The sequence below is a fragment of the Grampus griseus genome (genome assembly GCF_964374135.1).
Source record: "Grampus griseus genome assembly, chromosome: 15".
Lineage (NCBI taxonomy): Eukaryota > Metazoa > Chordata > Mammalia > Artiodactyla > Delphinidae > Grampus > Grampus griseus.
Window position 1 is genome coordinate 13,867,932 of NC_139009.1, and position 144,179 is coordinate 14,012,110.

Sequence of the window (144,179 nt, forward strand, 5' to 3'; positions counted from 1 at the left end):
TTAAGCATCAGATAAACAGTCTTTTCCCTTGAGTTGATTCTCTCAATCTACTTACAAGTAATTATAAAGGCATTAAACTCACAAGCATGAATGGATTACAAACCATTCTACCACTAAGTAAATTTAAGCAGTCTTCTCGATCTCTATCAGGAAGGCCTTCCCCCCTTAACAAGTTCCACATTGCAGACAAACCTTTCTGCCATCTGCTCGAAGGGAAACACGTGCCAGGATCTTGCACTTGAACATTTTGCCCTTGGTAAGGAAAAAGACCTTAGGGACTTTTTCTGGAAAACCACCCTCTTGGCACACAATTTGTAGCCAAGCTTTGCCCTTTGTCCCTTGTGCGAAATGATCTATTTTGATATGAATGTCACTTTGAATAAATGTGTGTGAGGTCATATTTACACATGCTAACCACGCGTGTGGTTTCTGGTGGTGATGGTGATGGTGGATCCCCATACTGCCAGACTGAGGATTTGAACTGGGTGATGATATCAATGTCTCCTAAGCCACAGAAGGAAACGAGCCATCTTTTAAAAGCTCCGTAGCCGTTCTCTCCACTGTAGTTGCTGCATGTTGCACTGCTTTCCTCCTCTTTCTTCTTCATCGAGCTCATGCTTACTGACTCTTCTTAGATGCTTTCTTTGGCCATGCCACGTGGGTTAAGTAACTCTTCTCTTTGTTCCTTTTACCCTGTTCTTATCCCTCTCCTAGTATAATATGAAGGATATTCGGATATGATGTGGCTAGAGCTTTCTTGCTGACTGGAGGAAGTGTAATGATGTTTCAAAGCTGTATCATCATGTGTATTTTTTCCCTACCATGGGCATCAATTTTCATAGGAAACTTCAAGCAAGAATTGGAACATCCCACGATAGGTAATTTGAAGCATTCTCCTCCCCAAGACAGCACACATGAGATCAATTCTCCAGAAGCCACCAAAGAGAATTCAAATAGTTTCAAGAACTCTGAGATTAGAGAGGAGAAAAGATAGAGAGGATCATAGTCATCGAACTAAGAAAGAAGGCAACTGCATTTCGCAGAGCATACTTGATGTAATCAAAGCCATTTGTATGGATGCCTGCTACGTACTCAGACCCTACAATTTGATCAAGTGTACTGGCAAAACCTAAGGATTCAGTGTGACTAGTAACAAGGGTCCCAAGATGAGGCAAGAAGTAGACATCCAAACACACATTTAACTGGAACGAGAGCAAACATGGCAAATACCAAAGATGGTCCAGTTTGGATCATAATCAGTTGCAGCTTTGTATTAAAACATTGCAGTTTTATAATTCACACTAGAATCTTAGTGGGAGGTAAGGGTGAGGATTTTCAAACTCACACACAAAAAATTGACACATAAAATTTGTTTTATAATCAGCTGTATATGACTCATTCTTAACAAATTCTTCTATGGTCTTCAAATATTATTATAGATAAATGAGACTAGATGTTCCTGCCTGTTTCAATCAAGTTTTAAGGGTAGATGTGAACAAAACTATGTAAGTTTTCCACTTTACAGAATCCTGTTTTAAGGAAGTGTTTTTCTGCCCAAGTGCACTAAATGTTGTAGTAGCACTTACCATGTTCTACGTATCTGTCCATGGGCTTATTTCTCGTGAGAACAGTGTCTCACACATTTTTTTACGGCTCACGTGTGTAACATAACAATTAATGAATTAAGACATTAGTTAATATAACTGGCATGGCAGAAAACTATCATCCTCATCACTGGGTAGACAAGGATTTCTTGAAATGACAAAGGAACTAGGAATACAAAAACTGAAAACTTGTTCATACTAAAATCAAAATATCTGTTACGACAAAACACTCTTAAAAAATCAAATCGCTAAGGTAGAGGCTGTGTGATATGTTGTCACATATGTAACTGACATCAGCAAAAGCATAAAAAATATAATACTTCTACAAATCAAAAAGAAGACAAATAGACAAAAGACATAAATAGGTATTTTATAAAAGAGGAATTATAGGGACTTCCCTGGTGGCCCAGTGGGTAAGACTCCACTCCCCCAATGCAGGGGGCCCGGGTTCCATCCCTGGTTGGGGAACTAGATCCCGCATGCATGCCGCAACTAAGAGTTCGCATGCTGCAACTAAAGATCCCGCATGCCGCAATGAAGATCCTGTGTGCTGCAATGAAGACCCAGCACAGCCAAAATAAATAAATAAATAAATATTATAAATAAATAAATAAAAGAAAAAAAGAGGAATTACATATGACCAATTAATATATGAAAAACCATTTGATTTCATTAGAGATGAGAGAAATGCAAATCAAGATCACAGTGAGATAACATTTTAGAACCATTCGATGGTAAAAACCAATGGTAAGTTAGAAGGACCATGTTCTGCCTCTCAAAACTGGAATAATTTCACCATGTGCAGTACAAACAGGAAGACTTACTTACACATGAAACTCATTATTAACTCTGTACTCTGTGACACTTGCTAGTTACCACAGTTCTCGATGACAAATGACATAGTGTTCTTATTTGCCAGAAGGTTCCTCACATAATATGTAGAACTGCTTTTAGAGTGTCATAAAATTTGATTTGTGCTATTCCTTGTCGAACATTAAATTGTAGTATTTAAACAAAAAAACAAGGACTGACATCTCCTCCAATCTGAGTTTTGTTTTACATTACATTGAATGTTTCTGAAAGAATCACCTGTTCCTAAGAGATAGAGACTAATTTCCTAACCTCTTTGTGTAAGTTCAAAAAAATATGAAGGTTTAATAAATTTCTAGAAAAGGTATAGTAAACACAGTATTAAGGATGACTGCCACCTCAACTGGGGAGAGAAAAGGAGATATAATGGGAAAATCACATAGCATGCTTTTGTCAATATTCTAGTTTCCACATTGGATGATGGGTGCATTGGTAGAAAAAAATTCTAGTTTAATTCCTAAAAGGCTTCTCTAAAACCAAACTAAAATCCTTAAACTATGAAGTTGGGAAATAATGAGATTTGTAAATGCTTCTCCAATTTGAAGAAACTGCTTTTTGATCATATAAAAACAGCTATGAAAAATACATTTTAAAATTTTCTGGTATCACTCATCTTTTCAAAAAGAAGAACAAAAATACCCAAGGAGAAAAAAAATGTTCATTATAAAGGATTGAATCAGAAAAATCAAAAATACGATGAGTAGTTTCTTAGGGATAAACATCAACACTTTGGGTCATGTTTTCATTTTATCACTGTAGCATCAGATAATGGGGATTATTCAGCCAATTTAGAAATATATCTTTTCAATCATGAACCTCATTTTTAGCGCAACCTATAGGAACTGGGTCAAGGATTTTAGTGTGCTTCTTTTCCCTGCCTGAAACCCACACATATCCAACCACCATGAACCTGAACTTCGCAAACTGCCTTTACCATTTAAGGCACCTAAAGTACATCAGTCAATGTCCTGCCCCTTAATTATGAGCACTATTTACGTAAGGTTACCGAAGGTCTAATTAATAAAATATATAAGAGCATAAAGTAAATATTAAGTGTGTACTCAAGGTCATCACTCACGGTTAAGGGCATAACATGGTATATTTCTTTCCTGGTTCTTCATCTCAAGTCCTTTCATGTGTGCCACATCCAACCTCCAAGTGCCACCCTCTTCTGCTGTTCAGCAACTCAGCTCGAACAGGAACACCTATCATGCAAACATCCAGCGCATGTGAATGCCTGACCCGTCCCCTGCCAGGTGGAAGGTACTTACCCTCAAACCCTGATGAGGAAGAAATTTGACCTGAGCTAATAGCTACTGTATTCACAGCATGGAAACTGAGATATATTTCTCCTCCTGAGTTCTATTAGGTTGGAAGCAAGAATCATCACAGAGAAACACCGTGGCTATATCAAGGATGTCCACGGATGTCAACTGGACTCATTATATTCCTGAAATGTCATCCTAAAATCTGTCTTAATAACAGAGCTGGTTAACGAGACTGATTTTTCAACCAGGGACTGCTTATATAAGTTAACTTCTAAGTCAAGTTATCAAGAGAAGACCTTTTCCCCAGATTATTACTACCTCTATCCCTCAACATAAGAAGATGAGTTCAGGGAAAAAGCAAATTCGACAAGTGTTTCTTACATGTTTACTCTGCTAAGCATTACCATAGAAGCTACAGAATAAAAGCCACAAACTATTGAATCCCAGCTACGTGCCAGATATTTTGCATCCATTTTCACTAAAGTTCACAACTCTCCACATTAGTTGTGAAATTCTACATTTTACAGATGAGGAAACTAAGTTGCCCAAGGTCACAAAACTACTAAAACCTGAGGCTGGCATTTGAATCTAGACCTGTCTCAGTCTGAAGGCTGCAGGCTTTTATTATAAGATGGATGATTTTAAAGAAATTTACCAGCGTACTGGATAGTTCAAAAAGCCACAAGTTCTCTACAACTAAAGGTACACTGCCTTTCATGAACATTTGGAAACTATAAAAGGTCAAATCAAGCCCCTCTTCACCCCCTTCTGTTTATTATAACAATGTTACATTACAAACTGAAACCCTTAACCAAGACCCCCTAATGGCTTGATAGGTTTGTTCATTTCTCCCATATTCCCCTCTTCCCAGTGTACAGACCAGCTCACCTCAGCCTACTGTATGTTACACTTTGCTCTGCAGGGGTCTGCAGGGGGGAGTGAGTGGAGGAGACTCCTAATCTTTTTGGTTACAAACTAACTCACCAACAGACCCATAGGTGTTTTGTGACCAGCCTAATATCACAAATATTAGCATTGATGGTGTTTGGGAAGGTGCTTTCTTAACATCAAAGATCAAAACTATAAATTCATCTAACACATTCAACTTCAAGAAGACATGCAAACGATTCTTTAACAACTTATAGCTTCAGGAAATCAGAAACTGTCTTTAAGAAAATAAAAACAAGCCACGTGTATCCTATGTGGAATTAAGTGGACAGAGAAATTAAACTGACCTGAAGCTATTTCCTTTTTCCTCTCTCTTTGAATACACACGGCCTTGAAAGGCTCATCTCCAGGTAGTAAAGCAGCATCTGTCAGCAGCGGGCCTGGAAAAACCATCTCTCAGATGGAAAAAAAAAAAGAAAGTTTGATGACCAGATGTAGGAACGTAATTTGAGACAGAATAGGCTGAATTTAGGAGACTAGAATGTCCCTTATAAAGAAGCAGACCAGTGAAGGGTGTTATAGGGCAGTGCTTCCAAATTGTAAAAGTGCATATAAATCACTGGGGAATCTTGTTAAATTCAAATTCTGACTTGTGAGTTCTGGATGAAGCCTGAGATTCCCAGGTGACGCCAGGCCGCTGGTCCTCAGACCACACTTGGAAAACCAAGGTTATAGGGCAGTGGGTTGTTTAATGGTGTCAACTGATATTCTGTGATGGTAAAAGACAATGATTCGGGGAGAACAGTCATGCCAGAGGAGACTAGCGCAGGATGGACAGGCTGGTAGGGTCTAAATGTGTATGGCCCACCTGCCGGGAGGCCACGGGAAGAACCCGAGTCCTGGGTCTCACCCTCGTGTGCTCCTGCCTTGCAGTATACAGTGGATAGATATCCTCCAGGACTAACATTATGAATTCAGCCATCCATTCCATTCTCGTACAGCCAAAGGGACAAACGCATTTTGGAGTGCCATAATTTCTACCATCATTTATAAATTGATTCAAGAATAGTGTTGTGTTGCCATACATCCGTTCTGCTACGATCTGAATGTTTACGTTTCCCCAAAATGCATATGTTGAAGTCCTAATCCCCAAGGTGACAGTATTAGGAGGTGGGGCCTTTGAGATGTGATTAGATCATGAAGGGAAAGCCCTCACACATGGAATCGGTACCCTTATAAAAGAGACCTGAGAAAGCTTCTTTGCCCTTTTCGACACGTCAGGACACAGCAAAAAGACTACCATCTTAGAAGTGGGCCCTCCCCAGGTGCCATGGTCTTGGACTTCCTGGCCTCCAGAACTGTGAGAAATAAATTGATGTTGTTTATTAGACACCAGTTTGTGGTATTTTGTCATAGCAGCTCACACAGACTAAGACACTCTACGTCCCTCCTCCATCTCCCAAATCACTTTTCCCACCGCTTCTGGAAATATCTGAATATGGGATAGGAACACCGGAATCAAAAGTCTGCGAAAAGCTTTAAATGACAGTAAGCACAAACATCAGGCTCCTGATTGGACGCCGCTTGTAAAAGTCATCCTCATTCACACCCGTCATTACGTTATTTATCTCAGGAGGGCATGTGTTGCTCACGCTTCTCTGTCCTGCTTTCTACCATCTCTCAGTTCTCCATTGTGTGCACTAAATTCAAAGGGACGGGAAATTCCATTTCTACTCTATGGTTATATCATCTCTCTAATCACTTTATTATGAAGCCTGGGGGTAACTGTGCCATTTGACATACTTTCCATCAAAGGCATGGAAATCCTGGAGGCAGGACAGGCATGGAATGTTCACTGTTGATCAAATGAGAGGAGCACTTGTCTCTTCTTGTAGGCAATTACCATCTAGCTGTCCCTTTGCCACCCCATGATCCCTTCTCAGAAAGACCTCCAAAGACTCCTCTTCTTCCCAGCTCTCAATGGCCCTCAACAGCTGGCCCCATATCCAAGTCTAATCGCATGTTGTACCAAAGCATAGAGCTACTTTAAAGCACATCCCCATATAAAATATCCAATACAGAACAGCTCACTCTAATAATGTGTGTGTAAAGAAAGTAAGTTGAGCTCGTTGGTAATTCTATCAAATACCCCAACTTTCCATCATCATCCCCACGCATCCATCCAACCTTCCACAGACACCAAATGAGCATGAGTCACGGGCACGAAGGAAACACAAGGGCAAGGATAGCTCGTACGGTCTCTTAAGGTAAAACACACCAATTTTCTTTCATTTAAACATTCATTGATTTACTGAATCCTCAGTGAGCCCTAATCATACGCCAGGCACTATGGTAAATTCTGGGAATAAGCCATAAACAAGATGGACACGAGTCGTACTTTCTCAAACCTCATGGTCTAGCAGAGGAGACAGAAGAGAGTGACAGAGCACATAATAAGCAGCTAAGGACAAAGCAGGAGATAAAGGCAGATGCTGCAGCTGCAACTCAGTGAAATGAGACCCAGTGTCCTGCCTGCATGGGCAGAGATGGTGCAAGGAAGCAGTGAAATTTGAATACAGCTGCAGTAAGTACAAGGACTTCAGCTACATAGGATCTTCTGAAAGATTAAGTAGTTCCTAGGGGCCAGAGAAAGTCGAGAAAAATTTCCTAACTTAAGTAGAAGGTTTCTGTTGTATATTTTTTCTTAAACTGAGGAATATTTACCCTTGGGAGTACGTGGTGGAGGTGCCATGAGTATAAGAATCCATGGTAAAATAATAAAACATCTTCCTGGGGTAACAATTTTACTAAATGGTGATTTAAGACATACGCGCGTGTGTGTGTGTGTGTGTGTGTGTGTGTGTGTGTGTGTGGAATAGAAAGTAAAATTTATATGAATATTTTCTAACAGAAAACTTCAAAGCCATGCCTTGTTTGTGTCGGATCACTTAGGCCTCTACAGCCACACCTTCTCCATGACTGCCAACACATCACATTCTCATTTCTGTATGTTGAAGAATGTGCTTACAGGAAGGAAGGAACCCTGCTCTGCCGAGAAAAAGAGATACGCATCAGGAAAGCTGGTGTGAGTCATTACATGAAAGATTAAATGCCGGACTGAGGATATTAGGTTTCATTGATGATACTGGAGGAGGAGGTATGGGACTGCGTAGCTGTGAGCTGAGCAGGGACTCATGGGACCAGGCAGACGGCTGCATTTCTGAGTCTCACTTGTGGATGATAGTATGTGGATCTTTACCTGAAGGCCAGGGGTGACTATGACAACAAAACAAAGGCCACCTTGGAACAGGTATGGGCCAGATATATGCACAGGGTGCTGTCCCTGTAGTCAGTCAGAGCTACCAGGTGTATTGTCTTGGAGACTGCACAGTGGAGGTGCTTGGAGAAAAAGGTCAAAAAATGTCAGAGTCCGAGGAGAGGTAGGAACAAGTTGGGGCTCAGGCTCAACTCCCCCTGAGGGGGGAGGGTTTCCTCTCTACACTGGTGTCAGTCTTGCATCAAAAAGACATGGTGATCACCTGTCACGGTTTTCTTGCTGCCACGTCACAGGGCAGGATGAGGTTGGGAGATGCTGTCCCCTGGGTCAGGTCCAGATTTAAATCGCTAATCATTGCTCGAAGGCAGAGGAAGAGAGAACCTGTTAGGGATCACTCTGGTCTTGGGGAAGGAGCGATCCCTAATACCTGGTCTTCTCACATAGATATTATGATGCATTTCAAGCAGGGTTTTTGCTTGGATGTATCTCCCCAGGTTACACCCACAAGGGCTTGGTGTAAATGACTCCTAGAAAGACACAGGTTGTGTGGACATGACCCCAGGAATCTTGCCTGACTCCTATGCCTTGCTCTACCCCACTTGCGTCCTGGAGCAGGGCATGGATCTGTGTGGGCAGGGACTATTTTTTCGGTCAGGTTTAGATGGTTCTGAACACAAAGCATTCGGTGAAGCTCAAGACCAGCGCTGCCCAATAGATATACAACGTGAGCCACATATGAAATCTTAAATTTTCTAGTTGCCACATTAAAAAAATGTAAAATGAAACAGGTGAAATTCAAATACATAATCAGTATAAAAACTATTAATACTATTTTACACTTTTTATTTCCTAAGTCTTTTGTAGTCAATTTTACACAAACCGCACATCTCGGTTTGGGCTAATCACACTTCTAGTGGGTAACAGGCACGACTGCTGAATGGCTAACATATCGGACAGCACACTTCTGGACTGATCTCAAGCCTGTGCATCACAGTAATGCCTCCTGGGCATTCCTGCAGTAATCAAGGTCCAGAAATACCAAGCCACTTGCCAGAGGTCACAGGAAGTGCTGGAGTCAGAGCCAAGACGAAATCAGAGTCTCTCAGAGCTAATCAAGTCTTCTTTCCAGCACAATTGACGCTGATTTCTCTCTTCACCGTCACAGCTACATCATCAGCGGGCTCTCTTCCTTCAGCGCACTCTCACACTCTTTCTCTCTGCTCCGGCTGCCACCACCCGACTCTGGCCTTGATTACAGTAACCTCCTAATTAATGTGCTGGCTTTTGGTCTCCCCTTCCAGCCTCTGGCAAAACCTGAACTTAGCACAGCTCTGATTAAAACAAGTCCACTGCTGAAAACAATGAGTCCCTATCTTTTTAAACAGATTTTAATTTTTAGAGCAGTTTTAGGTTACAGAAAAAAATAAGTAGAAAGTACAAAGAGTTCCCATATACCCTCTCCACCCACCTCCTGGTTACCCCCATTAACATCTTGCATTGGTGGGGCACAGCTGTTACAATCATGAGCCACGATTGATAGTACAATATTATATAGTTTACATAAGGGCTCACTCTTTGTGTTGTACAGTTCCACAGGTTTTGGCAAATGCATAATGCAATGTGTCTACCATTACGGTATCATAGAGAATAGTTTCACTACCCTAAAATCACTTGTTCTCCACCTATTTATTCCAACCTCTCTTTTCCTGAAACGCTTGGCAACCAGTCATCTTTTTACTGTCTCCATAGTTGTGCTTTTTCCAGAATGTCAAATGGTTGGATTCATACAGTATGCAGTGTTTTCACACTTGCTTCATTCACTTAATAATATGCATTTAAGGTTCTTCCACGTATTATTGACTTGATCTAATTTCTTTTTATCATTAAATGGTATTTTGTTGTCTGCATGTACTTCAATTTGTTTATCCATATCCTTCAGATGTACTGAAGGATATCTTGGTTGCTTCCAAGGTTTGATAATTATGAATAAAGCTGCTACAAACATTTGTGTGCAAGTTTTTGTGTTGATTTCCTATTTTTAAATGATTCAAATACTTTCCATGGTCTGGTATTAACAAATATCTCTATATTTTTCTATAAAAAATGGTTTCTCCCTCAAACTTTGTTCTTCTTTTTCAAAACCCGTTTTGGCTATTTGAAGTCCTTTGCACTGTCACATAAATTTTAGAATCTACTTGTCAATTTCTATAGAAACACCTGATGTTTTGATTGAGATTGCATTAAATCAGTAGATCAATTCACAGATAATTTGTATCTTAACAATACTGAGTTTTCTGACCAATCAACAGATATTTCTATTTATTGAGGTCTTCTCTAATTTTTCTCGCAGTATTTTAGTTTTCAGTGTACAGATCTTGCACTTTTGTCAGATTTATCCCTATGCATTTCATATTTTTATGCTCTTATAGATTTTTAATTAAATTTATGATTGCTGCTAGGATATAGAAATACAACTGACTTTTGTATATTGATCTTATCTCCTGCAAACTTAGTAAACTCAATTAGTTCTACTAGGTTTTTTGTACATTACATCAAATTTTCTACATAGATGATCATGTCATCTGAGAATAATAACAGAATTGCTTCTTCCTTTCTAATCTGTATGACATACATACATACATACATTTATCTCTCTATATATATTTATTTATTTATGCCTTATTGCATTGACTAGAATCTCTAGTACAGAGTTTAAATGAAGTGATTAGAGCAGTCACCCTTACTTTCTTCCTGATGTTAAAGAGAAAGCATTCAGTCTTTCACAAGTACGATGTTAGCTGTAGGTTATTTCATTAATGCCCTTTATCAAAATGAAAAAGTTCCTTCCTGTTCCTAGTTTACTAAGAGAGTTTTTAATCAGGAATGGAGTTTGAGTTTCATTTTTAAATGCTTTTTCGGTTTTTATTGAGATTATCATGTTTTTATCTTTTCTAGTTTGTTAATGAGATAAATTACACTGATTGATTTTTTTTTATTGTTAAGCCAACCCTACATTTCTTGGGTAAATTTATTTAGTCATGATGTATTCAATCAATTATATTTTTGTTTAGAATTCTTACACGTGTTTATGATTGGTCTACAGTTTTATTTTCTTGTAATGTCTCTGTCTAGCTGTGATATCAAGGTAATGTTGGCTCATAGAATGAGTTGGGTAATAGTCTCACCTTTTCAATTTTCTAGAAGAGCATATGCCGAATTGGTAATACTTTTTTCTCTAAATGTTTGGTAGAATTCACAAGTGAAACCAACTTGTCCTGGAGTTTTCTCTGAGGGAATATTTTTAACTATGAATTCAATTTTAAAAAATAGATATAGGGCTATTTAGGTATCAAATCTTCCTCGAGTGAGCTATGGTAGTTTGTGTCTTTATAAGAATTTGTTCATTTCATTGAAGTGGTTGAATTTATTGACATAAACCTGTTCATATTACTCCTTAATTATCTTTTTAATAACTGTAGAATCTATAGTGATACTTTTTTCATTCCTTATATTTGTAATTTGTGTCATTTTTCCTCCCTTATCAGTCTGACTAGAGGTTTATTTACTTAATTAACCTTCACAAAAAGAATCAATTTCTGGTCTTACTGATTTTCTCTATTTTTTTTTCTGATATTAATATCATTGACTTCTGCTCTTTATTATTTCCTTTGTTCTACTTACTTGGACTTATAATTTTTTCTTCTTTTTCTAGTTTCTTAGAAACTGAGGTCATTCAAGACCCTTCTTCTCTTTGATATAGGCACTTACTGCTATAAATTTTCCCCTAATTACTGCTTACACAGCCTCTCACAAATTTTAATGTTTTATACACATTTTGATTCAGTTCAAAATACTTCCTTTTCCCTTTCGATTGCTTCTTTGATTCACAAGTTATTTATAAATCTGTTACATAATTTCCAAATATTTTGGGATTTTCCTGAGATCTTTTCATTATTGATTTCTAATTTAGTTCCACTGTGGAATCATTTACTCTTGCTTTTTATTACCGACCCTGGCATTTATTTTTAAAAACTGTGATTTCTTACTTGCAACTTTATACCTCTTCCCACTTCTCTAGCCAGCAAACTCCTATGCATTCTTCAAGGTCCAACTCAGATATGATGTCCTCTGTAAAACCTTCCCAAATTCTCCAGCTTTTTCTCTCTTGCGCCTGCAAAGTCCTTTCTGTGAACTCATCTAAAAATCCTTGTCATACTGGGTTGCAATTATGAGTTAACAAATTTGTCTCTCTCCACCAGACTTCGAGGTCTTCAAGTACAGTGGTCAAGTTCTCTGCAGGTTTGTCTCCACAGATCCTGGCACACAGCAGTTTCTTGAATGAATGAATGAATGAATGAATGAAAGAAATCAGTGACAGAGCCACTAAGTTTTGAGCCCTCCTCAGCTCATGCCTTCAGTTTCCAGAATGACTCAGCTACTGAAAAGAAAGAGAAGATGTGAATATCAAGAAAGAGAGAGGGAAGCATAAATAAGTATCTGTGTGAAAGAACCAGGGACACGAAACAGGCCCCCTCAGGTATGGCAGGATGCCTGCTTTATGTCCAGGTTTACTCTATGCCTGCAGGAGCTGGGCTGGTGGCTCACGCTAGGCCGGCGCCTTACCTATGCAGATGGTAACCAGGCCTGCCTGTGAGTGAGTGCAACAGACACAAAGCAGAGCCACGCAGGTGCTCCCCACTCCAGCTGTGGGAAACCTCTGGGCTGGACACGGGGAAATAATGTCTGCACCAGGCTTGGGCCCAAGTGTGCACAGCAGTGTGTGTGCACATGTGTGTGTGGAGGGGGGCGGGAGAAGGGGGAATGGAAGGAGGCGAATGACTACTAAATCTGTACTCACCAGGAAAGGAGAACAAGCAGAATCCTTATTTCCATCCCTGGCTGAACTCAAACCGTATACTTTCTCAGTGATCTCATCTAAAAATGTCTCACCTTCCCTAAGACCAATCTGTGCCTGTCAGTGACTAATACTGATCTAGAAATTGGTACTTTTATAGCATTCCATAGCAGCAAAGGAGGCTTCCCCTGTAATAGTACATGCCCATCTAGGAAATTTTCTTTATAAAAAGAGATCAGAATACCAGTTTTCACTGGGAGATTTCAGACATCAGCCAGCATATAGGGCAGATATACAATAGCCTTTCCACAGAAATGAATAACTTGGCTGGAGAATAACTTTTGTATGCCTCTCTCTGCAGCCCTGTGCCCCATTGTTTCTACATAAGCCCCCTACGTTCCTAAAATACTGGACCTCTTAGCAATCGGGAAAAACAGACAAACAAAAAAACAAGCTCTCTATATTCCCAAGTCTCTGATCAATACGTAAGGCATTCAGGCAGCATTCTGCAAAAAGAGCTGCTTATGTGGCTTGGTCTCCTCAGTAAACTGATGGACTCCATTCAGTCCATATCTGGAAAAGCCTTTAGCTCTTTAATTCAAGGATCAGTTGAGAATAATTGGGCCTATGCTCTTGCATGAGAACTTGATAATTTACCCTGGGTCCTTATGGGTGACAGAGGGTGAAAGTCACACTGTACCTACAGCCTCAGTCCCTAGTAGCCCCTCTCTATGGAGCTGGTGAGGACTTTTAACCAGGGTGGCTAGAGGTCCAGGTGTGTGCAGTCCTCTTGTGTGTGGTCTGTGCTGGAGTTTCACAACGTCAGCCTGGAGTTGTTTGCTCCTTTCTCCAAGCTCAGTATTTGAAAACTCAGACCACATTTGTTGATTCCATAGGGGTATAGCTTTCCTCCAACGTGCTCTGCAAAGTTATGGCTGTAGTTCTAAGACAGCACGCCAAGAGCAGATCTGTTGCCTGGTCCTCTCCCAGAAAAACATGAGACCTAGATTTGGAAACAGCCCTAACCCAGCCAGTGGGCAGCAGTCATTTACCCTCAGAGGTGGCTGTTAGTTTGCATTGAAAGAGCTCACTCTAGGCTCTGAAACATGAGAGAAGCCAGCCTTTTTGAGTCTGACCCTAGTGGACTGACTACCTGTTCTTTAAGATCCTAACCTTGAACTTGCACCCTCCTTCTGCATCACTATTCCCGAAGAGAACCTTCTGTTTTCTTCTGCTGATACTTTTATTTCTTGACTGTTTTACAAGAAAACGGATTTGACATCTACATCTAACGACAAATTCAAATCCTATTATGCGACACGTTTTTCCACACAGGGGCAGAAATTACCAGGAAAGCAACAATAAAGGGTCTTTGGCAAAGCAGCTCCTTATTAAATGTTTGTTTCATTTACTTATTCATTTGTTCATCGTACATTTCCTGTGTCCTTACTTTGTACCAGGACCATGCTAGGCACTGGGGATACAGAGATGAACAGACTCCTGCCTTCTTGGAGTTCACAGCCCAGTGGGGTGACAGACAGCTAAGCAAGGATTATGTATTGCCAGATGAGCTATGCTAATCGTCTGTGTAGGGTGCCCTGGGATCCTGGGAGAGTGGCCGGGTTAGAGCTGAGCATGGGAGGGGGGAAGAAGGACTGAAGAGAACGCATTGTCATCAGATACAACTAAGCTTGAATCATAGCCCTGCCTCTGCCCTTTATTAGCTGTGAGATGTTAAGAAAATTACTTAACCTGTCTGAGCTTTAGCTTTATTATCTGTGAAATCAAAATAATTTTAATGGACTGTTTCAGAAGATGAAATAAGATCATATTTATAAAGCACTTAGCGCAGTTGCTGGCATCTGGTAAGCGTTCAATAAATGTGACCTCTTCGTTCATTTCATCATTATTATTTTCTCTGCAGTCCGAGTCAACTTCTGACATACCAGGAGAGGATCGGTGCTAAAGACAAGATACGGGGAAATCAGACAGCGACTTCCTATCCAGTTCACAGAGAATACCTATGTTCTGTTTATTGGGAGCTGTCAGCCTGCCTCATTTTGCTATAAAACCCACTTCTTTTCCAGTTGCTGGTTGGGAAATTCTACCCCGAGTTATCAGTTTACGAGGTGTGTGGCAGAGGCAAGGTTGGGAATTGGTCCTGCCACCTTATCTGGTTCTCTGCCTTGGCAATGTCCTCTTCCTCTATCCCCTTTTCATTATGCATTCAGAGTTTAAAGCAGAGAGGACTGCATTTCCTCTTGTCACTGGCATGACTGTGTCTGTCTCCTGGACATGTGCCCGCTGTAAATGGCTCCTACTTTTCTCCCATTAATACTGCGTCTGCATGTATAGCTGTCTAGGCCTTTGTTTAAATATTAAGAATGAGTGCGTTCAGACAGTCAGCACACAGAAATGTAGACGCATGGCCAAGAAAAAGAGTGTGGCTGACATAAAATACAGTGGTGAATAAATACGCAGAATCTGAGAAATTGTAAAGATTCGATCAGTTTTTTTCATCCACAGGTTTATTCAGTGTAATGGGGTGGGAAATGGCATGTGATGCCCAGACACAGAAGTAAGGAGAGGTTTTTTTTAACATATATTCTGTTTATAAATTCATTCGACAAGCAAATTTGCCACCAACCTTTCTTTTACTTGACTAATCCTAGCAAGGATGGAGAGAATGGGAAGGCAGGTGCCTTCACAGATCTGCTCTGGGTCACCTGTGATGCTGGGAACCACCTGCAGTAATTGTCCCACAAGCACACCTTCCATCATGCCTAGATCCTGAGACAAAGTACCAGGGTTACAAAGGACAACAGTGCCCATTCATTCCTTCACCTAATGGCATTCCCACTGCCTAGAAAACCCTGTGTAAGATTCTGTAAGAAATACAGAAATGAATAAAATCAATCCTTGTCTCCAGGGAGCTCATGATCTAAAGGGGGACACATATTACTCTAACATCAGATACAAAGGGATGTAAAAGATGAGTCAAGGTTATTAAAAGAGCCCAATGTTTACTATGTAATCTGTATTAAATGCACTATCAATGGGTCATTTCTGAAGGAGCAGCCAGAGTATTCATTATATAACTGCACCAATTATACAAAAATGGCAACTTGAATGAAAACCTGAAAGTTTAAATCAGATATTCTGCCTGCTGTTCAACAGAAATATTATCACATGACCATATATGCTCAGATCATCATAACTTAATATTTCTAGAACATTTTGCAGTAAAGTGCTTTTTGTGTTAACTTCTGTGTATAGAGCTAGCATTAAACCCATGGTCCTATACATTAACATATATACTTAGATTTGGAGATGTATTGAATTATAAGGTCACCACTTCCAAATTATTCAGATATTGGAGTGTCAGTAAAACCCACTGTTGTCAAAATCAAACTTCAGAATGTTTCTCATTTTCCTCAAATTAGAGGTACAACATATCTGAAGCACAGTATGTTAAAAGGACTGCCCAATATTGAGGGAAACAGAGATGCCTAATGCCAAAAAAAAAAAAATTTAAATGGCTGATGTATTAGGTTTGAATGTGAAAAATACGAAAATCCTCAAATTGATTGCCAGCTTACACCACACATCAAATCTGATCCTGAAAAGTGAAAAACGCCAATGTCTGCGGCAAGAGTCAAAAGGAAAAAAAAGCTTCAAACAACTTAGAAGCAGCATGTTTACTCAGTGTATAGTATTTGCATATCATTCTTAATTCTGTTAAATCCTGAGGCTTCTACTGGCAGACATTTGATGTCATACCAGGAGCAAAAGAAGGGGGCATGAGGACTTGAAAGGTAACAGAATGATATTGCTTTCCTGAATGGAATGTAATTCTGATGGACTTTTTCAAAGTTATTTGGGATTTTTGAGGTTTGACACTGATTGAGCAGATGTAAGACAAACACATGTTTTGTAAGCTAACTTGCCCCACTGCATTCTGTGTGATAAAAGTAGTTTTGGGGCTTCCCTGGTGACGCAGTGGTTGAGAGTCCGCCTGCCTATGCAGGGGACACGGGTTTGTGCCCCGGTCCGGGAAGATCCCACATGCCGCGGAGCGGCTGGGCCCGTGAGCCACGGCCGCTGAGTCTGCGCGTCCGGAGCCTGTGCTCCGCAACAGGAGAGGCCACAACAGTGAGAGGCCCGCGTAACGCAAAAAAAAAAAAAAAAAAAAAAATTAAAAAAAAGTAGTTTTAAAAGGAATGTGTATATGTACAGCTGATTCATTTTGCTGTACAGTAGAAACTAACACAACATTGTAAAGCAACTATACTCCAATAAAAATTAATTTTAAAAAATAAAAGGAATATCAAGTACAAGTGTAAAATTCTGCACACTCCTCCAGAAATCAACATTTTAACCTTATTTAACCTTATTTGATGTGATATATTTAAAACACTTAAAACACTTTATTTAAAATAAAGTCAGTGGAGGAGAAAGGACAATTTTGATAAATTTAAATTAGCATTAACTGTTAAAAATACCAAAAAAATAATAATCTATTTGGGGAATTATTTAAAATCAAGTAGATTAAATGACTAAGTACTGATAACAAGAAAGATGTTCAGAAGGAAAGCAAGGATATTGGGCTGATGTGGACTATGTTAACTGAAGCATGAATGGTAAAAAAGAAAAAAAAATTAAGAGTAACCACTGAAAGAATAATGTATAATTTTCAACATACTAGAGGAAGAAATAGAAAAAAAATAAAATAACCTATCCAATAAAAGGAGAAAAGGAAGAAAATGTGAACAGAAAATAGCATGGCAAATTGAAAACACAATATTGATGAAAAATATCAAATTAGAAACTTACATATTTAGGACCAAATTACAATAAAAGCAATTTATTTCTACACATACCACACATTGTAGTTATGGTTGTAGTCATGATTATATGACTGTTTCTATTGGACATTTGGCATCTAAAGAGTTCTCAAAGGAAAATTTAAGGTCTTACATCAGAAAAAACTAAAGATTGTAAATTAATAAAATAGGGTTTTTAAGCTGAAAAAGAAAGTAGTAAATCGAGAGATAGTGTTGGGAAGTCAATAATAGAGATAAGAGAAAAATTTATAAAATAAAACAAAGAAAATCATAGGGATAATAGACAAACCTAAAAGATAATTAATTGCAATAGCAGAAAGAAGGAAAGATAGAAAGAAGGAATGAGTGAATAAACAAACAAATGAATGAACCCCTGGCATGGTTAAGAGTGTCCCAGGAAGGTTGAAAGTAGACAGGATCTTGTTTCTCAGACAGGGAAAACACATGCCAACCGTGAATTTTCCTGCCACATCAGAGAAGAGACCCCTGACATGAAGACCAGAATCCTTCCACCCTGGATTCTTTCTCTAATTGGGACCCCAAGAAGTCCATCTGGAGGAAAACTGAATTAAGGCCAGATCCCTGAACATAACAGCTTCCTTCTTAACATATAATGGACGCATAGTCTCTGAATCAATTCAAAACTCTTTTGGACTCAGCTCTGTAACACCAGTTTTTCAAACTTTATTCCCCGTTATGTGAGGTAGTACCTCTTTGTCTGCCACAATACTCTCTTTGACCTTTAAACTTCAAGGTTTTCAAGCTCTGGGATATGGAAACTAGGTTGAACACAGAGCATCAAGGCTCCTAATTATTTGATCATCTCTTCCTACTTACAGGCCTGGTCTCTAAGTTCTAGCATGTTCCATGCCTAGGAATCCCATCATTCTATGGTACCTGCCTAATTGTGGCAGAGCATCCCAGCTGTAGCTGAGCACCTGTTTCTGAGGGTAAGCATAAGAGATAAGTCTCACTCTGTGACCTGGCAGCGCTAGGACACGTCCCATGGTTACTTTAGCTGGAAAAACATGAAGGAGGGGAGGGTTGGTGGAGATCTTGAACAAAGCCAGGATCCAAGCCTGCAGTTCATGATTTCTTGCAGGTGTGTTTGATCACTTTGTACCTACCATCAGGAACTGTGAAACATGGCTACCAATTTGTTTTCATTCTTTGTTTGGCTGTGTCTAATGATGTCAAAACAACCTGTCAGTTCAACACAAAGATATGAGCTGGTTCATTGGAGACACTCACTTACTGCTTGACACTGTGGAGGTAGAAAAACTGGGAGCTGGACTGCCCTCTCCCATCCCTGGCCTCCCTCCAGCCACTTCTAATGCATTTGTTGTTCTGTTACTTGATTGCAAGGTGTGAGAGAGGTAGCCAATGTGAGACCTGATGAAAGTAGAGTGGCTTTATCCTTAATGGTTATTTGATCAGCATTATCACTCACAATGAGCCCTGCTGCAGTTGAAGCACATACAATACTTCATGAAATTCAATGTACTCAAAGAGACCTACTGTTGGTTTATGGCTGGATGAGGATAATTATTAAAGTAATTATTAGATCATTTCCAATAATAGGAATTTGCTCGTTGTCTTCACCTTTATCTTCAAAGCATTAGACACTGACTTGATCCTTTAAACACCCTCTGCTTGGCCTATTTACATCAGCCAATTGCTATACATGTTAATCTTAGAACATAGCAAGGGAAATACCCCCTTCCTATAGGTATGATCAGTAATGACAATCTTCTGAGACTGTGGCTGCCCTTTATCTGCAGCTACCTTCCTTCCGGCATTCAGCGTACTGAATAACGATTAATAGCACTGCTGGGTGGTGAGAGATGCTAAAGGGTCGTATGCACAGAGCTTAACAAATCACCTTCCAATGCAAATTTTGTGCAAGTAAAAGTACCTTGCTGAGTGTATATTTTTTCATTTGGAACTCTGAATTACAGAGATTAGGGAAAAAGTGGTCGATACCTAACAAGCCACATAGCTGCAGAAATAAGAGAGGTCTCAGTGCATTAAGGTAGTCCAGAGAGCATGAAGAAAATCTAACATTATCAGCCTGCAGTGTGTTTGCTACGGCTACAGAGAAAAGTATTTTTAGCTACTTTTTTTAAGTAATCAAAAGGGAGAAAAATATCTACCTTCACATTTTAGTTTTTTAAATCTTGATTTATTTCAATGAGCAATTTGCTTTATAATTTTATCTTTACAGACTTTTAAACAATTAAATAGTTTAGTCTGGTAGCCCTTAATTGCATAGTTATGCAATATTATGAGTAATGGATGTTTGATCAGGTGACAGTTCTCAGCAACCAGAAATTGTTAAAAATTGTTTTCTTGCACATCCACATACCACATGGAACATTTTTTCCTTAAGCTGAGTGACATTTCTTGACAATTGTATCAGACTTATTTGTACAACATACAATGGAATGTTTCCCTATTTCAAATTGAAAATCAACTTTCCTCCTTTATCTCTTCTCTATAAGGAAGCTACATTACCTCCAAAGGGTAATGCTTCTAGAGCTTCAATTGTTGTGGTGAACATAAAGGTCATTGGCTGCATGTGGCACCATACACTGTGGGGTGAGGTGCTTCACTCAGACTGCGACAGCTTGCTGAAAGAAAGGATTTTGAATCAGACATGAATTTGGCAGGGTTGAAATCTGTTAAACATCTTCTACCTTATCAGGAAACATCAGGTGATTCTCCCCAGCAGCTGTCTCTGTCTCCTAGTTCATTCCTGCAAGAAAGCAGGAAGCAGCTCAATGCTGAGACCTGCCCTTCGGGTCAGTTCCTGAGCACCTGGGCACAATGAAAAATCCCAAGGCTTAGAGTCTGGAGACCTGAGTATCTGCTCAGGCTCTGGTATAAGCTCACTCTAAGGCCTTAGACAAGACACTTCCACTTTCTGAGCCTCAGTTCACCATTTATAAAATGAGAAGAGTTCTGGTAAAGATGACATGTTAAGTTTGTGTCTGGTACACTCTGTCAGCTTTAAACATATAGCAATGATAAATTAAATATAAAAAGAGAAATCCAAAAGACAGAGTTGGGCACAAAGTCATAACAAATATCACCATGGACTGAAATAGAAGTTAAATGCAAAGCAGTGAATAGAGCTGAAGCCACAAGGCTCCTGGGTCACAGTCCAAACCAAAGCAGTGGTAGCCAGTAACCCAATTCCCATGGGGTAAAATGGACAAAAAGTCCTCCCTGAAAACTGGCAGATTAAAGCTAGATTCAGTACCTGAATTAAAGTGCTGTAGGGGAAATTCCCAGCTATGACACAAAGGCCAAAAGCAGCTGTTGTTGCTTCTAACTAGAGTTTTTGCTATGGCAGATTGTGGTCAAAGGGGAGCAGGAGAGCACAGAGGTCAGAAATAGAACCAAGCTACCTGCTGGCCTAATAACAGGATTTGACATTTCCACAAAACTGCCACAGGAAAGGAGAGCTAAAATGCCATTAGAAGATGTGGGCTAGGCTACAAGTTCAGGAGAGTTACAAGGTGGCATCTACAAACTTTATAAAATAAGAAGAATACATACAGAGGGGAAAATGTGGAAAAGAAACTTTAAAATCAATGAGAATAAAATTGAAAATGCACACCTAAGTCTTAGGGTAAAGAAGGCAGACAAAAATTGTTAATGATTGAAAAGCTGCTCTTTTAAGATGAAATTAATTTTACAGGACAGTGTGAGAAAAACTACAAAATAAATTTGTGTAGGAACATCTGAGAGATAAAGAATTTCTATGAAAATGAACAAAAAAATATGAAACAAAAGTTGGCAGAAATTGGACAAGAACAGGAATTGGAAAACAGAGTCATTAAAAGGAGAAAAAATATAAGAATATCCAGACAGGACACAGTAGAAGAGGAATTAGTGGATTGGAAAACAGTGCAGAGGAATTTAATTAGGATATCAGTTAAGAGATATAAAAGCTAGAGGTAGAAAAAAATGCATCAAGTATGTATTTTTAAATAAAGAGAATGGAAAAGTAAGAAAATGGAAAGAACCAACAATTTTACAGAATTGGAGGAAGACATGAGTTTGCAGGTAGAAATACACATCAACTACTGGATAATACAGTCATGTGTGAATATCACATAAAATAAGAATAAGGAGAAAAATTATAAAAACAGCTGGAGAAAGAAGATAGGCTACCACAAAGTTTTAACAATAGGACTTAAAGCAGACTTCTCAATAGAAAGCAGAAAATAATGGGTTAATATATTCAAAGTGCTGCAGGAAAATATCCAAAATCTAGAATTTTACATACAGCTCAAAAATTGGGGGGAACAGGAACAAAATAAAGACATGTACACATATACCAAAAATAGAAGAGTTTAACATCCACAGGCCCTCACTATGAGAATTTTTGAAGGATTAAATTATACACAGAGAGAGAAAGCAAAAATTGATGAAATGCTAATGTCACAAAAACAAAGCAATGCAGATTATCAATGAAATTGAAATCTGCTTTGTTGAAATAATCAATGAAATTCAAAAATCTCTAGCCAGATTAAACAAGGAAAAAAACCAAATTACCAATGTCAGTAATGAAGAGAGACATCACTAAAGAGTCTATAGATTAAAAGGATAAAAAGATAATAATATAATTATATGTATGTATTATTTATATACATATAAATTCCACACATTATAGAAAGGGGACAGATTCCTTGAAAAATATCTACTACTAAATAGATAAAAAATAAATAATAATACTTAAAAATCACTTAGTAATATTACAGTAAGATTGATAAAACTAAAGATTAAAAAAATACCTGGGTGAAAAAAAATGCAATAAATACAGTAGAATAGTAATAAGAATGACAAGTTACACAACAGAAACCATGGAAGTCAAATGACAAAGTAACAATATCTTGAAAGTACTGAAATTTTTAAAAGATATCCTTTTAATCAACATATATATAATAAAAATATCCTTCCAAAATGAAAGTAGGGTTTTTGCTGTCAGTATAGTTTAGTATCTCCTAGTACACTGGTCTCTCATGCAAATAAAAACTACAAATTCTGGGCAACACACACAGCAACAATAACAACAACAACCTAACATTGCTGGAGCCAAGCAAAAGTAGCAAGATTCTGGAGACAGATTAACACTTAGAAGAAGGAATGACACTGTACACATTCCCTGTTACTACAGCTTTTAGCCACAGGGTAAACCCTAGTGAAAAATCTAAAGTCTTCCTGGCCTGAAGAACTAGAGGAAAGAATTTGGGCAACTATAGAGTTAAGAAGTAAAGGGAAATTTCCAAAAAGGAAATAACCAAAGAGGACGTATATTATCATTTTAACAAAGGATGAACAGGACAGCTACATTGAAAGCAGCAAAGAAAATGCTTAAATAAATTGAAGACAATCTAAAAAAATGAAAAAGCATACCATATATGTCTCAGTCCATTTGGGCTGCTGAAACAAAATACCATAAACTGAGTAGCTTATAAACACCAGAAATTTATTTCTCACAGCTCTGGAGGCTGGAAGTCCAAGATCAGGGTACTAGCATGGTCAGGAGAGGTTCCCTCCTCTGGATTGCATTTCTACTTCTGTCCTTACACAGTGGAAGGGGGCAAGCAAATTCTCTGGGGTCTGTTTCATAAAAGCACTAATCATATTCATGAGGGCTCCAATATTATAACCTAATCATTTCCCAAAGGCCCTATCTCTTAATAATATCACCTTGAGGGTTAGGATTTCAACATATGAATTTGAGGAGGATACAAATATTCAGCTCATAGCAATATTCATGGATTGAAAGACTCAATATTGTCAAAATATCAGTGTTTCCCAAATCTATCTATATATTTAATGCACTCCAATCAAAATCTCAAGAAATTGACTAGATGACTCTAAAACTTTTATTAAAGTGCAAAGAATTTTGAATATCCAAAGCAATCTTGAAACAAAGGCCAAAGGTTCAGTAATTGAGGTATGTGGTATTGACAAAGGAATCAAAAAATAGACCAGAATAGTTCCAGAAAAAAAATTCCCAATTACAGAGTTACTTGATTTTTGACAAAAGTGCCAAAACAATTGAACAGGAGAGGAGATCCTTTCAATAAATGATGCTGGAATAATTAAATATTCACACAGGGAAAAATTAACTTTGAACCCCACCTCACACTATAAACAAAAATTAATTTAATATAGATCATTGACCTCAATATAAAAGCTAAAACCATAAACTTTCAGAAAAAATCATAGGAGAATATATTATTCACTTTGGGCTAGGCAAAGAGTTCTTAGGTCACAGAAAGCAGTAAACCATAAAGAAAACAATAAAAGATGATTTAACTACAAACAAACTTTAAAACTTCAGTACATTGAAAGACACCACCATGAAGAAAATAAATAAGCAAGCACAGACTTGAAAAAATTTACAGAACTTACGTCTGACTAAAGACTGGTCTCCAGAATATATAAAGTTATCCAACAATTCAACAATGAAAAGAAACAACCCAAAGAAAAATAGGCAAAAGGTTGATAAAAACAAAATTTGGGGATGTTATAAAACTGAAATTCCCACGTTGTTAGTGAGAATATGAAATGGTTCAAACACTTTGGAAAAAAATCTTAGCAGTTTCTTATAAAATTAAACATACACCATGCTATGATACAGAAATTCTACTTCTAAGTATTTACCAAGATATCTGAAAACATAAATTCACAAAAAAATTTGTAAAATGTCAACATTATTATATTATTATATTCATAATAGTACAAACTGTGAATAAATGAAAGATTCATTAATAAAAGAATGGATGAACAAACTATTGTATATGCATACAATGGAATACTATTCCACAAGAAAGTGACTGAACTACTGATACATGTAACAGCATGGATGAATCTGAAAAAATTTATACTAAGTAAAAAGAAGCCTTACACAAAAGAATGCACAATGTATAATCCCATTTGTATGAATACTAAAACAAGCAAAATTACTCTGTGGTGGAAAAAAATGGGAATAGTGATTGCTTCTGGAAACTTTGGAAAAAGTTTGTATGTGAAGGAAACGAGGGAATTTTTTGGAATAATGATCATGTTTCATAACTTGATAGAGATTTTGTTTATATAGGCTTGTAAATTAAACTCAAAAAATTTATTCTTATGACTTGTGCACTTTACTGAATTTACATTTCACATCAAAATAAAATATTTTAAATAAACATTGAACTTTAGTTAGGAACATGGAGGCTAAAGTATTTGGTGGTAAGTGTATTGATCTTTTTAACATCTTTATTGGAGTATAATTGCATTACAATGTTGTGTTAGTTTTTGCTGTATAACAAAGTGAATCAGCTATATGCATACTTATATCCCCATATCCCCTCCCTCTTCCGTCTCCCTCCTCCTATCCCTATCCCACCCTTCTAGGTGGTCACAAGGCACCTAGCTGACCTCCCTGCGAGATGCAGCTGCTTCCCATTAGCTATCTATTTTACATTTGGTAGTGTATATATGTCAATGCTACTATCTCACTTCGTCCCAGCTTACCCTTCCTCATCCCCGTCTCCTCAAGTCCATTCTCTATGTTTGCAATCTTTGTTCCTGTCCTGCCCCCCTAGGATCATCAAAACCTTTTTTTTTCCACATTCCATATGTATGTGATAGCATATGGTATTTGTCTTTCTCTTTCTGACTTACTTCACTCTGTATGACAGACTCTAGGTCCATCCACCTCACTACAAATAGTTCAATTTCGTTCCTTTTTATGGCTGAGTAATACTCCACTGTATATATGTGCCACATCTTCTTTATCCATTCATCTGTCGATGGACAGTTAGCTTGCTTCCATGTCCTGGCTATTGTAACTAGTACTGCAGTGAACACTGTGATACATGACTCTTTTTGAATTATGGTTTTCTCAACATATATGCCCAGTAGGGGGATTGCTGGGTCACATGGTAGTTCTATTTTTAGTTTTAAGGAACCTCCATACAGTTCTCCATAGTGGCTGTATCAATTTACATTCCCACCAACAGTGCAAGAGGGTTACCTTTTCTCCACACCCTCTCCAGCATTTATTGTTTGTAGATGTTTGATGATGGCCATTCTGACTGGTGTGACGTGATACCTCATTGTAGTTTTGACTTGCATTTCTCTGATAATTAGTGATGTTGAGCATCTTTTCATGTGTTTATTGGCAATCTATATATCTTCTATGGAGAAAAGTCTGTTTAGGTCTTCTGCCCATTTTTGGATTGGGTTGTTTGTTGTTTTGATATTGAGTTGCTTGTATATTTTGCAGATTAATCCTTTGTAAGTTGCATCGTTTGCAAATATTTTCTCCCATTCGGGGGGTTGTTGTTTTGTCTTGTTTATGGTTTCATTTGCTGTGCAAGAGCTTTTAAGTTTCATTAGGTGCCATTTGTTTATTTTTGTTTTTATTTCTATTTCTCTACGAGATGGGCCAAAAAGGATCTTGCTGTGATTTATGTCATAGCATGTTCTGCCTATGTTTTCCTCTAAGAGCTTTATAGTGTCTGGCCTTAGATTTAGGCCTTTAATCTATTCTGAGTTTACTTTTCTGCATGGTGTTAGGAAGTGTCCTAATTTCATTCTTTTATGTGTAGCTGTCCAGTTTTCCCAGCACCACTTATTGAAGAGGATGTCTTTTCTCCATTGGATACTCTTGCCTCCTTTATCAAAGATAAGGTGACCATATGTGCGTGGGGTTACTCTGGGCTTTCTATCCTGTTCCATTGATCTATATTTCTGTTTTTGTGCCAGTACTCTACTGTCTTGATTATAGTAGCATTGTAGTATAGTCCGAAGTCAGAGAGCCTGATTCCTCCAGCTCGGGTTTTCTTTCCCAAGATTGCTTTGGCTATTTGGGGTCGTTTGTATTTCCATACAAATTGTGAAACTTTTTGTTCTAGGTCTGTGAAAAATGCCATTGGTAGTTTGATAGGGATTGCACTGAATCTGTAGATTGCTTTGGGTAGTAGAGTCATTTTCACAATGTTGATTCTTCCAATCCAAGAACATGGTATATCTCTCCATCTGTTTGTATCATCTTTCATTTCTTTCATCAGTGTCTTATAATTTTCTGCATACAGGTCTTTTGTCTCCTTAGGTAGGTTAATCCTAGGTATTTTATTCTTTTCGTTGTAATGGTAAATGGGACTGTGTCCTTAATTTCTCTTTCAGATTTTTCATCATTAGTGTATAGGAATGCAAGAGATTTCTGTCCATTAATTTTGTATCCTGCTACTCTACCAGATTCATTGATTAGCTCTAGTAGTTTTCTGGTAGCATCATTAGGATTCTCTATGTATAGTATCATGTCATCTGCAAACACTGACAGTTTTACTTCTTTTCCAACTTGGATTCCTTTTATTTCTTTTTCTTCTCTGATTGCTGTGGCTAAAACTTCCAAAACTATGTTGAATAAAGAGTGGTGAGAGTGGGCAACCTTGTCTTCTTCCTGATCTTAGAAGAAATGGTTTCAGTTTTTCACCATTGAGACAATGTTGTCTGTGGGTTTGTCATATATGGCCTCTATTATGTTGAGGTAGGTTCACTCTACGCCTACTTTCTGGAGAGTTTTTATTATAAATGGGTGTTGAATTTTGTCAAAAGCTTTTTCTGCATCTATTGAGAGGATCATATGGATTTTATCCTTCAGTTTGTTCATGTGGTGTATCACACTGATTGATTTGCATATATTGAAGAATCCTTGCATTCCTGGGATAAACCCCACTTGATCACGATGTATGATCCTTTTAATGTGCTGTTGGATTCTGTTTGCTAGTATTTTGTTGAGAATTTTTGCATCTATGTTCATCAGAGTTATTGGCCTGTAGCTTTCTTTTTTTGACATCTTTGCCTGGTTTCAGTATCAGGGTGATAATGGCCTTGTAGAATGAGTTTGGGAGCGTCCCTCCTTCTGCTATATTTTGGAAGAGTTTGGGAAGGATAGGTGTTAGCTCTTCTCTAAATGTTTGATAATTTGCCTGTGAAGCCATCTGGTCCTGGGCTTTTGTTTGTTGGAAGATTTTTAATCACGGTTTCAACTTCAGTGCTTCTGATTGGTCTGCTTATATTTTCTATATCTTCCTGGTTCCGTCTCAGAAGGTTGTGCTTTTCTAAGAATTTGTCCATTTCTTCCAGGTTTGTCCATTTTATTGGCATATAGTTGCTTGTAGTAATCTCTCATAATCCTTTGTATTTCTGCAGTGTCAGTGCTACTTCTCCTCTTCCATTTCAAATTCTGTTGATTTGAGTCTTCTCCCTTTTTTTCTTGATGAGTCTAATAGTTTATCAATTTTATCTATCTTCTCAAAGAACCTGCTTTTAGCTTTATTAATCTTTGCTATCATTTCCTTCATTTCTTTTTCATTTATTTCTGATCTGATCTTTATGATTTCTTTCCTTCTGCCAACTTTGGGTTTTGTTTGTTCTTTCTCTAGTTCCTTTAGGTGTAAGGTTAGATTGTTTGAGATTTCTTTTGTTTCTTGAGGTAGGATTGTATTGCTATAAACCTCCCTCTTAGAACTGCTTTTGCTGTATCCTATAGGTTTCAGATCATCGTGTTTTCGTTGTCATTTGTTTCTAGGTATTTTTTTATTTCCTCTTTGATTTCTTTGGTGATCTCTTGGTTCTTTAGTAGCGTATTGTTTAACCTCCATGTGTTTGTATTTTTTACTGTGTTTTTTTCCTGTAATTGATATCTAGTCTCATAACGCTGTGGTCGGAAAAGATACTTGACACAATTTCAATTTTCTTAAATTTACCAAGGCTTGATTTGTGAATGAAGATATGGTCTATCTTGGAGAATTCCATGAGCACTTGAGAAGAAAGTGTATTCTGTTTTTGGATGAATGTCCTATAAATTTCAATGAAGTCCATCTTCTTTCATGTGCCATTTAAAGCTTGTGTTTCCTTATTTATTTTCATTTTGGATGATCTGTCCATTGGTGAAAGTGGAGTGTTAAACTCCCCTACTGTTATTGTGTTACTGTCGATTTCCCCTTTTATGTCTGTTAGCATTTGCCTTATGTATTGAGGTGCTCCTGTGTTGGGTGCATAAATATTTAAAATTGTTATATCTTCTTCTTGGATTGATCCCTTGATTGTTATGTAGTGTCCTTCTTTGTCTCTTGTAATAGTCTTTATTTTAAAGTCTATTTTGTCTGATATGAGAATTCCTACTCCAGGTTCTTCAGATTTCCATTCGCATGGAATATCTTTTTCCATCCCCTCACTTTCAGTCTGTACGTGTCCCTAGGTTTGAAGTAGGTGTCTTGTAGACAGAATATATGTGGGTCTTGTTTCTGTACCCATTCAGCCAGTCTATGTCTTTTGGTTGGAGTATTTAACCCATTTACATTTAAGGTAATTATCGATATGTATGTTCTTATTACTATTGTCTTAATTGTTTTGGGTTTGTTATTGTAGGTCTTTTCCTTCTCTTGTGTTTCCTGCCTAGAGAAGTTCCTTTAGCATTTGTTGTAAAGCTGGTTTGGTGGTGCTGAATTCCCTTAACTTTTGCTTGTCTGTAAAGATTTTAGTTTCTCTGTCAAATCCGAATGAGATCCTTGCTGGGTAATCTTGGTTATAGGTTTTTCCCTTTCATCACTTTAAATATGTCCTGCCACTCCCTTCTGGCTTGCAGAGTTTCTGCTGAAAGATCAGCTGTTAACCTTATGGGGAGTCCCTTTTATGTTATTTGTTGCTTTTCCCTTGCTGCTTTTAATATTTTTTCTTTGTATTTAATTTTTGATAGTTTGATTAATATGGGTATCGGCATGTTGGGTTTATCCTGTATGGGACTCTCTGTGCTTCCTGGACTTGACTGACCATTTCATTTCCCACGTTAGGGAAGTTTTTGACTATAATCTCTTCAAATATTTTCTCAGACTGTTTCTTTTTCTCTTCTTCTTCTGGGGCCCCTATAATTCGAATGTTGGTGTGTTTAATGTTGTCCCAGAGGTCTCTGAGACTGTCCTCAATTCTTTTCTTTTTTCTTTATTCTGCTCCCTTGTAGTTATTTCCACCTTTTTATCTTCCAGCTCACTTATACGTTCTTCTTCCTCAGTTATTCTGCTATTGATTCCTTCTGGAGTATTTTTAATTTCAGTTATTATGTTGACATCACTGTTTGTTTGCTCTTTAGTTCTCCTAGATCCTTGTTAAATGTTTCTTGTATATTCTTCATTCTGTTTCTGAGATTTTGGATCATCTTTACTATCATTACTCAATTCTTTTTCAGGTAGGTTGCCTATTCGTCTTCATTTACTTGGTCTTGTAGGTTTTTACCTTGCTTCTTCATCTGTAACATTTTTTTGTCATTTCATTTTTTTTTTTTTTGATGGGTGAAGCTGTATTCCTGTCTTACTAGTTGTTTGGCCTGAGGCGCCCAGCACTGGAGTTTGCAGGCAGTTGGATAGAACTGGGTCTTGGTGCTGAGATTAGGACCTCTGGGAGGAATGACTCCAATTAATATTCCCTGGGGTCTGAGGTTCTCTGTTAGTCCAGTGGTTTGGACTCAGAGCTCCCACCACAGGAACTTGGGCCTGCCCTCCAGCCTGGGAACCAAGATCCCGCAAGCTGCATGGCATGGCAAAAAAAAAAAAAAGAAAAGAAGAAAAGGAGCAGTACAATATCAAAGAATAAAAAACAAAATACAATTAGAAAGATAAAAACTTGGGCTTCCCTGGTGGTGCAGTAGTTGAGAATCTGCCTGCCAACGCAGGGGACAAGGGTTCGAGCCCTGGTCTGGAAGATCCCACATTCCGCGGAGCAACTAGGCCCGTGAGCCACAACTACTGAGCCTGCACGTCTGGAGCCTGTGCTCCCAACAAGAGAGGCCGTGACAGTGAGAGGCCCGCGCACCACGATGAAGAGTGGCCCCCGCTTGCCGCAACTAGAGAAAGTCCTTGCACAGAAACGAAGACCCAACACAGCCAAAAATTAATTAATTAATTAATTAAAAAGAAAAACAAAAGAAAAGAAACTGCGAAAGTGTTAAAAAAAAAAGAAAAAAGAAAAAGAAAGAAAGATAAAAAATATACTAAGAAAAATAAAAATATAATTGAAACAATTGGTCACTGGGGGTTCCTCCCTTCCCCTTAGGTGTCCGTGGTCCCCCACCGGTGCCTGGTAGGTACCCTAGTTGTGTGGAGAACGAATTCCATATCCTCCCAGTCCACCATCTTGACTCCGCCCACTGTATTAGTCTTGATATCTGTAATTTACCTTGCTTTTCATTAAACAAGTGGGATAGCTCACGAATGGATACAGATAGACAGATGTACAGATAATAAAGCCAGAATAGTAAAATGTGAATAATAAAATCTAGTTAGTGAGTATATTGGTAGGTGTAGACTGATTTATAACCCTCAGATTCCTTGGAGTTTCACTATGGAACATGATGAAGCAGAGAAAGTCAGTCCCTGGCTCTAGACATGCATCCCATGGATCCCATGCCCCCTTCTACAACCCCTTCTTGTTTCACACACAGATTTATATCACATTCTCCTTCTTGTTTCACACCCTTTCTTATCCCACAGAGAAGATCTTCATGTTGATAGACATCCAAGCTATGTCCAATATCCCACCATTCCGTCACATCTCCAGCTTAGGGATGTACAGTCTAGTGTGCATGTACCTGTGGTGCCACCCCACCCACAAGAGACCTGACTCAGGGAAGAGTCCCACACTATCTTTGGATGTAGGTTCATTACTATCTTTTTGAATAGGTAATTTGAGTTCTGAGTACTAAGCATATGCTCTAGAAGTGGAGGTAGAGAGACCACATGTTCTAGGCTGCACACTCTTCACATTGTGGTAAGGAACATGGCAGCAGTAAGCCCAGAGCAGGGCTCTCTAGAAACATAGGACTGAGGACAGGGACTTTGTAACAGATTGTACATATATATTTTAAGAAGCTACAATAATATCTCCCATCCACATATTTTTATTATGTGACTGACAATTGTCCCATCTTTCACTGGGGTTTATATCCCCTTCCCTTGAAATTGGGAAGGTCCTCTGATAGCTTTGATTAATAAAGTACAGTGGAAGAAGTTATGCAACTTGCAAGGCTAGGTCAAAAATATCCTTCACTTTTGCCTTATTCTCTGGGAAAGCTCATGCTTGAAACCCAGCAACCATGCTGTAAGGAAGCCCAAGCAGCCTGTGGAGAGGTCCACAGTGAGGATCCAAGGATCCCATCTTACAGCCATGGCTGAGCTCTTAACCAACAGTCACCACCAAACTGTCATCCATATGGGTGAACCATCTTGGAAATGGATCCTCCAGCTCCTAGTTGAACTTTGCCAGCTGATGGCATATGGAACAGAGATGCGCCATCCCTGCTGAGTCCTGTCCAATTCGCAGATTCGTTATCAAAATAAATGATTACTGTTGTTTTCAGAAGAATTAAATCATTAAGTTTGAGGGTGGTTGGATTACTGATACTCAGTAATAGCATCTGAGACAGGCTCTGCATGCCCAGAACTCTGGACAGTACACTTTACTCATTTTCCTTCCTGACCACTGTAAATTTTTCCTTTAACACCTTATCCTTTGTGAAGTTGTACCAAAACCCCATTTGGTTTAACTATATTCTGTGCTTCCATAACACATTGTGTATTCTCTATCTTAGCATACACGACACATATTCAATTTATACATTTACGTATTGGTCCTACTAGACTGTTAGGACAAAGACTACACCTTATCCCCTCTGGAGCTTCAGTATCTGGCACTAGACCTTACATACAGGAAGGATTCCAAAATATTCACTGAAGTAAAATTAAAGTTACAGCCTGCTTCAGAGTTTTCCATTAATGGTTTAACTAAGGGTATTGTAGATATGGCCATAAACAAAAACTGATTGCTAACAGAGAGCAATGTCAGGGAGAAGGAAAGTCAAAGTCTGCCACTCAAGGGAAGACCAAGGAGGGCCAAGAAGATTTAGTGCTAGTGTTACCTGCTGCCTGCAAAGGAGTAAACATTACCCTCAGATGTGGTAATGGTGCTTTTATAGGACAAGCACGAAAGGTTTTCTTTCAATATATTTGCCTCCTTTCTTGAGAGCTGAGTCCATTGTGAGCATTTCCACTCCTCAAGAAATTTCGGGCTTCCCTGGTGGCACAGTGGTTAAGAATCCGCCTGCCAATGCAGGGGACACAGGTTTGAGCCCTGGCCCAGGAAGATCCCATATGCCGCGGAGCAACTAAGCCCATGCGCCACAACTACTGAACTGCACTCTAGAGCCCATGAGCCACAACTACTGAAGCCCACTCGCCTAGAGCCTGTGCTCCAAAACGAGAAGCCACCGCAATGAGAAGCCCACACACCATAATCAAGAGTAGCCCCTGTTCACCGCAACTAGAGAAAACCCGCACACAACTACGAAGACCCAACGCAGTCAAAATTAAATAAATAAATTTATTTTTAAAAAAATGAAAGAAAGAAATTTGGATGGGCTAGAATGAGTCCAGAATAACCCATTACTCTGAAAATCAGAAGTTTCAAGAGTGCATTTTCTTTGACAATTGTAAAGAAAATGGACACAATGAAGTATTCCAGTCTTTGGTATTTTGAGAACTACTCCAAACAAAGAAAGGAAATGATCAACTATCACCATTACTAAAAGAGGAGAATGTGAGAAAAATAAACTGTACCATGGTCTATTTCAACCCAGATAAGATTTACAATTTTGAAAATACATTAAGGTTTCAGCACCATGAAAGTTTTTTGACTGGTTTCCTCTTACAAGAAAATTCTTTTCTATTTCCTAGGAGACTGCTCAGGAGAATTCTAGACAGGAGTTTAAAAAGAATTTTGTCTGGGGGAGACAACCTTTTTTTTTTTCTTTTAATGATTCTGGGCCTCTCATTCCCATTCCCCAGGTTAAAACCTGATTTGTACTGCATTTGACATTATTCCCAGCCCTAATATCTCTGTCTGGGCATAGGCTGGAAGTGTCAACAATCTGTGAGATACCCCAATTCTCACAGTACTCAAAAGGCTCACCTTAGAACTTGAACTTACCAAGGGAAAATAAATTAACCCAGTCCCTCTAGGAGGTAACCAAAAACCAATTCATTTTTCACCCCAGTTCTCCCTTCCAAAGATTGAGTTTTATCTTAAGGCTGGTTCCTTTTGCCATCATAGGATACCTACCAATAGGTATCTTTCTTCATTCTTGCCAACAGGTGAGACAGATCATCTCTTGTGGTTTTTCTTCTAATCAAAAAAATTTTACCAAAAACCTGTAAAAAAAAGAACTGGAACTCCTGGCTCGGGGTCCCTCCCCTCCGCCGTCACCAAGCTGCCCTGGAGATTCAGGGCAGAGCAGCCCCACACCTGGCACCCAGAACAGAGCCCACTTTTGGGCAGAGCTGGAACTCCTGGCTTGGGGTCCCTCCCATCCACCGTCACCGAGTTGTCCTGCAGCCCCAGGGCAGGGCGGCCTCACTGCACTGCCGGCTCTGGAGGGGCCCCACCAGCTGAAGCCGTGACCCTCTTGGGGACCACAGGCCAGTTGTTTCAATAAGTAGCTTAAAGACAAAACAGAAACACAACGTTTGTGCCTGAGATCATGTTGATGTGAAACCAGGGATGGCCACCTTGGGCCAGCTTGCGGGATCTTGGTTTCCAAGCTGGAGGTCGGGTCTGAGCTCCTGTGGTGGGAACTCCAAGTCCAAACCGCTGGACTAACAGAGAATCTCAGACCCCAGGGAATATCAGTTGCCCACCAGAGGGCCACATCTCAGCACCAAGACCCAGCTCTATCCAACTACCTGCAAACTTAAGTGTTGGCAAACTCAGGCTGAACAACCAGTAAGACAGGAATATAGCACCACCAATCAAAAACAAGAAACGACAAAGAAATATGTAACAGATGAAGGAGCAAGGTAAAAACCTACAAGACCAAATAAATGAAGACGAAATAGGCAATCTACCTGAAAAAGAATTCAGAGTAATGATAGTAAAGATGACCCAAACTCTTGGAAACAGAATGGCAAAAATACAAGAAACATTTAACAAGGACCTAGAAGAACTAAAGAGCAAACAAAAAGTGATGAACAACACAATAACTGAAATTAAAAGTAGTCTAGAAGGAATCAATAGCAGAATAACTGAGGAAGAAGAACGTATAAGTGAGCTGGAAGATAAAAAGGTGGAAATAACTATGAGGGAGCAGAATAAAGGAAAATGAATGAAAAGAATTGAGGACAGTCTCAGAGACCACTGAGACACCATTAAACACACCAGCATTCGAATTATAGGGGTTCCAGAAGAAGAAGAGAAAAAGAAATGGTCTGAGAAAATATTTGAAGAGATTATAGCCAAAAACTTCTCTAACATGGGAAAGGAAATAGTCAATTAAGTCCAGGAAGCACAGAGAGTACCATAAAGGGTAAACCCAAAGACAAACATGCCAAGACACATATTAATCAAACTTTCAGAAATTAAATACAAACAAAAAATATTAAAAGCAGCAAGGGAAAAATAACAACTAACATACAAAGGAATGCCCATAAGGTTAACAGCTGATCTTTCAGCAGAAACTCTGCAAGCCAGAAGGGAGTGGCAGGACATATTTAAAGTGATGAAAGGGAAAAACCTACAACCAAGATTACTTTACCCAGCAAGGATCTCATTCAGATTCGACAGAGAAGTTAAAACCTTTACAGACAAGAGAAAGTTAAGGGAATTCAGCACCACTAAAGCAGCTTTACAACAAATAATAAAGGAACTTCTCTAGGCAGGAAACACAAGAGAAGGAAAAGACCTACAATAACAAACCCAAAACAATTAGGACAATGGTAATAGGAACATACATATCAATAATTACCTTAAATGTAAATGGGTTAAATGCTCCAACTAAAAGACATAGACTGGCTGAATGGATACAAACACAAGACCTGTACATATGCTGTCCACAAGAAACCCACTTGAGACCTAGGGACGCATACAGATTAAAAGTGAGGGCATGGAAAAAGAGATTCCGTGCTAATGGAAATCAAAAGAAAGCTGGAGTAGCAATTCTCATATCAGACAAAATAGACAGAAATAAAGACTATTACAAGAGACAAAGAGGATACTACATAATGATGAAGGGATCAATCCAAGAAGAAGATATAACAACCTTAAATATTTATGCACCCAACACAGGAGCACCTCAATACATAAGGCAAATACTAACAGCCATAAAAGAGGAAATCGACAGTAACACATTCATAGTAGGGGAGTTTAACACCCCACTTTCGCCAATGGATGGATCATCCAAAGTGAAAATAAATAAAGAAACACAAGCTTTAAATGACACATTAAACAAGACGGACTTCACTGATATTTATAGGACATTCCATCCAAAAGCAACAGAATACAATTTCTTCTCAAGTGCTCATGGAACATTCTCCAGGATAGACCATATCTTGGGTCACAAATCAAGCCTCGGAAAATTTAAGAAAATTGAAAACATATCAAGTATCTTTTCCAACCACAACGCTATGAGACTACGTATCAATTACAGGAAAAAAACTGTAAGAAATACAAAAACATGGAGGCTAAACAATACACTACTAAATAACCAAGAGATCACTGAAGAAATCAAAGAGGAAATAAAAAAATACCTAGAAACAAATGACAATGAAAACACGATGATACCAAACCTATGGGATGCAGCAAAAGTAGTTCGAAGAGGGAAGTATATAGCAATACAATCTTACCTCAAAACAAGAAAAATCCCAAATAAACAACCTAACCTTACACCTAAAGCAATTAGTGAAAGAAGAATAAAAAAACCCCAATGTTAGCAGGAGGAAAGAAATCATAAAGGTCAGATCAGAAATAACTGAAGGAAATGATGGCAAAAATCAATAAAACTAAAATCTGGTTCTTTGAGAAGATAAAATTGATAAACTATTAGCCAGACTCATCAAGAAAAAATGGGAGATGACTCAAATCAACAGAATTAGAAATGAAAAAGGAGAAGTAACAACTGACACTGCAGAAATACAAAGAATCATGAGAGATTACTACAAGTAACTCTATGCCAATAAAATGGACAATCTGGAAGAAATGGACAAATTCTCAGAAAAGCACAACCTTCTGAGACTGAACCAGGAAGATATAGAAAATATAAACAGAACAACCACAAGCACTGAAACTGAAACCGTGATTAAAACCTTCCAACAAACAAAAGCCCAGGACCAGATGGCTTCACAGGCGAATTCTATCGAACATTTAGAGAAGACATAACACCTATCCTTCTCAAACTCTTCCAAAACATAGCAGAGGGAAGAACACTTCCAAACTCATTCTAGGAGGCCACCACCAACCTGATACCAAAACCAAAGTTGTCATAAAAAAAGAAAACTACAGGGCAATATCTCTCATGAACATATATGCAAAAATCTTCAACAAAATACTAGCAAACAGAATCCAACAGCACATTAAAAGGATCATACATCATGATCAAGTGGGTTTTATCCCATGAACGCAAGGATTCTTCAATATATGCAAATCAATCAATGTGATACACCATATTAACAAACTGAAGGATAAAAACCATATGATCCTCTCAATAGATGCAGAAAAAGCTTTTGACAAAATTCAACACCCATTTATGATTAAATTCTCTCCAGAAAGTAGGCATAGAGTGAACCTACCTCAACATAATAAAGGCCATATATGACAAACCCATAGCCAACATCGCTCTCTATGGTGAAACACTGAAACCATTTCCTCTAAGATCAGGAAGAAGACAAGGTTGCCCACTCTCACCACTATTATTCAACATAGTTTTGGAAGTTTTAGCCACAGTAATCAGAGAAGAAAAAGAAATAAAAGGAATCCAAATTGGAAAAGAAGTAAAACTGTCACTGTTTGCAGGTGACATGATACTATACATAGAGAATCCTAATGATACTACCAGAAAAGTACTAGAGCTAATCAATGAATCTGGTAGAGCAGCAGGATACAAAATTAGTAGACAGAAATCTCTTGCATTCCTATACACTAATGATGAAAAATCTGAACGAGAAATTAAGGACACAGTCCCATTTACCCATGCAACAAAAAGGATAAAAAGTATAGGAATAAACCTACCTAAGGTGACAAAAGACCTGTATGCAGAACACTATAAGACACTGATGAAAAAAATTAAAGATGATACAAACAGATGGAGAGGTATACCATGTTCCTGGATTAGAAGAATCAACATTGTGAAAATGACTATACTACCCAAAGCAATCTACAGATTCAGTGCAATCCCTATCAAACTACCAATGGCATTTTTCACAGACCTAGAACAAAAAATTTCACAATTTGTATGGAAACACAAAAGACCCCAAGTAGCCAAAGCAATCTTGAGAAAGAAAAACGGAGCTGGAGGAATCAGGCTCTCTGACTTAAGACTATACTACAAAGCTACAGTAATCAAGACAGTAGGGTACTGGCACAAGAACAGAAATATAGATCAATGGAACAGGATAGAAAGCCCAGAGATAAACCCATGCACATATGGTCACCTTACCTTTGATAAAGGAGGCAAGAGTATACAATGGAGAAAAGACAGCCTCTTCAATAAGTGGTGCTGGGAAAAATGGTCAACTACATGTAAAAGAATGAAATTAGAACACTACCTAATACCATGCATAAAACTAAACTCAGAATTGATTAAAGACCTAAATCTAAGGCCAGACACTATAAATCTCTTAGAGGAAAACATAGGCAGAATATGCTATGACATAAATCACAGCAAGATCCTTTTTGACCCATCTCCTAGAGAAATAGAAATAAAAATAAACAAATGGCACCTAATGAAACTTAAAAGCTTTTTGCACAGCAAAGGAAACCATAAACAAGATGAAAAGACAACCCTCAGAATGGGAGAAAACTTTTGCTAATGAAGCAACTGACAAAGGATTAATCTCCAAAATATACAAGCAGCTCGTGCAGCTCAATATCAAAAAACAAATAACCCAACCCAAAAATGGGCAGAGGACCTAAATAGACATTTCTCCAAAGATATACAGATTGCCAACAAACATATGAAAAGATGCTCAACATCACTAATTATCAGAGAAATGCAAGTTAAAACTACAATGAGGTATCACGTCATACCAGTCAGAATGGCCATCATCAAAAATCTACAAACAATAAATGCTGGAGAGGGTGTGGAGAAAAGGGAACCCTCTTGCACTGCTGGTGGGAATGTAAATTGATACAGCCACTATGGAGAACTGTATGGAGGTTCCTAAAAAACTAAAAGTAGAACTACCATATGACCTAGCAATCCCCCTACTGGGCATATATGTTGAGAAAACCATAATTCAAAAAGAGTCATGTATCACAGTGTTCACTGCAGTACTAGTTACAATAGCCAGGACATGGAAGCAACGTAAATGTCCGTCGAAGATGAATGTATCAAGAAGATGTGGCACATATATGCAATGGAATATTACCCAGCCATAAAAAGAAATGAAACTGAACTATTTGTAGTGAGTTTGATGGACCTAGAGTCTGTCATACAGAGTGAAGTAAGGCAGAAAGAGAAAAACAAACACTGTATGCTAACATATATATATGGAATCTAAAAAAAAAAAAAAGGTTCTGATGAACCTATGGACAGGACAGGAATAAAGACACAGATGTAGAGAATGGACTTGAGGACACAGGGATGGGGAGGGTAAGCTGGGACAAAGTGAGAGAGTAACACTGACATATATACACTACCAAATGTAAAATAGATAGCTAGTGGGAAGCAGCGGCATAGCACAGGGAGATCAGCTGGGTGCTCTGTGACCACCTAGAGGGGTGGGATAGGGAGGGTGAAAGGGAGACACAAGAGGGAGGGGATATGGGGATATATGTATATGTATAGCTGATTCACTTTGTTATACAGCAGAAACTAACACACCATTGTAAAGCAATTATACTCCAATAAAGATGTTAAAAAAAAAACCTAAAAAATATCATCTTATATTTCATTGCTTGAATGTATAATTCCTGCTCATTTATAAACAGTTTTTTTTTCCAGCAGGGAATGCCACATGGTGATTAGCTTAGGCCTGAGCTCCTACATTTTTCTTTGGCAACTAGAGAAGGAATGGCCATGACTGATTTGATGTCACCAAGAGCCCAAACCTGGAGCAGAGAAGCTCCACAAAGGAAGCGCTAGGATGCTTGCTGGAGAAACAAACAGTGCTCACACAGTATTGCTGTCTACTCTAAAAGAAATGCTGTCAAGCATTTGCTGGGCTGGTTAGTTTTTTGACGTGTGCCTTCCATTTTATATTTTGTTTTCCACTGGCGTCTTGCAAGGATTTTTTAGTAGCAACAAAACTAACAAAAAGCAGAAAGTGGCACTGGCCTATTCTGCCTTTCAAGGGAAGACAACCTGGCAGGGACATTTGCTTGTGAAGGTGAATAAATGAAGCATGGTGCTTCAGAATCTGAGAGGAAATTCCAGATTCAGATCTTCTTAAGGAATGAGAGACCTCAGAATCTGTCAGATTCTCTGAGGGGTTGGGAAAGAGCCCTGGGGACTTTTGGGCCCTTGTTGCCCTTGGCTAAGATCAGGAGGATCCTGGTGTTTGAAGAGCTGGGGAGGGAGGTTATGTGGCACTGACTGACTCAGCAAAAGGACTTCTAAAGACATGTTCTCAGCTTTATCCTCTCAGAGTACAGGTTACACAGCACTTTAAAAACTTCTGCCTCTGTGGCCCAATGAGATTGGGAAATACATTTTCTGTTCCAGATATTTATTTAAAAGTTTCACTTTCACTTAATAAATCCATAGCCATGGCATACATGAAAGGTTTCCCCAAATGGTAATTTATGCTTATTGAAGAATTACTTTTCAAAGTGCATGGGCCACCTGTCACTGAGGGCAATTGCGGCCACTCAGTTTTTAGACTTATTGGCTGTTATAGATTTGGGAGTTGATACATTTTTGAAATGTTTATGCTTTCTTTTTCTTGTTAATTATCGATCTAAAACTTTATGGATTCTGAGAGATTTGTGAACAAGGCTTTCATTAATCCCCAAGGCCGCTGAGGAGTCCAGGCAATAGAATTCCCAGGTCACAGATATGCAGGAAACTTGGGAACCAACAGGCTAATTCCCAGGGTCACACAGTGGGTCAGTGCTGGCAAAACTCACAGAGTTTATAACAGGGATACCAGCCATCCTGCTGCTCACCAAAGACGACCCTTTAGCTGCACCTAGAGCGCATGGTCAAGGGTGGCCCAGAAGCAATGGGATGTAGACACATCCCTTCCCAACCCTCGTGGGACCTCCTCTACAACCGGGACGCCTATCCTGTGCCGTGTGCCTACCCCTGCCTGAGTGTACACCACCTTCCAGTGGATTTGTCCCCTTAGCCTAAAGCGTGCATGGAAGACTTCCAGACGCTAAATCCCTCCTCCTATCTAACACTCTCTCCCTTCTCTTCCCTCCTATCTCCTACCTTCCCACCATCTAAGGCAACGGAAGGTCTTAAAAATAGAAACATTGGCTAGAGTCTCTCAGAACACGATGCTCCCCAGAGCATCAGAGTGTGGGGAGTCCCAGGTGACGGGCTTTCTTGATTCTCCTCATTGGTGTGAGCCAGTGGGGGGACTTAGACCAGCCACAAGCCCTGCCACAGACGGGGCAGGTACAGGAGCCACAGAGCCCACGCAAGGATGCCACCTGCTCAGGCCCACAGAAGGAAGAAGGGAGGAGGGTGGCGCTTGGTTTTCCTACTGTGTGTCCTTAAGGGACCTGAGGAGAACCTCCAGGGCCTCGCTCGCTCCAAGTGATTTCCTCAGAGGATATCTGCTAAAGAGAAAACTCAGAACCGTTTTCCGTTCTGTATAGAAGCCTGCCTTCACCTGTCCAGCCTTCCAGAAGTATTTTAGTATTGGTAAGTCTGAGCCTCCCTGGCACTTCCTTACCTCTTACTTCCTTGGAAGTTCTGGCTTTGAAGTAAACACAATGCAGTTTGATGGGGATAATGCAAAAGCAGATCCTGGAGACCTTAAATGCTAAGGTGAAGGTAGACGTTACCCAGCGGGCTGTAGAGAGCCCTTTTCCAAGGTGTCCGCTTCCCCCTTTGGGAGCTAGAGAAGACCCAGCCTCCTTCCTTCTTGGGCCAGAGACACCACGAGTCCTACTCCGTTCCAAGCCTGCATGAGAACGGGCGGGCTCTCACAGCTAGACCGCCGACCCTGTCGCTGCTGGACACAGGATGTCCGTGCTGGGGAGGCCCTGAGAACCCTCCCTGCCCAAGCCCCTCATATGTCAGAAACGAGGACATGACACGGAGGCCCTCTGGGTAGATATAAAGGCACCAATCCTTCCATCACATGCTCCTGATTACAAATTCAGCCATGAGGGGGCCCGGATGGGGTGCCTGCCTCCAGGAGGCCTGTGGTTTTACGTGTGTGCGCAAACACATTTTGTTTAAGTAGACCTTCTTCCTGCTCTCCGCCTCCAGCCCCGCCTCCGACACCCCGTTTTTATTCATTGCTAACAGATGCGGCCAGGATACAGCCAGGCAAAGCAGGAGCACACGGGCTCCCTCGCGGGTGAGAAGAGGGAAAACTGATGAGCTGCCACAGAGCAGTGTGTGTAGGGCCTTGGCTTTGAATTTTGATTCCTCCCCACCTCCTCCCCCCACCGCCCAGCCCCCAGCTCACCAGGCTTTCCAACAATTTCTGTTCTGTGTCCTTCACATCTGACGATGGCCAGATGAAAGGAGCCTATGCGAGCAGCTAAGGAGTGGGTGCTCATCCTGACAACCGCATTGAGGCCCAGGATCTGGTCGACAGCCTCCTCCCAAGGTGCCCAGCTGGAAGGCTCGTGCTGAGAGCCCTGGAAGGAGAAGTTCCCTATGGAGCCCACAGCCACCTCCCCTGGCGCTGCAAATGTGCCTGGTCTGCAGCACAAACCACCTCGAGCCAGAGACAGAGAAGGTCAAGGCTGAGAAGGAGGCTGAGAAGGGGGCCAAGAAGGGGCATGGGTGAGACTTGAGTAAGAGCCCATGACCACAGCTCTCTCGAACCTCCTTCTCATCCATTTGAACGTCTTAGCCTGCCGGCAACTTACAGTGTCACATGAAAGATTCCCCTGTAGTCACGAGCTTGCCTAAATGTCCTGCTAGGTAATAACCACTATGACCATCCTCAGGGCATGGGTCCAGGGACGCCTCTCCTTGGAAGCCTACTCTGATACCCACTGCAAGGTGGTCACCGCTGCCTCTGGGCTCCACAGCTGGGCTTGCACGCATGGTACTCTGTGCCTGAGGAACTCGTGAATGCCTCTGCATCCCTCTCAGGGATCCTCTCTCCCGTGCCCCAGCCCAGGGCCCACAGCATAGCCGTTGCTCAATAAATGTGAGTCTGATCAATTACAAGCTAGAAGCATTAACGGGCTTGGTGTCAGAGACCTGAATTGGAACCCTGGCTCTGCTGTTCACACCAGCTGTGTGACCCTGACTGTGTCCCACAGCCACAGGAAAACTTGGCCTCGTCACTGAAAAATGGAATCGCTGGTCTCATTCCTGCCCTCCACACCATCCCTTTTATGGGCTCAAATAAGAAATCAGATGTTAAAGGGCTGTATCAGTTGTACAACACAGCACACAAGTACACTGACATTATAATCGCTGTGCCTTTACTACTTCCATTATTATTACTCCAAGGTTTATTACTATTAATAATGGATACTGGAAGGAGGACCCTTCTGAAGAAGTTCATTTCAATTACCCAATAATTTTTTCTAAAAGGAATTAATTTCATTTATTCTCCTCTTGAGGTCAGTTTCAGCACAGAGTAGAGGAAGGGACAGGAGATCCCTCAGGTGGAAAACTGAAGAGTTTGGGTCAACCCCTCCCACCCATCCACCCCAAATGTACTGACCCACTGGTCCAATCTGTGTGCTCTCATAACCTCAGGAGCTCCTGATCTCTCAAAGTGGGCAGAGACCACCTTCCTGGGACCTAACATGGTACGCACAAAAGTTTAAAAACTGAATGTGGGGCTTCCCTGGTGGTGCAGTGGTTGAGAGCCTGCCTGCTGATCCAGGGGACACGGGTTCGTTCCCCGGTCAAGGAAGATCCCACATGCCACGGAGCAGCTAGGCCCGCGAGCCATGGCCGCTGAGCCTGCGCGTCCGGAGACTGTGCTCCGCAACGGGAGAGGACACAACAGTGAGAGGCCCACGTACCACACACACACACACAAAAAAAGAATCTGCCTGCCAATGCAGGGGACACGGGTTCGAGTCCTGGTCCGGGAAGATCCCAAATGCCATGGAGCAACTAAGCCCATGTGCCACAACTACTGAGCCTGTGCTCTAGAGCCCATGAGCCACGACTGCTGAGCTTACGCGCCACATCTACTGATGCCCGCGCGCCTAGAGCCCATGCTCCGCAACAAGAGAAGCTACCGCAATGAGAAGCCCGCACACAGCAACGAAGAGCAGCCCCCGCTCGCCGCAACTAGAGAAAAGCCCACGAGCAGCAACAAAGACCCAACACAGCCAAAAATAATAAATAAAAAAATATAAATTTATAGAAAAAAATGTAAACCTAAATTAAAAAAAAAAAACTGAATGTGCCATGAAAAGACATGGGGGAAACATGAACGCATATTATCACCAAGTGAAGGAAGCCAGCCTGAAAAGGCGACATACTCTATGAGCCCAACATTATGACATTCTGGAAAAGGCAGAACTATGGAGACAGTAAAAAGATCAGCAGCTGCCAGGGCTTAAGGGGGAGGGATGAATGGCCAGAGCCCAGGGGATTTTTAGAGCAGTGGAAAGACTGTGTATGATATAATGATAGAGACATGTCATTACATATATGTCCAGATCCATAGACTGTACACCACCACGAGTGAACGGTAATGCAGACTGTGAACTTTGGGTGATTATGATGTGTCAACATAGGTTTATCCACTGTACAAATGGACCACTCTGGTGTGGGATGTTGACAATGAGAGAGGCTGTGCCTGTGTGGGGACAAGGGATTTAAGGGGAAATTCTGTACATTTCAATTTTGCTGTGAACCTAAAACTGCTCTAAAAGAATCTTTTTGAAAAAGGGAATGTGTGCGTCATAAAAGAAACTGCTATTTGCTTCTTTGGGAATCCTGAAAGCTGACCTAGCTGTTTGGCTTTTCATAAGATTTGGGGCCAGTTTCAGGGCTTCCTGAGGGAGAGCAAAGTGGGACAGGAAATTAACAAGGACGTTAAGGACCAGAGGAGGACACACTAGGAGGGAATGGACATGAGAAATACAGCCCAGGGCATGCCCAGATCCCAGCTCAGCCACAGGCCCTCCAGTAATGGAGGACCATGGACTTTCTGTATCTTTGGTTATCACTTCCTGCCCAGTGCTTCATGAACTTTCTTGCCCTCATCACCTTTGGCATGAGCCTTGCCGTTTTGTCTCTCCATGGCTGGAAGCAAGAGCAGCAGATGGACATTAGGGAGGAGGGTGGTCTTGGGCTCTTTCCCTTGTGAGTCTTCCTGTGAGCACTGTTTCTGCATTTATGATGTGCTTCCTGGCCCTGCCTGGCTACGTTTTCCTCAAGCCACTCTGGGGACACCACTGTTGGGCGGGCGGGGGGCGACAGGGGAGACCTACTACAGAAAACCCTGCGGAGGCCGTGGGAACAGGCACAGGTGCTCAGAAAGTGCCGCTCTGGGGTCAAGGGGAGAAAGAACATTCTGCTTCTGCCCCCGGGGATGAAACTCCCCCAGAAGTCCCAACCCACTGTGCTGCCTTTCAAGCGGGTCTAGTGGCAGAATTTAGACGTTTTGGTTACTAGCTGTGGGCCATGACGCTTCAAGGACACAGATGTGAGTAGTAATTCTCAGGTCGTGAGAACTGGGGACACTTGTCCTTCAACATGCAGTTGCTGAGCTGCCCCTGCCATGGTCCCTAGCCACCCTCTCACCAGCCCCACAGCAGGGTGCATGGCCTATTCCCACTCCAGGTTGACCTCTGCCCCTGTGTTTATTACACGATATTGAAATGATGTGCCTACTTCTCTGGCTTCCTCAACAAACCATACACTGTTAGAGGCCAGGGATGCTGCCTGTACAACCAGTTTTGGTGACCCAACCTGCCTTTGTGACCCACGGACTTGGCAAACTATCTGGCAATTAGCAGGTGCTCAGTATATGTTTCTGGAATGAATGAAGGGATAGCCAAACTTCAAGGATCCAGGAGGTCACAACAGAAGTGGAGAGGGGCCACTGGATTTCCAGAATCCAAGAGGTTTCAAGCCAAGAAAATAAACAGTAATGACAAAATAAATTCATAGTTAGATATCGATAGATAGATGATAGATAGTAGATAGATAATAACACTGCATGACATATATGAGTCAATAAATATGTGTTAAGCATTTTTCAGACATTATCTCATTTAATTCCCCTATGACCATATGAAGTCCACAGTATAACCCAGCTGCTTCAATGCAGGAATGTGGTCCTGAGAAGGAAATCTTCATCGAAGATGCTCTCTACAGATCTCCTGCCCCTGCCTGGAGTGATTCCCGGACTGGTGTTTCTGATCACTTGGAGAAACGGGAGGAGGACAAGACACTGCGTTCACTGAGCGCCCACCACATACCAGGCCACAGGCTAGGTACGCTACACAAACATTCTTATTTAAGCTCACAGGAATCCACAGGGAATGGTATAATCATCTATAACAATTTAACAAATGAAGAAACCAGGACTTAGAAAGGGGATGAGAAAAGGTAGAAATGAGCCCAGGCTCCGGGGGGGGGTCCACAGAACCTGGTTTATAATTGACATTCAATGACTATGTATTGAATTAAATGGAATTCAGTTGAATACCGTCTATCCACAAAGGCAAATTTTATTTTAGGGTGCCTCCTTTCAGCAGACCGGGCAGACTGCCACCCTCACTCCCTCCTTAAAAGGCTGCAGTGAGGCCCCTGGAGCCATTTGGAAGAGTGAGAGCAAGGAGTGGCACCTCCCACATTCACAAAAGTGTGCGACGGATCTGAGCTGAGGCTGTGGCTTGTGGGCCACAGAATCTCATCAGCCTCGTAAAGGGAGGTGTAGTTACGCAGAAGCCTTGCCAGTTGGACGGCACGGGGCTCCTTCTCCCAGAATACCTTAGGAAGGCAGCTCTGGTGGTAGCAAGGGTGGCTGTGAGCCAAGTTGGAGCTGTGTGCAGCCCTCCTAGAACACAATTACAATGCTATTTATTATATTTGACATAGAAGCCTATGGCGCTTGGATGCCTGGGTCTCCAGCAGCGATCCAGAGAGGAACAGGGTAATCATTTTAAATAACTGCAAATAATTTGCTTTAAAAAATGTGTGTATTGGTTGTCTCTTACCTAGAAACATCTCTCGGTGAGGGAATGTTAATTTCACTTCTGCAGCTCGCTTGAAAACTAGTACTTACAACATATTCAGCTGGTGGCACCAAAAGTCTATGTAGTTTAATATCACCAGATTTAATATTTTAATTGGAATGTGAGCTAGACATTCCAGCACACGAATCCTCCTGAGAACTTCACCATCCCCTTGTTCACACAAGTCATCCAGTCATGGAGTTGGTTGATGGTCAACAAGAAGGTCAGCTGGAGGCCCCACCCTTTGGACTGCTTTTTTCTTTTCTCTTGAATATGTCAAAATATTAGAAATGTCAGTTACTCCCAGCCTCGTGGCTCAGACGGGCTCAATAATCAGTTACTTCCCCAGCTGCGCAACAAAGGCTGGGGGAGGGGGATGCAGGGAAAAAGGAGAGCTGAAGAATTTGAAAGCAATTACAGTCAAAACAGGTCATCTCTTTTGTTTCTGCAACTCTAGTGCAAAAAGTCCTTCCCTGCTACTGTTCCTCGGGCGCCAGAGTCTGTTTCCCCCTTAGAAAGCAAGCAACAGCTTGCAGCAAGCTTTTGTTGACATGAATTCCATGTTGCCTGGTGCTTTTGTTTGTTTCACACATAATTCACATTTTTCTATCTTACATGCATTTTTCATAGTCTGTACTAAAGCAATGTCCTGACTTCCATCCGGGACTCCCCGTCTGGGGTCAAAGTCCCTGCATATAACTGGGTTAAGGGTGTTGATAGAACACTCTGCGGGATGGAGCTGACATATTAGGAAGTAAATTCCTACAATACAGAGATTAAAAATCACTTTGGATCAGATCCTAAACCAAGCAGAAAATGAGCAATGGCTCAGGTACCACAGTCTTAAGGACAAAGAGTCAAATTTACTTCTATTCTTTTCTGAAGGAGTTTTCACAAAAATTCACGTGGGGAACAGGAGAAAAGGGTCAGCTTTGAAAGAGTCTCATGTGGGGCCCCAAAGGGAGAAGAAAGGGGGGACAGAGAGAAGTAGGGGACGCACTGGGTACCATCGGTACGACCAATGGCATTCATAAGCTCTGTGACTTGTCACAACTCCTTAAACCTTCAAGGAAATGTCCTGAAAGTGAAGATCACTTTTCTATCTCCCAGCTCCAGGACATGAGTATGGAGCTTCTAAACATGACTTTTCTACTTATGGCAAATTCCATGGTAAGCACTGACTTATGGAACTTTAAAAGACCAAGACTAGAAGAGTCCTCAGAAGCTACCGTTCCAACTTCCTACATAATGCGGGACACTGCTCTGCGGTATCTCCAACAACCTAGGCACCGATTAATAGGGTGCCCACTGTTTGACAAGGTTACCCATTTCCTTATTCAAAGCTCCTCTGTGACCAAGCTCCTCCTTCCACTGAGATGAAGCACAAGGCCCTCGGTCTTCCACTGACACGTGTCAATTCTGCCTCAGAGTCATAAAGAACAATTCCCTTCCTTTACCCATGGCTGGACTACATGATGGTTCTATCAGCGTGGGTTTTGCACTCACCTGAGGCAGTTCTACCTCCACCACTTACTTAACTTTGGGTAAGTTACATAAATTCTCCAGCCCTCAATTCATCTGAAATATGAGCACGGTAGCAGGTTCTCTCCCAAAAGTCAGTTTGCCTTTAGGAGGTACAGTGGTGGTGGGGTCACACGGCAGAGAAGGAGTGCTGAGCCATGCGTCAGAAGACTCAGTGCTTTGTCCTGGCTTTGCCATCGCGAGTGTGAATCATATAAGTCACTAAACCTCCCTGCAGCTCACTCCTCCCTCTGGTAAACGTCACAGCACATGCCCTGCCTATTAGCATCCAGGTGCTGTTGTAGAGATCAAATGCCAACACGTGACTTTCACATCTGTGCAGCTGTAGGTCTATGGCGCAGTCCCAGTGCAGGCCTAGGCAAACACTCGGTGCTCAGTAAAAGCCTGTGGACTAAACTGCGTCTGTGCTTTCTGAGAGGAAGATTAGGAATTGTGGGCTGAGAAGGGAAGCGGCTTATTAGATGAGGTTTACAATTTGGCAGGCTCCCTGGGAGGAGAAAGTCCACAGAAAGCAGAAGGTGTGTGTTTGGGCTACCGCAGAAAGATCTGGGATCTAGGAAGGGCTTTAGGTGTTACCTGCTGCAAAAGAACTGGAAGAGCAGGAGTGATGAAAAAAGCAGACCTCTGGGCTCCAGAAGATGCTCAGTGGTTGTCTCTGTGGTGCCGATGAAAGGGAGCTTCAAGGAGAGGTGAGCAAAGAGGGGCCTGATGTGCAGAGGGGATTGTGAGAGGATACCAGCTGGGCTGACGAGGGCCCAGAGGGTGGGGAGACAGGCATGGTCCCCCCCAGGAGGTTTCTCAGCTGAGCAGCTGTCAATGGAAACTCCGTGCTGCAGTGTTTAGGAAAACAAGCCCCGGGGAGGGGGTTGCCTGAGGGTGGAATGCAGCGCCTGGCAGCCAGCTTTCTCTCTAATTCTCCAAGTCTCACTCCTCTTTCAAGACCAAGTTCAAATTTAACCTTTCCCAGAAAGGCTTCCCTCAACTCTGGAACAATGAGAAACCTACTCCCTTTCTAAAATTTCTATAAGAATTTTGGTCTGTATAAATCATATAGTAATTATGAGTATAAAAATACAACTTCCGGATGATTTATCTATTGCTGTCTTAAAATAAGGTTACTTAACATTTTACAAGTAAAATATATTACGTTCTCCATTCAGCCACCTAGCATCCCCCTGGAACATACATCAAGCATGACACAGAAGGGATTTCTAGCTCATTTCATCCTCGCCTTCGCACTCCGGAGCTTGTTGCCAGCTCCTCCTGTCTTGGTCTTGCTTCCATGTCTGAAACAGTGGCCAGCATTCTTTTTCTGGCCATGACTTCGCCTCTTCTCTTGTTTTCTTTTCCAGTTTCCTCCTTGGTAGTCCCTCTGCCCTGACTCCACCTCATGGAACAACGTGTTTCCACGAAGCTGGCTCAGAAAGGGCCCGGACGCCTGCAGGGAGACCACGGGGTCCCGCGGAGGAAGCTGAGCCCAGCTCGGGGCCTCCTCTTCACCTCGACCCTGCTGATAGCAGAGCTGTCCACAAGCTGGCCACGTAATAAAAGAGGGTAAGACTAATTAGCCTTTAAACAAAGTGGCAAAATGATCAGCGGAAGCAGCAGCGTGTGTGAGAACCGGTATCAGAAATGAACAATGGATGGATTTCCCTCAGTTAGAACAATGGGTCTTGCACACAGAAGGTGCTCAATAAATACCTGTTGAATAAAATCTATAGACCCGAGGCAAAAGGAATAAATATTGAACCCCCCAAATGGAAAAGCGGGTAGGGCGGAACCAAGAAAAGAAGCACTTACTGACAAGGGAAAGGTTGGCATGAGGCAGAGCCCCTGCTCTTAAATATCGGCCTCAGCTCACAGGGCAACACAGAGCGGGTGCTGCTGTCCTCCGACCCCCGTGGGCCTCAGTCGTACAGGACAAAGGTGCTCCTGGCACTGTGCTGCGCATGGCAGGTTAGGAAGGTTACTAACGGGAGGCCAAGAAGGGAGACCGTGGCTGCCCATCACATCCACCGCACCTTTCCACATTCCCTTTGCCTATGTCCAGATACCCCCATGAGAATACGTTCAAAACAACGGACTCCAACCCCACTGACAAGTCGTTCTGCTTGAACTCAGGTATGTGCTGGCTTTGGAAGCCGCCTACGCAATGAGGTGGGGTGAGTCATCTGTTTATCACAATGGGGACTGGGATGGAGAACAGCCCATAAGGACAAGATGACAGGAGCAGTGGTTATAATCTCCACCCTCAAAAACTACAGCCCTAGGGCTTCCCTGGTGGCGCAGTGGTTGAGAGTCCGCCTGCCGATGCAGGGGACGCGGGTTCGTGCCCCGGTCCGGGAAGATCCCACATGCCGCGGAACGGCTGGGCCCGTGAGCCATGGCCGCTGAGCCTGTGTGTCCGGAGCCTGTGCTCCGCAACAGGTGAGGCCACAGCAGTGAGAGGCCCGCGTACCGCAAAAACAAAACAAAAAAAACCTACAGCCCTAGCAATTATACTCCAATAAAGATGTAAATAAATAAATAAATAAAACTACAGCCCTTCTGAGAAGCGAAGTGCCTCGTTTCCCTGCAGCCATCATTGTGCCTACATCCCCAACCCTAACATGCCTCTTTCAAACCTGTTCTTTTATCATTTGTGTGTATGTAGCACATATATACCTCATATGTAAATGCCAAGTTCATGTTGCTGTTCCTTCATATAACATTTATTAAGTGCCTTCTATGTGCCTGGCACAGTGCTAAATGCTTTCTCATATTCTGTATCATTTAGCACTATCTTTATCTTTATAAAGATAACTATCTTTATCTCCATTTTACCCTGAAGAAACTTAAACACAGAGAAGTTAAGTCGCTTACCCAAGTCACACAGCAAGTAACGAAGTTAGATTAAAATCCATATTTACTGAAGCTAAGACCAGTGTTCCTTTCACTGGACCACACTTGCCTTTAAAAGGTGTATAATAATGCTTATGAATTCAAAATTATGAATAATACTTATGAACTATAAATCCCATGGGAGGGAAGACCTCTATGGTTTTATGTATTACATTTAATTTATTAATATATGTGTAATGACTTTAGTGTTTAGAGTATATATGGAACTGTGTTGTTGTTTCCGTTTTGTACTTTGCCAGTTACTCATTTGTCCTAGCAGCATCTCTGACGTTGCTTCTTCTTAGACATCTAGAGTCAGGTGCTTTCCATGAGTTGTAACCCCTCCTCCCACGGCAGGTATGGACCCTACCATTTCCTCCTCCCAGGTGCAGCCCACAGGACAGGTTTGCAGCCTCAGTAGTGGTGAGCCACACATATTTGGGGTGCAGTGGGATGTCTTTAAGTTCTAAATAACACAAATTTGGGACATAGTCAAAATGGAGCCTACAGTCATAAGCAACCATCATCATCTTGGGACAGAGTGGAGTTTCTGGGGAGTTAAGAGTGAAGATGATGCAGGTGGAATGTCTGGATCTCCACTTCAATCAGTTTTGACATAAATCTGAGAAGAAGTGGCTATTCCCTGGACCAGTCATCTCGCCTACAATCTAGTGGGTTTTGGACATGTGCAATTTGGGCTGAAAAATCCAGTGTCCAATAAAAACAAAAGCTTAAAATGGGAGACACTGACATAAAGTAGTGTGAAAACATGCTCTGTTCCAATAAAGACAGCTGAAAGAATTCCCCCTTTTGTAACACTGAGGAAAAGTGATGACATATTTGGTCTCACGCTGAATTCATGGAAACAGAGACTTTTTTTTGCAGAGGGTGAAAACATATTATTTGGTGTCCTTTTCCCACAATAAATTCTAGCATTTCACAACAGGTGAACTTTGGAAATCGGAGAAAGAAGCCGGAAGGGGCAGCCTTTCTAAGAACAGGGCTTTGGGTCCCCTCTCGATGTTCACACCCGAAATTTCTGGAGGCCAGTTTTTTCTTCTACATCGCTTCTGCCTGTTGTGAATTAAGTTTGAAATACCTTCTCCTGACATGTGGCATTTCACCTTGGTGCTCTTTCTTCACGGAAAATCTTGCCCATCTGTTTTGAGGCAACTTGGCATCAGAATCTGATTCCTCTTGGAGACTTTAGGATAGGACTGGTCATCAAAGCACATTAATCTCAACTAAACCTGCAGCTGGACACATGCATCAAAAGCCCCACTGCCTGGTGTGCAAGTGTTCTCACCCCGCACACTGCAATCCTACAACTTACTCCACCCCACGGGGCTCCCCCTTTCCTGCACACCCCAAGCTCCCCATCCTGCTGCTGGGATAAGATCCCTAGGCTTGTTTGCATATTTCAGCCTGCTCAGGCTTCTGTTTAGCTTTTGTTTTTCTTGGCATTTCAAAGCATTATGTCCATTTTTATTATACCCTTGACAGACCACAATGAAACAAACACTTATAATTTATAGAAAAAATTCAGAATATATTTTCCATGGAGCCTAGAAGTTTCGTCACCTGGTAAAATACTGCAGGCAGGACAGTGGGCTTCTACTGCACTTCTGTGAACTTCAGAACTGCCTCTGATATTTGAATCTCTCTCTCTCCCCCCCACACACACCTAATTAAATTCTGGTATAGATGTCTATTAACTTTCATAATGCTGCCACAGCCTAGCTGAACTTTTTAGCATGGAAAAACAGCTGTTATTTTTAAACTATGAAAGACGCAGAGTCCCAATTATTTCAACTCTGCCTATATGAGATAGAGCTTAAGCTGGCTGCTCTCAGCTCTTTCTTTACCGATCAACAATTTTTCCCTAAAGACTAAAGGCTACAAGGAAGGCCTGGGCTCCACTAGTCATGTACTTTCTCATCCAAACATCTTACCTCTTGACAAGTTACCATCTGAGTGTTGAGGCTGCTCCTATTGTCTACTTGTCAAATAGCCAGAAGTGGGTACCATCATAGCAACTATGAGGTGATCGTTCCTGGGCTTAAAGCTATGAGTCCCCAAGAGGAGTGTAAGACAAGACCCCTGCTCTTAAGAGAATTAATCTAGTTGAGAAGGAAAATCTTAATATACCTTGAGCAATCAGTACATAGTCTGTGTTCCGCTGATATATTCATAAGTTTAGTTAACATTTTCCAAATTTCTTTAATTATGGAATATATAATAAAAACTTATGGAGGATAGAGAGTTATGACCCAGTGGGGCCCCACTGGGATTTCAGGGATGCCAGTATTGTGCTCTTTTGTAATCTAGGTGGGCACCACATGGGTATTTGCTCTCTAACAATTGGTTACAATGTACATGTAATTAACTGTTCCCAAATCCTCAAAATTATCTACCACAGCTGGAGAGCTGAGATCTAACTAAATTTATGACTGAGAGGAGAACTGAGTGACCTGAATCTTGTCACTCCTCAGATAGTGTCCAACAGGGCTGGGGAGACTCTTCTTAGAGTAGCCACAGGACCATAGCTCCTCAAATGCTGGGGTCAGAGGCTCCACCCCACCATGTCAGACTTTCCCAAAATGCTATTTCTTTCATACTACATCCTGCTAAAGAGCTCTCTCTTGCCCACGATATTGATTCTAACTTTTCTAAAAGGCATCTTTAAGATGTGGCTTCACATCTGTGATGGTTAATTTTCTGTGTCAACTTAAGAGTGTTTTTAGATGAGATTACCATTTAAATCAGTGAACTCTGAATCAGCAGACTGTCCTCCATCATGTGGGTGGGCCTCATCCAATCAGTTGAAGACCTGAATAGAACAAACAGACTAGCCTTCCCAACAGGAGGAAATTCTCTAGCAGACAGTCTTCAGACTTCATCTGAACCATCCGTTCTCTTGGGTCTCTATCCGCCAGCCTTTGGAGTGGAACTGCGTCACTGACTCTCCTGAGGCTCCAGCCTACTGGCCCACTGAAGAGTTTGGACTCACCAGCTCCCATAATCATGTGAATAGTCAAGAGAGACAGATAGATAGGTAGGTAGGTAGGTAGGTAGATAGACAGACAGATAGACAGATAGATAAATGATATAGATATATAAATAGGTTCTGTTTCTCTGGAGAACCCTAACTAATACAACATCTATTGCTGCATAACAAGTTACACCAAACCTCAGAGGCTTAAGAAACAATACACATTTAACCTCTCACAGTTTCTATGGGTCAGAAATCTGGGCACAGTTTATCTGGGTCTTCTGCTTCAGAGTCTCTCATAGGCTTAAATCAAGGCATCTGCTGAGGCTGCAGTCTCATCTGAAGGCCTGCATGGGGAAGGATCTGCTTCCAAGTTCATTTATATGCTTGTCTGTAGAATGTGGCAGGGGGTGGGGTGGGGAGGGTTTGTGCCCTGTGGTGATGAAAGACTCAGTTATTCACTGGCTATTGGATAGAGACAGCCCTCATTTCCTAGCCATATAGTCCTTTCTATAGGGCAGGCCGTGACATGGCAGCTTGCTTCATCAGAACAAGAAAAGCCAGGGAAAGAGGGCTAGCAAAAAGGAAGTCACACTCTCTTACAGCCTAATCATGAATGTGATATCCCATCACTTTCGCCATATTCTATTGTCTAAAAGCAAGTCACCAGGTTCAGCCCAGCCTCAAGGGCAGGGGACTGCACAAAGGCACTAATACCAGAAGCTGGGGACCACTGGGAGCCACGGAGAAGCTGCCTACCCCACCCATCCAACCTGCCTTCTCTGTTTTTCCAACATGAACACTCAGTGCAGCCCTGAGATCTCTTAACTGGCACCCAGCATAACTTGTACCTCTGCCAGACTGTTTGTCCTACCTACAGGGATCTTCCTTGTTTCTGCTTCCTGTCAAATTCTACCCACAACTCTGGATGTGTGTTTCAAAAGCCGTCAGTTATCGTATACATGTAAACACTTTAACTTGGAGTGGGGGGTAGAATTTATATCTAGAGTTGTGCTATTTAACCTCAGGAGATGTACAGGTTCAGTCTGAACAAGCCATCATTGTGTGTGATAGAAGAAATGAACCTAATTTTATTAGAGAATTACTACTCAGAACTTGGGCAGTTTGCTTGGGAAGCATCCCGGTCTATCTGGAAATAGAGAAATGGCCATCCTTATCAAGTTTCCATTGCTAAAAACCATAATGGTAGAAACACAAGTCTAATTTAATTTGAAGGGAAACAGTTTCAACCCTCAAGAGAATGACTGGTTTTAGATCCTCGGTTCTGTTTCAGGGAGGCATTTTTTGTTTTCTTATTGCCTTCCTTCTACTCCATGGAGGTCTGTTCCATTTCAAAGAGAATAGTATTTAAGGTTGGTTTTCTGTCTGGTGAAGGATTTGCATGCCACCTCATCACAAAGGTATTTATCTTTCTGAGTAAAAAATAAAATGATACCAACGTACAGTTGCCAAACAAAGCTTAAAAATCCAAATGAAGGGTCAGATATATATGATTGCTATAAAATCAACAGGTTTCTCTCAATCCAATAGAGAGACAGAGAGAGAGAGAGAGAGAGAGAGAGCGAGCGAGAGAGCGCGAGCGAGAGAAGAATATACAGAGAGAGGTAAATTTTTACCTTCCCAATCAAGGGTTTTTAAAATTAGTCCAGGGATTAAACAGTTTATTATGGGAAAGTTAATTTTATTACTGTTATACATAACATCCTCCTTCCCTTTGTTTTCTCAGGTGTATCTATTGGTCTACTGTTACTTCATTTTTCCAGACCAACAGTGGTTACAAAAAATAGCATTAGCAATCACTTTGAATAAAAAGCGTGAACACCAGATTCCAAATGAAAATGAGAATGAAATGGCACACGTGTGGGTACACACTCAGAATTTTTCAACATGAAGGTATAAAGGTATGTATGGAGGAGTGAGAAGGATTCATGAATGCTGACAGAATTAAGAAAGCTGCCGAGGCGGTTTCTTTGGCTTCAGCAAAGTCTAAGACGAATTTTTTTGGCAAGAATTACATCTTTAGGGACGCTAAGAAAACAGTAAGATCGCTACAGAAAGAATTAACTCTTCCAGCGCTTTGGAAGCTCCTCTGAGTGGTGGACTAATACGGCACATCACAGGATTAGGAATGGGGGGAGACGGCAGAGGTGAGGAATCCAGCTCCTCCAGTCGATGTGGAGAAAGGCACAGTCATCAGTGTAAATAAGGCCCCATGATGACCGTTTGCAGCAGTGACAATAGTGACAATTGTTCTTTATTCTCTCTCTCTCTCAAATGGAGGTCTGTGGCATTTCCTACTCAACCCAGTGGTGGAAAGGGGTGTGTGCAAAAAACAACGTTTTTAAAAAATACTAAACCAACCAGCCAGCAATCAACTGTCTTATACTGAGTACTTACTAGGAGCCTGGCGTAGCATCAAGCACTTTACAATTTCATTTAAGACTCACAAAAATATAATGAAAAGTGTTACTACTATGTCATTTTACAGACGGGAAACTCAAGTTTGGCCAAGTAAATGGTTTAATCAAGGATTCCCAGCTGGTGACTTCAGTGCCAAGGTAAGAGCCATGTCCCCTGAGGGTCAACTCCTCCTACCCGCAGTCCAGATAAGACCAGAGCCAGGTCACTAAGCCTCGATGTTACGCCACTGAACTAGAGATGCATGCAGTCTTTGATATTTTAACAAATTAAATACGGGACCCACTGGGGCCAGATCTTTCAGATAATATTTCACTGCTTTACTTCAACTCATCTGCAGGTAAGATGTGTCTGGAAAGCAGATTCACACTGAAGGCTATGTAAAGCCATAAACGAGGAGCTGTTTCCCACCCTGCCACTAGCGTAAACCCTCTCCAGGCCAGAGGTTCCTGAATCCCACCACAGGGAGCACTGCCCCTCTTGATGAAGTCTTCATCAGTCAGCGGCAATGTAAGAACCAGTACAAAAAATCAGGCACATAGAATAGCAGCATAAGATGGCCGTTCCTTTAGTCTGAGATTTTTATTCTTCCTATACTTTTTGGTGGTAAACCATGCTATTTATATATACAGAATAATGAGGATAGCATTTGGTTTTAAACGTTCTTACTTATTACAAGCAAAAATTGCCAATTTTTGGATATTTATGCGTACTTTCCAAACTATTTAATATTACTTTTTTAACTGGTTCATGAAATCCAAAAGTCTTAGCATCACTGATTCATGGAGCACATAGTGTTCTAACTAACAAGAGTTAAGCACTATAGCAGATTGCAAAAATGGCTAAAATTCTCCATTCATCTCTGCATCCATGTCACTTTGACTTTGCACTGTGATTTTGCAACTCCTCCCACAGAGGGACAGAGGCTATTGCCCCTCCCCCATGAATCTGCTTGGCCTTATGACTTGGCAACACAATGCCATGGAAATGATGGTGTGCCAGTTCCAAGTCTAAGCCTCAAGGGATTTGATCACTTCTACTCAGTCTCCTGGAACCTGCAACCACCATACGAACAATCCCAGGCTAGCCTGTAGGGAAAGAGGAACGATGTACCCCGATGTTCCTAGCACCCCAGCAACCAGCAGCCAGTTAATCCCCGAAAGCAGTCATCCAGCACACATGTAAGGGGGCCCAGCCCAAATCACCAACCCAAAGAGTCTCTGGCTAGATAGATGCCTATTGCTTTAAGCCTCTACGTTTTGGGGTGGTTTGTTACACAGGAAGACCTAACTAATACAGTCACATCTATAGGCATTGGATAGAATTTGGAACAGATATTGGCAAATCTTGTCACTTAAAGCTCTGAAACCAACCTCGGAATAATTCCTTAACATATTCTTTTATCTAAAAGGAAGCTTCGATATCACAGTTTCTGATTTTATTTTAAAGTTGAAGAGGTTACAAAGACATAGCTGTTGTGAGAATACGCAAGCTCATATATCTAATTACTAGAAGAAATAAATCTAGAAACCTAGAATGGTAGAACTATTTCTCTATGTGCCCTGAGTGCACCAAAATTACCTTTGTTTACTATTTCATAGAGATTAAGTGGTGTTTTTATGACACCGTGTGTGGCGCTATCAATTACCTCTGTGGAATAAATGAGACTCTAGGAGATGTTTTTTGATGAACTGATTAAAGGAACAGAAACCCCACTCCTCACATACCAAGCTGCCCCTATTCTAAGTTAGAAATATATTCAATGCTTGTCAATCTACTGGAGTAGGTAGGAGTCCGGAGACCTAAGTCTAGCAGATGTGGGTCCCAGTGCTGTCTGTGCTGGTTACTGGCCCTTGGACAAGTCCCCATCCCATTCTTCTCTGCAGATTCTTCTTCTGTGAGGTAAGGGGGCTGGCCTCAGTGAACTTTATGGTCCTCACCATTCCCACAGCATCTCAAGGCCTTAATCTGGTCACTCATATTCTTGGGAACAAGGTCCCAAAGACAAATGCATGAAAACTCTCTGGAGACTGAAAACCTGGCATCTACTTAAGTAGAGTCGACCCTGCTGATTTTCCAAAATCCAAACAAAAGAAAATTTGGTTTACAGGTGTTATCGTTATGGGTGATTGTAGGGTTTTTTCCCAAAGGTTGCTTTTGTGCACATTAAGATTGTGCTTTTCCATGGTCATTAACCGTACTCTGTGACTTCAGTTAAAGTATATGCAAGGATCCACATGAAAATAAAACCAGGCACATTGCAGCTTCTCTTGTGATATTTATCACTGATGGCGCTCATGTGACTGCAGAGCTCCATAAAACTCTGGAGGGGTTACCTTCCCTTAATGGCGTCCTTCCCTTTCACTCACCAGCCACTTCTTATTGCAAACAGCTGCTTGGAAACGAGAAAACATTTTCTATTTCCAAGGGACATTGCTGGCTCTCAAAGTACTTTGCCCATTTTATTTAACAAATGTTTAAGTTTAATCAAATTTCTAATTCCAAAAAAGAGCCAACCTTGCATTTTGAATCACTAGCTTGTGAGACTTCTACATTTAAAAGAATGTAGAAGGAATCAAATTCAAGAGCCAGAAAAAGAGTGAAGTATGTGGCTCCCATGGCTTCAGCTTACTCCTATGATGTTCTGCCACCCCCTGACCAGCTGGCTTCTGCCCATGCCATGATTCTAAAGGGACCGACCATCTCAGCTTATAATGAAGGCTTCCTTGAGTTCTGATAGAAAGCTCATTCCCAATAACCCAGTGAAACTGCATCAGCACCAAGTAAGGGGGGAAAACAAGCATCATATAAACTTTATTAGGACTTTATTATGAAATAAACTAGGCTTACACTTCTTTTGGAGGGGAAAAGGATGAATACAAAAAAATACCGTATTTTTACTTACTAACGTGCACTTGTAAAATGCATGGCGTGCTGTTTTATAGGCAGTAGCATATAAAATACTTTTTCCAGATGTGGATTCATAATTCTCGAAAGGCTATAATAGTTATCATAAGATTTATGGAGGATAACTTATTAATCACATTTTTTTTCTTTTAGAGATCTGTTTAGTAAGATGAAAGAGAACTTTAAAATGTCATTTTAACCAAATGTAGATGGCCTAATATCAAGTTACTCCTTTTGTTCACATTATTTTTAATGACTTTATTTGTTTTATTGCCTCCACAAGTCAGTGCCAACTTGGTGGTAATGATCTATTTAGGAAATCTCTTAAGATTTTTAAAGTAAAACAGCGTGGAGCTCTTTTAAAAACTAAATGAACTGAACTATGTGAGTTGATTAGTGCTCATTTGAGAGACACAGGAGCTACTAAAGCTTATTTCTGATAAGATTTGGAGGAGACAAATCTTGTGAAAACTGTTGCTCCCTGAACATTCGTGTGGCTTCTTCAACAGAAACTTAGAAGCCCACGTGTGTCTGAAGTGCTACAAGTAACACACTGTTAAATAACACACATTTTGAACATGGATCACTTTAATCTGCCTTAGATCATTAAAAACACAGCTGTGTCAAATCCATATTGTGGACCCAAGTCACATGATGAGTAAAAAAGCCCAAATGACCCTCTTTTTGTCAGTCACTTGATTTGAAGTAAGTTTTGTCTAAAGCGTAACACTGACAAAGTAAAAAAAAGATAACTTTGCAATTCAGGGGGACTCATCAGTCCTAAGATTACTGTCTTCTCACACTCACACACCATCCCCTCTTCTCCAATCCATGGCTTCACGGGCAGAGGAGTTAACACTGTACTATGGGTAGAGATCGTTACTGAATTAAAGGTCAGCACAGAGACTCACCATCCGTCTTCCCTCCAGACTCTTACAACAGTCATCAGAGTTCCCTCATCTCTAACACAAGCATAACAACATTTACTTTGCAAAGTTATCACGAGGATTAAAATAAAGTGGTGCATACAAATCATCTACAGCCTGGTGCACAGCCCGTACTCAGTAAATAGAAGCATTAGAGTTACCATGTGCACAAGCGCGTGAGAAAGTTTTCTTTTACTTTTGAAAGAGCAATACAGTCAAGTAGTATTTACTGACAGATTTGAAAATAAAAGTATGAAAGACAGAAACATACTGAGTAACTACCATGGATAATCCACTATTCTAGGTTTTGTAAGGGACAACTGAGGGAATCTAGGATCCAAAGCATTTATAATCAATGAGGGAGCTCCAAAGCATGTGTTAACAATCCCAGCATCATTTTAAATCAATGGCCATGTGAAAGCACAACACCGGAGCTACACCTGGAGTACAAGTGGCAGTTTCCACGTGAAGGGTGTTGGCAGTGATTCCTGAAAGTCAAGAAAAGGTTGAGAATGGTTGCGTAGGTTATGAAGACTTCATGCAAGTTGGGCTTGAGTGACTATAAGAAAGTGGGGTGGGAGGGTCGGGAGAAGGAAACTCAGGAGCATCTGATATTTAAGTCAACCAGGTAGTTGACGCGACTGAACAGCTTGAACAATGAGGCCATGATGCCAGAAGAAAGGACCTGAGAAATTGAGAACCAGGTTCAGTTTCTGTATAGAGACACAAGGCCTCTCCAAAGCTCTCTGGACGTCTGAGAGAATGCTGTGATTAATACCAGTATTAGTCCCCGAAGGAGAAAATGTTCTACCTGTGATGAAGATCTGTGCTCAACGTGGCCCTGACCATGGCTGTTTTCCATGAGAAAGGAAGAATGCACGAAGTAGCTATCAAGGACACAGCCCTGCAGCCGCACACCTCACAGATCCCTTCACGGCCACAGTCTCTGCACTCCTGGCAATTCTCTCTCGATCTACAGACCCGCTGCCCCAAGGCTATGAGCTCCTTGAGCACAGGAATTATTTTCTCTCTGTTTCCCTAAGGTCATGGACAGAGTCAGCAGTCCAGGGATGTCTGTTGAATGGTCTGTTCTTGGCTGCGAGGCCGGTGGTAATGACAATTGTCAAAATGAAGTGTTTACAAGATTCTCATCTGTGTTGAAACTGCCATAAGAAAAGAGGAAAAGAAAGAGGACAGAAAGGGAGTCCTAAAGGCCACTTGGGATGATGAAGTCTCCCACACTTCCTTCAATAGTCTAAGAGCGCAGCCTGGTTTTTTTTTTCCCCAAAAGATTTTCTTTAATTTCATAAAATATTTTCATGGACACATGAGCTAGCAAATACACATGCATCTGTGTGTATTTTGACAAGATTATCCCCTGTCCCTACCCCCCTACTCCCACAGCAAGGTGGACATAAGACTGGAGAAATGAATACAGAAGATGGAACAAATAGAAAAAAAATGATTAAAAGGATGGAATATAATATTGTGCTTGGTTATTTTCCTATGTCACAACCGAACAAAACATTTTGGTGCAAATAGTTGATGTTTCCTCTTTTCCATTTAAGTCTGGTGGAGAAAAAAATACTTTTTATATAAGAAAATATGTGGGGTTTTGTTTTCTCTAGGGATACTTTTAACCAGTAGCCAACTAGCGATCTACTTAATATCAAACCAGACTCCATCTGGATCCTTTCTCCTCTAAAGGAGGGACCGGACAGGACCAGGTCATGAGGAAGAGGCAAAGGGTCTTGAGCACCCCACCCAGGAGCCCCGTGCCCTGACAGTGAGTGGAGGCCTGATCTCTGCCTGAACCTCAAAGCCCCACAGCAGGAAACAAAGCAGCATCCTTGGACCATGGGGAAATATGCTTACCTACTAGCTCAGCTGTCACCAATCTGGAAAGCAAAGGGGTGTTCTGTCCACATGAGATAACACACCTTGCCTTGCCTGAATGGGGAAGCTCTCCCCAGGTCTACTGTTCTACTCACTAGCCGGTGTTCTGCTCACCTGGAAGGCACTGTCTAAAGTCTGGGGGAGATGCCCTGGAATGAACTCCACATCTCTTCCAAGCCATGGTGACTCTTAACCTTTACTAATGCTTCTTGGCTGGGACCGTGAATACAAACCAGAGGTTGACAGATGTGCACAATAACAGAGAAGCCATGTGGGTAGCAGTAAAGAGAGCCTCACAGAATAAGTCCAAAACACACCACCTTTGTCATCAGTCAGGACCAAGTTCCATAGCCCAGAATACATGCATTGGAGCATTTCAGAGAGAGCAGAGCGAGCAATGATTAGGTAGATCTTCTCTTGGAAGTGGCTTTTCCAGAGTAAAGTAGCCAAGAATGAGAACCACTGGATATATCTCCTTTTGCTAAGTTGGGGCCGGATCAGGGTGGGCCTTGAAGGGCTGCCAGAGGAGTTTATACTAGACGGTAGGTGGTTATTGACTGAAAAGTCAGCATGTAGACTCACTTTCCCTTTTCCAGCCTCCTCCATATCTGTTTCTTCAGGGAAACAAGAGCTCACACATCTATAACAATTTGTCTCAGGCAATATTCTTAGTGCTTTGCTCACAGTAACTCAATTATTGCTCACAACCACCCTATGAGTTACATACTGTCTTTATCCCCACTGTTACAAGTGGAAGCACAAGTGGAAGGTTGACAGACACCCTGGTAGGGAAGATGGAATCTCAAATGGTGTTTAATCTTCTAATGGGCAAATGTTTTTCAGGGCCCAGAGTCTATAAAAAAGTAAAGTCTCCTCTCCTCTCTGTTGAAATCCAGAAGTCGGTAAAGTCTGAGAGAATAAGTGGCATTTAACTCATTAGTCTGCAAATAACACCACTGTATGTTCTCTTCATCGGTTTAGAGAACAGAAGTCAAACCAAAGGTGGGAGCTCAGGGCATAAATTTACCATCTGCGACGAAACGTAATCAGATCCGAAGAGTTTCCACTTTGAAGTCTTCCTGAATCTGTGTGGGTTACAGGTCTGAACACATCACCAGCTTTGACAGGTGGCTTTATTTTTCATTTCAAAGGGGAGAAAGCAAGCCGGGAAACCAAGCGAACACGTGCACAGCGGAGCTTTGAACGCTGCCCCCCGAGCATTCACAGAGGCGCTTTTCTAAGTTCGGGGTCACACGTTCAGAGGAGTGAAAGCAGCTGGGCTCTGGTCCGCCCTGGACTCCGTCCTTCCAGTCACAGCTCTGTGAAAGCTGCCTTTCTCCAGCTTCGGTGTCCACCGTCTTCTCAGCCCCCACACTAGCTGCAAACTGGGCCTGAGCTTCAGCCAGTGCTGCTGAGGTCGGGTGATGACTCCAGGCAAGAAAGGGCTCAACTAGGGGAGCAGCAGTTGCCATGTCATAGTGGAATGACAGCACTTCTAAATGCTGAAACCCAGCTGCCCTTCAGAATTATTCAGCCCCTAGCCTGCTTGGCAATGCTGAACCCGTCTAACGGATACCTTTAACATCCTGAGCAAAGCAGGGCAGAGAGCCGTGAGGTGGCCAACAGCTCACGCAAGGTATGAGGTCATTAACGTGTGATTTGAATCCAAAAGCATCACCTGCTACTTATTCATGAAAATGGCGCAGTTTGTGCCTGGTGTTACCCAGCTCAAACTCAGACAAGTGCAAGCATGTCACAGCCTGCTGGGAGCCTCCTGCATGAGGTCCCAAGGAAGAAGCCCCTGGAAAGGCCAGTGCTGACATTCACCACACCCCACTGCATGAGAGCCACTCGGCCTGGACACCCCTCCAGAAGGCAGTACGCTGGGCGGGGTAAGAACTTTCTTCAGGAGGAAGGAAGGGGGCTGGTGTGTGAGATCAGGTCAGGCGCTTGGCCTCGTAAGGAAGAGTAACTACACGTATCCTGGCGAGGTGACACTCATTGTTTTCCAGCCCAGCTTCTTCTGGGCCAGTACGAGTGTCCTCGGGAGAGGGGCCGAGAGTTAGTCCCTTAAACAGGTGTATGGCCAGAGCTCCTGGATGAGACTGAGGGCACAAAAGCAGCATAACTCATGGGCATCCTGGGCTGAGTACTGGACGGCAGGATTTGTCTTTTTATTCTTAATAAATAACACTTATTAGACTTTTTTTTCTGATTATAAAAGTAATACAGGCTCATTATAGAATGACTAGAAAAACTGGGGAAGCACAAAGAGGAAAACAAACATTACCTGTAATCCCACCATTCTGGTCACTGTGAACATTTTCTTTACTCAAGTCTTTTTCATACTGTGAATATACTTTTTAAAAATAAATACTGCTTTGTAAGCTGCCTTTTCTCTTAGTAATACTGCAAGAAACCTTTCCCCCATCAGTATATATTCTTCCACCACACAGATTTAGTGGCTAAGGTCCTGTAATCTACTCAAACTTCTTGTGGACCATTAGTTTAATTCCATCATTTTTATATAATATATAACACTAAAGTGAAATCTTGCAGGTACAACTTTGTGTACATCTCTGACTGTATCCCTAGGATACATTTTTAAAAATATGACCATGGAAATGAAAGGTTTGTATTTCCTATTATTAAGATTTTTGTTATGTATTCTAATCTTGTATGCTAAGGGACTGCAAAATCCATTCAGGATTGATCAGTGGATGCCCTTGGCTTCGTGCTTACTGGAGGTGGCTCTGTCCCCTGTGTTCTGATGGCAGCACTTCAGGTTGTTCTTCAGTCGCTGTCATGAAGTAAATGATGGATGATGCCATCACTGGGAGTAGCCCCTTATCACATAATTGACCTTCACCAATGCTCTTCTCCACTTAATAGTATTGCAAAGTGTTTCCAAGATTGGATTTGGGGGTCAGGTAAGCCTGGGTTTGGATCTCTGCTTCTCTTCTTATTATTTTGTGACCTTGGCCAAGTTAACTTAATCGCTTTCAGTTTCCTCTTAAACTTGCTGCTATTGCTATGGCCACCTACCTCCTACAACCATTCCAAACCCTGCCCCGGATTTAGCTTATGATGATGGTCTTATTTTCTGACTGAGTTAAAAGATGTGAGAAAATTTTACTATATCAGAATTTTCTGGGTGTCAATAAAGCAGAAAGCAATTAAAAGTCATGAGGAGTTATAGAAAGCATCTTAGGAATCAATTAACCCCACTCTCCCATGCCGCTTTTCAATGAGAAAAGGCAAGGGAGGAAAGGCGAGGATCAGCCCTGCTTGCGAGTTTCCAGTATAGTCTTTGTACTCCAGCTTTTTTCTCACTGCCTCCCTCTCCACTGTCACATAAGTCTCTGAAGCAACAGAGGGGAACAGAGAAGGTAAATCGCATTTCCTGCAGAACTTTTGGCATGGAAGAATTGGAGGTATTTGACCTGCCAAAGGTCTTATAGAAATGGTGGGAGAATGTGAACTCTCCCCCGGGACAAGAGGGATGCAGTCCAAGTCCTGCCACTGGCTGGAACTGGCATTCTGTGAACCCTACCTTCAAACAAAGGCAGAGACGGGGTTCCAGTAATAAATGGTGAGCATGAGCTAGAGTGACTCTTTGGTGAGCGACTCTTTGGTATCTCTTGCTTCAACTTTACTGGTCACTACAGGCTTGTGCGTCCTGGGAATTGGCAAATAAATTAAAACTAGTTAAATCTGGTTTAACACTGTGAAATTTGTGAACAATCATATTTCCCTTGGAGGAAAAATCTATGCCCTCTCTCCTCAGAAATCGAAATACAAAGAAATTGTTGACAATATATAGAAGTTTCATGAAAAACTGTCCTATGATCCCAAGACAGAGAAAGTTAGAACAAGGATGGAATTACGAGGCACTGAGGTGGGTGTAGCAAAAAGGTTGGACTCTATTTAACTTTTAAGCACTCTGATTGCCAAGAGTAAAGGGGAAGTACGTTGATTTAATAATGGTTATTAGTTACAAAGCCAAAGCATTTAAATCCATCTTTAGAGACACATTTCTAAACTTAAATTCAAGGGAAAAATTACCACATGGATCTCGATAGCACACAACCCAAAGTCTTTAACTTTGATCCCCTTCAAGGATCTAGGAAACTGAGATCATCCTTCCAATAATCTAATTAACTACCTTTCAAGGGTAAGTAAGGACCCATGGTGCCCACAACCCCTTCTCCCGGGGTAACAAGGACCCTGTGGCTTGTCATCATTAAGAATCCCTTTCCTAGGACACCACGGCTAGGACATGCCTCCCTCAAGGCCCAGTATACTTACCCATTCATTCATTCACAGACATTTTTTCTAAGGGCCTGTTTTATGCCCGAAGTTGGATTAGGCACTGGCCAACAGGAACTAATAGATAACAGATGAGAGAATGAGCTATGGCCAGAAAGAGGCAATTTAATGAGATGTAATCATTTTCACCTGTGAATCTCCATATGCCTAGCAGCAATCCTGCGTTATAGAAGGGAGTTCCGCTCTCCTGTACGCAATACTGTCTTTTACACCAGCTAGAAGCTCCCTTAGGGTCAGGGGCTCTACGTTGCGTCTGTGTCACCTGCAGTTTTGATGGTGCCACTGGGTGTTTAGTAAATACTTGCAGAGAGATGGGCTCATATCCTCTCCTGCGCCCTTAGGACTCTCCCTAAGCCTATGGGTGTCTGCCTCATTAGGTTTTCGCTAAGCTTGCGTATAATCTGTTTGACCCCTTCTGGGGCCTGGAAAGTTGTCCTTCCCTTAGTACCAAACCTGTTCCTCCTAGTGGGGCTAAGACAACACTTCTTTTCCAAGCCTGACTCTCAGGACCCCACGTGGCTTTCCTGTCCTTGTGCACCATCCATGTCCTTCATAAAAGACTCCCAGACCAGCCCCATTCATACCTCAAGCTTCCGGCACTGGAAGCAAGAAAGAGGCAGCAAAATTTGCCTTTCTTTTTTTTACTTTTAGCTTCACAAGAGTTACAAAAGTCATCTTTGGTCACACTGAACAAAGCAGAAAACTGGCCTGTGGTCGTCAGGAGTCAGGTCATGGTGATGCCACACTCTTAGTGCTTTTTAAAATAAATACTGAAATTACCAATTTAAAATAATATTTAAGATGGCGGAAGAGTAAGACGCGGAGATCACCTTCCTCCCCACAGATGCACCAGAAATACATCTACACGTGGAACAACTCCTACAGAACACCTACTGAACGCTGGCAGGAGACCTCAGACCTCCCAAAAGGCAAGAAACCCCCCACGTACCTGGGTAGGGCAAAAGAAAAAAAAGAATAAACAGAGACAAAAGGATAGGGACGGTACCTGCACCAGTGGGAGGGAGCCGTGAAGGAAGAAACGTTTCCACACACTAGGAGCCCCTTCGCGGGCGGAGACTGCGGCTGGCGGAGGCGAGAAGCTTCGGAGCCGCGGAGGAGAGCGCAGCAACAGGGGTGCGGAGGGCAAAGCGGAGAAATTCCCGCACAGAGGATCAGGGCCGACCCGCACTCACCAGCCCGAGAGGCTTGTTTGCTCACCCGCCGGGGCGGGCGGGGCTGCGAGCTGAGGCTCGGGCTTCGGTCGGAGCGCAGGGAGAGGACTGGGGTTGGCGGCGTGAACACAGCCTGCAGGGGGTTGGTGCGCCACCGCTAGCTGGGAGGGAGTCCGGGAAATGGTCTGCAGCTGCCGAAGAGACGAGACTTTTCCTTGCCCCTTTGTTTCCTGGTGCGCGAGGAGAGGGGATTAAGACCGCCTCTTAAAGGAGCCCCAGAGACGGCCGCGAGCCGCGGCTAAAAGCGCGGACCCCAGAAAGGGGCATGAGACGCTAAGGCTGCTTCTGCCAACACCACGAAGCCTGTGAGCGAGCACCCCCCCTTCCGGGGAGCCTGTGCAGCCCGCCACTGCCAAGGTCCCGGGACGCAGGGTCAACTCCTCCAGGAAAACGCACGGCGCGCCTCAGGCTGATATAACGTCACGCCGGCCTCTGCCGCCGCAGGCCCGCCCCTCACGCCGTGCCCCTCCCTCCCCCACCCCCACCCCGGCCTGAGTGAGCCAGAGCCCTCGAATCAGCGGCTCCTTTAACCCCGTGCTGTTTGAGCCAAGAACAGACGCCCTCCAGCGACCTACATGCAAAGGCGGGGCCCAATCCAAAGCTGAGCCCCTGGAAGCTGTGAGAACAAAGAAGAGAAAGGGAAATCTCCCCCAGCAGCCTCAGAAGCAGCGGATTAAAGCTCCATAATCAACTTGATGTACCTGCATCTGTGGAATACATGAACAGACAACGAATCATCCCAAATTAAGGAGGTGGACTTTGCGAGCAAGATATATTATGTTTTCCTTTTTCCTCTTTTTGTGTGTGTATGTGTATGCTTCTGTGTGAGATTTTGTCTGTATAGCTTTGTTTCCACAATTTGTCCTAGGGTTCTATATGCCCGTTTTGTTTAGTTTTAATTTTTTTCTTAATTATTTTTTATTTTAATTATTTTATTTTACTTTATCTTCTTTCTTTTTTTCCTTCCTTCCCTCCTTCCTTCCTTCCTTCCTTACTCCCTCTCTCCTTTCTTTCTTTCTACTTCTACTAATGCTTTCTTTCTACTTTTTCTCCCTTTTATTCTGAGCCGTGTGGATGAAAGGCTCTTGGTGCTGCAGCCAGGAGTCAGTGCTGTGCCTCTGAGGTGGGAGAGCGAACTTCAGGACACTGGTCCACAAGAGACCTCCCAGCTCCACATAATACCAAATGGCGAAAATCTCCAAGAGATCTCCATCTCAACACCAGCACCCAGCTTCACTCAACGACCAGCAAGCTACAGTGCTGGACATCCTATGCCAAAAAACTAGCAAGACAGGAACACAACACCACCCATTAGCAGAGAGGCTGCCTAAAATCATAACAAGTCCATAGACACCCCAAAACACACCACCAGACGTGGACCTGCCCACCAGAAAGACAAGATCCAGCCTCATCCACCAGAACACAGACAACAGTCCCCTCCACCAGGAAGCCTACAGAACCCACTGAACCAACCTTAGCCACTGGGGACAGATACCAAAAACAACGGGAACTACGAACCTTCAGCCTGCAAAAAGGAGACCCCAAACACAGTAAGATAAGCAAAATAAGAAGACAGAAAAACACAAAGCAGATGAAGGAGCAAAACCCACCCACCAGACCTAACAAATGAAGAGGAAATAGGCAGTCTACCTGAAAAAGAATTCAGAATAATGAGAGTAATGATGATCCAAAATCTTGGAAACAGAATAGACAAAATGCAAGAAACATTTAACAAGGACCTAGAAGAACTAAAGATGAAACAAACAATGATGAACAACACAATAAATGAAATGAAAAATACTTTAGATGGGATCAATAGCAGAATAACTGAGGCAGAAGAATGGATAAGTGGCCTGGAAGATAAAATAGTGGAAATAACTACTGCAGAGCAGAATAAAGAAAAAAGAATGAAAAGAACTGAGGACAGTCTCAGAGACCTCTGGGACAACATTAAACGCACCAACGTTCGAATTATAGGGGTTCCAGAAGAAGAAGATAAAAAGAAAGGGACTGAGAAAATATCTGAAGAGATTATAGTTGAAAACTCACCTAATATGGGAAAGGAAATAGTTAATCAAGTCCAGGAAGCACAGAGAGCCCCATACAGGATAAATCCAAGGAGAAACACGCCAAGACACATATTGATCAAACTATCAAAAATTAAATACAAAGAAAACATATTAAAAGCAGCAAGGGAAAAACAACAAATAACACACAAGGGAATCCCCATAAGGTTAACAGCTAATCTTTCAGCAGAAACTCTGCAAGCCAGAAGGGACTGGCAGGACATATTTAAAGTGATGAAGGAGAAAAACCTGCAACCAAGATTACTCTACCCAGCAAGGATCTCATTCAGATTTGATGGAGAAATTAAAACCTTTACAGACAAGCAAAAGCTGAGAGAGTTCAACACTACCAAACCAGCTTTACAACAACTTTCTCTAGGCAAGAAACACAAGAGAAGGAAAAGACCTACAATAATGAACCCAAAACAATTAAGAAAATGGGAATAGGAACATACATATTGATAATTACCTTAAACGTAAATGGACTAAATGCTCCCACCAAAAGACACAGATTGGCTGAATGGATACAAAAACAAGACCCATATATTTGCTGTCTACAACAGACCCACTTCAGACCTAGAGACACATACAGACTGAAAGTAAGGGGATGGAAAAAGGTATTTCATGCAAATGGAAACCAAAAGAAAGCTGGAGTAGCAATTCTCATATCAGACAAAATAAACTTTAAAATAAAGACTATTCGAAGAGACAAAGAAGGACACTACATAATGATCAAGGGATCGATCCAAGAAGAAGATATAACAATTGTAAATATTTATGCACCCAACATAGGAGCACCTCAATACATAAGGCAAATACTAACAGCCATAAAAGAGGAAATCGACAGTAACACATTCATAGTAGGAGACTTTAACACCCCACCTTCACCAATGGACAGATCATCCAAAATGAAAATAAATAAGGAAACACAAGCTTTAAATGATACATTAAACAAGATGGACTTAATTGATATTTATAGGACACTCCATCCAAAAACAACAGAATACACATTTTTCTCAAGTGCTCATGGAACATTCTCCAGGATAGATCATATCTTGGGTCACAAATCAAGCCTTGGTAAATTTAAGAAAATTGAAATTGTATCAAGTATCTTTTCCAACCACAACGCTATGAGACTAGATATCAATTACAGGAATAGATCTGTAAAAAATACAAACACATGGAGGCTAAACAATACACTACTTAATAATGAAGTGACCTCTGAAGAAATCAAAGAGGAAATAAAAGAATACCTAGAAACAAATGACAATGGAGACACGATGACCCAAAATCTATGGGATGCAGCAAAAGCAGTTCTAAGAGTGAAGTTTATAGCAATACAATCCTACCTTAAGAAACAGGAAACATCTCGAATAAACAACCTAACCTTGCCCCTAAAGCAATTAGAGAAAGTAGAACAAAAAAACCCCAAAGTTAGCAGAAGGAAAGAAATCATAAAACTCAGATCAGAAATAAATGAAAAAGAAATGAAGGAAACGACTACAAAGATCAATAAAACTAAAAGCTGGTTCTTTGAGAAGATAAAATTGATAAACCATTAGCCAGACTCATCAAGAAAAAAAGGGAGAAGACTCAAATCAATAGAATTAGAAACGAAAAAGGAGAAGTAACAACTGACACTGCAGAAATACAAAAGATTATGAGAGATTACTACAAGCAACTCTATGCCAATAAAATGGACAACCTGGAAGAAGTGGACAAATTCTTAGAAATGCACAACCTGCCAAGACTGAATCAGGAAGAAATAGAAAATATGAGCACACCAATCACAAGCACTGAAATTGAAACTGTGATTAAAAATCTTCCAACAAACAAAAGCCCAGGACCAGATGGCTTCACAGGCGAATTCTATCAAACATTTAGAGAAGAGCTAACACCTATCCTTCTCAAACTCTTCCAAAATATAGCAGAAGGAGGAACACTCCCAAACTCATTCTACGAGGCCACCATCACCCTGATACCAAAACCAGACAAGGATGTCACAAAGAAAGAAAACTACAGGCCAATATCACTGGTGAACACAGATGCAAAAATCCTCAACAAAATACTAGCAAACAGAATCCAACAGCACATTAAATGGATCATACACCATGATCAAGTGGGGTTTATTCCAGGAATGCAAGGATTCTTCAAAAATGCAAATCAATCAATGTGATACACCATATTAACAAACTGAAGGAGAAAAACCATAAGATCATCTCAATAGATGCAGAGAAAGCTTTCGACAAAATTCAACACCCATTTATGATATAAACCCTGCAGAAGGCAGGCAAAGAGGGAACTTTCCTCAACATAATAAAGGCCATATATAACAAACCCACAGCCAACATCACCCTCAATGGTGAAAAACTGAAAGCATTTCCACTAAGATCAGGAACAAGACAAGGTTGCCCACTCTCACCACTCTTATTCAACATAGTTTTGGAAGTTTTAGCCACAGCAATCAGAGAATGAAAGGAAATAAAAGGAATCCAAATCGGAAAAGAAGAAGTAAAGCTGTCACTGTTTGCAGAAGACATGATACTATACATAGAGAATCCTAATGATGCTACCAGAAAACTACTAGAGATAATCAATGAATTTGGTAAAATAGCAGGATACAAAATTAATGCACAGAAATCTCTGGCATTCCTATACACTAATGATGAAAAATCTGAAAGTGAAATCAAGAAAACACTCCCATTTACCATTGCAACAAAAAGAATAAAATATCTAGGAATAAACCTACCTAAGGAGACAAAAGACCTGTATGCAGAAAATTATAAGACACTGATGAAAGAAATTAAAGATGATACAAATAGATGGAGAGATATACCATGTTCTTGGATTGGAAGAATCAACATTGTGAAAATGACTCTACTACGCAAAGCAATCTACAGACTCAATGCAATCCCTATCAAACTACCACTGGCATTTTTCACAGAACTAGAACAAAAAATTTCACAATCTGTATGGAAACACAAAAGACCCCGAATAGCCAAAGCAATCTTGAGAATGAAAAACGGAGCTAGAGGAATCAGGCTCCCTGACTTCAGACTACAGTAATCAAGACAGTATGGTACTGGCACAAAAACAGAAAGACAGATCAATGGAACAGGATAGAAAGCCCAGAGATAAACCCATGCACATACGGTCACCTTATCTTTGATAAAGGAGGCAGGAATGTACAGTGAAGAAAAGACAGCCTCTTCAATAAGGGGTGCTGGGAAAACTGGACAGGTACCTGTAAAAGTATGAGATTAGATCACTCCCTAACACCATACACAAAAATAAGCTCAAAATGGATTAAAGACCTAAATGTAAGGCCAGAAACTATCAAACTCTTAGAGGAAAACATAGGCAGAACACTCTATGACATAAATCACAGCAAGATCCTTTTTGACCCACCTCCTAAAGAAATGGAAATAAAAACAAAAATAAACAAATGGGATCTAATGAAACTTAAAAGCTTTTGCACAGCAACGGAAACCATAAACAAGACCAAAAGACAGCCCTCCGAATGGGAGAAAATATTTGCAAATGAAGCAACTGACAAAGGATTAATCTCCAAAACTTATAAGCAGCTCATGCAGCTCAATAACAAAAAAACAAACAACCCAATCCAAAAATGGGCAGAAGACCTAAATAGGCATTTCTCCAAAGAAGATATACAGACTGCCAACAAACACATGAAAGAATGCTCAACTTCATTAATCATTAGAGAAATGCAAATCAAAACTACAATGAGATATCATCTCACACCAGTCAGAATGGCCATCATCAAAAAATCTAGAAACAATAAATGCTGAAGAGGGTGTGGGGAAAAGGGAACCCTCTTGCACTGTTGGTGGGAATGTAAATTGATACAGCCACTATGGAGAACAGTATGGAGGTTCCTTAAAAAACTACAAATAGAACTACCATATGACTCAGCAATCCCACTACTGGGCATATACCCTGAGAAAACCATAATTCAAAAAGAGTCATGTACCAAAATGTTCGTTGCAGCTCTATTTACAATAGCCCGGAGATGGAAACCACCTAAGTGTCCATCATCGGATGAATGTATCAAGAAGATGTGGCACATATATACAATGGAATATTACTCAGCCATAAAAAGAAACGAAATTGAGCTATTTGTAATGAGGTGGATGGACCTACAGTCTGTCATACAGAGTGAAGTATGTCAGAAAGAGAAAGACAAATACCGTATGCTAACACATATATATGGAATTTAAGAAAAAAAATGTCATGAAGAACCTAAGGGTAAGACAGGAATAAAGACACAGACCTACTAGAGAATGGAATTGAGGATATGGGGAGGGGGAAGGGTAAGCTGTGACAAAGCGAGAGAGAGGCATGGACATGTATACACTACCAATCGTAAGGTAGATAGCTAGTGGGAAGCAGCCGCATAGCACAGGGAGATCAGCTCGGTGCTTTGTGACCGCCTGGAGGGGTGGGAGAGGGAGGGTGGGAGGGAGGGAGACACAAGAGGGAACAGATATGGGAACATATGTATATGTATAACTGATTCCCTTTGTTATAAAGCAGAAACTAACACACCATTGTAAAGCAATTATACTCCAATAAAGATGTAAAAAAATAATAATAATAAAGTAAAATAAAATAATATTTAAGGTAGACAGTGAAATCACTAAAATAAGAAGATAAAACCCTGACTCCATTAATGTTCTAGGTCCTACTTTTAAGAAAAAGTTCAAATCTTTAGTTTCGGGCACTTAACACCATAGCTATAATTCTGGATAAACTTAGGAAAGAAGGAAACAATGTTTAGTGTCATTATTTCTAAAAGTAAGCCTGTAGGAAAAGACCTCCCTGTGATTTCGAGTTGTGTAATATGATCTCAGCTAAGAAAACTGGAAAAGGCGAAGTATCGCAGGAGAAACTCTGGTCTGTAGCATCAACCGTGTTGCTGCTGCCCCCATGTAACAAAAGCAGCTCACCTCTACGCCATGTTCTCTAAGTGCCTGCAATATGATGAGTGTGTTACACACATTATCTCATTTAATCCTCAATAACAACCCTATGAATCCGTTATTATTATTCCCTTTTTACACATAAGGAAACTGAGACTTCAGAGGTGAGCTTAGACATTTGTAGGTGACAGCTGGGATTAAAATCCAAGTGTGTCTGAGTCCACAGTATCTCGCTATACTTAACTACTGTATTATATTTAAGCACTGCCTCTTATAAAGCATAGGACCAGATCGTTTGATTTCTATATTCCACTTCCAATACAATGTGTTGCATTTACCACAAATTCTGTTTTGATTATGGTTATTAGTAATGTCACTGTGGTTAATGAGAAAGGTCATAAACAATTGTTATTATTGCTATTGATAAAACCAACATGTATTTATATGTCATTTATAGCTTATAAGGCACTTTTGCAATTATATTAATTTTGATTAATTTTTCAACAACTCTATGAGGTGGGCATGTCCCTGTTTTACAGACAGGAAACTGAAGCTCAGAGAGTTTGAATGATTGGTACAAATCTGTTAACCTGTCGATGTTACGTAGACCCCACTGGCACAACCCTGAGAGGGATGCCTCCTTAAACCCTGTGCCCCAGGCATCCCCCTAGGTCCCGTCCTGAGAACAAGCCTCAACTTGAACTCAATTCTCCTAGTTATGCCTGTGATCAGTTTCTGTCAGCTTGTAAGATACCGATGTTCCTGATCTACTGGAAAAGACAGACGCGGTAAGTTAACGATGAGTAAGGCAGACTAAATACAAACGAATCAAGATTTCTAAGACTCTTGGCGAGATGCAGCTTCTTCTTGGGCCCTTTGACTGGGGAGCCTCTGGGAGACTGCAATTATGAATCATTTATCTCTGCACCTGCAGCCTTGGCCTTGGGCTTGATGCACAGTGGGTACTTAATACTTCTGGAATGATGAAAGAATGAGTGAACCAGTCAACAGATACTTCTGAGTTTGAAGTTCTCCAGTATCTTCTTAGCCTAGTGCTTCCTCTTTTGACTTGTTCTTAGGATTTGGAGAAGATGGAAGGGAAAGCAGAGAGCCTTGCTGAGCCTCAGGCAAGGTAGGACATAAGGGAAGGGGGTCGTGCAGTACAAGCCTGTTGTGTCTTCCCGCTTCTCACTGACTCAGATCCCTGACCCCCAGATACCTCCCTCTGTGGTCTTGGAGGTGGCAGGGGAGTCCTTACCCTTATGGGAGGAGACATTTCACCTCAACGTCCCTGTTCCAGATTATTCTCTAGGAAAACTGGGCTCTTTTCATATGCAATCCAGAAGCTGCCACCACTCTGTAGAATGTTGCAATTTTATAGTAAGATTCTTTCTTTCTATTTTAGCAAGAAAGAGAAGCAAGACATCCCAGTTTTTAACATGGATTGAAAATGGAGTTTTGCCAGCTTTCTGGGTTTTACCCTGACATGCCCTGTCAGCCACGGTAGGCGAGGAAGAAGCAGTCTGTGTTCCTAGAGCATTTTTTTCAGAATAGGAAAATGTCAGTGATTTAGATAATTGAGTGTCTGGATGAAAATTTACCTGTGCCATAACTTTAAATAAAAAGGGTTTTGATTAAATGATATCAGCAAAACAAACAGGATGAGGAAGTAGAATTTCTGTCTGATTTAATGAAATACCTATTTCTATTGACTGTGTATATAAGTAATGGTAATTGTGATCCAATTCCATCTACTTATTAAAACATACGGCCTTCTACTAATCAGGAAACATTTATTAGTCTAGTTTGGTTACATAAATGCCTTTCTTGGGTTTTGTTACTGTTGACAACAGACTTTAGCCTCCCTCTTGACAGAGATTATCTGTGTCCATGAGGTTTTACCTGGGAAAATGTCTCAGGGGAAGGGCCTGCTGGAGAGGTGTTTGTCAAGACCAACCCTGGCCTGAGAAAGGTGATAAAACTGTGCAAGGAAAAAAACAAACAAACAAAAAAAACTGTGCAAGGAAATGGAATGTATACAGAAAGGTCTTTGGATGCAATTCCAAAAGCGGATGAACCTCCACTCTGGTGCTACGATATTCAGTAGCGTTGAGATCTTTCAGCATGCTCCTTTACACGATAAAACTGTTAAAAGAGGTGAAGAAATTGGCCTGTGAGGCAGTAATTCCATCCGTGCCCAAATATCTTGTAAATAAGGAGAGGTTTTAAGTGCAGAGTGACTCCCTGCTTTCAGGAGCTGCCAGGGTGAGGCGGTGCTGAAGGAAGATGTTGACAAAGAGCAAAGGGAAGCTGACAAGGGCCCTTTTCCTTCCTGGCCTGGGAAACAAGCCTGGTCTCAGAGCTGAAAGGACCTCCAGACGTTACCTGGGCAACGACAGTACCACTGGCGTAAATATAAATATCTGCCTAATAAGAGTTCACTGATGAGACCAGCAGAAAGTTAGTGATGCTGGGAAGGTGAGAACTCAGGTTTTCTGCCACTTCAGCTGAAGGAATCTGTGTAACTCTGCTCTGCTTTCCCTGGCCTGGCCAGCCCTCCATGTTTGTGGAAGAAACATCAGCACAGAACATCACAATCTATCATGCATCTTTACACATCACAAATAGGAGTTGTACCATGATGTAGCAAAGCACCAGCCTCCGAGTGCCTGGGGGACTCTCCTCTCATCTCCTCTCTCCTCCTCACACACACACACACACACACACACACACACACACACACACACATGCAGGTTTGTATTGTCCGAACTCTTCTTCAAAACCTTCCTGGACCAAGCCCACCATAGCGGTCCCTCCATCAACTAAAATACCAAGGAACTCATTATCAACTAAAATACCAGGGAACTCATTATTTCCTCTGCCAGAGATTTCTTGTCACTCCCAAAAGAATTAGCAGCTCTCAATCAAACATTTCACTGTCTTTCACAATGCCTGTACTTAGTCGGCACTTAGTTAAGATTTTCTGGTCAAGTGAATAACTTCAGTTCAATAAATAAACACCCAGAAGTTACTCCTCCTTCCCTCTCATCTCCACGTTTGTCCCCCATCCTGTAGCCCTTCAGGACCCCTGGGTAGCACGAGGCCTGCTGGGTCAGTCGTGTGATTCGGGGTCAGTCCCCTCCCTGTAAGCTGAAGGGGCTGGGCTTCCAGTCTGTAGGGGCCTTTCTGGTTTAACCTGATGGACTGATGTGATGCCAGATTTTTCAAATGGTCATTCGTGCGTGCCTCAGGCAGCAGTTTCATAGTTTCACTTTCAACCTTTGAATAAAGATTTAAAATTAAGTTTTTTCGGTCTCAGTCTCTGTGGCTCCTTGTTTTCCTCTTGACTATCCAAGTTCATTTCTGCCCCTGGAAAAATGTAGACTACTGTCCTAGGTGCTATCCTGTGTCCACTAGGAAGCACTCCCCAATCCCCATCCTGCCCCAACCCTTTCTGCCATGATTCATGCAGGGCTCCCCTCTCCCTGGCCTGGGAGGACCGTCACCCCCAGCCAAGCCCTCTGCCCTTCACCTTACCTGACCTTCTCCAGGGCACCCTCCCCCGCGTCTCCCCCATCTACCGTGCTGACAGCTGTGGGACAAAGGCTCTGAGCGCCCTCCTACCAAAAAGGCCCTGCTGTCCCATCCCCTCAAGACTGGGACCTTTCGTTTGAAAGTCTTACGGTCCTTGTTATTTGATTTTGTTTGTTTGTTTTCTATTGGTGGGCTTCTATTACCTTCCTCTCCACACACTACCCACCCAACCCCTGCTCTCCCTGACATGCCCCACTGGCTCCCCCTCGTCCTCCAGATCTTGGGAGACCCTCGTGTAGAGACAAGGAACCACAGCTGCCTTCCAGGCTTCCACTCACCCACAAACCCAAACAACCAAGTGTGCAATTATAACAGCATCCTCCCTCCTAAATCAAATTTCCTTCTGACTGGGAGCTGGAAAGGCAGCTGGCGTAGCAGCTACAGCCCCATCAACCTAGCCAAGAAGGCCCGGTGTCCTCCTAAGGGGAGTAGCACCTGCCCAGACACACCTGCCCCGGGCTCCGACCCCAGGCCACGCCCTCTGTGTTACCAAGCCCAGAGCGCTACCATTCCGTGCCCGGGCTTCCTAGACTACAGCTCTCAGAAAATCAAAACTATATCTCAGTCACTTTACGGCCCCCCCACACATTCAGGCCTGGCACATAGCTGTGGTCAGCAAGTCTCGTTGAATGAACAAATGAATGAGTAGCCATCTGGCCACGCTCCTTCCTCTACACGCAGATTTCTCATGCTGGTGAGGCCTCCAAACTCATGCTCTGCGTCCCATGACTGGCTCTGTGTCTCCTCCTCTACGCTCTGTTCTCACTACCTACTGTACCAATGCTTGTGAACTGCAAGTTACCCCCCTAGGATTTAAACTAGACGGGACCAATTCTTTTGCCTTTCTTCACAAAACTTGCCTTTTCACCATTATCTTCCTTGGATTTGGACTCTCTCCAGATGGTCCGCCTCCCTCCTGAGTTGTCAAGCTGAGAAAGAGGTTAGGTTTGTAAGACCAAACCCTTAGGTTTTATCTATTCAGATGGGAGTCTCTGAGAAGTTTGGCTTTTTGCTCTCGGAGAGGATCCTAAGTTTCAATGAGGCAGAATGACAAAATGACGCCAAAAGCAGCCACTTCCCCTATGCACTGGTCATAGCTGCAGTGGGGTGTGACCACTGCTCGTCACCCTATGAGCACATTTTAGGAGGTCTGTACTGCAGAGAAGACAGTCTTTACAATCAAGGTGGGAATTAACTGGCAAGAGCATGGTGGTCCAGGATACTACTGTGGTCTCTGCACTTCCACTGGGAGGCCCATCATCCTCTTCTGTTTACCAAGGTCTTTTAAAAATTATTATTGCTGAACACCTAGGACTGTAGGGTTCATGAGCTGCATGATAGGAAGGCTTAAGCTCAAGTCGTCTGAGTCCTGGAAGAGGATCAAAACCCAAGCTGAAGCTCCTTCCCGCCTGACTCCCAAGGCCATTGTTATTGTGTTTAGCTTTGGATAAACTTTCCTATGGAACGGGACTGCTCACAGCAGTTCATTTTAAACGTGCTGGCTTAGCTCTGGCTTCATGTGTGAGCGCAGGCCTGTCATCATGCATTCCAGGTCACTCTCTGAAATGAATTTGTCTTTCCTCAGTGTTTCTCTGAGCCGGGGAGCAGACATTCCTCCGGCTCTGCATTAATCCAATTACTAAACACCTGCAGACATGCAATAACAGTTTGGGTGCCAAGAGCCTTAGAAATGGTTTTAGAGCCGAATGTAATCTGCTGTCCTGCTATCAGGAGTCACGTTACACACCTGCCAAGACCCAAGCCAAAAAAATAACATTCCCGGTTCTCACTCCAGGCCGGAATGCTCCGCGCACGTTACAGAGACAGAGTGACAGGCACTTTAGCTTGACTACCACAGAGCCCATTAAACATTTGGAACTGCTCAGTAATTGGATCCAAAGTCACTTTAGCACTAAAATATTTACAAGGAAAGTGTGACAAAACAGGATTTTTCTTCCAGGGACAGGTAAGGCAAAATCCTCCCCCACCAAAACCAACTCAGTGAACGTGATGACGCGTGCTGATCCCCTGTGCTTCCGAACATGTCAGAGGGGGCTTCTTACAGGGTAATCTCCAGGATGCCTCGTGGCCACAAGGATGCCTGAAGGGAGAAAATAATCCCACCCCATCGTCTCATTCTACCTCACTGCAGAGCGTCTGAGTAATTTAGAAATTCAGAAGCCAAAGACACTTGATGTTCCTGAAGATCCTGCACTCGAGCCTAAGACCAGTGATGCGTGGAGGACAGTAATGATACCTTTTTCCAACACAGCCACCTCTAAAAGAAATGAAAGAAGGCCTCGGCGAGCCTGTCGAACAACCCAAAACAAGCCTCGATTGAGAATTGTTCTTTTTTTTTTTCTAGGCTGGTTTTGGAAAAATTCTACTGCTGCCTATGGTAAGAGTTAAATAAATCATTCACAGAAATCCCTTACTTCCATGCTTTTTACAAGAAGTTTCTCTACAACCGGAGATGCCATGTTATTTCATCTTCACCGACTTAAGCTCTTAAGGCTGGAGACAGTGTCTGCTCATTTCCACAGACTCGGGACCTGCAGAGAGCGGGCGTGGATTACAGTGGCAAATGTTCGCTGAATGTACGCTTGGGTCAAGGGTCCTTTCCCATGATATGCACCACCCTGGGCTAAGCAGGCATCCAAGTGAACATGAGGACGTCCTTTCCTTCCCTCGGTCACTTAGTCTACATAAAGAAACCACTGGAAAGATCAGCGACCAGGATATGAGAGTAGCAAGTATCCAGGGGAAGGAGGCAGAAAAGGGCGCATCCTGTACACGGCCTCCTTTGAATTAGCCGCCCTCGCCTCTGAACAAACCTCACTCTGAACCGAGATTTGCAGACTCCCTCAGGCAGCCTGCCACCTCCCACCTCAGAGCACTTAGAGTCCACACCCCTCATCTGGCACTCCTGCAGCACTAAAATAGGACATGTGATTGGTCGCTGCATGTGTGAGTCTTATCTTCCCAATGCGGGCCTGAGCCCCCAGGGGCAGGAAGGGACATGTTTCTCACCTCTCTGGTTTGGCCTCTCCTAGCTCCAACAGTCCAGGCACTTAACAAAGAGAGGGCCCCTCACGGTTTACTCTCCTTGGATTTTCTTTCTACAAAAATACACAGCTGAGACCCTCAGCTAACTTGGTTTCCAGCTATAGTCTAAGTCTTTGCCAGTCAAAGTGTGGTCCATGGGCCAGTAGCATCGGAACCACCTGGAAGCTTGTTAAAAATGCAGAATCTTAAGCCCCACACTAAACCCACTGTATCAGCCCCTGCATTTCAGCAAGATTCTCAGGAGATTCAAATGCATGTGAAAGGCTGGGGAGCCTAGTGAAGCTATCACCCTCTCTCAGAATGGGACGCTGCTGAACCCTGGGAATTCACTATCTCTGGCAGAGTCGTCTGTGTGCTCCACGAGCTGCACGGCTCGATACGGCTCCCATGGTGGAGAAAGACACTGAGAATCCAAGGGGTCTGAGCTGGAAGAGAAGAAGCAGCAAACAACAGCATCTCCATCGTGTGCCTGAGAGGACCATTCGGTGTCCAGAGAGCACGAGTGCACAGCCAGAGGCAAGGAGGCCAGAAGCTGGCTCCCGAGGAGCATTCTGAGACGAGACGGGGGGCTCGATCTGCCAGCCCCTCCCATGCAGCCCAGCGCTCCCAGCCCACATGTAACCTTCAGCCCCTGCCCAGAGCAGTCAGCGTGACAGTAATAATAGTAGTCACGAGAAAATGCAACCTCGATCATGCTAACAACTTTTGAAAAGTAAAATGCTCGGGATATGATTTCAATTAAAACTCACATTGTCTGACTTGTCTCTCTGCATAGCAAGAGTTCACCTCCTCTTGCCCCCTTACCTCCTCTTTTCAAAACGAAGGCGGACAGGAGGAACTGTGTTGACGCCTGCTCCCACCTTGAGGTGTGGGGCTCTGGATGCCCGACATCACTTCCTACGCCCTGTCTGCTGAGCCCCCATAGCAAAAAAAAAAAATGGCCTTCATGCTGACCTCACCCCAAATAAATCCCCCAAGTTGTGGGCAGAGTCAGAGTCCCTTTCTCTCTACCCCGCCCCACTCCCTTTTGTGTGTGTGTGTGTGTTTGTGTGTGTGTGTGTGTGTGTCTCAGTTTATGAATAAACAATTCTGAACTTAAAAGGAACTGCTCTTGCACAAATGGAAGGAGCCTAAATTCCTTGCCAGGGCTTGTCTCATGCAGACAGCCCCAGTGAGCTCCAGTGATCTACCTCATTTGTGTTGAAGGTGACTTTTTCTAAATCAATTCTGATCACCCAGCAGGTGAGTGCCAGACAGCCAGACGTGGATGGGGAGGCAAAGGCCTCGTCAGAATCCTGGTACATACCCTCCCCAAGGAAACAGACTTGCTGTCACCCTGGAGATCTCTAATGCCCCCTTTCAACAAGATGCTAAACAGAATACAATATACAAGGCCAGCATCAGAGACATTAGGTTATGTGTAAACAATCATCTTATGCTTCTTAAGAAATTTATGAACTAACGCCACAGATACTTGTTGAGTGTTTGACCCTCTTTCTGAATCTTCTCATCCTTTCTTACCCAAGTAATACCTATTCGTTCTTTACAATCAGCTCAAATGTTATCTACAACAAAACTTTTCTACATTTGGTAGTATACAATAAAGATGTTAAAAAATAAATAAATAAATATTATTGTTTAAGTGGGAAATTCCAAAAAAAAAAAACTTTTCTAAATGCTCCCAAATTTCCCAAATGCTCTCCCATTCTGCTTGGGGTAAGTATCCTCCTTTGATGGGGGTTTTCAGGAAAAACAAAATTAGCGATTGTTGCTCAGATGGTTTCTGTCTATTACTGTGAGGGGAATTAACGGTGACTTTGAAATTCAAATGAAGTAACTTCTGTTACAGTGCCATATATATGTTCCTGATAAACTTCACATTTTGTAAAACCACACATTAAAAGCAGCAGGGCTTTGGGGAAAATAAAGTTAAGAACAGACCCCCTCAACATTTTAACCAAAGCACTAACAAAAATAGTAACAATTAGTAATACAAATAACAAAGTAGTTAAATCACCACGGATCTTTACTCCCGGCATCAAAGCCACCCCATTCTTTACATCTTTAAGTTCTTTAATTTTTAATTTAATTCCTTTAATTTCTGCCTTTGAGACACAGGTCCTATAGGGCATTTCATCTAATAGAGATCAGTCTCATCAAGATGAAACATAAAATCCAAGGTGTAAACCCTCTTCATCAGTTAATTTTTTTTAACACTAAGGGAAATGTATTTGCAGCACCTCCCTTTGCATTTATAGCTTCCCCAAACAGTTTAAAACAGAAGAACGTGTACTGGTACTTAAACCCATCACATTAGTCACTTCTCGCTCTAAAGTAAAGTACGTGCAGGATTTTCAGCTTTTTTCTTAAGGTCTTTATATATCACAAAGGCTTTCTCTTTACTTGAGAACAAATGGGCCCTCCTTTCTAAAAACATTACAATATTTTATGAAAAATCACCATTATACTGATACCATTTTTCCTATTAAAAGAAACATGTAACAGAATGGACTGTATTGGCACTTGCAACTAATACTATGTGAGTGTTTCAAATATCAATTGTGTGGTAGACATAATAGGAAAGAGCAAAAGGGACTTAACCTTGAAGAGGTGATTAAGGCTAAGGATATTAAGATGGGAAGACTATCTTGGATTATCTATGTGGGTTCAACCTAATCACAAGGGTCCTTATAAGAGGGAGACAGAGTGCCAGAGTCATAGAGAGAGACACGGTGACAGCATCAGATGTGGGAGTCACGTGGGACCACAAACCAAGGGATGCAGTCAGACTCTACCAGCTGAAAAAGCCAAAGAAACGGATTCTTCTCAAGGGCCTCCAATGGAAAGCTGGAACGCAACTGCTGGCCCACTTTAGACATCTGACCTCCGGAACTGTATGAGAATAAATCTGTGTTGTTTTAAGCCATGAACTTAGTGGTAATTTGTTACAGAAGCAATAGGAAACTAATACAGACAGTAAAACCACCACAGTAAGGTCAACATCAGTCTTTATTACCTCATCTATCCTATTTACCATCACCACCTCCCAGTTTTCAACTGAAGAAGCATAAAACTTCTTCACTGTGGGCATGCCACCTTAAGGGTTTTGCCAGTATGGTCTCATAGCAGATGCTCATGTACTCAAAGACTGAGACAATAGAGTGATAAATACAATCAAAAAGGACTTTGTTAAATATTTAACATAAACTGAATAAACCCTTATACTTACTATATAAAGCCCCAAGTGAAATAATTCCTCAAGGTACGGCACTGAGTAGTATTTAGATCAAAGGAGTCCATCTAGATACTGACTTCAGGTCTTAGCATCAATTATGTGCGTAATAGGTATAACGGGGCCCCAAATTCAGTTTTATCCAATCTGGGAGAACTACTCATTACACTCGCAAAACTGTGCATTGCTACTACCCCCAAAGACCGCCAAGCAGGCAGCAAATAGAGCCTCGTCCCCAGACTGAGTAAACAGGGAGAACCCATGTCTGGAGCCACCAGCCAGTGGGCAGGGCCTCAACCTCACCTCCTTACTCCAAGCTAAGCCCACAGCTTCAGATGCCTTTTCTTTCCAGGATCAGAAGCAAGCAGCTAGAAGAAGTATGTACAACACAATACACACGACAAAGTATTACTCTCAAGCCAACTCTATCAACTTCCTACTGAACCTCTTTCCAACGAAAAACAGAAAACAGAAAGAGAAATGGCCAGAGACCTTTAGCACCTCCTCAGGGAAGCTGCCGAGGCCATTCTGACTGATCTCAGACTTCACGTAATTCGCTGTCACGCCGCTGCAGGGGTGTTTTAATGCGGGGTTTCCTCTCCTATCTTTCTACCACTCTTACCAGTTAAAGTATCATGTCCATATTCTCGCTTTTCAGTGTGAGACAGCAAAGCCTCAATGATTCACTTCTGTGTTGGGTAACCAACACATTTCCAGATCAAAAACAGATTTAGTGAGGTGATGTAAAGTAGTCACTCGACAAACATAAAAAGCAGCCCTGGGGGGTTTATGCAAAGTCCAAACAGAAACAGGAACTTGGCTTACTTGATAGATCTGAGCTGTGGTTGGCAGAGCTCAAAATACACAGCCCTTTCTTATCTCACTCCGATTTCTCACCATGACTGCTCCTCTCACGCCCTAATATTTTCAGATGAGTCTAAGAGGGAAATTCAATTCTTTCCTCAAAGGTAGGAAAAGTGAGTTCTTTTCTCTTGGGAATCAAGAGCACCCCAACCATGCCGCCAATGCTTTGGGTCACTCTGTGTTGTGGGGGCCCAACCGCAGCTCTCTAAAAAACATGGGGTGTGGTGGAACGTCTGCAAAGATGGTTGAAGAACATGGAGTGTGGTGGATCGTCTGCAAAGATGGTGCCAAAAGTCCCTCCCAGTCCTGGGAGCTCACGTCTTCCCTCTACTTCCTCTCCTCTAAATGCCGGGCTGCCCTGTGACTTACTTTGACCAATGGAATGTGGTGGACACCAGTTCTGGGCCAGGCCCTAGGAGGCCAGGTAGCTTCTGCTTTCTACCTCTCGGAAGCCAATTTCCGAGTGAAGACACTCAGGTTGACAACTGAATGATGAGCGGCTGCATGGAGAGAAAATGGCCACACAGAGGAGAACCAGAAAGAGATGACTCTACCAGCTCCCACATCATGACACCATCGCCGAGTCAGAAGAAAAGAATTGGTGGTGGTTGTTTAGCCAGTACATTTTGGGGAGATTTGTCATGTGACAATAGAAAAACGAAACAGAGAGGCTGTAGTGGGTGATTGCTGAGACCACTTCTTGTCCTAAAATTCTTTTTTTTTTAATTTATTTTTTTAATTTATTTATTTTTGGCTCTGTTGGTTCTTCGTTGCTGTGCATGGGCTTTCTCTAGTTGCGGCGAGCAGGGGCTACTCTTCGTTGTGGCGCGCAGGCTTCTCATTGCAGTGGCTTCTCTTGTTGCAGAGCACAGGCTCTAGGCACACGGGCTTCAGTAGCTGTGGCATGTGGGCTCTAGAGCGCAGGCTCTGCAGTTGTGGTGCACTGGCTTAGTTGCTCCGCGGCATGTGGGATCTTCCTGGACCAGGGCTCAAACCCGTGTCCCCTGCATTGGCAGGTGGATTCTTAACCTCTGTGCCACCAAGGAAGCCCTTGCCCTAAAATTCGTGGCTTCTCATTGTTTCTCAGCACACAGTGCTCATCTGAAAGTGCAAAACTAAGATGTGATAAGTTGAGAGGACAATATTTCCAGAGACACCCTCCTACCTCCCCCCAGAGGGGCTCTGCCCTTATCCCACCAGGCATGACGGAGAGTTCAGTGGCTGAGCCAGCTTCCACCAAGCTTCGGCCCCTGGCATCCTCCCAGGAAGAGAGGGTCAGGAGGTGGGTATCCTAAACCTCAATGCCCAGAGCCCCAGACAGGGAAAGGAAGGAAGAAAGTAAAATGGTTACAGAGAAATTGGGTGGATAACTGAAAGCGGATTACGCTGTAATAACAATGAGGATTGGATTTCATAAAATCTTCGGTTCATAAGTTCATGGCCGGAAACAAGGTCCCCCCGAAGCAGCAAGTTCAGCAGTCTTGAAAAGCCAGCGCAACTTTCACATCTCTGCTTTCTCCGCCCTGTGAATAAGACCTGATGTGTGACTGCAGCTCAGCCGGACGACAGTCGAGAACACAAAATTTGGCCCAGCGATGTGGGAAAGCAGTGCCCACCTGGTGTGACTCAGAGACACCATCCAAAGAAAGGAGGCACAGGGTGCGCCCCATCCCGGGCGTCAGTGATGGAGGAGAGATGGGGGGAGACCAGCCACATCCCGGGGAAAAATAAAAACAAAATGAGCCTCAACAAAAAGAGGTCAGAAGGGCGTTCCAGAAAACACCCCCCAGCACACGTTTACAGTTTAGTGATTTCAGCGTTTAATGATGTCAGAGGTTGTTTCACAGGTTACCTGGCAGAGGTGGAAAGCCCGTGATTTGGGTAATAACAACCACATTGCCCAGGCTCTCCTTGTAGAGGAGCAGACCCTGGCTGCCAAGGAGTCCCTGGAGAGCAGCCAGCCTCTGCTCTGCCAGGCAAATGAGCCCACCGCAATCTTTCAAATCTGGACACCAGCTCGTGATCCAAATGTGCGATGTAGGCACCGGTTCTTGGTTCAGGATAAAGTCCTAGAGCAGCGGAAAGGCATGGAACTGGGACCCCACCAGGAGACGCGGGCACCAGCCAGATTTTGTCTGCTACAATGACCTGGGACAAATCCTCTCTCCTCCATTGGTCTTCATCCCTTCCTCTGTAAGATGAGAGCGTCGGGCAGGATGACGGCTTAAGGAACCTTTCTAACACCATAATTCTGTTTCTTTAAAATCATTTGATATATTTCTTTCTTTTTAAAAACTAACATGAGGTTGCCTGCAGTAAATTTCTATGCTCCCCTCCTGGGGGAGATTATTTCATACTGTTCCCCTTGTTGTGAACATTATAACAGCAAAGAGTACAAAATACCTGTCCTTAAAGGCAGAACTGTGATGGTCGAAACAGAGGGACCAGGAATTCATGTAGGGCCTCACTAATGACTGAATGCGTTAGTAGTTACTTTGTATTAAGGCTTTTTGGTCAGACACTGTGGTCAATGCACTTTCTTTTCGGGACCTGGGAGGTGTTTCTTATTGAGATGTTCCTTGTGGCATAGAATATGAATAATTCAATGTTGTAAGTGTCCCAAGGACACTTGAAAAGAAGGAAGCTTATCTGTAAGGACATATAGTGGATCACTAATGTAAAAATTCAAGCTTGTTTACCCCAGAACTCTAGGTCCTTATTCATGTTTTTCCTGTTTCATTCTTATTATCGCCTACTTAAACTATTATACATTATATAGTCTTAGAATTCAACTATGTTAAAATTTAGCACGATGGTACTGTTGACGATTTTTCCTCAGACTCCTAAGTTTTAGCACTACCTGTGGAGACGCTATATTATTCCTAACATACAAATTTATCCCATATTTTCATTATTAATCCATTCTTTGATCAATATGGAACGACCCTTTGAGCCCCCTTATTGCATTAATTTCTGCTTTATCTGACATCAGTGTCAGCCACCTGATTTCTTCTGTTTTTTCCTTCCCCCTAATACACTATTGCTCATCATTTTGTCTGTAATCCTTTGGTGTTATTTTGCCTCGACTGGTCTCTTATTACCCTTCAATTTAATTTAAACCAATCTGAGTGCTTTTTTTCCCTTGCAATATCAATCTTATATTTGATCTTGCTTCTGTCATGTAACTTATTTTGTACTTTTTTTTTTTCTGTTTTCTTGCCATTTCTTTCAACCGGGGAGTTTCTTCTGTTGGTCGTTTATTTTTATCTTGCTGCGTCTTTACTGTTTCCTCTTTTAGAAATTCTCACTGTGTGTTGCTTGGTCTCCAAGATCTATTTCCCACACCTCTTCATCAATCTCTTGTCATTTTCCTTTTAGTTTTTCCTTAGAGTTCAGGAAGACTTTTTCACGCTCTTGTCTCCTCATTTCTTCTACAATATCCAGCCAGCCATTCACTGTTCCAAACATGATTTTAAATTTTTTAATAAAATACTTCTTCCGGATGAGGTATGGACTCACCTTACTTTTCTCCTTGTCAATGACGTGGTCCACAGGCCCTGCTCCCTACGGAGTTTATGAATATGCATCAAATACTTCCTCAAATGCTCTTGTGTTCTGACAGTAAAGTGATTCCAGAGAAGTGGTTCTGAATTGTCAGGGTCTTTGGCAGCCAAGCCGCTTCCTGACATGGAGGACGCTCTCGGGGGCCTGCAGTGCTGCCCTGTCCGGTTGCCTCACAGAACCTCCCCTCTTCCTGTAGTGAGCGCTCAGTCTCCTACGTAAGTACTCGCAGAGGTCTTCTAGGGTCTCCTCCTACTCACTCCTTAGTCAAGACTTCTTGGCTGAAAGTGGAAAGTGGCCCAAACTCCACCTCAAAGCAGATTAAGGAGGGTCATGGGGGATGCAGCAGAATGACCAGGTTAGAACGGAGACTTCTGGGATCACTGAGCTCCAGAACCAGGGCTCTCTTGGGACCACAGTCTAGTCCCTTATTCATAGGGTGGCACACAGTTAGGAGTCAGACTGCCTGGGTTCAAATTATTTCTCCACCACTTGTTAGCTCTGTGACCTTTGCTTACCTTGGTTTCTCTACCTATAGAACAGTCGGAACACAGTACCTCATAAAACTGTTGTATGGATTTAATGAGGCAACGTAAGCCCATTACAGCATCTAGCACAGAATAAGCGTGATAATGTCACCTCACATCGGCTCACATTCAGGTAGGATTGAAGGTGGCATTTGGGAGAACCCCGCATGCATCCTCGTGGCGGAAACTTTAACAAAAGAAGCTCCATGCACATTAAAGACACCAAAACAGGGAAAACAACTCAACCCAGCAATGGAGTGACGATTGGGAGAACTAGCATCCCGAGCAGATGGTGTCAGGAAGCAGAAAGCGTCACACCCGAGTGACAGTTGGGAGCTTCATCTCAGCACAGACACGGACACAGGATCCCTTGGCTGGGACCCAGGTGGGTGTTACCACTTCTACCAGGAACGAAGCTCTGGGCCTCCTTCTGCCGCTGATGGGGACAGCACTGCTGTGCCCCCTCCACCTGGATTAGCTCTCATTTACATCTTGTCTTAATCAAGGCTCTTTGGTTGAAAGTAACAATAATCCAAATCACACTCTATGAAGGGGACAGTAAAGAGTGGAAAGGATGGGAATAGACTGCGGGCTTCATAAGCAATTAGACCCCGGGACTCAGTATCCTGAGGACTTCCGCAGCATCTCTCTCTCTGCCCCTCTTGAGTGTGCCTTTCTTCTCTTAGACAAGCTCCCCCAGGTGGCAGAGGCATTGTTGTGGCAACACCCTCTACTCTGTAACCTAAGAGTGGCAGCTCCCATTAACAAATAATAAACAGACCTTTTTCTTTAACTTTTTGGCCACGCCACGCGGCAGGTGGGATCTTAGTTCCCCAACCAGGGATCGAATCCGTGCCCCCTGCAGTGGAAGGGTGGAGTGTTACCTACTGGACCGCCTGGGAAGACCATTTTCTTTTTTTTTTTTTTTTTTTTTTTTTTACTTAGAAGGACCTACTATATAACACAGCCAACTCTGCTCAATATTATATAGCAACCTAAATGGGAAAAGAATTCGAAAAAGAATAGATACATGTATATGCATAACTGAATCACTTTGCTGTACACCTGAAACTATCGCAACATCGTTAATCAACTATTCTCCAATATAAAATAAAAAGTTAAAAAAAAATAAAAATGGTAACAATAAACAGAGATGCCTTCTGTGCTGGCCCTTCCCGCGTCCTGCGGGCCCATGCTTGGAGTCCAGGCCTCCAAATATGGGTGCCTCAAGTGCTCCCAACCTGGCTGACTGGTGCTGCTACTAAGCTGGGACAGTCGTCTTCCCACCCACTCTCTCTGTCTGCTCCATCTAGGGCTTGTGACCATTCTCCCAGGGTGCTTGGACAGAGCCCCGGGGCCAGCCTGCAGTGACAGCAGGGTCCTGGTCTCCCCAGTCCCTTCTGATCTGATGCCTGGCTCATCTGCCTCCTGCATTTATTATAAAAATAATAATAACAAACAGAGGAAATAAGAGGTACTAACTATCAGTTATAAAATAAATAACAGGAATGTAATATACAGCACAGGGAATATAGTCAATATTTCATAATAACTTTATATGGTATATAATCTATAAAAATATCAAATCGTTATGTTGTATACCTAAAACTAATATTGTAAGTCAACTATATGTCAATAAATTTAAAAAATAATAAAGATGATAATAATAATAAACAAATGAGCTGACTGACCTTGAACCAACCACAATAGCCAAGGCAATGGGGAGCTGTGTTTGTCATCCCCCCTTGAGGACCACAGGTTTGGTGTAAGGAAGAAGCAGCTCCCACAAAGAAGGGGATGCTCTTTTAAGAGGATAAACAGTAAACAGCAGTACCTCCCTCATACTCCAGTTCAGCAGGTGAGTCAACAGCACTAACGTTCAAAACATTTAACAAGTAATACAGCTTGGCCAATCACAGTGGCCACTGACACCAGATTCTGGAGACCTCTCTATACTGTATCACGTATTATCCTGTTATTTGCTGGACTGCAGGGAGACTAAAGGGTTTCCAGAGGAGGGAACCATCTAGATGACAAGGACAGCACGAGAGCACTCAAGAGGCTCCGGGAGTGGCTGTCTACAAGTCAATATGAAAGTATTTCAACATTTCACCATCAGTGGTCATTTCACCATATACTGGCCACAGCTGGTCCCACAGACATCGCCTCTAACCAAATTCCCCCGAGCGTCTAGCAGGTGGATGGCACGAGTCACTGTTCACTCATGTCGATAAAGATTTCTTTTCCCTTTTTGGCACATTCTGTTGATTGTTCCAAGGTGAATCTGAGAGGGAATAAACATTGGCTTCTCATGTTAACAGCTTGCCTGGAAATCTCTGGAATTTTTTTTTTTTTTTTTGCGGTATGCGGGCCTCTCACTGTTGTGGCCTCTCCCATTGCGGAGCACAGGCTCCGGACGCGCAGGCTCAGCGGCCATGGCTCACGGGCCCAGCCGCTCCGCGGCACGTGGGATCTTCCCAGACCGGGGCACAAACCCGCGTCCCCTGCATCGGCAGGCGGACTCTCAACCACTGCGCCACCAGGGAAGCCCTGGAATTTTTAAGATAAACTTTTTCATTAAAAACCAAACTTCATGGATGCCTAGAAACTCAGGAGCTGGTCTGGTCCCTGAATCTGAACGTGTATGTGCTCTCAGGATGCCCAGGGACAGCGGGAAGAAATCTGAAGTCAGTATCTCAGGGCGAGTGTCCTTTGCATCATTGCCCATCCAGAGAAGTGAGTCCCAACCACCTGAGGTCACTGCCTCTAAAATCTAGGGAAAACACAGATCTGGGTCTTTTAAGGATTTGCTGTGTTTATTTTGTCATTATTATTTCATTATTTTGCTTGAGATTTACCAAAACTAAAAAGCAGAACTGAGTATTCCTCATAACCCACTAATTGTTCTACAGACAAACCTTTCTGTTCCTTCTTAATCTCAGCTGGACTCAGCCCAACTGGAATGAAGTAATGAACTTTATCAAGCTGATTAAACTTTCCTGCCACACACATCCATTCCCTCCTCATTCCCCAAATGAGCACATACTTTACAGAAAGAAAGACCACAACTGATATCTCTAAGATATTTCAACTCATTTAAAAAAATATAATGTCTTTCCAGGGGCCATTATTTCTCTGTTTTTCTGTCTCTTTCAGAACTCTCAGAATTCTCTGAATTTTTTCCCATAAAGACACCTTCAGCATGAATGGGCTATTTTATTTTCACTGTGTTATAGGCTATAGAATCAGTTTTAAAAACAATAAAAAGTTTTATTTGTTAGCAAAACATTGAAGTGCTTGGAGGTTATTTCAGGCATGTATAAAATTCCTATTTAAAAATAGAGGAGGGCACGGAATAAAGTGGGAAAGAATACCACATCTTCTGAGAAGCATTACCCAGCTTTTCCCTTGTCCGTGATGCACTGGCCATCCTCTGTCAATGATGTCCGCTGGGCCCTCGCCAAATCCATCTTTCCTGTAGCCATCAAAAGCCTGGGTTCAAGGTCTTTCCCTCAGAAACCTCAGATGAAAGTTCTGCTGCAGACCATGCAATTCCAGAGAGCATTTTCCAGGGTTTTGGAGGACAGATGCACACACCACAAGACCATCCTGCTTAGCCTACTGGGGTCAGCTTCCCACACAAGTATCCAGAGGAAGCTAGGTATGACTCATGTAATTCACAGTATTAGGAGCTTTTTGCTGATCTGGTCACTATTCCTCTTGCAATCTTATTTCATCTTACACCCTCCATGTTGGACCTTGAACACATCAAATGTCTATTTCACACACACCAACATACCACATGTTTCTCCTCGTTCTCTTTTGTCTTCTGAAATCCCCTTCTTCCACTTTACCTTTTGAAACATTAACACAGAATCCGTCCAGTAAATAATATAGAGCTGGGTAAACGCTTACCGTCCAGCTGATTAGCAGGTGCTCTCTTCAGCCTCATCACCACCACCACGACCCACCATAATGCTCACAATCATTACCCTCAAAGGTGCAGTTCAAATGCCCCACCTTCTGCGAAGACTTTCCTGATCTTCTACCAGAATTAACTGTACCACCCACCCATACCCAGTGCTTCTTTGTCTCATGGCATCAGTGACTTCACTTGCATTTTAGTCATTTTATTGTTGTCATTGCAATTGTTGTTATCGTTGTTATAAATAAGCTCCCCCACTTGTGTCTACTCTCCCTGAGAACAGGAAGCACATCTGACGTTTTAGAATGCCCACCCACATCCTGCTCACGCTTTATTCTTTCCCCTAATAGGCACCTGATAAACATCAGTTGAATCGGATTGGTTGTCAATAAGACTTTCTCACTTTGTTGATGCTTTAATACTTGATCTGGGCTCTTGGTTTTGCTGTCCTGCATCTCATATTCTGTGACTACTTTTGCAAAGTTAAACATGCTTATCCTTTCTTTTTATTTCAGAAATTTTCATTTCGTTTTATTTCAGGAATTTTTATTTCAGATTTTTATTTCAGAAATTGATTCTGATGTTGATACATTAATGTTCTCCATCCACAGCAGAATGTGGCCAGTCTGAAATGAACTGCTTGCTGTTCAAATGTGCTTTTCTTTTGGATCCACATAGAAATAAAAGGCTAGGTTGCTCTTGATACTGTCACCGGATATCCTCTGACCCCTAAATTAATTTAAGTTTACTGTAGGAAGCAGTGGAAGGTTTGTTTGGGCTTCAAGTCCCAAAACCTGACCCCCTAACTCTCAGCCCCAAACTACACCGGAAATTTCTAACAGTGAATCAAGAGGCAAAAGTACATTTATGACAGAGCCAAAGACAAGACAAGACTGGGAATGACCAATAGGATCATTTTTATTATAACTTAAAGATAATCTGTCAACACAGCAAAAACCTAGTTATTGGCTGCACACTGTAATGGTGTAATTCTTTACAAGAAAACTCAGTTGTCCCATCTTTACTCTCAGCTACTTCAGCAAGAGCTATACTCCCTGGAAATGGAGGTACAGAGAACACACAGACCTCCCTGGGCCAATTTCTAAACCATAGGATTCATCACCCAAGGTTCAGCTTAAATCATTTGCCTTTATCTACTCTCTACCAATCCTCACGCTCAGATCTTACCTCTATACAGTTGACTCAAATTTGTAATTTAAATCCAGCTTCATGAAGCTCAAGACCATATACCAACTCAACATCTCCAACTGCACAATCCACAAGGACTCACAATCAATGTCCAAAACCACGTCCAAAACTCAGTCTTCAAAGTAGTTCCCCCACACCAGACTGACCTTATTATGATTATTCCAAGTCTCCCAGGCCGGAAGTCTCAGAGGCCCTCTCGAGACTTTGTTTTTCTTCTTCACATCCAGTCAACTGTCATAGTTTATAATTCCTGAACCATACTTTTCATTCAAACTATGCAGCAGTTCCCTAACTATCTCTTCAAATTACTACTTGTATGGCTACTCTTAAAAGATAGCTCTGGTCGTGTTAGTCCCCTGCTCAAAAACTTTCCATGGCTCCCCATTACCCCCTCAGTTTAGCATCCAAGGCTGGCCAAATCACCCTAATCTCCCATTGCTTCTACGCTAATCACAGATGCCTTGTACTACACAGTTACACATATTCTCTATGAAGGCTTGGTCTATGTTTTCTTCATTTCTGCACACCCCCCCCATAGGCTGACACTGAGCTATCAGTAAGCATTTGATTTGAATCTCATATGCTTATCTTGATTCCAGAGCCCTATGTCTGGACCCACTCAAATGAAACCCTCCTTTCTTCATATACCATATTGTACTCGATCCAGATTCCCCTAACAGGAATTTCTGATAATTTGGGCAGAAGCCAGCCTAGAGTTTATCTTTAAATTAGCTACCTGTGAAGTAAATTAATAGTATAAGTTAGCTAGCAGGACATATGTTTTATCTACTTAAAAATAAACATTTTAAAGCAATGAGAAGGACTTTTCACACTCAATTAGTTTACTTTTTAATATATACTTTTCTTATACCTATCCAACCCTGAATGCACCTTAAGTGAATCAAGATGGACTTCTTGTTAGACATTTTATAATCAGACCGATCCCACTCTATGGATTCAAATCACTGAGCTTTCCTGTGTGTATAATGGTTATCTAACGATTCCTCTTTCTTTGACCTTCTACTTTTCAGTGATAAATGCAAAGTGAGTCTCCTCTGCTTGACATCGAAATCGACTACGCTTTTCTACTTTAAATCCATGTAAAACTATCACTGCACAACTGAGATATCCTCCTAGAGGCAAGAGCAGCAGCTGCAGGATCTCGGCCCCAGCGCTTAGACAGCTGGTATCATGTCCCCGTGCCTTGTGGGTTCCTCGTCTCTGGAAGAGAAGTGATTGATGATTGGTGCTGTTGGCTCTAGGCTCCCACACCGCCCGGCCATATGAACCCAGAAGCATTCGTTTGTCCAAGCCATGAGGACCGGTTAGCTGAGTTGCAAACAGTAAATTCTTACTCCCTGGTTATTGCCAGGTGGGCTCTGCAACCAGCCTGGGATCAGAGTTTACCTTTTTACCTCAATCTGCTGTCCACATCCCCTCAGCTGACTGATGAGGTTCCTATTACCCCAACTGCCCCCAGGAGATAGTCCTCAATCTAGCACAACATGGGAGTAATTTGGAGAATTCTAGGCTACAATGCCTACAGACATCATCGAACTGGGGGTGAATGCTGTGGGCAGATGCTTGATGTGGCGTTAATTGAAAACAACCTGCGCTTTTACAAATGCAGCTGTTCCGCCCCCTTACACTCCTCTACATTTCCAGTTAACAACCATGAATAACAGTCTCTGTCCCTTTAACTTCATAGAAACCACCCATAATTCACTCTAAGGCACAGGATTCCAAAGGATTGGTTCTTAATTAATCTGTGCAGGGGAGACATTTTCCCATGCAAGTTACCAAGTGAGTGATAACCCAGTGTTGCAATATCCACTCAATTTGCCTTAATATTCACACAAGTAAGGAACTTGAGACCTAGGGAAACCAGCAACTCCTTGGAAGACTGCCATCTGCTATCCAGTTACTTCAGCCCCGAGGCTGCCCTTCAGGATATATCATATTAGGAAGTACTTCTTGGGAAGGGGGTGCTTCAGGACAAATTATTCAGCGAGTGAATCATGCCTACAACTGATACATAGGCAAGACCTTGATGTGTTCATTTAACCCTCTAAGCCTCTCTTTTCTCATCTGTTCAAGATGGATAATGATCTCTACTCACTGTACAAGATAGTTGTAGAATAAACGGACATCATTGGCAAATAGCAACTCAATATGTGATACAAGGGAAGCAAATGTAATGCCTTCTTTGCAAAAATGAGCACCACACTGATCATATCCCCCACGAGACCCAAATGCCCCTTTCTCCCTTCCTCAGACACAAGCATGCAACATAAAATGATAGGTGAAGACCACTGCCATAAAAAGAAGAAAAAATAATTAAAAGTGATTGTTAGCCATGTACCCAATATGCTTGGCACCTTTTAAGAGAGGGATAAAGTGGGTCAACCCATGGGTGGCAAGCATATTGCCCTAAATCATACCACTGAGAGGGAAATGATATTATATTTGAACAAACAATTCAACATTGCCTAGAAAAAAGAGATATAGAGATAGGAAGACACATACACCCACAATGGTAAATTGTTATTACTAAGAAAAGATTGGCTGTAGTAAAGACCCTTGGAAACTATAACAATCAGAAAATGGAAACCTGAAGGCTGGGCATGAAAGAGCATGGCACAACTCAGTCTTTATGGTTTGGCATGGGAGTTATCAGAGGATATAGGATTATTGTAGGGATAGAGTTTTTGTTATTTTTAGTACCTTAATTACAGGACCACCTCTCTGGCTCCCAATCAGAAGCCTCTCTGTGTCCTGTCCAGAATCCTGACTGTCACTTTTGGTGGCTTGGGCATTAGTGGTTTCATGATTAAAATGATCCTTGACTGATCCAAATGAGGGAAGGGAACACAGTCAAACAAGGTTATGTCTTGGGGAAGTATTTTGGGATCCATGGTGCACAGTTGTATTTGAACTCAGAAATGGTAAGAATTAGAAGAGTCCCACAGAATGCACAGTGCAAATCCTTCATTCCTAATTGTTAGATAGAGGCATTAGAGTTCAGAAAGCCCCAGGTCAAAGTAAGTGAAGGAGAAAGCTGGTAGGAGTTCACTGAGTCAGGCTGGCCTCACATCTCATGTGAACAGAAGGAATCACAGCTATTTTCCCAAAGACTGACTGGGGCGTAGGAGGTGTAACATCACTGTTACTCCCTTGAGTGGTTACTCAGCAGTTCCACTGAAAATTACTAATAATTTCATTGGAAATAAGTAGTTCAAAAGGAAAATTGGTAGAAAATAATCCTTATCACTAGTTTTTCCCTTCTTGGAAGTTTTTGTACATCATATAGGCAATTTCCCCAAATTTCAACTTTTGAACACAGTATTATATATTTTACATGTAATATATTTGGTTTGAGGTGATAAGGTTGTCCTGCTTTTTTCCTTTTATTTTCTAAATTTTTTAAACGCTTATTCCTACTCTTCTTGCTTAGCATGGTTTGCACACTTTTTTTAAATTTAGCTTCCCTCTCCAAATGCATCATCTGAAACAAATTTGTCAAAATGAATGTTTGCAATCATCACTTCATGTTCTTTAAACCTGTGTGAAATCAAGAGTAAAGTGCCAATTCTGTCATAAATATCTGGCAACTTTACTTACTCCCTCAGTAACTTTGCCTTTTTCCTAAATTTACTTCTATCAGTACTGCCTACTCTCTATCTTTAGCTATCTTACCACCCTTTCAATTGCACATTGCCTTTATGCTTTAGAAACTCTGTGTAACCCCTCTACAACATTATATTGCAATCATTTAATGATATACTGGTGTTTTGGGTGTTGTTTTTTTTTTTCTGAAACTCAAGGCTATGGCGAAAAGTATGAAAAGCATCAGTAAAGATTTAGGGACAATCTATGCCTGAGCTTTTAGATTTTGGCATTCAGGGCACAAATGCAGAGTAGTGAGATGTGATGTAAGGTGTGGCCTGTGGCCTGTCCCTGAGTGAAGGACAGGCCAACAGCTGGGTACCCTAGAGATGGCATTGCTGCCAGCCTGGGCACAGATACCTACATCAGACATTTGTGGAAGAGTCAGGAGTTGAAATTTGAATATAAATCCTGATCTATATCAATCCTGGGATGGCAGAGGTAAATTCCATATATGTAAATTCCAGTATATGTTTAATGTAATAAAAAAATAAGCTTCTCTATACAAAAACAAGCACACAGATGTTTATAGCATCTTTATGCATAATTGTCAAAACATGGAAGAAACCAAGATGTCTGCCAGTAAGTGAATGGAAAAATAAACTGTGGTACATACAGACAATGGAATGTAATTTAGCAATAAAAAGAAATGAGCTATCAAGCCATGGAAGGACATGGAGGAAACTTAAATGTATTTACTACATGTGAAAAGCCAATATGAAAAGGCTATACACTGTTTGATTCTAACTATATGACATCCTGGAAAAGGCAAGTAACATGGATACAGTAAAAGGATGGGTAGTTGCCAGGGGTTAGGGGAAAGGAGAGGGGCTTCCCTGGAGGTCCAGTGGTTAAGACTCCGCACTTCCACTGCAGGGGGCGCAGGTTTGATCCCTGGTCATGGAACTAAGAGGTCCTTGTATGCTGTGCAGGGCGGCAGAAAAAAACTAATGCTGAGGGGAAAGGAGAGATGAGTAGGCGAAGCACAGAGGATTTTTAGGGCAGTGAAACTACTCCGTATGATACTGTAAGCGTGGATAGCTGTCATTACACATTTGTCCAAATCCACAGAATATACAATGCCGAAAGTGAACCCTAACGTAAAGTATAGACTTCGGGTGACAACGGTGTGTCAGTGCAGCTTCATCGGTCATTAACTAAAGCACCACTGTGTTGTGGGACGTTGACTGGAGGAGGCTGTGCATGGGTGGAGTCACAGGTATGTGAGAAATCTCTGTACCTCCCGCTCAATTCTCCTGTGAACCTAAAACTTCTCTTAAAAAAAACCTAAAACCTAGTAAAAAGATCTTGAACATCTTTATTAATAATAATAACAGCCAATGCTGAGTGTTTAATCAGTGCCAGACCTTACTCTAAGTCCTTTATATGTATCGATTCACTTAACCCTCAAAAGAGCCCTATACGGTAAGCACTGGTGTGACCTGCACTTCACCGTTGAAGAGGTGAAGATGCAGAGTGGCTTAGTGACGGGCATAAAGCCACGTGGCTGGAGCTTCCACATGCAGGCAGTCAGGCTCCACACTTCAGTTCCTTCCACTGTCTCCAAGGCTCTACGCTGAACCCTCACATCTGAACTGCGGTCCTAATATGAAAGGGAAGGAGGGAATCATTCGAAGCCCGGATCCTGAAGAGTGTTTCCTCAGCAAAGATGAGCAGACCTCCCAGTTGTAGCTGCACTTTGACCTGCGCTGGGGCCCTGACCCCTCACCCCACATCAGCACGGCCACGGCAGGGGGCCTGTGCGAGTGCCATGCCCGGGGGGCTCTGCCCCGCTGCCCAGGCTGTGCTCGGGATGGGTGTGCGGGTCCTCACCCCTGCAGAAGGATCTGATTGAAGCCGCGCCGCGCAGGGGAAGCTCACGGGGATTTCACAGCCTCCTCTTCCGACTTGGGCAAAGGGCACCATTGTTTGTTTTTATGAGAACTGAGCTGGAGAAGCAGAAGGTGTTTCCAATGAAGGCCCACCTGTATCATGTTAAGGACACACAGGAACCATGGCTTTGAACTTCAGCACTAATGACTGTCTTTCATGCAATAATGGAAAAGCAGCCTGCGAGTATCTGTAGGGCTCACAGCAGGCTGAGGATCGCTGCCCTGCCCCGCGGACACCGCAGACACCCACCGCGCTGGCTCTGGGCTGAACTGGCCACGCCGAGGGTCTGTCACTGCAGCACGGAAGGCTGCCTTATTTCCAAAATCAAAAGCCCATGACTGCTTCCCACGAAGTAACCATGCACCATGCCGCCCAGCTTCCTTCTCTCCAGAACACGCCCAGGCTGGACGCTCTCGCCTGCCTGACGCCCTCCTCACCCTTCTCAGGAGGGTTAACAGGAAGGAGGTCCCCTGCTTTGCTTCCTCCCAGGGCAGCCTCAGAAATGTGGAGGTGGTGTCTGAGGGACGCCCCGAGGAACAGCGGCCCAGGACCAGATGGAATTCACACCTCCTGGCCAGGAGCACAAGGATCTAAGAGGGAGAAGCTCCTCTGTGCTCTCCCCAGTACCTTCTCCCCACAGTGTGGCCCACTGATCTACTCTCCTGAATCACACAGTAGGCTCCAAAGTCTTCCTAAAACAAGCAAGCAAACACCACAAATTTACATCACTTTAGGGTTGGGTCCTTTCCCAAGTAATTGATAACCCAGCCGACACTGCAGTGATATTCACTGATGGCTTCAACCTCGTATGTTCCTCTCCTACAGGCATCTCTGGTTTACACCAGAAGACTGAGGCGAGCCACGTTTAACCCAACAGACGGCTTTGCTAATAGTGGGATTTCTGGCACTGTGCCCCCAGACTGGTATGCGGTGTCAGAGCCATCCGTCCCTTCCAGGTCTCCTCAAACTGCAGTGAAGCCTAGCTCCCCTGAGATCACAGGCTGAGTCCTACAAGTTTAAGGGGCTCTGTACCAAATCAGGGCCATGAGAGATGCCTCAATCTCTGGGCCACCTCTGTGTAAGTCAGCAAGTCACAGTGGGCAGAACAAGCTTGAGTCCTCGGTCCTTCCAGGGGCAGCTTTGCTGTTCCGAAGAATTAAAAGCTTAAACTTCAGGTGTGTCTGCACTAATGTAAAACTGGATTATGAACAAAGACGTCTGCCTCCAAGTTCATTCTGAAGATCCAGTGAAGTATTGGACAATGTTTTGTGAACTACAAATACTGCACAAATGTAGGCATTTTTGTTATTAGAAGCTAGGATGTTAAAATACATTTAAAAGCTCACTGGAGATGTGGTTTCATGTGTAAATGTTCATTCACAATTTTATTTTTACTCCTCTGGTCCAGCAGCCCTGCATCTACATTAATGCCTCCGAGGCCTGAGTGTGGAGCCGGGTGTGAGCTGCTCCAAAGGCTGTCCCGCCTGTCCCCAGGCGGTTTCCAGGTCCCAGCCCACGGCCCTGGGTGGCTCAGCGGACAGGTGCTGGGTGGCGGTCCTCCCACCAGCGCCCCCGACAAAACCTAGGACCCCGCCTCCACCCCACCCCCAGTCCCTCAGGCCCGCCCAGACCGTCCACCAGATGTTCACTGAGTGCCTACCGCGTGCCAGACATGTTCCAGGTGCTGGGAAGCCAGCAGTGACAAGATAGACAAAACCCTGTCCACAGAAAGTTTACACGTGGAAGGGGAAGACAGCTCATATATGAGTAAAATGTATAGTGTTTCAGATTGTGAGAAATGCTACAGAGAAAATTAGAGGATAAGGGGGATTGAGAGGGCAGAGTAGGGGGCACACTTTTTGAGAGGACGTCCTGGGACAGCCTCTCTGAAGAGGTGACATTTGAGTACAGACCAAATCTGGCTCACCACCTCTTAGCCGAATAGATTTTGCAGAAGAGCATTTGCAATCATTTCCAAGATAGGGAACGCTAATTTTGACGTTATCCCCCTAAAAGAATTCCATTCTTCTCAGTAGACCTGTACTACCCAAAACCAAAACTAAAATCACAGTACTCAATAACATTTCGTGGTAATTCATTTTCTATCTTGTTATAAAAACAAATAAAGTAAAATAAAAATAAATTAATGCCTCCGTGACCAGCCTTGTGTTCTGTGCACAGGTAAAACATAAGAAATGTGAGACACTGTTGTGCTCTCTGTGCATTTATAGGCTGGTTGGAAGGCCAGGTCACACATGGTAAGTAACCACACAAGCAAGGCATCATCCTTATTACCGGTGCCTCAGTTACAAATACAGACTTGTAGACAACTCACATGCAACAGCCGTTGCGCATCCAACCAACGTCTTTCACCTTCACAGCTGTCCAAGATCCCTTGGGCAGGACCTCCTCCATTGCCCCGCCCACTGCAGGAGAGCCCCACTATTTCTGTCCCCACTCCCCCTGCCCCCGTGCCAGAGCTCCTTCCCACCCCGAGCTGGGGGCAGACATGTGGGTTTTGAATCATCCCAAAGTGGGATATAGAACATGCTCTTCCAGACACGCAGTGAGCTCAGGGGTCTACACAGGGTCTGCTCCCTCCAGGCTATTCTAGATGCCCCTCTCTGTTCTCCTCTAATAGCACTAACTCCCTGAGGTCAGGGTCTGTATCCAGTTCACGTTTCTATCTGCAATGCCCAGCACAGGACTTCGCATAGCATTACCCCCCCCAAAAAAAAAACAAAAAAAGAAAACAAAGAGAAACACGATTGTGGGAAAAACAAATGAAGAAATAAACCATATCATAGGCTACCTGTGTTTGAGGAGGCTACCCTGGGAACTACTGTTAAACCAGAAGTAGAAAGAAAGGAGGGTTAAAAATGACACCAAAAAATGAAAATATGTATGTGTTTGTATATAAGTACGCAAGCATGCAGGAAAAAAGGAAAGAAAACATGCCAGGTTGTTAACACAGATTGGTGGGGGGCAAAGGGTGAGGGGCAGAGAAGAGAAAAGAAGAGAAAGCCAAAGAGAAAAAGGGAGAATGACAAGAAAAAACTCTATTATTTATAATAGAACCACGTATATGTATCTAAGTAAAACTAGAAAAGGGGAATGATAATTCTTTGAAATAATCCTAATAAGAAACCAGGTCTAACCCAAGTGAGGAGCTGAATGTTCCCAAACACACATGCAAAGAAATGAGGGCTGAGGCCAGGAACCCAAACGGCACCTTCATAGCAGCAATTCCTGGGCCTGGGTGCTCCCTAAACAATCCGGGGCCCCCAGACTGTGGGTTCTCCAGACTCCAGGCTTCCCACCAGCATGTCCAACTCCAGCCGAGGATGGGTCCAAATAAAATGGTTCACACAGTTCTGCCTGCATCATATGAGCTGAACTAACATCAACAATTACATCAGGAAAAATGTGTTTACCTTGGTTTCCCGCCACAGAAAACGGGTCCAAAATGATGTTGAACATACGCCTTTCATTCCCGCTTCTATTAGAAGGACAAATAATTTAACAGGTGGAACTCAGAATTCCACGATTCTTTTTCTTTTCTTTTTTTTAAATTTTACTGCGGAGTATGAAACATTCCACTTTTGGTCAACAGAATCTGGAACCCTTCTTAGCAGACCTCAGCGAGCTCTATTTATTTTGCAAAAGCCCTTCTAACGCTCACAAGAGCAGTGAGTTGGAAAGACCTGGGGAGCCCAATCAGACTGTGCTCTCGCCTGTTATCAGTACAATATGTTGCTTCAACTGAGAGACCAAATCCTCTGACTAACTCCTCCAAGAATTGATCCAGACAGCAAAAAGAGAGGAAATTCATTCGACTTTAGCAAGGCAATTGGTCCAGACTTCATACAATATCGTTTCAGTCTAGAATTTTCATCATCACTGCCAAAAACATCAAACAGAAACATTACAGGACTTGCACTCAGTTTTCACTCTCCAAAGAATAGCCATCTTGTTCCAGGCCTGAGCAGCAAGAAAGGAACTAAAGGGAGCCGGGGCGGGGGATCGTCACATGGAGCATTTAACTGTTTCTCACTGTCTCATTTCTAAGCTTCGTGACAATTATTAATGAAAAGTTAATGAAGTTTTGAAATTAAGGACAATCGGAAGTTTCCCCATAGGTCAAATGCTCCACCTCGCAAAGACTCTCCAACCATAATCATCAGCTTGTGTCACTTACCTCTTCTCTTCTACTTATTTGTCCTGTGTAATCACTAATGTTTATGCTAGATATTGATTGATAAGTATCTCAATGATCTATGTGAATTAGAGTGCATTAGTACAGGTAACTCTAACTACTACTATGAACAAGCCCCATAACGTATTATGTGTCAAACACCATAAATAAATAACTTGCTCACATAAAGTCTGAAACAGATGGTACAGACTGGGGGCAGGCCTTCCACATGAGGTTCAGGGACCCACGATCTCTCTGTCATATGCTCAGCCCTCTGCTAGGACCATGGAATCCCCTGCGTTCAGCCAGCAGACAGAGCATCAGAGTGTGGAAAAGCTAAATCCACTTCTTAAAAACCTCAACCCAGAATGACACAGGTGATTCCCACTCATGATACACTCACTAATCACCTAACTGCAAAGAAGGCAGTCAGAGTACTATCTAGCTGTGTCTTCAGAAGAAGAGAAAGCACTTCCGATAAAAAGCTAGCCACTGTCTGCCATAGACAGCCAACTGCAACAACCCGTACTCTAATAACCCACACTTTACTGTACTGTACTTGTGTTATATTATACATATATTGTATTCTAATTATCACGGTAACTTGGGAATCATATTTTGGCTCAGGGTGTGTGTGTGCGTGCGTGTGCGCACACACGTGTGTGACCCAGATAACTGGACTATGATGGCCTATAGCCAAATTCAAAACCTGACACTTGCCACAGACAAACATTCAGGGAATCCTAAAATGGTTCCCTACTGAAAACTTGGAGTCCAAAGGGATTCAGATACACTTACGATGATCCAAACTCTAAGGCAGAGAGTTTGTCTACGTAAGAATTTGGGGAGCGATACAAGTTTGCCGAGGGGGGCAGAGTCAAGATGGAGTACTAAGAGGCCACGGAATTCGCCGCTCTGCACAACTAGGGCACCTACCTGGCACCCGTGGGGGGACCACGGACACCTAAGGGGATGGGAGGAACCTCCAGCGACGGGGGAGGATGTAGGGCGTGGGGGGAGTGAAGGGGGAGAAGTGGAGGTGGGATGGGACTGGCGCCCCCCAGGGGCAGCTGGGGGAGGGGAAGGGATCCCACACCTGAAGTGTTGGAAATTGGGGAACCACTGGGAGGGCAGAGAATCAAAAGGGAGCGTAGCCAGGTTTCCCCTGCCCACTTGGGCCCCCAGCAACCTGCTGACATCCTGGGTCTAATCCTCTGCCCACCAAGGCCCCCACCAGCCATGAGAGTCCTGAGGGACTGGGAGGGAAGGGGGAGCAAAAGTAAAGGCCGGACCTAGGGGACCAGCACCCCTGAGGGGCGGCTGGGGGATGGGAGGAGTTCCTACATCCAGTGGGACCCACCCACGGTTAGGGATCCAGCGGGGACAGGGGAGGCCCTGGGGGAGATGGTGGAGGAGGGGCGCGCAGGAACGGAAGGGAACGTGGCCAGCCTTTCCCTGTCCACTTAGGCACCAGGAAGCCTGTTGGGCTCCCCTGTCTAATCCTCTGCCCTCAGAGCCTTCCTCCTGCCGCGCAGAGGCCAAGCCCCACCCCTACACCCCTACCCAGGGCCCCACCTCTACACTCGGAGACCCCCTCCAACTTGCCGGGCCTAAACCCCATCCACACGCCCTCACGCAGGGCCCTACCTCCCAACTCTGGAACTCCATGCTCCAGAAGGCCCCCTTTCCACGTGCTGCCTCCCCGCTTCTGCGCAGGACCTAAGCAGAGGCCCTGCCCCACGCTTGAACGTCCCGCCTAGGCCCACCCCCGCAGGGCCTTTTCCGGCTACATGGGTTCGAAGCCTAGGCTCCACCCCACCCTAAAGCCCACCCCTGCCTAAGTTCCACCTGTGCCTAAACTCTGCCCCCATAGCCAAGGCTTTTTTTTTTTTTTCTTTTTTCCTCTTTTAGATTGGAATTCTGTTTTACCTTCTTGATTCGTTGTTAATTCTTTTATATTTGTACTTTTCCTAATAAATCTTTTTTTTTTCTAATTTTATTCTTTATACTTTGTTATTGTTCTCTTCTTTTGGCTTGTTGCCCGTCCCCCCCTGTTTTTTTTCTTTTTTCTGTTGTGGTTTTATTTTACCTTGCTGCAGTTGTTTCAATTATAGTTTTATTTTTCATAATACATTTTTTTATCTTTCAGATTTTATTCTGTTTTTTATTCTTTGATATTGTACTGCTCCTTTTTTTCTTTCTTTTTTCCTTTCATTCTCTCTTTTTTTTTTTAACCATGCCACGAAGCTTTCAGGATTTGGTTCCCAGGCCAGAATCCGGCCTAAGCTCCTATGGTGGGAGCTCCAAGTCCAAACCACTGGACTAACAGAGAACCTCAGACCCCAGGTAATATTAATCAGAGTGAGGCATCCCGGAGGTCCTCATCTCAGCACTAAGACCCGGCCCTATCCAACTGCCTGCATATTCCAGTGCTGGATGCCACAGGCCAAACAACCTATGAGACAGGAATACAGCACCATGCATCAAAAAAAATAAATAAAAATTGAAATGACAAAAAAATGTTACAGATGAAGAAGCAAGGTAAACACCTACAAGATCAAATAAATGAAGACAAAATAGGCAACCTACCTGAAAACAATTCAGAGTAATGATAGTAAAGATGATCCAAAATCTCAGAAACAGAATGGAGAAAACACAAGAAACATTTAACAAGGATCTAGAAGAAGAGCAAACAAAAAGTGATGAACAACACAATAATTGAAACTAAAAATACTCTAGAGGAATCAATAGCAGAATAACTGAGGCAGAAGAACAGATAAGGGAGCTGGAAGATAAAATGGTGGAAATAACCGCCGGGGAGCAGAATAAAGAAAAAAGAATGAAAAGAACTGAGGACAGTCTCAGAGACCTCTGGGAAAACACTAAATGCACCAACATTCAAATTATAGGGGTTCCAGAAGAAGAAGAGAAAAAGAAAGGGCCTGAGACAATATTTGAAGAGATTATCGTCGAAAACTTCCCTAACATGAGAAAAGAAATAGTCAATCAAGTCCGGGAAGCACAGAGAGTACCATACAGGATAAACCCAAAGAGAAAACGCCAAGATACATATTAGTCAAACTATCAAAAATTAAATACAATGAAAAAAAATTAAAAGCAGCAAGGGAAAAGCAACAAACATAAAAGGGAATCCCCATAAGGTTAACAGCTATCTTTCAGCAGAAACTCTGCAAGCCAGAAGGGAGTGGCAGGACATATTTAAAGGGATGAAAGGGAATAACCTACAACCAAGATTACTCTCCACAGCAAGGATCTCATTCAGATTCCATGGAGAAATTAAAACCTTTACAGATAAGCAAAAGATAAGAGAATTCAGCATCAACAAACCAGCTTTACAACAAATGCTAAAGAAACTTCTCTAGGCAGGAAACACAAGAGAAGGAAAAGACCTACAATAACAAACCCAAAACAATTAAGAAAATGGTAATAGGAACATACATATTGATAATTACCTTGAATGTAAATGGATTAAATGCTCCAACCAAAAGACACAGACTGGCTGAATGTATACAAAAACAAGACCTGTACATATGCTGTCTACAAGAGACCCACTTCAGACCTAGGGACACATACAGACTGAAAGTGAGGGGATGGAAAAAGATACTCCATGCAAATGGAAATCAAAAGAAAGCTGGAGTAGCAATTCTCATATCAGACAAAATAGACTTCAAAATAAAGACTATTAAAGAGACAAAGAGGGACACTACATAATGATCAAGGGATCAATCCAAGAAGAAGATATAACAATTGTAAACATTTATGCACCCAACACAGGAGCAACTCAATACATAAGGCAAATGCTAACAGCCATAAAAGGGGAAATTGACAGCAACACAATAATAGTAGAGGACTTTAACACCCCACTTTCACCAATGAACAGATCATCCAAAATGAAAATAAATAAGGAAACACAAGCTTTAAATGACATATAAGCAAGATGGACTTAATTGAAATTTATAGGACATTCCATCCAAAAACAACAGAATACATTTTCTTCTCAAGTGTTCATAGAACATTCTCCAGGATAGACCATATCTTGGGTCACAAATCAAGCTTTGGTAAATTTAAGAAAATTGAAATTGTAACATATATCTTTTCTGACCACAATGCTAAGAGACTAGATATCAATTACAGGAAAACAACTGTAGAAAACTACAAACACACAGAGGCTAAACAATACGCTACTAACTAACCAAGAGATCACTGAGGAAATCAAAAAATACCTAGAAATAAAAGACAATGAAAACATGACAACTCAAAACCTATGGTACGCAGCAAAAGCATTTCTAACAGGGAAGTTTAAAGCAATATAATCCTACCTCAAGAAAAAAGAAAAATCCCAAATAAACAACCTTACCTTACACCTAAAGCAATTAGAGAAAGAAGAATAAAAAAAACCCCAAAGTTAGCAGAAGGAAAGAAATCATAAAGATCAGATCACAATAAAGGAAAAAGAAATGAAGGAAACAAACAAACAAAAAAACTAAAAGCTCATTCTTTGAGAATATAACAAAATTGACAAACCATTAGCCAGACTCATCAAGAACAAAAGGGAGAAGACTCAAATCATCAGTATTAGAAATGAAAAATGGAGAAGTAACAACTGACACTGCAGAAATACAAATCTCATGAGAGAATACTACAAGCAGCTATATGCCAAAAAAACGGACAACCTGGAAGAAATGGACAAATTCTTCCAAAGCACAACCTTCCGAGGCTGAACCAGGAAGAAATGGAAAATATAAACAGACCAGTCACAAGCACTGAAATTGAAACTGTGATTAAAAATCTTCCAACAAACAAAAGCCCAGGACCAGATGGCTTCACAGGATCAAACATTTAGAGAAAAGCTAACACCTATCCTTCTCAAACTCTTCCAAAATATAGCAGAGGGAGGAACACTCCCAAACTCATTCTACAAGGCCACCATCACCCTGATACCAAAACCAGACAAAGATGTCACAAAGAAAGAAAACTACAGGCCAATATCACTGATGAACACAGATGCAACAATCCTCAACAAAATACTAGCAAACAGAATCCAACAGCACATTAAAAGGATCATACACCATGATCAACTGGGGTTTATCCCAGGAATGCAAGGTTTCTTCAATATACGCAAATCAATGTGATAAACCATATTAACAAATTGAAGGATTAAAACCATATGATCCTCTCAATAGATGCAGAAAAAGCTTTCAACAAAATTCAACACCCATTTATGATAAAAACTCTCCAGAAAGTAGGCATAGAGGGAACTTTCCTCAACATAATAAACATAATGTGGCTGACAAACCCACAGCCAACATCATTCTCAGGGGTGAAAAACTGAAACCATTTCCTCTAAGACCAGGAACAAGACAGGGTTGCCCACTCTCACCATTATTTTTTTTTCACCATTATTATTCAACATAGTTTTGTAAGTTTTAGCCACAGCAATCAGAGAAGAAAAAGAAATAAAAAGAATCCAAATTGGAAAAGAAGTAAAGCTGTCACTGTTTGCAGAAGACACGATACTATACATAGAGAATCCTAAAGATGCTACCAGAAAACTACTAGAGATAATCAATGAATTTGGTAGAGTAGAAGGATACAAAATTAATGCACAGAAATCTCTTGCATTCCTATACACTAATGATGAAATATCTGAAAGAGAAATCAAGGAAACACTCCCATTTACCACTGCAACAAAAAGAATAAAATACCTAGGAATAAACCTACCTAAGGAGACAAAAGACCTGTATGCAGAAAATTATAAGACACTGATGAAAGAAATTAAAGATGACACAAACAGATGGAGAGATATACCATGTTCTTGAATTGGAAGAATCAACATTGTGGAAATGACTATACTACCCAAAGCAATCTACATATTCAGTGCAATCCCTATCAAACTACCAATGGCATTTTTCACAGACCTAGGACAAAAAATTTCACAATTTGTATGGAAACACAAAAGACCCCAAGTAGCCAAAGCAATCTTGAGAAAGAAAAACGGAGCTGGAGGAGTCAGGCTCTCTGACTTAAGACTATATTACAAAGCTACAGTAATCAAGACAGTGTGGTACTGGCCCCAAAACAGAAATATAGATCAATGGAACAGGATAGAAAGCCCAGAGATAATCCCATGCACATATGGTCACCTTATCTTTGATAAAGGAGGCAAGAGTATACAATGGAGAAAAGACAGCCTCTTCAATAAGTGGTGCTGGGAAAACTGGACAGCTACATGTAAAAGAATGAAATTAGAACACTTCCTAACACCGTACAGAAAAATAAACTCAAAATGGATTAAAGACCTAAATATAAGGCCAGACACTATCAAACTCTTAGAGGAAAACATAGGCAGAACACTCTATGACATAAATCACAGCAAGATCTTTTTTGACCAACCTCCTAGAGAAAGGGAAACAAAAATAAACAAATGGGACCTAATGAAACTTAAAAGCTTTTGCACAGGAAAGGAAACCATAAAAAAAGACGAAAAGACAGCCCTCAGAATGGGAGAAAATATTTGCAAACGAAGCAACTGACAGAGGATTAATCTCCAAAATATACAAGCAGCTCATGCAGCTCAATATCAAAAAAACAAACAACCCAACCCAAAAATGGGCAGAAGACCTAAAAAGACATTTCTCCAAAGAAGGAATACAGATTGCCAAGAAACACATGAAAGGATGCTCAACATCACTAATCATTAGAGAAATGCAAATCAAAAGTACAACGAGGTATCACCTCACACTGTTCAGAATGGCCATTATCAAAATATCTACAAATAATAAATGCTGGAGAGGGTGTGGAGAAAAGGGAACCCTCTTGCACTGCTGGTGGGAATGTAAATTGATACAGCCACTATGGAGAACAGTATGGAGGTTCCTTAAAAAACTAAAAATAGAACTACCGTACGACCCAGCAATCCCACTACTGGGCATATACTCTGAGAAAACCATAATTCAAAGAGTCATGTACCACAGTGTTCACTGCAGTACTAGTTACAATAGCCAGGACATGGAAGCAACCTAAGTGTCCATCGACAGATGAATGGGTAAAGAAGTTATGGCATATGTATACAATAGAATATTACTCAGGCATAAAAAGAAATGAAATTGAGTTATTTGTAGTGAGGTGGATGGACCTAGAGTCTGTCATACAGAGTGAAGTAAGTCAGAAAGACTAACACATATATATGGAATCTTAAAAAAGAAAAATGGTTCTGACGAACCTAGGGGCAGGACAGGAATAAAGACACAGACGTAGAGAATGGACTTGAGGACACGGGGAGGGGGAAGGGTAAGCTGGGAGGAAGTGAGAATGTAACACTGACATATATACACTACCAAATGGAAAATGGATAGCTAGTGGGAAGCAGCTGCATAGCACAGGGAGATCAGCTGGGTGCTCTGTGACCACCTAGAGGGGTGGGATAGGGAGGATGGAGGGAGACGCAAGAGGGAGGAGATATGGGGATATACGTATGTATATAGCTGATTCACTTTGTTATACAGCAGAAACTAACACAACATTGTAAAGCAATTATACTCCAATAAAGATGTTAAAAAAAAAAAAAAAAAAAAAAAAAAACTTTGCCAAGCACTCTGCCTTCACTGTAGACACTGTCCAGACTAGATGCTCATGTGCTCCCAGAGGCTGTGCCTGGACAGGTACGATGCCTACTACGTTCTAGCTTGTTACAGGTCACAAAGCATATCAATATTTCTCCTTTGAACTTCAAAACAGCTCTGTATAATAATCTGAGCAGGGATTACTGTCTTTTTTAATTCTCAGTGTAGAATCGGAAAGCCAACTGGCCTACATGTAAGTAGAGGTGGGCCTTAAAGGCCAACCTCCCACCACATCAGCACCCATCACCTCCCTAGAAAGGCTATGACGCCAATCATTTCCACAATTACAGTTGCCTTCTTTCCACACTGATCATTTTCATTAGATCATTCCTAGTGCTTTTATTTAACAAAAGAAAAACCTACCACACATTGTTCCTTGAGTATGATGGACTCTTACCCCTACCCAGAAAAACCCTCATAAACCTGAAGACTTTGTTACTCAAAGTATGGTATGTGGAGCAGCAGCATTGGAAGCCCCTGGGAGTTTGTTAGGAATGCACATTCTCAGGTCAATTCACTGACCCTCTGAATCAGACTCTATTTAAGCAAGATCCCCAAGTGATGCTTCAGCACACTAAACTTTGAGCAACATTGCTCTAGAATACACTTTAACATGTTAACTTGAGTGCTTAGTAGGGGAAAAAAAGACCTAATATAAAGAGTTCCTACAAATCAATATGAAAAAGAAAAACAGATAAAAAAAGACAAAATATAAGAACAGTGAATTCACAGATGAAATGCAAATAAACATAAACATAAAATGCTCATCTTCTCCAGCAATTTAGGAAATGCAAATTAAAACAGTAACATATTATTATTTTTCATCTGTCCGATTGTTGAAATTTGTAACGTGTGATAATCTTCAAATCGAGAACACTTTGGAAAAGGGGCATTTTCTTACCCTGTGGGAGCTTAAATTGTAATACAGGCACACCTCGTTTTATTGCATTCTGCTTTACTGCATTTCACAAATACTACATTTTTTTACAAATTGAAGGTTTGTGGCAACCCTGAATCGAACAAGTCTATAGGTGCCATTTTTCCAAACAGCATTTGCTCGCTTCATGTCTCTGTGTCACATTTTGGTAATTCTCACAATATTTCAAACTTTTTCATTATTATAATTGTTATGGTGACTTGTGATCATTGATCTTTGATGTTATTATTGCAAAAAGATTGCAATTCACAGAAGGTTAAGATGATGGTTAGTATTTTTTAGCAATAAAGTATTTTTAATTAATATATGTACTTTTTAGACATAATGCTATAGTCTACTTAATAGACTATATTTTAAACATAACTTTTATATGCACTAGGAAGCCAAAAACTTTGTGTGACTCACTTTATTGCAATATTTGCTATAGTGCAGTGGTCTGGAACTGAACCCTCAATATCTCCAAGGATGCTTGCAATCTCGCTCTCTTTTTTTTTTTTTCAGTTTTAAAGGTTTTGCCCCAAAATTTCCACTTCTAGGAATCCGGTCTATAGAAATACCTGTTAATGTATCAAAGACAAGTGTAAAAGGATCTCATTACTCCATTTGAATTGTGAAATATGAAGGAAATATAAATATCCATCTATAAGGAAATAGTTCAATAAATTAAAGGTATCCATACCAGAGGACTGTGCAATAATTTAAAAAGAAGTCAGTGTCATGAAGAAAATGTTCATGCACTGCTGAATGCCTCAACAATTTGCAGGAGAGTATGTACAGTATGATCTCATTCATATAGAAGAGAGGTATATATATTTGTTAAAACTCATAAGAAACACTAAACTTAAATTTGGTACATTTTATTTTATGGAAATTATACCTCAATAAAATTTATTAAAAGGACTATATGTGTATATGATAGTGGATGCTATGTACTTTCAGGCCAACGAAATGGTCCATAAGGAAGACAAGAAGGCTTTCAAAGTGGCAGAAGCCTAGAAGAAGAGAGCATGAGTGGGAACTTTCAGTAGTGTTAGTATTTTTTTCAACCAACATGTACACTTCTTGTATTCTAGAAAGCACAAGATAAAAATCTAAATGAAATAAACGGAGTCATTTGCAGTGAGCCCGAATCAATGTGGAAACGCAAATCCAACTTGGCCTCTTAGTTCCTTCCATTGGCTGAGTTTGGTCATTTGGTGTCTGGTGTGAAGGTCTACATTTGAAAGGGTTGTCAACATCACACACATCTTTGCCAGACTGACTTTCCATAGACACCTGTTTATTACTTCACAGATAACTACTGAGCATCCTTAAACATCAAGCCCTTTGCTAAAAATTTTATGGAAATTTGATACAAAAAAGAAGACAGTTCCAGCCTCCAGTCCTAATCACTCTTCTACTGAAAAAGCTTACAGCATTCTGTGCCAGGTAGTGTAATAGACCTAAATGTGTTAACTTCTCTTGCTGCCTCACCCACAGAGCACTGTTTATCATTATTTTCCTTATTTCCTATCTACTCTGTTCAGGGTAGTCTTTATGCTGTCCTGCAAACATCCCAGCCTTTGCTTCTGCTGTCCCTCTCACCTGGAATCCCTGTCTCCCTCATTATTCCATGCTCTCATCCACCCAACAAGATCCATCTCCACCTTGTCCATGAAGTTCTTGCTAAGCCCAGAAATCCTCAATCACCTCCCCTCCCCACACCTTGCCTTATTTGTTGGATAGTCTTGTCTCTCTAAGGAGAAAGGGGACCATGTCGCCCTCTTTCCTACCCCTCCTATTGTCTTGTACAATGTCAAGTAGCTAGGAATAATTAACTGGCAACTATCAATGATTTGTCACTTCATAGTTTTTAAATGTTAGACAAAGGAGAGGAAATTCATAGGAAATAAGTGCTTTTCCAAAAGCCTAATGAGGTAGGTATTTTCCCCATTTTATAGATGGATAAACTGAGGCTTAGTGAGGTTGGGTGATTTGGTCTGGCTTATATAGCTCATAAAATACAGGGTCAGTCTTCAGACCTTCTGAATTTCTCTGAAGCCCATGTCTTTGCTCTGTACCATGCTACCCTCCTAACTTGCCACTTAGGTGATCTCATTGAATTCTCACATTGCTGTCTCAAGAAATATTTGTTGATTGATTGATGACACGTTCAGTAGCAATGTGGTCCAGTTCAAGGGTTTCCTGCAGCTGAATTTGATGAAAAGCTCCTGCTGTGCTCAGAGAGGTTTAACCTGCTTCAAACTCTGGCTTTCCCACAATATCATTAGTCTCAGTCCCAAGACCTGTGCAATACATAGCACAATGTTTTATGTACTTACAGAGCTTAAAAGCAATGTCTGAGATGACAGAGTTCAAACTTAAGCCCTGGCATCTGGCGCCAGGGTTCAGTGCTGGGGACCCCCATCCTCTGCTTCCCAAGGTTCTCCCTGATGGTCGCTTGGCCATGTGTGGGCTGGGCTTAGACAAGCTGCTTTGACTTTACCTCCTGAGACGTGTACTGTTGGCACATCAATGTAGAACACTTGGAGTCCCCAGGAGCCCGGCCATAGTGATGGCACAAAGCCAGAAATGGACACTCAGAGAGTCAACAAGGTGGGTACAGTTCTCCATTAACATGGGAAAAATACTCAACATTTCTAAGCCTGTTCTCTCAGTTATACTATGGGAATTATAGAACCTTTCCTGCCTACCCTTCAGGAGGTTAAGAGAATCAGAGAGATCCTGTTTATGGAAAAACTGTATATACCACAAATCCCTGCCTGTACTATATTGCCATATGGTGAACAGTCTTTGTCACTAGAGGAGGTGGCAGCCGCCATGGACAGAGCCCTGGGAAAAAGTCAGGAGACCTGGGGTCCACTCCTGGTTGAGCTGCCAAACCTCTTCATGTCGTAACAGCCAAGAGGCTCTGGACTCACAGTTCTGTGGGTTAGAAAGACAGATTTCCAAGTCTGCTTCATCTGAAAATAACATACACTTACTAGCAGAATGCTCTGCAGGAGAAACTTAAGAAGCCGGGATGTATGCAGATAAGCCACAGTCTCTTGAGTTAATTTCAGCAGCAACACCCTTGGATTATGGGACTCCAGACATAACATTGACCCTCAGGGACTCACTCAGTCTTGGTGCCTGAAGCATCTCTTTTGCATCGCTTTTTATTATTTTCGATTCTCTTGTTATTTTTAACCATCCTGGTTTAAGTGCATTTTAATCCTATAAGCCACCTCAACTCCTTTTTTGAACCATGTCATCTATAAAACACATCAATTAACAAGCAACTTGCTTTGATCTTAGTAAGTCATAGAATTTCAGAAATGGAAAAGAACTCAGAAATCATATTTAGCCTCAGATATAATAAGTGGTAAGAGGAGACCCAGAGAGAGAAAAGGACATGTCCAAAGTCACACATCAAGGTGGAGGCAGAGTCAAGAAGGGACCTGGGGGCTCGCAGTGCATTGCTGTCCATATCATTGTAGAATATGAGCCTGGGTCTGTGTTTCTCCAGCTATAAAATGTAAATAAGAACACTGTGGTCTTGCAACATTGTACATTAATGCTGTGTGAGGAAAAACTTTGCTATGATTATTATCTGTGGTTTTTCAAAACTTTAATAATAACAAAATAATGTTCTTCCTAAAAACTCATGGAAAGATTCTTGGAAATCTAAGAACACTGAGTAATCTTTACTTGTGCCACTGAACCAGAATACTTTGAACTGGGCTGTTCAGACACACAGTTTGTTCCTGCATAAGGCTGTCCAGTTCGGGGGTCAGAGAAAGCCGGTATATTGGCTTGGAAGCCTTTTAGGTAGAGACTGCTGTGGCATCATGAATACTCAGTCATAAGTAATGCAAAAACTTATTCCGGTTGTTTTTTGAAGCAGGCAGAAATACTTGAGGCTCTGCGATGGAAGGTCCTCAGAAAACAAACCACGTCTCATGGATGTAGCAGTGGTGATACTAAAAAAGAAAGGCTCTATATAGCTCCCTGGTCAAGAATACGGGCAGAGCGGTCAAAACACTGAGATTTAAATTCTGTTGTGGCCACTGACTGACTCTGACCTTGAGCGAGTCACATGACCTCTGAGCTCCGCCTCCTTATCTAAAAATAGGAATAAAAAGAGTATCTACCTCATGGGATGTTCGTAAAAACTAAATTAGTTAATAATGTAAATTGCTTAAAACAATGACCCGTGCGTGGTAAGTACCCACTAAATGTTAGCTCTTATTTCAGTGTTGCAAGCAAAGAATCCCAGTTTGGTGGCAGAGTTCATAAATCTCGCAGCAGCATGACTAACTAGGCATGAATCTCAGGCCCTCGTGTCCCAAGCTCTGCACATTTTAAGGGTTTAAAAACTGTATCATTTTCCAACACCGATTTCTACACTATATGAGAGAAGCTTTCTGTTCTTTCTGAGTATTCACAGAGAAGGATACAGGCAAAGGAAAGCCTCAAAACCTGTGAGAATAGCACAAGCAACTGCTTTGGCTGCTTGCATTAGGGAAGCCTCACCTGCCAGTGAGAATGTCCCAGGAAGCAGTGCAGGAGCCCCCAAGAGGATGCTGCTGAGCCTTTGGCCATGGCCCGCCTGCTTCTCCGCTGCGCCTGACCCGCCCCCTTGTATCCCTGGCTCTGTCCCTGTCTTCATGGTATGACCCTGAGTACATCCCCAGCCCTCTGGGGTCCTCAGTTTCTCCACCTATAAAAAGAGAGAGTGGTTGAAATAATCCCTTTTTCTCTTCCAGCTTAACCTTTTCTTTTTGATTATCCTACTTGGCTAATCTCTCTCCAATGTGAAGAAATCTTCACCAATTACTACAGAAACTTATGCACAGCAATGGAGAAATGTTAAGCAGTTTCTGTGAAATACCCAGTAACTGCATCAAAATTATTTAACCTAAAATGACAAACACCCAAAGCAGACACACAATACGGGACATGGAATCTTCAAAATTCTCAGTCAGTTCCTTGGAGCTGGTCAAGCAGCCCCACCCAGGCCACGGGTGGGCTTAGAAACATTCTAGCAAGACCTTTCCCTAGCTCTCCACTCACCCAATTTTGTGTCACAGAAATTACACATGATTCCCCAGTTAGAGAATAGAGGTCTCTACAGATAACCAAAGACTGGCCCAACTGAGTGCAAATCCAGCCAGTACTCAAGACCCGGTTGGATGTAGCAAGACTTCGGTCACTCACCAAAACAACGCTCAGATCTGGCCCAAGCTGAGGTGTAGGAAGAAGTTCAAAAACAGTCCTCAAACCTGGGGCCAGACTTTTTAAAAGAAATCCCAGAAGACTCACTGACTGTTATTTGTGTCAATTATCCAGGGTGGCTCTATAGGGAAGTGCCTCGCTTGAGGAAAACTCAAAGTAAAATCGCCAGCACCAAATCTAGAGCTTAACCACAGCAGACATCTGATGCCTGTTTCCTGAAAGAAGACATTTATCTATTTAGATATTTGGGACTCTTCACTTTAGAAAGGAACCCACTGCCAGATTCTGGGAAGAAGAACCTTCTGGGTACGTTTATGTCTGTTCATGTTCTATGCTGATGAGCCTGTTTGCCACAAACTTCCAAGAGTCTCCTGCCCTTCCCTCTCCCTATGCCTTGGAGCTTCCATTTTATTTTGGTCAATGGGAGGCACCAGCAGGAAAGCAAAGGGCAGGAAGAAAGAGAGGTTGGGGTGTGTACTTACTCCCCATCGGATTCCCAGCTGCATCCCATCTCAGTTTCGGCTTTAGCTGCTTTCTAGTTAGTCCCAGCTGCTGTGCTGCAGGCTGACTCTCAGGGACCCAGGTCTCACCAGGGTCCAGTAACACTCTTGGCCCCTTCCCTTGCCTTGCCCCTCAGGCCTAACGGCGTCTCATGGTGGCTAGACCCTGGGTGCACAGTCCCTTTGCTCACCTCTCCCTGCCCCTGCATCTGGGACTGATGCGTAAGCCATCAGCTATTTGGCCAGACGGAAGTGGAGTCAATATTAGGCTCTAGTATCTGACTTTAAGAGTCATTAGGGCCAGAGAAAATGCATGTCTGGCATTTTTGAATAAAAACGTCAGTAGAAAAATGAGGATTCAGTTAACAGGTGTTGCAGGAATACGGTTGTTATAAAAGGCATGTAGAGTCTGAATCTGGTGCTCTCAACAAGAGTATGTGCAACCAACTTTCTCAGAGCAGTAAAGATGTCCAACGCTTCCTCTTCTTATCTCATCACTACTTGACAATTTAGGAGGAGTCAGAGATCACAAATGGCCTCAGGAGTTCTTCAGAGAATCTTTTCTCAAGGGAAACATAGAAGTGACAGGAGCAGCTACTGTGAACGATCATGGAAATGAGCGAATTGGGGTGCATTTTATGAAGCCACATTGACCCAATACATCATGCATTTTACAGTGTGGCAGAGTAGCCGAGGGGGTGTCAAACCTCAGAACATACCAGGAGCCCAAAGCAGACGTCTATCCTATGACCAAGATCATAAAGGCTTCTGCATCTGGGGCAGAAACGTGGAGGCGGCGTATCCCTTCTTGCTATTCTTGGGCTTCTCTGAGTCGGCCACTGCCTCTCTTCTCTGCAGAAACCAGAAGGGGCACAGACACTCATTCCGTCCTTCCCAAATAATGGGAGGCATGTCCAGTTTCCCAGCCTCAGAGGACTTTGCCGCCCAGAAGGTGACCTCTTCCTTTCCTCACCCACAAAATCGGCCCCGTCCCTTAGGGCGTCTCTTAGATTCTGTGACGCAGGCTGCTGCTAATTCTGCCTTCAGACGCGTTTAATCATCTGCTGTTTACTCATCCTTTGAAAAAATATTTATCGTGTCTAGTTTGCGCCAACTATATGTATCAACACTGAAGATAGAGTAGTTAAGAATTTAATTTAAATTAAAAGTTAAATTTTAAAGTGGACAAAGAATTACAGATAGTGAGAACTGCTCTGAAGAAAAGAAAGCAGAGAAGTGGGCTAGAGAGTGGCTGAGGGCAGGACCACAGCACTATTTCAGAAAAGCCAGTCGTGAGAGATGCCACTAAGAAGACACTCGTTCCATCCAAAGTGTCAGACCTGCCTCCATGGTGTGGATCTCGTCGGCACGCTCTCTCCGCTCAGCCAGCCCACCCCCGGCGCAGGCCACAGGCTTCAGTCCCACCCAGTCGTGACTCCCAGCCCGTGGGCCGCCTCCACATTTCTGTGCCCTCGCTCAGACAGAATCGTCTATTTAAGGCTGCCCTTGCCCCACCCACTCATGCTTCCCTGGCTCCCACCCTCCAGTCTCAGGTCAAATATGCAGTCACACAGCACTTCCTGACCCATTACCTCTGCCTCCACTGCCCTTTTCTCTCAGTCTTCACTGACCTCTGCACACACATTCACCTATTACATCACTTTTAACACGTTGTCACACTTTTCATGTCATATTAGAATTATTGCTTTGATCATCTGTCTTCGTATTAAGCTGCAAGCCCTACGTTATACGCCCAGCATCTCTCACTGCACTCGGCCTGCAATACTCTCCCATAAAGCAAATAAGCCTCCCCAAACCTATGTGATTTTAGAATGGAATTGTCCTGATTTTACAAATAAGGCTCAGAGAGGTGAACTCACTTACCTAAGGTCACACAGCCAGTAAATGGTTGAAGCTGAAATTTAAAACTCAGTGTCCTGAAGCCAAATCCTACACATAGAGGGTTAGCATCCAGATAATTAGGGGAAAAGAAGGAAATCTGGGCCTGAAATACCAGAGTCACTGGCAGCCCCTGCACAGGTGTCATTTTGAGTCTCCACAGATCTCTGCATGAGCCCCTTTCCTCCTAGCCAGAAACTGAAGCTTATCTGTGGTATTTAAAGGTCCAAGAAATTGGGCAAAGTTTCATGGTGGGGATGGAAAACGTCATCTGCTTCTGTCAAATTTCAAAATCTTGCAGTAGTTGTCTTATTTTTTTAAATGCCCTTCATTCTAAAAATATCTCCCCACTCCCCCTCCAAGAAATTCCCTTTTGTCACTTAAATGGTCAAAGAAAACCCTGAGGAGATCAAAAAGTGGCCATTCAGGGCGAGCAGCCCAGAGTGGCCCCTGTGTCTTAAATCTCCGAGAATCCTCCAGGCCCAGAGGCAGAGCACCCAGCTGAAGCAGCGGACGTTTACTTTAAACTCTATCCTTCTGCCACTGCAGGGAGTTAGCCTTGAGCTGAACACTCTCCCTGGAAATCTGGTTGCCTGTGGGGATTTCAGGTGAGAACCCCAGCCCCCCTCCATGTCCCTTCATCACCTGTCCACACGGGAAGGCGGGAACCACCACCCTTATTTCATATCTTTACCACCCGCAGACCCAGTTTCTGCCTGAAACCTCCTCTGACAACTGCTATCTCCACTGATCCATCCCGTCAGTCGCCACATCACTGCTTCACTTGTGTCCTCTCCAGACTGATCCATTGGAGGGCAGACCCGGGCCTCACACCGATGTGCCCCCCACAGTGTTTCACCCACTGCTCTGTGTACAGCAGGTGATGAATAAGCGAGGTCACTGAGGTCATCCTCCATGCCTGCAAGTCCAGAGCGATGAGTACTTTCCACACAGCACACACTGCTCTGATCCCAAGAGGATCAACTGTGCAGATGCGGCGCCTTCTGCTTCCTAACGTCCTAGTCCGAGGGAAGAGAAGACGTACTTTCCCAAAAGTCCTGCTGGGGTCAGGAGTGAGAAAGGGTCCAGTTATTTGGAACGTGAGTCCACAAGGCATCCCCTGTGCACGTGTGTGTGGGTGTGTGTTAACACTGACACAGCCACAGCCTTCGCTCCTGCCCCCCCTTTCAACCAGTGCACACGGTAGACTCAGCTCTGGTGGAATGGGTAGGGCGGGGCTGGGCCCCATGAGAACTGGGCCCCATTTCTCCCCCATGGGCACCTGGGCAGAAGACGGGCAAGGAGGGTGCTTTTCCTAAGCACAACTTTGTTCAAATAAGAAGTTGACCTATAATTTGGAGGTTGACTTCCTGAAGCTTGGCCTGTGTTGCAGGCAGTATCTGTTCAAAAGGGACAGAACACTTGAACAATGAACGAGGCAACCATGCTGGAAGAGCTTGCCCATGATATATGCAAAAAGATTCTTTCAAGAAAAACTAGAAACTATACACTGGGCCACTGGCAGTCTCTAGTGGGTCTTAATCATGCCAACTGTGACAGCAAATGCAGAATGGAGAGGTTCCAGAACTGCAATTAAACTATAAAAGTGGCCTTTCCACTTAACCCTCTGGAGTCTTCCTACGTAATACGCCCAAGAAGATCACAGGTAGGTCAGGAAAGAAGGGGGAAAAGAGTTAGTTCACACACCTGTGTCATCCAAAGTGGCCTAGTGTCCACGGGTCCCTTCTCATTCTCCCCAGTGGATTACAAAGGACCGTGGACATAAAAGTCAAGAAGCCCAGGACTCCTAATAGTAAGATAACATTACACCCTTCCCATTGCCTTTAGAGTGAGCACTGAGAGCTATGTCTTCAGGCCCGGGGTTCATCACACTGGTTCACCATGCTTCTTCAGGGACTTCCTGCCTAGCCAGCACTGCCTGCCGAGTCTCAGCTGAGGAGCTAAGTAAGTGACCTACTGGACCCCAGGTGAACACAATTGTACTAATGAGGCAGGTTAATTGGGACTCAAGAGTTAAAGGCAACATGTGTCCTCAGGGTGACAAGAAATTTTCAGACCTTCTTTTTGGGCTACCTAGTGATGGACGCCCCAAGAGTGCACACTGATGACATCCATGCATGTGTATGTGCACAGATGCCCAGGAGACAAACTGGGGTTGCCTGTGAGGCCACAGCTCTTCCAGACAATGCCTTACCTCTGCTCCCTCATAATGTTCTTCCCTTCTCCTGTGGCCTCAGCTAAGCCAGATGGTAAAGCTACTTAAAAACACACACAAACACAGACATAGAGAGCGAGCGCGAGAGTAAACATACATCTGGTACAAGCAAATCCTGAGAGCCTTCATTCTGAACGTGTGTGATTTACAGGCCTGTCGCTGAGACAGATGAGGAGGAGAAGGCAATGGATTCACAGCAGGATCTATGAGGTCATATCAGAAAGAATGAGCCCAGAGCCTTCAGGGGATTCCCCTGTGCTAAGATTCTGGGCAATGGGAACACCTATTAATGAGGGGGCTTCCACATGCCAAGTGTAATTCTTAAGTAATACCACTGTCAACGTGGCTATGCACCCTGGTCTCAAAAGGATGTGGGCATGATTGTTATTTTTTAGAAGATGATAAAAATTTATAATCAGCTACAGAAGAATGGCTGCAAAGTAAGTCATACTGAAAAGGTCTGAGCTAAGGACATTTACTCTTTAGTGCACAGCATGAGATTTAGTTTGGAAAAATGAGGCAAGTTTATTATACATATATATCAAGCCATTATAGTGAGGCATGGCCGACACTATTCCATCATCCACTGTACCCCTAGAAGGCCTGGCCCATGCCAAGTCAATGCATATTCCATGATCATGAGCCACCCTTCAACCTCTTCTCCAGGGCACCCAGCTTTGGACCGTAGAACTGCCTTGCCTAGGGACACATGCCACGCCAACTTCTCATCTGTCCCCTATTCCTTCTTCAGTGCCAACAGCCAACTGCATCCTTTTGCAGATCTCTACTATCTATCAGTTCTTTCCACCGACCTCAATTCAGTGTAGCCATTAGACCACTACCCTCTTGTCTCCTGGAAAAATCGGACCTTCAGTGACTGGTCCATCAACAAGAAATGTTTCATCTTTAAAATGCTGCTTTGTTGTGCATTTTGTGAAAGATTTTGGCAAGAAGCTGGTTGTGGTTGGGTGATGTCATTTTCTCAACCCAAGACGATGCCTGAGAGCATGTCCACAATGCTGAGTAACATTTGGAAAAGCAGAAGCCAGAGGCCTGCTTCTTAGGCAGACTTCCGTTCTGTCCTCCACATAAAGAGGTCTAATTCACACAGGATACCTAGGAGACTCAAACACTAACTAGCACCATATCCTGCTGAAGACTGAACTAGTTCTGGCAGTATGAGAACTAAGGCCTCTCATCTCAGGAAAAATCAAGGCAAAGTTAGACCCTCGAAGCAGACTTGCTCGCTTCACTGACAGAAGTTTCCAACGGACCTGGGCTCCATTTTGGTAGGTATTAATCTGCAGTGCTTGCCAAAACCTTAGCAACTGGACTGATAAAGTCATGTATGTTGAGTTATTCCTTTGGGAGATGCGATTGGAGAGACTAAGTCTTCACACCCTCCCCATATCTTCTAATAATCATATGATTAGCGTTGGCAGCTGGCATTATGGGGCAGCCACAGGCAAAGAAGAATCCCCTTTTCTTTCCTGTGAAGGTGATTGATGTCTAACTGGGAATCAGAACAGCAACCCAGTCCCATTGGCCCTAGACTCCCATCAACTGAGTTCATTTCTCCAGATCCATGGGCAACCCTACTACAGAATGAAGTGTAACCACTTTGTTTTATCTTGCCAAAAGAATGCTATGATAAGTTCTGTTGCCAGTGGTGGAATCTGCAATATTATAGTAAAATAAAAATCAGTGCCTCTTGGTCCTAGACACAACCACAATAGCTTTATGGGTCCAAATTCTGAAAGCTATGATCGTGAACATCTTGTTCGTGTTGATTTTAGCAACTTCCAAAGATGTTATGTGGATCTCTCTGCCACCCACTAAATCTCCCACTCTTGCCACTTCATCAATGACTACAAATTTATAAAGAAAATCTGCCTAAGAAAGATCCCCACCCCTCATAAAACTATGATCTCTACACACAAGAATCCTTTATGGAAAAAGCACTTTCAAATTAAAGTTCTAAAACGTATTTAAACAAGGATTGTCTCATGGTTTGCGTACCACGTAAAGAATAAAGGTGGATCACGGTGAATAATTTTCAAGCTCTGTGCTCCACATACTGCAGTGAGAGCGCTCCAACTCCAGCGTGAGCACCTTGAGGGGACGGGGTTTAATTAACTGTGTACCCCCAGAGACTATCAGAGTTCCTGGAACATGGGAGATAATAAATACTTGTTGAAAGACTAAATGTCAGACGTAGCCAACACTGGGGGCTACATGATAAATCCTGGGTGCCAACTTTCGAATAGAATTAAACACCATACCCCATGCTCTCGCCCCCTCTCTCAATATCCATACACACACAAACACACACACATACACTTAGACACACTCGTGATCAGCTCATCTAGGCTAATATACGCAAAGATAAAGAAATAAAAGATGTGGTATTATATCTGGAAATTATAATTTAGTAAGGTCAGGAAAGACCCAAGTTTCTGATTCTGTTTTTCACTCCTCCTGAGAGATTATACCTCTGGGATAGGTAAAAGTGAAAGTACACAGTGCTATGATTCATCCTTGGGTTACAACTTAAAACTTCAAATAAACTTTAAAAATTGGGGATTGGAGGGCTTCCCTGGTGGCGCAGTGGTTGAGAGTCTGCCTGCCGATGCAGGGGACACGGGTTCGTGCCTCGGTCCGGGAAGATCCCACATGCCGCGGAGCGGCTGGGCCCGTGAGCCATGGCCGCTGAGCCTGCGCATCTGGAGCCTGTGCTCCGCAACGGGAGAGGCCACAACAGTGCGAGGCCCGCGCACCGCAAAAAAATAAAAATAATAATAATAATAGCAACAGTGAGAGGCCCACGTATCACAAAAAACAAAACAAAAAAAATTGGGGATTGGAAACATACATTCGATTCTCTGCTTTTGCTCTACCTATTTTTTGTTTACTTGCTGTAGTTGTTGTTCAGCGTATGAAAACATAAAACAAACCTGTTGAAACACTCATGTTCTTCCATAGAGAAAGCATACAGAAAGACAAGATGCCTCCAGGAGAAATCCCGCTCACCCCCCGCACCACACTCTCAGCTCGAAAGCCCTAGTTGCTCATATGTGTTTCCCAAACTGATCAGCAGACACTGGCTTGTTGAAGACTGGACCCAGGGATCATTTTCGAATATATGGCTCGTTGGTTTTATGAGTTCTTGGTAACCATAAAGGTCTTGAATTCCTTTGCAAACAGCAAAAACATATTTCCTCTTTGTGGGGTACCAAGAGTTCATACCAAAGGCTACAGTGACATATTCTTGGTCTGTGCCTCTCAGTAACCAAAGGCCACCACTCCACTGACATGCGGACAGTCAGGCATTAATAAAGATAGTTTCTCCTTTAAAGAAAGAGACGCGTGGTTTGAACCTGGCTGATCTTGGATAGCACTGTTTGCTAATGAATCACCTCAGTGACCAAAGATGCCAGTCAGTATCACTAAAGATTCAACACATTTACCTGAAAGGATCCAAACGTGATTTATCTACTCATTTGGATTTTCTGATTTACATTAAAAAGGATAATGTTAAGAGTAACGCCCAACATTTCTACAGGATGTTAGTTTGCAAAGCTTCTTTCTTTCCGTGACCACTTTTGAAATCCCTCAAACCTGCCCTCAAGGCAGACAAGGCAGGCTCCAATGTGATTTGCCTGCACCTCAGGTGGAAGGGTAACAGGAGTTAAAATGAGATTCTTCCTAATAACACATTATAAAATGAGATGCTAACCCACTAATGCAGGACTTGCAAAGGAAATGTTTCAGAAATCACATTTGCAATCATTAGTCCAAAATCCACTCTGAAAAACTTTGAGGTTGAAGAGACCAAGAAGAAAGGATTTCTTTGGCAAGAATGCTAAGAATTACACCACCCCTACACACATTCCACAAGGAAAAGAAAGGGAAGGCATCCCTTTTACCTGTGGGAGGCTTCAGGATTACAGTTTGGAGAGCTCGACCTGGGGTCTAAAGGCACAGAGACTAGTGCTGGCTCCAAGCTTGGAGAAAGCCACAAGGCGGGGCAGTGATGGGCCACCCTAAAAGCAGAGGGAGGAGACAGGCTGCACTGGTAACAGCCTGGGTTTGGAGTTTCCCCTGGGTTCCATAAGGATCCTGTATAAAGATACCAGAATATATCATGCTATGAAAAATTCTGCCCAGGAATCGTCCTGGGAGCTGGGCAGCTAGATAACCCCAAGCAAGGCTAGATATTGATATCTAGAGTCGGAAGTGGCCAGTCTGAAGGGGCATTGACTGTGTTAAAGGAGCAGCAGTTGATCCCCAGTATGAGTGTGGAGCTACCACCGAACCCACAGGGCAACAATAACTGATCATGATAGTCCCCATCAAGCCGCACCATTCTTGTTCCCTAACTCTCTCCCACAAACCCTCTGCAGCCCTAAAGGCCCTGAGCTCACTAGGGACAGGTATTAGCCGGGGAGAGACGTTTCCCACCTCCAATGGAAGGCTTCCCTGCCTGAGGTATTAGTGAGTTGAGGAAGGGGAGAAGCTTCAGTGTAAAGTGAAATTTAAAGCATCAAAAATTCAAAATATCTAATGGCTACCCCGTAGAAGCTCGACTGCCCGGTAACTGGTGATTACATTTCATAGGAAGTCTGAATCTGGGACTCTCGGGCTGGGGCTGGCCTACCCCACAATCCATTAGAATAACAGAATCTGGGGTGAAAGGAAGGGCAATCAACAGAAAATTGTCCCACCGTTGCTCTTCAGAGGCCTTGCTATTGTGGAAAAAGACATAATATGTACACTAGCCCTCCTGGGCTAGGACCCTCACCTAGAAAGCCGGTCCTTCCGCATGTGCTGACCTGACCTCAGTCACACTCCCTTCTCCCAAACAAAGAGGTAAGACATGCATCTGTCTACAAGTGACCAGGTGACCAGCTGTGCGCTGACAGTCCCCAAACCTTACAGTCACGTGTGAGTTTAGAAGATGGAAAAAGGAACCGTGAAGAGCGTTATTCCCTAAGGGGACAGAGCTTATAATGATCTGGAGACAAAGCCACGAAAGGCAGCATGGCCTCACCATTGCTTCTCTTGACACCCCACCTGATTCTCCTTGAATTTCATTGCTTCATAACACCCAAAGTTGTTTCATTTGAATGTAACCATTATTGATTATGTGCCTTCTCTAGAAGAGACGCTGTTTTTAAAGGAGCATCTAAAGGGAAACAGATCTCCTAGCTCCCTCTTCAGCCCTGGCACTAACACACCATATTATGTGGGGAGCAAGTCCCTTCCTCTCTGCCTCTCTCCTTCAGTTTCCCATAAAATCAGAGCACTCAAGGAGCTGACCTCTAAGACCATCATTGCTCTGACACATTATACCACATATGGAGTCTGGAAGGATTTAAATGTGGCTAAATTATGCAGAATGAATTAGCCCTTGAATTTGTACAGCATATTATAATCTCTGCAAAATTCTTGTACAATTCATTACTTAGATGGTTTATATCTTCTTCACCTTTGATTCTACGGAATTGGTGTTATTAGCCTTACAAAACAAATGAGGAACCAGACTGAGAGAATTATCCCAAGTCACACAAGTAGCAGGACCAGGAGCTCGGCATCCTGATCCCCAGTCTGGTCTCCTTTCTTTGCCCTACGAACTCTGGTGTTTGCAGTTAACAACAACACGGGCAGCTCCTGGGACCCAGTGGGGGTCCTTTCTCACTAATGTCAGGTAACAACATTACACTGGTCTTTCTCAGAGTCCCAAAGGCTGGTCTGTTTAAGTGGTCTCTTCCCAGAGGGTCTTGTGAACCTTAAATAACCTTCTTTGTAAGTTTCTTTCAGTAACTCTGACCATTTGGAGAGAAAACAAACCCATACACAGAGGAATTTAAGGTGTTATTTTAACTTTGTATACCATGCATAAAAAGTTACCCTTTCACTTGAATTTTTGAATATAAGTTGGGAAAAAGAAAAGTTTTGGCACATGTTCTCCAGGTGAATGCCCCAGGGCCTGAAGTTTAACTCCAGGACAGCCAACAAAACACCAGGGTAACCGGTTCCCTACTCCCTCCCCCTCTCCCACAAACTCCCCTCCCCTTCACTGTATCTCACCAGCCACCTGTGAGGTTCCAGACTTTCTTCAGGCGCTCTGCATTTAAAGCAAGAACTTGGCCCCGACACTCAGAATCTCTCCTGACTTACTGTCTTTGTCTCGTTCACTGAAAAAAGAGAATTATTATTATATTATTTAAGGAGAAATAAAAATCAAGAGCATATTCAGTCATTACAAGAGCACAGAACATCCTTATGATACAAAGACCCAACACACACACACAGGTGGCCATAAACATGAACTACTGGATAGCTATTCAGAATGTCAGGAGTCCCAAACCATCCAGGGCACAGCTATTAACCTAACAGAGGAAAATTCTCCTGAAAAAGGACTTAAAATATCAAACGCCCAGTTGCACCAGGCATTTTTCTGGGTGCCTAAGCTGCAAAATATAGACCTCACAAAACTTCCGTTATACTCATCGTTATTCCTACTTTACAGAATAGAAATATAAGCTCGGGAATGTTAAGTAATACGGCCGGGGGACACATAACTTATAAAAGATGGACCTAGGATTTGAACTCAGGATTCTCTGGATAAAAATTCCACGCTCTTTTCTCTGTTTCATGCAATGTGTGCAGTGATAGGTAGCGGTCTAAAATCTGTATAAATCACTCCAATTGGAGTCCTCAACTCTTCCCCTAAATTGTGTAGCATAAAATAAACAAGCAGCTGGGCTTCCCTGGGGGCACAGTGGTTGAGAGTCCGCCTGCCGATGCAGGGGACACGGGTTCGTGCCCCGGTCCGGGAAGGTCCCACATGCCGCGGAGCGGCTAGGCCCGTGAGCCATGGCCGCTGAGCCTGCGCGTCCGGAGCCTGTGCTCCGCAACGGAAGGGGCCACGACAGTGAGAGGCCCGCGTACCGCAAAAAAAAAAAAAAAAAAAAGCAAGCAGCTACGGGCAGCAGCCAAAGCATCTGCATAGAAGCAACTAAAATACACAAGACAGAAAAAATACAGATAGCTAGTATTGCATATTATATTCTTTAATTTCTTTTCACATGTATCGTGTCTGTTAATCATCATGACACCACGAAGCAGTTATAACTGCCCCAGCTTTGCATTTAAGAAATGAAGCGATTGGCATGATGTTTCAGTGCATGGGCACAAGAGCCAGGAGTCTTTCAGTAATTTCTGCATGTTTCAGTGTATTACAGCACGGAATCATCAGGACTGCTCAGGCATAGGCAATTTGTATTCAATATCGGATGAATAAGAACAAGGTTTAAAGATTTCTACCAAAAATGTTTAAAATATAAAAAGTTTTTTTGAGAAATAATCAACAATATATGGGAAAGGCACTTCTGCGGAAGAGTTCACTCCTTGACAATGTGTATCTCCCCAGATTTCTTTCCTTCCATACACAGATTCAACTCTCATTTTTGTTCATTAATCTTTTACATGGATACTTCTACCTATTCCACTTGACATAAAATAACTGGCTATAATCACACAAAGAGAGAGAAGAAATATCCAGAAGCATTAAGACGATCATGTTTCCTAAACAGTTATTAAGAAAACTAATTTAAGGACTCCAGAATGTATTGTCACAATGACCCACTGGCTCCCTGCTCAGAATTCTCTTCTACTTTGCCTAGTCCTGGAACCCTGCTACCTAGAAACAAATGCAGGTCTTCTGGGAGCTTTGACTACCACCCCAAGTAACCCTTGGATGGCCTGTAAATGGTACTGATAACAGCCGATAATTCTTTCACTAATCAATCCCCTAAATTTGCCACTGCAGAAAGACGGAGTGTTACTGGCAAGTAAGTAGCATCCCACAGGGCGGAGGGTGTGCCCTGCTCAACGTCAGGCTTTTCAGCTGAGTGGACAATGTGGTGTAACAGTGGGATGCTGGGAGCAGGGACACCGGACACCAAAGCTCTCCTGGTCCTGTTGGTAACTTCATTTCCCAAACGTTCATAATTAAACAGCTTTTATTGAAGTAATCAGCATGAGCTCCTTAGCTTTGTTTTTGCAACCGGTATCGTGTTTATGGAGCCAAATATTAGAGACTTTGATACTGAATACCTCCTCGGATGTGTTAACGTTGGCAGGGTCTCTAGATTCTGAAGATGCCGGGCTGCCTCAGCACAGCCTCCGCTCCAGCCTCCAGCTCATCAGCCCCCCTCCCAGACCACAGAGCAGCAGTTCTCCTGTAAGACTCACTTACAGTATTTCTCCTGAAAGTCCCAGGGAATGGTGTGCAATTGAAACAGGGTGAAATATGATCTCAAAGTGTCTGTCCGACCAGAAGTTTTCAAAGAAAACATTTCTTAAATCTTGTGTTCACTGCTGTTTCAGCAGGCCAATTAGATTGGATGGGACTTGGGGGGGAGCTGTCGCCAGTCACTGCAGCAGGAATAGCAAACAAGACTTAGAGCAAATAAACGAGCCCCAAACTGGCATCCCAGGGGCCCCTGGCCAATGACCTCCTTCATTCCCCAGGCGGGATGACCAGCCCACCCTCTGGGACCCCGGGCCACACTACAGGTTAATCAGATGAGACATTAGTTAGCAGCCTCGATTACTAGAAAGTAATTAATCAGGGAAAGTCTCCAAACAGGAGGAGGATAAATAAACAGCTGGCGCATGCGGTCCCATTTTGGCTCTAGATAAGGCTGCCATCCAGGTGTCCCGCTGGGCAGAGCCCATCTATCTTGTTCCATTCCTCTTAGGAAATGTGGTGACATTTCTCACATCTGCCTAGAAAATGCAAAGCCAAGAGGGCTCTGAATGGGAAGAAGATGAGGGACTTTGGAAAAACTATTAGAGGAAAGGCTCCCGGGGGACGGGGCGGGGGACAGGGGTGGTTGTGGGGAGCTTTGCCCTCCCTGTACATCCTTTTTCATTGTATGTAAATTCCACCTTATTTCCACGTTTAAAAAAAAAAAAGAAGAATAAAAGGTTCTCTGGGGGTTTCCAAACTCCTATTCATTTGGAGAAAACCAAGGGCTCAAGTGCCTTTCTTATGTCTGGGCATAAGAAGCCCACTGGGTCATTAGCCCCCAAGACTCTGTTCAGCTTCAGGGACTCTCGGTACAAGCCATGAAGGATTCAGACCATCGGAAATTACTGGTTTCTTCTTCAATATTGATTTGGGGATGAGGAAGATTCGAAAGGATGGGAAGAAAATGTAGTTAAATAAATGCAAGTGGAAAGTATCAACCATTGGTCCGGCATGACCCGATGCATTACATCAAATAAGGTCATTTGTTTATGCTGCATCTTTTTCCTTCTGGAGGAACAAAAAATGTCAGCAACTAGAGAATGTGTGTAATGTAAACACGGCTGTGTTAGCTCAGCTTCAGGGAAAGCACACCCAAACGTAAGCCAGTGCAGGACATCCTCCGCTCAGAGGACAGGCACAATGATTTTAACCTAATGACCCACTCTTAAACGGCTCTACAGCAAATCGCAATTAAATAAATACCACTTAACAGAAGAGATTTGTTTTACAGCTAGACTATTTGTGGGGAGAGAAAGAGAAGGCTGAATGAGCCACTTAATCTTTAATTATAAAATTAAGGTAGTTTCCAAATATTTTTATGAATTCAACCTCAAGCTAAATTTATAAAATGTCACAGCGATGAGTTACAGGCATTCCGGAACAAAACAGCGAGATGGGAGGTGTGGAGGTCGACCAAAAGCTGAGGTTGCTTTAGTTTGTTGTCTTAAACTGAAGTCGAGTCTAGTGGCCTTTCTTTGGCCCAATGATGAGGAAGACCTGATTAGAGCTGTATAAAATCACGGCGTAGACACCAGTGAATGAGTGAAAACTGTGGCCACGCGTGTTGCTGTGGGAAACTACAGGACTGAGGGTCAGGAGAGCTGAAGTCCAGGCCTGGCTCTGCTGGTCTCTGGAGCACCAGGGAGGAATTGGCTGGAATGGAGGAGGGAGAGCTATTACGGCTTGTAGCTGACACTGAGAAATCATGACAGCACTTGCGGGATCCAGTGACCTGGTCAGCCTTCCCCAAGGAGGGCCGACAGGCAGCGCTGACGCCTCCTTCACTCAAGGGCTGATCTTCCCTCCCTCCTTCCTCCCTTCTCTGCAAAGTCTCAGCCTCTATGCTTCTCCTGTCTCATTATTTCATTCTGATATCTTTGATGTGTTTTAGTTTTTCACGCGTTTTTAATTTTTTCACGTAGGCGCCCACACACATATCTTTGAGCAGGTGACCTGGACCAGGCTTTGTGGCCTCCAAGAAAGACCAACCACACTTTCCTCTTGCCCCCACAGACCTTTACAACCTCAAAAAACGGATACTGGTGTCCCTAGGAATACTGGGGCTCAATCAGAAGCTGAGTCCTGCAAAGTCTTTTCCTCTACAGCCTCCAATGATCCCTAAAAATCCAGACTTGCCAGAAACAGCTACAAGGTTGCCTCCCCTGCTCGTGTGTCATTGTTGAGATCAAAAAGGGCACTCATGCTGCTGAGAAGCCAAAGCCTTCCACTGGGGCACAGCAAAGCCCATGAGACGGTGAGCCGACTCAGAGCACGGTCTCCCGCAAAGGCAGCTCCTCAAAAGGCACCGCGTAGTCGGCCACTGATGATGTCGAAGCCTCTGTGAGACCAGAAGCCGTGCTTTCTCTGTCAGGACACCTAGCATGAGGCCTGAACACAGCAGCTGTCACCTGTTCCACGCTACCAAGCAGCTGCCTGGGCCCAGCACTCTGCTGTCTCTAAAGATGCAGAACAATAAAATGCAGCCCCTCCTATAAAGAAACTAATAAGGGAGACAAATATATGAAGAGATCATTAAAATCCTAATTTTTAGGATTTTAATGGCACGTGTTAATGCTCGATGTGGAGGAAAAATAGATATATCTCTTTCTTTCATCCATGTCAAATGATCTCTAAGTCTTACTGACCTCTAGAAATCACTCGCTAAAGCAAAACCTTAAACAAATAGTTCTTCCTGAGTTCAAAGTCCAAACTGCAGGTGATAGTCCTACATCACTCTGATACGATCAGGCTATACTTGGAGGCCCCGCACTAGCAGAAGGACCCTGACAGATGAGAACGTATTCGGGAGGCGAAGAACAAGGTGGCAGATAAACTCAAAGTCATGATTAAGAGGGAATCCTTGAAAGAAAGCCAAGGAGGGTCATCTGGGCAAAGAGGACTTGGCAGATCCCTGTGAGGGTCTCAAGGGCAAGAAGCACGCAGTGTCCATGCAGGACAGCCCCCTATGACCATGCAGGTGATGGTGGACTGCGTGCATGGAGCTCCCCGGAGCTGCGCGGGTCACGGCTGCACAATCGCACGTGGAAGCCCTGTGCTCATCTCTCCTCTACGGTGCCCAGAAGAGCAGCCTCCTGATAAATGTTTGGTGAATGAGACCCATTGCTATCTACAGAAGTAGCATTTTTTGGCGAAAAACTGCTGTCTAAAAGACGAAGCAGATCTTTTTACTAATTTAGTTGTTGCCCCAAATGGCAGATCAATGGATGCAAAAAATAAGAGGTTCAGTGAAACGTTTTTAAAGTTTTGAAGATCTTTCTATGAAGCAAAGTGGTCAAACTATGATAGGGGTGATAGGAGGCAGCCGTGGGGCCCCCTGCCTCACAGACACTCTACTAGCAAGAGGGCAGATGAGCAGTTTTCAGGACTTGGGGAGAATGTTCCATTCTTGGAAGAGAAAGTGGAGTTTGGGCTCAAGCTGGGGGCTGCCGCAGGGTCCTGGTAAAGAGCAAACCGCGGTGAGCGGACCCCTGGGAGGTCCCAGAGCCTGGCAGGAGGTTGCACCAGTGGGGCCCCAAAGAGTTAAATTTCTCTTCAGCTCCCGAACATTTTTAAAGTTATTTCTTGTCAAATCAAAACGTTTCCAAATGACACCTCAGGTCGGAAAATGCCAAGCATTACCGTGTAGGTTTGCTCGGCAGGCAGAGGGGCCTGCAATGCCGTCCAACCGCATTCTGCACGCAGTGGGTGAAGTCCCGTGTCCCCGTCCCTCCTAATCTGATGAATACTTGTCATAAATTCTGCCCAGGCCGTCGGCAGGGCGGCCGCTGGCACGGGGCGAAGGGGAGGGGGCTGCTTTATGAGGGCCAGAGGAGACAGCAGGCCGCCAAGCCCTCTGCAAGGAGCTAGTAAATCAGCAGCCAGGAGAGGCTCCGCGCACAAGGGACTGCCCCGCCCCCCAGAGTCTCAGGGAGCACAGGTGAACCGGGAGGGAGAGGAGGGAGGGCTCCAAGTCGCTTGTAGCTGTGGGATCCTGAGGACCAAGGTAACGAGGTGCAGCAAAGCAGGATTCCACCAACTTCCCAGAGCCTCCAGCGGGCCGCGCTTTCCCTCAATAAGCACCAGACCGGATGCTGGGAATACAGGGACACTGACAGAGAGGACCCCTGCCAATGAGTAGCTTGCTTTCCAGAAGGGAGACCCAATCAGGGAAGAAAGCTTCTATTAGTTTGCTCGAGGTACCATAACAAAATACCTACCATACACTGGAGGCTTAAACAACAGAAACGAATTTCCCCACAGTTCTGGAGGCTGGAAGGCTCAGATCAAGATCCCACAGGGGCACTTTCTTACAAGGGCTCTTGTGGAGAACGGAGCTAAGCTACTCCATGGAACTGCTGCCTCGGCATCCGTTTCGCTTGGCCAAGCAGACCTCGGGGACCTTAAACTGACACTAGCCCTCTCATGCAAGCACATGCCCTAGATAGCAGCCCAGAGTCACAAGCAAATGTAAGTTCCCAGTAGGACTTCCCCAGCAACCCTTGTGATCTACAGTCCCCCTGCCTTCCAGTGCCTGTTTGCCTTATTGCACCCCCATGGGGCTCACCCAAACCTTGCTCTTTCCATTTGAATCAGCCAATCCAGCCCTAGCTTGGGAATCCTAAAGCCCTGTACCCCCCAGTCCCTAATAAAGGATTTGCCCAAGGTGGTCCTGCCCCCACCCTCTGTCTGCATTCTGCTTCACCTCCCCATATGGCCACTTGAGGTGTCCTGGGTAATTCCTCCAGGACTGATAAGGAATAAATTTCCCCATTTCACTTTCCCTTGTGGATGACTGTTGAACTGTGGCTCACCATCCAGGACCCTGTGCTCCACTTAAGAAAGTTAATTTAACAAAGTCATCACAATTCTCATCCTGGCTTGCAGATGGCTGCCTTCTCATTGTATCCTCACATGGCAGAGAGAAAGAGAGTGACCTCTCTGGTGTCTCTTATAAGAACACTAATCCTATTGGATCAGGGCCCCACTCTTATGATCTCATTTAAGCTTAATTACCTCCATAAAGGACCTATCTCCAAATACAGTCACATTGAGGGTTGGGGCTTCAATCTATGAATTTTGGGAGGGACACAAACATTCAGTCCATCACAGAGCTCTAAAAAATAACTCTAATAAGAGGTGATAAATGCTGTTATAGAACTGTGGAGTGACTCATCTGACAGAGGGGGTTTGGGGTGAGGGAGTGATAAAGGAAAATGCCATAGAAGAAGCATCTGATCTGATCCAGGTACAATAAGAAATAATCCACACAGTGAAAAAATAGAGGAGGGAGACCATATAAGACGGTGGGAAGAGTACAAGCTGCCAGATTGAAATCCTGCTTCTGATCCTACTAGTTCTATGACCCTGGACAAGCATTTTAACCTCTCTGAATCTGTTTACTCATCTATAGAATGGAATTAAGAGTCTACTTGACAGGGTTGCCGTGGAGGCTAACAAATGAGTTCCTGTTAAGGAGCTTAGCAGACAATGCTAGCTAGTAAGAGATGGCATTCCAGGCAGAACAGGGGAGAGAGCCTGTCAATCACACAGAGTCTTCAAAACAGATGGGCTGTTTAGAGAAGGGTGAGCAGTTCAATGCAGCAGCTTCAGGAACGTCAAGAAGAGGACAAGGATGTGGGATGAGTCCAGACTGGGAGTTTATTGAATGAGGGACTAAGGAGTTGAACTTCGTTCTGAGAGCTCTATGGAGCCATTGGAGGATATAGAGCAAAAAAATGATGTGAAGAGGCCTAGATTTTAGGAAGATCACTCTGGTGTCCACGTGAAGCAGGAACTAAAGAGAAAAGGAAAGCAGGACCGAGGAACAAGGCTTGGGTATCCAAGATGGAAGACAAGAAAATGTCCCAATAACCATTCTGCCTGGCAGTTAAGTCCCTTTCCACTTCAAAGAGCATCTGCTGAACTTCCACAACATGCAAGCCCCAGGCCAACGGCTGCAACTGAGACTCTGGTCCCGACCCCCCTCTACTCAGTATTCAGGACCCGCCAGTCTTTTCACAACACACCTTTCCAGTCTTTCCCCAACACTCCCCAGCAGGCACGCTGAACTCCAGCCAAACAGACTGAAGGGCCTTTCCTGACAGAATGAGCTTAAACTATTTCTTCCCCTTGTGCCCTCGTTCTTGTTATGGGAACCTCCATGCCTGGGTCTGAATCACCCCTTTTCCAATGCTTTTACGAGCACTGTATGACCTACAGTAGATTACTTAAACTGTCCGCACATCTGTTCTTAATATGTGTAATTTAAATAGTGATAGTACTTGTAGGAACACCGTAAAGACTAACTAAAGCATTTAGCACCAGACCTGGCATATTTGCTACCATTTGCCTGCACGACTCCCGGAGTCCTCACCCAGGATCACTTCTCTCACCACTGACCTCTACAGCCTGTCCCCTCACTCTGCTCTCAGAAGCTGACATACATTATTACAGTCTTCTGGGCACTTTAGTTTTCTTCATCCCAAACCACGCCCCAGTGGAGAGATCTCACAAGGACTATATAGTCCTCATCTGTGTGTCCTCTCAGCACTGGGCATATGAGATTGTGTATAGATCTGAACGGGACAGATATCTGTACAGAGTTAGGCTCTGCAGGATACACAGCACAACGTCAAGACCCACCCACCCAACATGCCATGTCCATACTCCCTTCTAAGTATGTTTTCTTCCTGCCAGGAGTCCCTGATGATTGGACCAGAAGAGGACACAGACTTAATGGAAGCCTGCTAATAAAATGGCCAGGCACACATGACATGGCCCAACCAAAAAACAGGAGCTAAGGCAGTCAAAGTCTCTGTTAAGAACATTGTTGGAAACAAGAAAATCCAGCAAGGCCAATAAGAGGAGAAACTGAAAGGAGTTTGAAAGTCCTGAAATCAGGACAGAGGGATTGAAGGGAATATAGAATTGGAGCACGGGAGCCCACAGCACGTAAGAGTTCTGAGAAGCCAGAAATTATCCGTGATCATAAAAATCACATATATTGAAGAGCTACTAAGTGCCACCCACTGAGCTAAGCAATACATGGATTATCTAATTTATGTTTTTACAAAAACCCAATGAGTGGTCACTATTATTAGTCCCATTAGAAGAAATTGAGTCACAGAACGGTTAAATGCTATAAGCTCCTGGCCCCTCAATCCCTTATAAGAAACCCTCACTCTAACCCCTATGCCCACCGCCCATTACTTGAAGTAACATGGGTGGATCTCCTCTCTGTGTAAGTACAGGAGCAGAAAATACTGTGGCGACAAAGACTGCACATGAGACATGGAAAAGGAGAGGATATGAGGAAGCATCCCATCAAACGTGGCCCAGTTCAGCCTAGTCCCAGGTGGCTGCCTAGACCCCTGGGTTGTCCGAATCACTCATTCTCCTGGGCCCTGAAGGTTTGTGTCATGCATGACTACATGCTATTAATATCTTTAATGACTTTGTACATATCATGCCTTTTCTTCCCAGCCAGCTTATGAGCTCCTTGAAAACAAAGATCATGCCTTCCCATGCTGTTTGCCCTTTGGCAAATGAGGGTGTCCTGAACATTTTCAGAAATCATCCCTCTGGCTCTATTCAAAGTGCCAATGCTCCCACCCACGTACACAGGATCCTTCAGTGCTCTCTAAAGGCATCGGAGCCCTTAGGTGTAATCTGAGAACCACCAGCAGAATAAATAAATCCCTGCCCTGGTGGCAAATACTTCCCTTTACTTCTTCCCCTATAAAACCAAACTTCTCCAACCCAATCTCACGAGTGCTCTCTAATGGGTTCTTTGTTTTGTTTATTCCACTTAGTTCAAGCCAGAAGCAAACAAGAGAAAATGCACAAGGAACCGCCTAGCATATCGCATGGCATGGACTCAGGAACTCTGTGTTTCCTCCAATACTGCTTAATTGGAAGAGTGCAAACTTTTGGGTTTTAAATGGCCCCCGAAATGATTGGGCAGTGAGTGGTAGGTCCCATTGCCAAGAATTCTGCTTCTCATCCCATGTGCAGACTTGCCGTGTGGGCAGGAACAATGTAAACTCCAGGCTCTCATCTCTGGGACTCCCAGATGGCCCCTCTGATAGTAATGAGCAGAGAGCTAGACTAGTCTACACCTCCAAATGGGGGGCCAGCTCAGGACCCATGTGTAGGAATCAGCCTTGGATGAAGCTGCTTCTGCAGGGCTGGACTGAAAAGCAGAGTCCCGACCTGAGAAAATGGCAGATGCTGAGACTTGCAAAGTTGAAAACCTCATACAAGTTTCAAAATAGCAAGAAGGGAATCAAAGAAATCCCCAAACCCAGGGCTCAAAGCTAAACTATGAAGACTGGGGCACACGCAAGCAGGTAGGGGGTGTGTACAAAGATGGGCTTAGTGAAAGTGAAGTAGAAATGAGGGCTAGCAGAGCAACTGTCTATGCAGTGGTTTTCAAACATTTTTAACGGATGAACTCTCTTTTTAAAATGAAAGCTATGCAACCCTAACACATAAACAATTTTTTAAAAACCAGTTAGTAAATTAATACATTTACTAACTATAAGAACAATGGAATTAATTTTATTGGAATGAAAATTTGAAACAGAGGAGACAGTGGCAGTTTTATTTCACCTGCAGCATCTAATTTATTTCAGTATTTTGTCTTGGTTCTACAGTTTCCAAGGAAAATACAATTCCCTGTCACAGAGACAAGTTGCTGGAAATGATAAATAATTGCATTGCAACAGGATAATCTTCAATTAGGCAGAAAAAGGAAAAGCTTTATTCTGGAATTTGCAAAAAAATGCCCAAACATCTTGAAGAACAATTCAAATTTGCATAATCACTAAAGGTGAGATTCCGTTGGTTTAAAAATCCCCAGCCAAGAACATCTACTAACATTGGCCCCTTGATTTCATGGACTGGAAACAGGGCCCGGTTGGCCTGTTTTAAGAGTTTCTTTCTGTGTGGAGTGGACATAGAAGCCAAAGAGGCCCCTGGTGGGGAACTGGTGAACAACCCAAGAATGCAAGAAGGAGACTACCTATAGTCCATAGCATCAAATAGCTTAGAAGCAGGAAAAAAAAAAAAAGTAGAGTTTGACAGGCTCAAGACAAAACCCCAGATGTATCATTTATTAGCTGTGTGACTTTGGGGAAATTATTTAAAATTTCTGAGCCTAAATGTTCTTATCTATAAAACTGGGATACTAATTATCTTTCACTGGATTGTTACAAATATTAAATGAGATGCCGTGTGTACAAGCCTGGCCGTTTAGTCACTCAGTAACCAGGAACGAGGATGGAGCAAGAATGACCTGAGGGAGGGGGACACAGAAGCCTGGTGGTTGTCTTGGAAACCTGATCCAGACCTGGGAGGGTCTCAGGAGCAGGCCTTCATCAGGTGGAGAGGGGAGGGAGGGAAGGGGGGCTCACTTGCTTCCTCCCGCTTCCATGGGGATTGTTACAGGGGACAGAATAGAGCCCAAATGAAGAGCCGTAGAAGGTAGAGGCTGAGGGCCACAAAGACTAGGAGATGCTAACTATAAACACGGCCAATGCAAGGAGGACCCTTGTGCCCCAGTGATCGCTCTTCTGGGATTCCTCTGCATGCAGACTTCTGCAAATAGACATCCCCTATTCACTTTCCTCCCAAAAGTCTCTAGAGGAGAGATGGCAGCACCCATGCCAGACTCTACAGCAGATCAAGCAGAAAGGGGGCACACCAGGGCAATGTTACTTGGAGATGCCAACGCCAACCCTGTGCCCTGAATACACATATACCGTGAGCTCACCACTTCATTAATGGAAGCTCTGGGCATCAAAGGCCCGAGTTCTTTGATCCCTTCCCAAAATAGCTGCCTGCCCCCATTCACAAATATAATTTCTAGAGAACCTTCTTCCTATATTCAACCCCACTGGGGTCTCTTTAAACAGAATCCTAATGTTTCCTTTGCCCTGGGTGATTTACCACCACCATAGCTAGCCAACTCCCTTAGTCACCCTCCAGTTCTGTCAGTCTATCTAATCCCTGATTAGATACGGGCCAAGATGAGATAAGAGGGTAGATTCTTCAGGAAGACGAAGAAAGTAAAGCCCCAAACACTGCAGCCTTCCCTACAATGTGCAAGAAAGCAACATCCTTAAACGTAGGCTGATACCTTCTCTTAGGCAGAATTTGTTGAATCCCAAAGGTCCTCTTAATTCCCACACTGCCAATCTATGACTCAAAGGTTCAAGTCCTGTGAGTGAAGGGCCTCCCAGGCATGTGGCTTCTTGTTGGAACAATATATCAAAGAGGAGAGAGAGTCCACACCCCCTCCTAATGGATCTCTTAACAAGCATTCGTAAAGATCACCGATTCACAGAGATCATTGTCCTGGTGACAGGGAACGGTAATTGATTATTGTGACTTAGATGCTTGGAGAGTGATTCATTAGGGCCCCATCATCTCTGTCATTTTTAATGGGAAGGGTTGGGTGGTACGTAAACATGGTTATGACAGGCAAGGAGAGAACAAACAGACCAGCGAGAAAAAGAACCACAGAGGTCTCTGCGAGGTGAAGCCTTTCTTTCCCAGAAGGTTAAGATAATTCTGTCAGAGATGCTCTTCCAACAACTGCCCTGACCCAGTGCTACAGCAGGACCTAAGCAGTGCCCGTCCACATGACCTTCCTAGGCATCTCAGAACGTCAAGCACAGAGCTCCACAACAGCCACAATTAAATGAGAGGCTGGGGTATAATGGCTGTGCTATTTCTAAAGGGTTCTTGATTTGCCTATAGGATATCCACAGCGCAATGCATGGTCATGCTAACCCCTCTTGAGGGTCAGTAAACTACAGGTAAATACACTCCTTATCCTTACTTGGCAAATAACATCACAATGAACCCCAAGGAGCTTGACTGCTTGCTATATGAAAAAAAAATCATTTCATTACGATCTCAGGGAAAGTCATGTGTGAGTCACAGTGAATCCATCTCATTTTCTAGGATGAAGCCTCGCACATAGTGGGTATTCTAAATTGTTTACTGAAGTACTAGAACCTGGTTGTGAAACTGGCATTACCCACTTCACCAAAACACTGTCACCTTTCTTCCTAACATTCAAATTAACCATTTACATTTCTATCCCAATTATCAGGATATCCAGTTTCTCTACCTTGGCCTAGAATTGCCTATGAGTCCAATGTTTATTCAAACCAAAGGGGCTAGTCTAACTTTCAAACTCCAAGTAAAGTGAGAAGTAGAGAATCAGGTTTGTCCAAAACTAAAACCGCAGGTCTTTGCCACATCGATTTCTGTCAGAAATAGATATACTTGGGTACACAGCGGTGATAACACACTTCCTGGTCCGGAACCCTGGTCCAGAAAACAGTAGCGTTTTCTTCCAGAGAAACAACCCCACATAACGTACTCAAGAATTGGGTTTGGCCAAGGATGTCCCCAGCCTGACTTCCCAAGGTCTCTGCTTTCCCCTCACATGCTCAGCTATTGTTCCCTGGACAGAAGCGGCTGGTTAAGGGAAGGAGCTCCTAGCCTTATCCACCAGTTCTGGGAGAGACTGACTTGGTGAAGCCACGAGGTTGGCCTCACATTTACGTAAAGTCGTCACTCAAATGTTGTTTTTTATTGTGGTGTTTTTTCTGAAAAGAATAAGATCTGCTCCAAACTGTTTTCTTGATATCACCTAGAAAGACAGAAAAGCAGAGAAGTTGGCATCTTTAAATGGAAACTTTTTTACTTTTTCCTTCTTCATTTTTTAAGATTGAAACTTTTAAATTAATCATGCTTCTCAGTGTAGGGCACATTATCATCATTATTCTGTACACCCTCTCCTTTTATTGTTTTTCCCCTTTAAAGCCCATTTCTGACTCACTGCCCTTCTAATGCTCACCCTAACCCTAATTATTCTCGTGTGTTTAATCCACATCTTTTTGTTTCTCTCTGTCCCTATAAAATATGCATTGCTTTGTGTAATCTCATTCTATTTCCTGAGTTTTAATTATGCACTATATTTTAAGGTCCATCATATGTAGTCCATTGCTTCTGACTTATAGCACAGTACCCCATAAAATGCTGCCCCACGTTTTAAGGATCCACTCCCCAAGGGATGGACACTGGCTCACATCCAATGCCTTCGACCACAAACAGCATTGTAATGTCCACCCTCATTCAGGTTGCCTATGGACCTATGCGAGCATTTTTGTGCTGAATCATAGAGTATGAGTATACTTAATTTAGCCAAATACTGCCAGATTGCCCTCGAGAATGTCTGCGCCAGTCTACACTACCCCAGCAGAGCATGAGACTTACACAAATATCACTCTTTGTAACATGTCTTAATAGCTGGCAAGAAAAATATTCCCTCTTTATTTTTTTAAAATTCACTTAGCTATTCGTGGATCTTAATCCTTCCATATATTTTTAGAATATCTTTATCAAGTCCTTCAAGATATCTCACTGGAATTTTAAATGAAATTGTATTGAATTTGTAAATTAATTTGGGTAGAAAGAGCTTGATAAGATTGACTCATTCCATACAAGAACAAGGAATGTCTCTCC

The 144,179-nt window shown here is 42.8% G+C and overlaps 1 long non-coding RNA gene across 1 annotated transcript; it reads right to left on the reverse strand.

Moving 5' to 3' along the window:
* Positions 1-3,550: 3,550 nt before the first annotated feature.
* LOC309833831 lies at positions 3,551-119,295 on the reverse strand. Its single transcript, XR_014297819.1, has 3 exons — positions 119,167-119,295; positions 4,978-5,083; positions 3,551-3,679 (listed from the first exon to the last, which is right to left on the reverse strand). It is a non-coding gene; the product is annotated as an uncharacterized lncRNA (long non-coding RNA).
* Between the last annotated feature and the right edge of the window lie 24,884 nt (positions 119,296-144,179).